The following is a 144,179-nucleotide window of genomic DNA, read 5'->3' on the forward strand; positions in this document are numbered from 1 at the left end:
ATCTTTTGCAGTGTAGCAAAAGATTGATAGGGCTGTTCTGTTCAGCGTAAAATCCACACACTTTATCTCAGTCTTTCTCCAAACATATTACCCCACTTGGCAGATGACACGGAGATGAATCCTGATTGCCCAAGTGTTTACCTTTCAGAATTTCCATCTCCCAAACTTTCTAATCTCTCTTCGCCCGGTAAGAAGACACTGCATGGATACCTTGAGTCTACCGGTGTCAACTACTTTGTTTTCATCAACACAGCGTTCACTCACAATAGGGTTGCATACTCGCAGAGCCAAAGTACGTTTCTGGCTCTTAAAAGGCAACATAATGACAAAGTGCATGATTTAATGGGATTCATTAGAGGCCAGGCCGACAGCGACCATCGCCAAAAAAACTTCCCACGCGCACAAGCAGAGCTCTGTGCACACATCTTGCACAGAAAACAAATTAACTGCAAGCAGTCACATCTGGTTCATAAAATGAATCAAAGAGCAGATAAACAACGTGCCATTGAGGAGGAAGAGTTGTGGTGGACACAGTATGAAAGTGTATGTGTGAGAAAGAGTTACAGTACTTCAGTTAAAACCAAAAGTCGATAGAAACTGTTAAAGGAATAGTCCACCTACACATAATTACCCTTATGTCATGCCAAATCAATTCAAACCTACATGTAACTTTTCCTTCTCCAGAACACAAGAAGATATGAAGATAATAAAGAAGATAATTTTAATAAAGACTGGTATATACAATGGCAGTGGATTATGGTTTACTTTAACGCTCTGTGGATGTAAGAACAGAAAATCATAGATAGATTCTGGCGGTATAATAACCTTTAAAAAAAAAAAAACGGTTTCACTGTGTTCCGGTATTGCCATTGCAACACGAAAATTTGTTATTTTCAAATGCCAGGTAAAAATAAATCACATGATTTAATGAATTTTGTATAAACACAACTCATACCTTGGAGATGGTATCAAAGAACATTTTAGTGGTTTTGAAACCTTGACTGTTTAAAACCTCTGTATACCTTAAAACTAGTAACCTGGGGCCGGTTGCACCAGCTGTGCGCAAGTTACAACGTAGCTTAGTTACGACGTAAATGGGCACTAAGCTACAACTTACGCACTACTAAATGTTTGTGCGTTGCACCATTAAACTTAGTTTAAACGTAACAATACATTGTAACTAAATATTTACGGAAGCCTCTGTCCATGAATAACGATTGGAATAAGATGTCAGCCAGATTATATTACATCGATTAGCTCGTATAAATTATGAAGAGCCGCAAATTCATCAACGAGTTTTCAAGAACTGTTTAATTTTCTGTGTATCCATCAATTAAAATAAGATTTAAAATTTCTTCCTGTTTATTTTCTCCTCCATGTGTGGGATAGATATTTTCAATAAAATGTGTAATGTTTTGAGTTTGATAATGTTTGCTTTAACGTCTTTTTTAACTTTCAGTTTAGGCGAGACAAGAATGAGTTTGAAATTACGTACGCTTCAGCCTATTTCCTGTTTACCCATTATAAGGCTTGTGATTGGGTTAAGAAAAATAGACGTCATTCTATGCGACAACGCATTACTGTACGGAGAGCTTACGACCTACTAGCTATGTTCTGCCTTAAGAACAAATGGTGCAACCGAATTAAGTAAGAGTTAGTTATAAACTAGCTAGTAGTTACTAAGCCTCTAGTTTGGACTTTACGTCCCAGTTTAAGTAAGAACTTACGGATGACTGGTGCAACCCTACCCAGACCATGCCTAGATAGTTCCATTCTTAATCGCTGATTCGTCAATAAAGCATCTAGCATGACAAAAAATACAACCTGGTTGTATTTTCTAAGTTTAAATGAACATTGTGTCCACAGTATTTTATCATGTAGTAAACATTTTATAAAAGCAATAGAAAGTCTCCCTAGGGTGATGTTACTATAGTCATTTATGTCTCACTCCAAAAAGACTTAATGAGTATAGCCAAAACAACTTCTGTTCCCCGTCCTCCTCTGTCATAAACAACATGTCGTTGCATAGTTTTTGCAAGTCACCTGAGCTTAGGCCATGCCTATGATCTACGTCAAACATCAGATCAGAGGTCGACTCTCTCAGGCAGGGGCATAGATTGCGCGGGGGACTTTTTTATTGGGGAGTTGTGTTCACGAAATGTTGAGGTTTTAATGGAGCAATGTATATAAATGCAGAATGATTTAAAATTCAAAGAGACCAGATAGTCTACGTGATGTTCACGTTTACATGGCAATCAGTCACTCACTTGTCACGTCATCATCACATGCCCTATCTTGTTCAGCGCTGTATCCAACATTCATAGAGGTTGCGATGAGTTCAAAGCGGCAAAAAAAGTTTCACTCCTTTTTAATGAAAAGTCAAGCAGCGTAAGGTGCTAATCACACCAAACGCGCTTTAAACGCTTGGAAACACAAGGCGCGACGCACTGCTTTTATAAAAAGAGCAGTGCAACGTGGCTTTTTATAGGCAACTACCGAGTCAGCTGTCTTGTCAATCAAATATTGAAGCGTGAGTGCTCTTTTGCTGTTAAGTGTCATATTAGCAGAAACTTTAAAAAGAGGACGCTTGCTCTGACCTTGTTTGAGGGTGAAAGGTGCACAAACACGCAGGAGAGAGAGAGCGAGTGGAGTCCGGTTGATCCAAACAACTGTAAACCTCCGTCACCACAACGAAAGGCCCGCCTCTCCTCTCATTTGATTGGACAATGAAAAGACGCAAATTACGTCGGGCGCTTTTCAGATTTCAGTATGCGCATAAACAGCGCGCATACGCTCCCTGCCCATAGAATGTCATTCAAAAAAGGCGCCTCCAACTGCCATAAATGCTTTTGGTGTGATCAGCCCCTAAGTTGGCATGTGGTATCCGAATTGTGTTGCACAATGTTAAGGAACTCTGCCTGTTGCTCTTGTTGAATAATTACTGTAGCAAGTTTTGATGAAAATTATAAGGAGAAAATAGCTGTTTGGACAAACGTTCAATTATTTTCTTTGTATTTTCCTTAACCCTTTTATAATGTCTTTTGTCTTAACAAGTATGTTATCAAAACCCTTCAAATAAGAATAAACTTAATGTTGAACAGAGATTTTACAGCATTTACAGCATGTTTAACTCTGCCAACTCTACATAATATAATATAATTAAATTAAGTATGCTGATATAAGAACGATCTTAATTTATGGGGTGCTCTTTCATTATTGCACTAATTTAGAGTTTTTATGTGTTGTCAAGAATGAGCAAGAAACAAACAATCTGGTGGTACCCATATACACACACTGGCTACTTTATTAGCTACACCTACTAGTCCGGGTTGGACCCCTGTTGCCTTCATAACTCCCTTAATTCTTTGTGGCGTGGATTCAAGAAGGTGTTGGAAACTTTCCCTTAGAGATTTTGGTCCATATAGACCTGAGGGCATCACGCAGTTGCTGCAGATTTGTTGGCTGCACATCCATGATAAGAATCACCTGTTCCACCACATCTCAAAGATGCTCCATTGGGTTGAGATCTGGTGACTGTGGAGGCCATTTGAGTCCAGTGAACTCATTGTCATGTTCAAGAAACCAGTCTGAGGTGATTTGCACTTTATGACATGGTGCGTTATCCCGCTGGAAGTAGCCATCAGAAGATGGGTACACTATGGTCATAAAGGGATGGACATGGTATGCAACAATACTCAGGTAGGCTGTGGCATTGACACAGTGCTCAATTGGTACTAATGGGTCCAAAGTGTGACAAGAAATTACCTCCCACACCATTACACCACCACCACCAGCCTGAACTGTTGATTAAAGGCACGATGGATCCATGCTTTAATGTTGTTGACGCCAAATTCAAAATTGGACAATTGAAGATTGGATGACCCTACCATCCGAAACTGTGACATTCGGATGTAGTTTCCTGTTCTTAGCTGTCAGGAGTGGCACCCGGTGTGGTCTTCTGCTGCTGTAGCCCATCCTTCTCAAGGTTCGACGTGTTGTGCGTTCAGAGATGCTCTTCTGCATACCTCGGTTGTAACGAGTGGTTATTTGAGATACTGTTGCCTTTCTATCAGTCTGGCCATTCTCCTCTGACCTCTGGCATCAACAAGGCATTTGCACCCACAAAATGCTGCTCACTGGATATTTTCTCTTTTTCGGACCATTCTCTGTAAACCCTAGAGATGGTTGTGTGTGATAATCCCAGTAGATCAGCAGTTTTTGAAATACTCAGACCAGCCCCTCTGGCACCAACAACCATGCCACATTTAAAGTCACTTAAATCACCTTTTTTCCCCATTCTGATGCTCGGTTTGAACTGCAGCAGATCGTCTTGACCATGTCTACATGCCTAAATGCATTGAATTGCTGCCATGTGATTGGCTGATTAGAAATTTGCGTTAACGAGCAGTTGGGCAAGTGTACCTAAAGTGGCCGGTGAGTGTATATATGAGGAGTTTTGTTGCAAAACGAGATAACTACATTTTTTTTAGAAATCAAGTTTTTTGGTTGTGCATTCCAATTAATATCAATTCAACTGCAGTTATTTTGTTTTGATTTAAATCTTCATAACTTAAAAAATACAGCTAAATAGCACCATAAAACAAAATAATAACATAATAACATAATAACATAATAATAAACATGTTTTGACAAAAATGTAAAAAAATGGATTTTGCAACGAAACTCTTCATATATTAGAGCTGGGCATAGAATAATCTAGATACAAAAAATAAAATATAATACAAAATAAAAGTATTTTTTGCATAATATATGAGTTTGTGATGTGTGTAAATATTATGTATATTTATATACCTACACATACATTTCTATAAATTTAAGAAATGTTTTATTTAAATATCGTTTTTTATTTATATATAATTTAAAATATATAAAAATATAAATAAATATATATGCACATGTAAATGTTTCTTAAATACATACATGAATGTGTGTGTGTGTGTGTGTGTGTGTGTGTGTGTGTTTATATATACATAATAATTACACACAGCACAAACTCATATGTTATGCAAAAAATTACTTTTATTTTGTATGAGATGATTCTAGATGAATCTATGCCCAGCTCTAATATATACATATAATGTGTTTTTTAACCATACACCACTTGAACACAAAATAACGTTGTTTTTTAGCAATGAGATAGGTGCCCTTTAATGCCGATGCACTGATCGAGTCTGGGAATCTACCCATCCCTAGTGCAAAGGCATCATAAACGGTATCTATTTTAGCTTGGCTATGACATTTTTTTTGGGGGGGGTTCAAGAAACTAATTTTCATTTTTGGGTGAACTATTCCTTTATGGCCTACGGGTCGGTTTCAAAGACAGTGTTAAGATTAATCCAGGACTAGGCCTTATAATAAGACATTTAGCTTTTACAAAAAACATTACTGTTGTACATCTTAAGACAAAACTACAGCACTGATATATTTTAAGATATGTCAGTGCAAGTTGTTTTCAGTTAAAAAATGAAAGAAATGAAAATCTTAAAATGCTTTTTCTGAGACGAAATTTAAGCCCTGTTCGAGGAAACTGCCTTTACAGGTCACATTTTTACATATTTCTTTATAATGCTGTATAATTCTTTAGGTTAGTTTTGTGTGAAGCAGTTCCTAAAGTCAAATATGGCAGGTTACATACTGCAGTCTGTTGCATCAACATTGCATTACCACAACACCAAAAGATCCTCTGTACACACATTTCACATTTATTATTAATCTCTTTCCCTTCTGTTCCTTTTATAAATTTTCTTTTTGTTGTCTGTCTGTAATTAATGGTTGATATTTTTCCAAGGTCTTTTCAAGTTCTGTCACAGTGCGAACCAATGTCTTTGATTTTTTTTAAACAGCATACCAAAGTATTTCAATCCCTGCAGACGAACTGTTGGGAAACTATACTGTAAAACAATTTGATGACTGTTTATTACACCCTGGCGTGAAATTCAAACATCTCTGCCTTCCTATAAGGCTTTGCATGTGCTCCGTGACCTCTTATCCTTTTCATCTCTTCAACACCATGTGTACTTTGTTTGACTTTTCAGACTGCTAGAAAAAAGCCCTGTCCACCATCTCCAGTCTGACTTTGATGGGATTACATCCAATGCTGACGTCACCCAAGGGTCTGTATGGTTAAAATAAAGAGCCTTTAAAACAGATCTCTAACAGATGAGTTTCTCCCAAAACGCTGTCCACTAACGCTAATGCAGGTAGGACAGGTGAAATGTAAGATGTTAGGTTACAAGAATAAACAAACAATTGGTGAAGGACACATAGATGGTAAGTGTGAAAATGGATTGGAAGAAGGGTGCTGTGTTTTATTTGCCCTTGGGTGGGGTAAGGAAAAGTCTCTGTGTGTGGCTCTTTCTATGAATAGGGAACCAAAAGTGAATGTTTTTTTAAATTATATTAGAAAATGAGGGGCAAGAATTGCTTAACCTTCAGAAATGCTGAACATCAGCCTCAAGAAATCAGATTACATACTACTAAATATATGAAGAGTTTGGTTCCAAAACACAATGAATCCATTTTTTACTAATTTGGGTAAAAATGTGTTTTCTATAAGAAAGTGACAAGATGAAAACCACTATTTTTTGTTACAGACTTTCACGTAGCATCTTTAGGTTATAATAACATAAAAAATTCAAATCCATAATTTGATTTTTAAAGACTTGTTATAAAAACTGATTCTTTTTTCTGCAAAATGTATTTAGTTGACTAGTGGTATACTGATTTAAAAAAAAAACATTAATGGCATTAAGTAAAACACTAATTTTAAGAACATTGTCATTGCTGCTGTCATCGTTGGGATGTCGTCATTTTTCCTTCGCCGAGCGCCTCTCTCATAAATTATTCGAATTTGATGGCTTACGACTTCTTGGTGTTAATATAACGATCGCGAGTCGAATCCAGTGTGTTTCAGATGTGTGAATAACCCATGAAAATAGAGTCTAATAGAATTCATCAAATGACCATTGTCCACAAATGCGTATAATCCATGAAATATAGATATATAGTCTGTTGTTTACAACACGCAGAGTGTACAGAGGACACTGATGTTTTTGTCACCTTTAACTGGGTTAAACTCAAAGTAATGTACTTCCAACACTACACTGACTGACGGCTCAGCGCTCATACGTCATTGTCACTCGACTCGCGTCACAACACAAGACAGTCTTACGAAACAAAATCAAGGTTAAATAACGCAGTAACACAGCCTGCTTACGGGGAAGTAACAGTAATCTAATTACTGTTTTTGCAATTGTAATCCCTTATGTTACTCGTTACTTGAAAAAAGTAATCGGATTACAGTAACGCGTTACTTCTAACGTGTTACCGCCCATCACTGGCAGTGATTGGTTAAGAGGATTTATTGAATTCTGCAGAGATGGAAGACTGGCATTTGGCGCATGTTTGGCGGATATAGGATTTGGCGTAAAATGAAGAATTGACTTTTTAATACTGATCTGATACAATACTGAACTCTTCATATGCACAACACATTTTACATAAACATTTAATAGATTTTATTTGGGTTGGAGAATGGGTGGGGGCAAAAGCTATATTTGAAATGGCATTTATGTTTATTTACACATAAATTACTGTTTAATGCTGCCTCTTTTTTAACATAAACAGCATAAGGTTTATTTTCACATTTAATTTAACTTACACTGTTAGCATACAATTAAAAAAATAAAAATTGATTTATATAAAATTATTAGAGGAATGTATTTTTGCATATTTGACCTCAAGATTATGTTTCCGCACCACCTCTAGGGGTGAATCTAGAAAACAAAATACTGTCGACAATAAGAAACCAAAAAGATTTTAAACCATCATCTTTGTACACAAATGACACACATGGTTAATTAAACATTATGGTACTGCGTTTTGAAAGTGTTGTGAGCGTTTCTGGTGATGTTTTTAATTTATCAGATGTCCTGCACAGATGAAGGCGCCAGTGCTGTTGCGTATGGGTTTGTAATATAGTTTATTAATAATTCATTGCGTCCGGAATGAAGCAAGTCATTAAAACTCCAAGAAGTCTTTTGCAGATAAAAGCAAGTATCAGATGAATTGAGGTTTTATGCAAATTCCACTTGACTCAAAAATCTGAGGGGATTTATCCCCCCCCTCGTTTTGAATGGGCATGGTGACTCTGGCCGGACAGTGTCAAGAATGTAAAAATCCCTTTTAGGTTTTTCCAAAACCATATTCTGAACGTGAGGGTGGGGTAATAGTTATATTAAAAACTTTCATGTTGATAAGTTATAAAACATGTGCATTTAATGTATAAATAAAGTAGCTGGATGCCAAAGTGTATTTTAAGGAAAGCCCCCAGTAAAGAAAAGAAAATGTGTGTGTGTGTAATAAAGAGAGTGCCTAATAACTTACAGGCTACACGGATCGCCCCTCACTATGCTCTTCTGCATATTAACAGTTATCCCCGGGGAGCTGAGGGTCACCTGTCTATCAGCAGCAGAAATATGACCATTTATGTCATCAGTTTTCTCATTTGGACTGACAGCAGACGCTCATTAACTGAGCGATGACGTGGTGGTCACTGAGGCCAGGCCATCAAGTTTACCATGCATTAGCTCACCGCTCCCCTTTAATCTTTAATGACAGGAGTCTGATGGTCACCATGAAGATGTCAGTTAACAGAAATCAAAGGTAAATTTTAAGTCAACTGTTTGCTGTGGTGTGACATACCAACATGGGTTGTTTAATGCAATCTCATAACAATTTGTACGTATTCTACAAGTTGGCTAATTTGTATGAAATCGTAGGACCAACTTTGTACATTTTTGTATGATTTATTTTTGCCCCTATGATGAGTTTACAGATGTGGCATCACTAGTATTTCGTACGTTTTTGTACGATAACCTTCGTACAAATTACCCAACTCATAAAATACGTACAAATTTCCATGAGATCAGGTTGGTTGTTTGTGCAGTGGCAAAGAAAACCAAATTAAAGCTTGATTAGGAAATGCATGACTTTATTTGCACCATACTGTGTTTTAAATATGCAGTCTTAAATGTATTTCCTCTACATTAACAGTGCATTCACAATGATTCATAATTGTTTATCGTAGTTGTTTTACTAAAATAAAACGAACACTCGGAAGCAAGTCTCTCTTCGGACTCGAGTTTTTCTCCACCCCCCAGACAGATCTGAGTGCATTACCTTGATTGCAACATTTAATGGAGTCACAACATTTCCCATGGGTGAGCACCTCTTCAACATATCCACATGAGGTCAGAGGTCATGGTGAATGTCACTTCCACTCTGTCTTAAAAGCCCGACTGCATCCTAGCGGGCGAGCTAATGGAGATCTGGAGTTTGTATAGAAGTCCTTGCCAATAAATATGTCACAATGTCATGTCAACTGTCGCTCGTTTGTATTTATTGCTATGTAATTGCTACAGAGTTTTGACATGCTCTGATAAAGAGCAGAAAAGACCTTTAAGCTTTGTCTATCATTGGTATCCCCAGGCAGCTCAGGTAACATTCATAATTTCCTTGTCTTATAAACACACACAAAAAATTACTATATTAGCATTTACACTCAGACAGCAACAATGGCTGTTTATTTTTGCTATAAATTAAGAAAATAAGTGAAAAAAAATACAGATTTATAAAGCTTAATTTAATTAAAAACATAACATACAAAACTAATTGGAAAAAAATATACAGTTCAAAATAAATTACATTCTCATGAACAGGGAATGAAAAATGCTTATGAAGATTCTGACATGTAGCACTGCATCAATGACTTGGCTTTGATTTTTGTTCCAACATGAAAAAATACTATAGTATACTTAAGTATTTATTATGGTAAAATGTCCAATTACCATAGTGTTTTTGAACTATAGTAAATATTACAATTCACATTTTCCTCTAGGACTGTGAATGTATAATGGGTGTTTTCAAAAAAAGACACAAAAAACGTCTCGGTTACGTATGTAACCCTCGTTCCCTGATTCCCAATTCGTCGTGACCGACGAATTGGGAATCCCTACCAAAACGCCACTGAGGGCTGACCTCTTCCAGTGTCTGCGTAAAGCCCTCCGGTTCCACTTAGGATAAGGAGAATTAGGTTTTAAGGCAGAAGGCTGGGCACTAGATGTTCCTTTAACCCCACAGTAGTGCCAGTGACTGGGAAGCGCCCTATCTGAGCGGTATAGGAACGCTGCGGAAGCCACCGTCCCGTTAAGGGCTATTGGTGGGCGAAAGTCAACCGTAGTTGAGGTATAAATGACAGCCGTGGCTGTGTAAGCAAAGCAGTGCTCTGCTGAGGGAAGCGTGGGCTAGTAGGATTAACCCCACGGAAAATACTCACAAAGGAACCCGGTGGGACGCAATGTGGATGCCCGAGCCAAACACAGGTTCGCGAGGATGCAGCTAGTGAGAGGCTGGCAGCGGATGCTCCGCAACATCAGGCTGCCAAGGCAGCGGAGGAAGGCAAAACAATTTATTACGCGTTTTTGCCTCAATGGCCTTCCATACTGAGCTCAGTTTGGAGCAGCAGTCGGAGGCTGCAAGCCGACCTGCGAGCCTGTTCTCTGTGCTTCCCCTATCGAGGAAAGAACACGAGAGGAGACAGGCTCGACACGAACACTGTAAAATCTAATGAACGTATTAGGTGTCGCCCAACCAGCAGCTCTGCAGATGTCTGTTAGCGAGGAACCACGAGCGAAAGCAACACTTCTAGTAGAGTGAGCTCTCAAATTAAATGGACAGGGAATGCCCTGCAGATTATAAGCAAGGGCGATAGTATCAACTATCCAATGAGACATCCTCTGTAGTGACAGCTTTCCCTCTCTGCTGACCACCGTAACAAACAAAGAGCTGATCTGAAGTCCTGAGGCTTTGTGTGCGATCCACGTAGATGCATAACGCTCGTACGGGGCATAATAAAGCCATGGTTGGGTCTGCCTCCTCCGGGGGCAACGCTTGCAAGCTCACCACCTGATCTCTAAAGGGAGTGGTGGGAACTTTGGGCACGTAGCCTGGTCTGGGTCTCAGTGAGACAGCAGGACCAAACTGAAGGCACGAATCGTCAACAGAGAATGCATATAAATCCCTTACTCTCTTCACGGAGGCCAATGCTAGCAGGGTCAGAGTTTTCATTGACAAAAACTTCAGACTCGCAGACTGCAAAGGCTCGAACGCGGAACCTGTAGTAGGGCTTCAGCACCATGGACAGGTCTCGGAGGAATAGAGGGAGGGCGCGAGGGGTTTAGCCTGCGAGCGCCTCTTGAAATCTAATAACCAAATCATGCTGGCCAACTGATCTGCCGTTAATAAGTGATTGATGAGCAGAAATAGCGGCGATATCAACTTGAATGGTGGAGGGTGACAGCCTACCATCTAACCTATGTTGAAGATATATAAAAGCACAATGTAAAGAATTCTCTGGGGTCCTCGCGTTGCGAAGAGCACCAGGTGACGAAAAGGGTTTCATTTAAGCACGTAAGCCCATCTTGTGGACGGTGCTCATACCGCGTCGATGGTGTTAGATACCGCTTGGGATAAATCACCTAAACCTTGCGCGCACTCAACGACCATACATGGAAATCCCACAGGTCGGGGCGCGGGTGCCATAATGTGCCCCTTCCTTGAGAAAGTCCTTCCTCCGGGGAATTCGCCAGGGAGGGGCTGTCGCGAGGAGCATTAACTCTGAAAACGAATTCCTGGTCGTCCAGTACGGGGCGACTAATAAAAGGCTCTCCTCGTCCTGCCTGACTTTGCAAAGTGTCTGTGCGATTAAGCTCACTGGAGTGGATGCGTATTTGCGCGTCCCCCGCAGCCAGCTGTGTGCCAATGCATCCACGCCGAGGCTGCCCTCGGTTAGTGAATAAAACAGGCGACAGTGGGTATCGTCCGGTGACGCAAATAGATATATCTGCGCACAACCAAACTTCTTCCAAATAACTGAACCGTCTGGGGGTGGAGTCGCCATTCGCCGGTGCGCGCAGCTCGGGAAAGTGCGTCTGCCGCTGTATTGAGGGTACCCGGGATGTAAATGGCACGAAGGGACCTCAGATGCTTCTGACTCCAAAGGAGGAGATGACGAGCGAGATGCGACAGGTGACGAGAGCGCAAAAAACGCCTTAACTGTAAATAACGCAACAGTCGCAATGTTGTCGATGTCGGCTAATACATCCTTCCCTCGCATCTCCATAGCGGAGCGTACAAGTCCCTGATATACAGCGCACCGCTCGCGGCAGTTGGGGTGCTATGCACACCCCTGAGACTCCAAGCCCGTCATACGTGGCTGCTCATCCCATGCTGGGGGCATCGTATGTGCTACAGAATGCCAGGAGACCCGCCACGGGGTAAAATTGAAATGACACGCAGGTGTAATGGTTACACAGTGTATGCCGTTGCGCCACGCTCTCCTCGAGACTCGATCGTAAAACCAATGCTGAAGCGGTCTCATATGAAGCAGCTCGAGCAGCGTCACAGCCGCAGCTGAATCCATATGTCCAGGAGCTTCTGAAATTGTTGGACTGCGTACTTCCCTCGAATTAAACCGAGGCAAGTCAGAACTGGCTGGTTGCGCGCTCTTGTAAAACACGCCAATAAATCGATCGAGTCTATTTCCATACTGAGAAAAGGATCCTCTGCACGGGGCAAAGTTGCTCTTTTCCCAGCTGACCTGATGACTTAAACGAGCGAGATGCTGAAGCATTAAATCTCTGTGTTCGCGCACGTCTGAACGAGCCATTATAGTTGACGTAAATATAAGCAGAATGCAAACAATGCTCTCTCTCTCTCTGAGATTTTAATGCCGTGACTAGCACTTTCATGGAGACACGGAGAGAGAGAGACAGCTCGAATGGTGTACTTAGTATTAATATGCCCACCCCACGAACGCAGAGCGAAAAACGGTCTAAGGCGAGGGGAGATGGACATAAGAAGTACACGTCTACAGGTCTAAGGCTGCAAACCGATCTGAATATTGAAATACGAGCCTCGGCGTATCATCCTAAAGGATCACATTTGTAGAGCCGGTGCGTAAATAAATCGGTCGTAACCCACCGCGTATTTTGGGTAATATGAGATAAAGGCTGGAAAAACCTTATCATTCTCGGTAAGAGGGACCGGCTCGAAATGTCCTTCGCCAGCAGGACATCGACTTTTGCACGCAGTACATGTGCATCGGACGCTTTCACTATAGTGAAACGAATGCCCGAGAATTTGGGGGAGTGCCGGTAATTGTATTTCGTAACCGAGGCGGATAGTGCGTAAAACCCAACGAGACGGGCTGGGAACTGAAGCGAAGTATCCAGGGACCGTACGAGGAGAATTAACGACACTACCGAAGTACCCGTGGTGGGGCAGCGAAGCGAGACAGGTAGGACTGCCGGTGCGTCTGCTGTGACAGCATAAACATCTACAGTATGTGTGTGTGTGTGACACTGACCTGAGCCCGCTGAGGGTGACTGTCGTCTGGTCTCCTGCGCGGAGAGGGCAGACTCCGGAAAACACCCGCTGGCGATAGAGGAGAGGTAGGGTGAACTAGTGTGTGCCTGCTCACGGCTCTCTCGATCCTCCGGAGACCTGGAGAGGGAAGAGGAATGCACTCTTGTGTGTGGTTAAGTGGGTACCGGCTGGACAGCCGGTGGAACAGATGCAAACCAAGGATTTTCCACCCGACCCTCTACCGGGGGAAGGAGCGAATCACCGTCTCCTGAAGAGTGATCCTCTGCCACTCCGGGTCGCCCGTCTCTGGCCACAAATTCCCGATTTTCATGGGAAGCGGCTAAGCGGGCGGGGCGAGCTGCTGACGACCGGTTCCCATGCGCTGCCGAGATGGGGTCCGAGGAGGGGAACAGACTGCGAGAGGCAGACTGAGGAGCCGGCGTGGTGGACCAAGGGCAGCTCTCTTTCGCCGGGGCATGACCTAGGAGATCGCCTCAGTCTGCGCAGCGGAGCTGTACGACTCCACGGGCTCGCCGAAGAGGCCGGTCTGTGAGACAGGAGCATTCAAGTAGTTGTTCTCGTCTGCGTCCGTCATGTAAGCCAGACATAGCCAAAGGTGGCGATCTTGAACACTGTGGTGGACATCGCACGACTGAAGGTCGCGGCTTCCCTCGTAAATCTTCACTTGGTGAACCTGCAGTAACGTTATTGCGTGCAGGGCTGAAGCCGCGTCTCCGCATGCCTGATGGCAGCGCCCGTAACCAGACGACTGTCTATACAAACACGGGAGGGAAGGGTTGGGTGGTCCCTCCAGGAACGCAGTTGCATTGCAACCCCCCGCTCCACTGAAGGGATCCCCCCCTTAGCGGCTCCGTTGGTGAGGGAGGTGAGGGGTGAAAGCTGAACGGCCGAGACGGCCGCAAATCACGTCAGCTCTTCGTGCCGTCGGGAAAGGCAGGCACAGGAGGTGAAGACCGTAGAGGCCCGGGCAGCTCCAAAGAACCAGTCATGTGGGCGGGACGGTTCGGGCGGAGAGGGGTTAACCCCTCCAACTCTACCGTTTCCGCCGCTTGAGCGGGCACGGCCACCATCTCCGGGACGACTCCGCCTCGGAGGGAAAAAATGGGCACCCCTCTGAAGGACGCATCCTCCGTCCTATTCAGCGTAGTGATACGCAGAGCATCCTGCGAGCGCTTGACAGCCGCACCATGGCGGCGTTCAGCACTGCAAAGGCGCGGACGTCATTCCCGTAGAAACGACAGTCGTCTCCGCAATCCAAGAGGGTTATGCTCTCACAGAGAGAGCAAAAGCTCTCCACGAACTCAGCCTCAGAGTGCTCGATGCCCAAGCACGAAGACAGCGCTCGTGACCGTCACTGGAATCCCTGTACTTCTCGCATCCAAGATCGCACGGAGGAAAAGCTATCCTGAAAAGGACGCTGATCTCCGAATACACGAGAGAGTGGCTGTCTTTAAAAAGACACAGAGCTGTCACGTATCACTCTTTAGGGAAATCACTCTTTAGGTGCTCAGCTGATGATGCGCACAGGGAGAGGCAACGCACACACTAAACTCAAAACAAAAAATATGCAGAGCAGTGGAATACTGCGAGCGTCCGCTGTGTCAGTACTGCTTGTCAATCAACTTCAGCAACCGTTCCCAGAAGAGCAGAGAGTAGCTTCTCAGTAGCAGATCATGCCGGCTTTCGAAGCGAAAAAGCTAATTTCCATTTTTGCACCTGTGGCTTATATGCGCACCTGGCGGGGCGGCGCCAGCATTATGCAAATATCTTAATGCCAAGTTCATTGGCGTTTTAGTAGAGTACGAAGCAGATTGGTCTCTCTAAGCGAGTTCCCAATTCGTCGGTCACGACGTGACGTCGTAGTGACCGACTGAAAGGGAACTAGAATTATTTGTGTGTTGTCTGCCTATGCACATTGTGTTGGTCTATTGTTGTGACCTAGATGAGGATCAAATCACATTTTATGGCAAATCACTTTAGATTAAATGTAATTGTTAATTCCTAGGGGTTCACATATTTTTTCTTGCCACTGTATGGTGGTGGGAGAAGACCCACCTACTTTTTAAGATCAACGATATTCGACCCACTCATGTTTTTTCTAATTTAGCGCATTTGTCTCTTCACTTCACTTAAAATATCTGATAACTCTGTGTTCCCCCGCTATCTGCTAAAAATGTTTTTTTTCCAGACCTAATGGATCCTATTAAATTTCGATCTCGTTTCCATAATCTTACTTTTTTATTTCTCTAACTAAGAGAGGGAGATTAACAAATATAAAATGTAGAGTTTACAAAAATATTCTTCAGTCTTGTCAAAATAAAAAAATAAACATTGTACTGTCAGCAGAGTAGAGAAAAATGTCACAGAGAAAAATAAATGAAATATGATGTCTGTCACTCAAATTATTTGCAAAATATGAATCAAGGAAACCCAATGGCTTATGCGAAATGAAATGACATCTTAACCAAATTCTTTAACCGACATCAACAAAAGAATGTCCTGAAGATGAACGTCTTAGCGTCTCTTCGCGAAAAAATTACCATGATATGCTTTCTCTTTTAAGGTGCACTCGTAGGGTTACAAGAACATCTTCCAGCATCTTTTTAAAAACATATTTTACTGTCAATGTTAATGTAACAGAGAAAAAGTAATTAAATAGGTTATATAACAATAAATAAAAACCATATAGGCCTACTTGCTAAAGACTTGCTATCCTACTGACTAAATAAGTAGGCTATTTTTACCAAACTAGAAAAAAACAAGAAAAAAAAATAACATTGACAATGGTTGCAGTACCAAACAGCTCCTCAGATGTGTCTGTACAGAGGTGGTCAGTTTGAATGAGTAAACAAGGCATTTTCTGTATGCAAATATTCTGAGTAAGCAATAAAACCCACAAAACTGCACATAAAGCCTACAAAAATACAAAGGATTGTCTTTTATTATGTTTCTGCTCCTCACATATTTTCTAATTGTTCTTCGCTCCTCAGCCTTATTAACAAATGTTAAGAAGAAATATTTGAAGAATTTGGTTCCAAAACATGATAATAAAAAATAGTGTCACCAAAATCAGTATTGTATCAATCAGGTATTAAAAAGTCAATTCTTCATTTTACGCAAAATCCAATATCCGACGCATTATTCTGTGATCTTTTCTCCCTTTTTTCCAAACGCCAGTCCTCCTTCTCTGCATAATGCAATAAATCCTCTTAACCAATCACAGCGCACCATTCCACGCATTGTAAACATGAATAGCTTTGCTTTGAATACACACAGAATCCTAGTTTTCCTCATCTTCTTTGTACTTCGTGATCAACAAACAAAAACAAAATAGTAATTTTGATGGCATTTATAAACCTGTGGTGGTTTTCTGTGGTGCGGAAGAACGTAAGCCATCAAATTTGAATAATTTACGTGAAAGGCACTCGGGTGAAGGAAAAATGCCGGCTGTTGCTTGTTCTCACACGACAGCATCAAGCTTCTGTCATGCTAACACATTGACATTATTTTAAGTGAAGTCAATAAGAATTGAGCAGGATCAAAACAATTTACAGCTGATCGCTGTCAAAAAAGTTCAGCAATGACATCCCAAGGATGACAGCAGCAATGACAGTGTTCTTAATATGACAAAGTAAGTGTTTTGATTAATGCCTTGTTTTTTATCAGTGTATACCACTAGTCAACTAAATGAATATAACATGGCAAAAATTAATGCACATTTATATATTGATTCAACAGATTTATAGCATTTTGAAAAAAAAACTTTTCATGGTTTTATTGCATTTTGCGGAAAAAAATAATCAGTTTTTATAATAAATCTTGGAAAATCAAATGATGGATTTAAATTTTTAATGTTATTGCATCCTAAATATTTTATGTAAAAGTTTGTAACAGAAAATAGTGGTTTTCATCTTGTCACTTTCTTGGTATAGAAAACACATTTTTACCCAAATTAGTCAAAATGGGTTTATTGCGTTTTGGAACCAAACTCTTTATTTTTTAACTATTCCGTGTTTGACATTAAATCACAATTTATTACTGAAACACATCTATTAAAATTCTTAAAAAATTGGAGCTCAAGGTCTGTTTTGACAGTTTAAGTGGAATTTTAGCAGCTGAACTGGCAGGTGACCGCACCACCTAAACTAACAAAACAGCGCTGGGCACCCATGTAAACCAGCATCAAGGACAAATACCTTTGTCCAGGTTACAGTAGTTTTTTCCCCAAAAGGGTTATCATAATAGGAAAAACAATACATAGTAGAAATAATATTATCTCTTTCCATTAAAGTAAACAATGTAGTTGACCCTACTGCTGCATAGCACTTATTGAAATGCTTTAAAGAGACAAAAGTTGGTCACTGTCAAAAGTAATCTTTCTTGCACTAACCTCTAAACTTTGGAAGTCTCCTGAACCGCCTGTCCATTGTAAGGAAGACAGAGTTTTATCAGCCGATGCCAAAATGATGAATCTCCAATACCTCAATGGAACCTGGATAACCCCTGAAGACACTGCCACCCATGTGATCTTCACACTCCCCTTGCCTCATTTTGAACCGGGAGTCCATTCATCACCCAGTCTTGAAGATCTTTCCCCTTTAAGATTTCTCTTGCTACCAGTCATTGAAATTTCATGCAGTGAATATTTAGACTGATCTCACTGAAATTTATATTTTACAGGTTGGCTAAGTCATATAAATGCGCACAAAAAGGGCCATTCTTGCTATGGACAATAACTATAACTATAAAAATGTAGCTTTTTAAAGCATTTTAAATTAAAGGGAATAGCAGAGTTCAACTGTAATGATGAAAATACATGGAACAATATCATTGGGATCAATTTCAGATACATTTTTTTCCAACTGATGAACCCTAATACACCATTGATAGCCAATCAAATCTTTTCTAATTTAAAGTGTGTATTTGAAATGACAGATGACACTGTGGAGAAGCTCTTTGCTGAGATCCATAAAATAAAATGACCTCAGTTATTAAGCGCTGTTACAGTTGCAGTAAAATTGACTACGTAATGTTTTTATTTTTTACTACATTGTCGCAAGTTCCATCGTTTCAGCATAGTTTCCCGAAACCATCGTTCCAGCGGACATGCGCAAGCTGCATCGCAAAGTTGTGTCATTGGAACTACAGCTCTTTACCTGTCGTTAGAAGGATCGTTACTTGATATTATAATATGTAGACTTACGTTGATTATTTTTTTGAACAAAATAAGCAAAAAACATGTAGTACAGTCTATATCCATCATTGTAAATATTTTACAATTTTATTTTACGTCTTTAAATTTGTAAATAGAATGAGAGAGCTGCATTTGAAAATGCGCATGTACGCAGCCCTACGAGCTTTAAGACCCTGGGGAATCCCTGGGAGGAGTGACGTAAGAGGGAACTTGCGTATGAATGAAATATCTTGAAAGTAAACAACAGATAACTAAATCACAATCTTCCGATTCAATATATGTTATTTACAAAAATAATCTGACATTAAATCAATTTGCACAGATTAATTAGTACTTCATCTCCCACGTGACATCATCAACTATGTTGGTTAACCAACATGGTTCAAACGACGAATGTGCGACAAAGTTACTATGCTTTCGGGAAACAGTCGTGACAATTAGTTCATTTCTCCAACTATGCATCGTACTATGGTGGTTCAGCAGCGAGTTACGTCGTTGTTCGGGAAACGCACCGCTGGGGTGTTAGGACCCACACATGACACGTGCATTCCCACAACACCATGCTGCTTAAGGCATTATTTCTGCATCTTGTTCACACAGAGGGCTTTCTGGGAATGTTATGGGAAATACTAGGTTCTTTTTTTTTTAGAGCAACCCCAGAACATTTACGGGACGTGTTTGCGTTCACATAAAAACCTGTCTGGCAATTTTACGGATATTTTCTGGGACCAAAGTGCTGTGCGAATGAGGTTTAAGTAAAGTCGACTAATATTTTGAAGAGTGTATGAATTGTCATGAGATTGTGTTGTAATGTGACAAGTCCTTGTAAGATTAAATCTTCAACAACTCAGGTTACTTTACCTTCTGCATTTGTTTCTTCTTGATTCCTATCAATTGGTGCTAGCAATCAAATGCAGCCTATCAAACGATGCTATGAATAAAACATCTGCCAAATACATAAATACAAAAGTAAATGCATTAAGATAGAAAAGCAAATTAATCTTCATAAAAACTAGCATCTAAAATATTGGTCACCTCCCTTTAACTGTCAACCATCTCATTCCTGCTATCTTTCCCACTCATTCAGAGTTAGGGAGGAATTTTTGGACCTTCTCACCTATTTGGACCCATTTCACCTCTTCAACTGTTATCTCATTCCACTCAATCAACTTATTTTCTAAAACATCTACAATAACTGTGGACAGTACCCTAAATTCCACCCTTTATTAGCAAATGATGGCCTTTGCCCTGAGGTTTCCATGCTTGCCTACCACATTGCAACAGATAAAGAATGGAAGAAACCCTGCGTGCCCTCTGAAGACCACACACTGTTTGCTACAACATATGCATTTTCCTTTACATGTTAAATAAGGAAGGACATCATACTTCCATTTCAGTTTCCGGCTTTTGTACTGTCAGCAGAAGATCAAAGCATACATTTTAAAAGAAGAGAGAGGAGATTGGATCTAGGCAGCAGGTACAATACTTTAAAGGCAGATAACTTTGGTATCTGTCCCCATCTCATCCCTCATCCCCCATCTACATTTATGGCTCCCACTAGCCACATGAATGTAACCATTAGTCCAATTTCTTCAGAACCTTTGACAATATCTATCCTCTAATGCTAAGCTCATTTGAGTTCTGGATGAGAACATTGTCTAGTTTGTTAGCATTGTGCAACCATGTGTTCACCTGATTATAAACTATCACTTTCTGTCAATCTGATGTTTCTTTGATCCTCAACATTATCTGTCTTCAGATACTACATTCTTATCTAGTAGCATTACAAACGCCTCCCTCCAATATTCAACCAGCTTTTGGTCTTAACCTATAGCAATTGGCTACAATATTATACATAACTTTGATAATAGCATAAGTCGATGTGTGCCCTTTACCTAAACACTTTTATCCAATTGTTATGTTTCTTCTGTCCCATGTGGTTAGTAAGTGAGGGTAACAAACTCATATTCATTAAGTCAATTTAACCTAATATTTTATCTTTTGATCTGTGATAAGTTGACATAACTTATAAAAACAAGTTTAAATTGTTTAACTTCATTTTTGTAAGGGATCGCACAACAGCCGCGCTTTCTATGAGTATACGCACACCGGCGCCGCCAAGTGGCGCCTGTCCGCGCCACCCAGCTGTGACTCAGGAAGTTGTTCAAATCCCTGTCGCGCCACACAGCGCCACTCACATAGTTTAACATTAAATAACATCATATTTGTCCCAAATCATTAACGATTAACATTGGCTGCTAACGTATATTTTACATTTTGAAGTAGACGCTATCTGACGAAGCTCGCACTATTTAATGTGCACTTCCGGTTTACAATACCTCCGAGTTGTCCTGGACGCGACTCGACGCGGTGCGGCGCTGAGCTGCGCGGCCGGTGTGCGATCCCCTTAAAGGTGGAGTCCATTATGTTTGAAAGCCAATGTTGATATTTGAAATCACCTAAACAAACACGCCCCTACCCCAATAGAATCTGGACCTTCTGTTGATAGACCCGCCCCACACATACGCAACCCAGCATTTGATTTGATTTGATTGGGTATAAGTGTGTTTTGGTAGTCGGCCCGTCTCCTTTTCCAACGCATTTTTCAAACATCGTGGACTCCGCCTTTAAGCTAAGGTACCATAAAATTCATGTCGGTTTGACAAAAATGCTGCATTTATTACATGGTTAAAAACAAGCAGTGGTCAAAACACCGTTCATTTTTGTGATAAGTTTCATTTTAGTTTGTAATTTGATGCTATAGAAACGGAGCGTGTTGTTATGATTCATGTGGTTGAATCGTTTTGGCTGAACTTTGATACCGTGGCTCCACGGACGATTCCTTCTGCGCATGCCTTGGCTTCAAACTGATGTTTTTACGTAACATGGTCTGACATTTTTGGCTTCAATTCATTACAATGGAAGAAGGCAACGTCGCATTATCCATCTTTTTTTACAGTCTATGTTATGAACACACGGAGTAGTGGGCAGCTATCACTGCAGCAATTGGGGTTAAGGTGCAACCCGCCAGTCATGAGCCTCGAACCGGCAACAGTAATTAGATGTGAAATGGTTGAAATGGACTTATGGTAATATCCAGATAATCTACCCATAAATTGTAGAAGGACAACTTGGCATTTCCAATTCGCCTAACTTGCATGTCTTTAGACTGTACATGGAAATAAACCCACGCTGACAGAAAGAGAACACGCAAATTACACACAGGAAGACCTCCTGACCCAACCGAGGATCGACCCGGAGACCTTCTTGCTGTGCTACCCACTGAGCCACTGTGCCACCCAAGATTTAAATTAGCTTTACGCCACTATGCAGTGCTTGGATTAATTAAAATATTTATGTTTACCACCAATTCCACAAGCTTGATAAACGTGTGTTTGGTTTTAACCAGTGACAAACCTGTTTAATTTCCTGCTTTGTAAATTAAACACATTTGTGGTTTAATCAATATATGTAACATCATTTAGACTGTTACTGTGTGTGTGCGTGCGTGCATGTATGTGCAAGCGCCACACTGTCTCCGACAGGATTTCCACTTGCCCCATTGCTCTTGTCCACAAAGGCACACAGTGACAGCTGGCAGGACGTTTGCCAGATCGGCTGCACAACGTGGGACAGAAGTGTTGCAATAACTCTACTCTTACATTCCCTGGTTACACACAATGCCTCATTGTGACCACTGGTCAACATAAACAAGCCTCAGCTTTATTGCCCACCATGTCATCAAAAGAAAATTTCAACCGCAGTAATTCACTGCATTCTGTTAAACAATTTAAAGCGAATTAAACATAAATAGAAACAGAAGACATGGGTTAGGAATCCCGCAAGATTAAATTGAACTAATATAAAACACATTGGCAGTACCATGGTATACAGTGATGGTAAAGGTGCAATGCTACCTAAAAATATATCATTGTAGTGAATTATTTCTATATGCACACACACTGTGCATGGGTTTACATGGTACTCAAAGCACATTAAGTAACACCGTGGGGAAAAACACGGTATTAACATGATGTATATTAAAAGATGGTAAGGGTATTAATGGTAAGGCTAACCATTGACCTTTAACGTAAAGGCATTAAACTTGAGCTTGTGGAATATCAAATTCACTTCTAAGAAGTGTCCTGCTATTGTTTCAGTACTCTCAGCGGGTGGCCTCGCCCTCATGGGCAATTTTCCAAAATGCCACTATGTGTGATATCAGGCCCGGATTGGCCATAGGGAGAACCGGGAGGATTCCCGGTGGGCCGGTCTGTTTTTTTGGCCACGAGGGCCGGTGTTGTCATGCCACCGGGATGACGCGTATTTGCGGGTGAGAGATGTCTCCGCCGCTTTATGCACAAGTTGATTGTGTCCCGAGTCCAGACCACTTATTGGAAGAATTCTTGCATTAGGGTTCATTGACATCTAAAATGCATGGGAAACCAGGACGTGCCGCTGTCTTCTGGTTTTCAAAGCGCTTACTTGAACACGAGTTTTGTTTCAGACGCGTCTATATTGAGTGCGCTTGCCGGCCGCGCGTCTATTATATTTTAAATAAACTTGTTCGCGTCTTTTGAGTGCGCTTGCCGGCCGCGCGTCTATTATATTTTAAATAAACTTGAGCGCCTCTTTTGAGTGCGCTTGCCGGCCGCGCGTCTATGATGATATTAAACTTGAGCGCGTCTTTTTAGTGCGCTTGGGGGCCGCGCGTCTATATTTAAAATAAACTGGAGCGCGTCTTTTGAGTGCGCTTGCCGGCCGCGCGTCTATATTTAAAATAAACTTGAGCGCCTCTTTTGAGTGCGCTCGCCGGCCGCGCGTCTATTATATTTTAAATAAACTTGAGCGCGTCTTAATACAAACGGGCTGGCCAAAAGGAAAATAATTTACAAAACGTATTTTTTTATCCAAGTCATAGATGAATTCTCTATGAATAGTCATTATTCATCGTTTATTGCAATAGGAACAAAAATCTATTTGATGCAAAACTCATTAGTTTATTTGAAAAAAGTAGTTTCAAAAGTATATCCATGATGTTTTCTTTTTTTAACACATTGTAGGCCTATGTTATTTAGCAATAGACATGATCTAAGTACTAAAAAAAAGATACAGATTTTTTTCCATTTGTTTCCAATGCATACTTGATAAATCTTGCTTGTGTATTGTATATCAGGGGTTTCCAAACGTTATCAACCCAACAGTTAATCTCAAGACTCACCATTTTTTCCATTTTTTAGAAATAGAAATATAGAGGAAAACACAAACACATTTGTTTCCTTTAGTTTTTAAATAAGTTTACTTTAGTATTATTATGGTCTTATTGTAGGGTATAATTGTTTACTGCATTTGCACGGAATATGAAATAATATTTTTGAAAAATACAGTGAATTGCAAGGCTGCGGAGAACAGTGCACTACTGCAGACTTATACTACTGAGGGTTTAAAGATATTATTTTAATAGTCAGTCGTGAACTAAAGTGGGCCGGTCTAAGACATGAAACTCCAGGGCTGAAAATGAGTCCCACTCCGGCCCTGTGTGATATACACAATTACACATATTCTGTTTCTACATACTGTTTATGATCAAAGTCTACTGGGTCATTCAATAAAAAGTCCCTTATCCAGACGATTAGGTAAACATTAAAAAGCAATATTTTTTAAATCTTGTGTTAACATGTAGCATTGTTCCATCTTTAATATATAAATACAGTAAAAGGATTAACAGCTTTAGTATTCAATTTGACATTATCACCCTCAACACTGTACAAGGACAAGGTGTTTCTTAGATTTTTAAATAAGCAATAAGGTACAAGTTAAGCACGATGTGATGCGACCCTTTCAGTCGTGACTTGCTCACAATACAGCCTTGAGTACATTATTGCTTTCATAAAATGATTACCACACAATACAAATATTGAAGCAAAAATTATGTATCAACTTAACTTTCTTAGTAAAATTATTAAAAGTCTTACTCCCGTCGGTCACACCAGACTTTTCGCTCCATTGACTTTCATTCATACGCATGCAAACCTATGATATTTCACAACCTACTGTATACTCTCAACATTCAGACTGCTTTCTCAGCTTTGTGAACATTAACTGTAGGGTAAAGTCTTTAAAGGAATATTCCACTTTCATGAAAAAATCCTGATAATTTTTAACCCCCATGTCATCCAAGGTGTTTACATTCTCCATATACTGTATTTTTTGGTCTATAAGCCGCGTATTGTTTTCTTAACTTGGCTGGTGCTGCGTCTTGAATGCAAGAATGCAATTGCATTCTTTAAAAACGTGGAGAAGGCGGTTCTTTTCTAAAATATGAGAAAATCCTCCGCTACACGTTTAATGGCATTGATAAACCTGTGGTGGTTTTCTGTGACGGGAAAGAAACGTAAACCATCAAAATCAAATAATTTACGTGAGAGGCACTCGGGAGACGGAAAAATGCCGGCTGTTGCCTTTTCTCCCGACAGCATCAAGCTTCTGTCATGTTAACACATTGACCCCAGCGGATCTTATGAAAAACTTTCCATTATTTTACTCAAAGTCAACGAAAATCTAGCAGGACCAAAACATTTTACAGCTGATCGCTGTGAAATTTTTTAAATGGCGATGCCCCAAGTATATCCGCCGCAATGATTATATGACAAAGTAAGTGTTTTGGTTAATCCCCTTAATGTTTATTTTTTAATCAGTGTATTCCACTGTCCAACTAAATGAATATAACATGGCAAAGATGAATGCACATTTATATACACTGTAAAAAATAAATTGTTGGCTCAATGAATTATTTTTTAGTAACTAGTTCCACAGAAATTCTACGTTCACTCAATTTCTGACTCCAAAGTGTTACCTGGATTGATGTTTTTTAGTTGGCCCAATCTTGACTCAAATATAAAAAAGTATGTTGGCTCAATTAGCTTTATAGTTCATTCAACTAAAATGTTTTAATCAGTTGAATTTACAGCAAAGACTCTGTCAATTAAAATTTAAGTATTTACTCAATGTTTTATGTGTTACTTCAATTAATATTTATTATTTTAATAAACTTTTTAAAATTATTTATCAAATAATTTATGCTGGTGTTGTTAACAAATAATTAACTTCAGTCACATAAAAACAAAAGCTTTATTCACTTATCATACAGACTGAACATACAGAATTAAGTCTTTTTAGAAGGCAAAACAGTCCAAAAGCATTCCAAAGTCAGTCAGAACATCTCCAGAACCATTTAGAAGAACTTTCACCATGTGTCCCTCTGGTCTGCCTCTCCATCATCACCGCTCTGGTTTGATAAACAGAAGAATATAAATACACACACACATACATAAATACATGTTTAATATAAAGCTTAACGGTGAAAGACTTTAACGTTATAACGTTACCCTAAAATTGCCAAATTTCCCTCAGACATCACACGTAATTGAATTAAACACTATTGGGCAGTTTTCTCGGACAGGGCTTATTACTGACTAAAATACTGACATCTCTTAACATATGAGTGCTATTGTTTTGTCTCAAAATGCACGCCAGTATTGTTTTTTATAAGGTTTGTTTTTAGAAATGTCCAAATTATAATTAAGACGGAGTCCTAAACCCTTTCCGGTAATCTTAACTAAAATAGCTCCACTTTAACTCGTACACATAACATAACACACCTTTATATAACTTATATCTTAACAAAAACGTCGAGTATTTGCGTCTTTGCCAATTAATATAGTCTAAAATTAACATTTATTTACAAACACTTACCTGACGTGAACTTGAGGAAACGGCTGATGACTTGTGTCGTTGTGGGATACAGTGAGTGATTCCAGCTGTTATGTGCGGATTGATCTCAGATGAAATGCGCTGTGATCCAGATCCTTCCGAGTTAAGACATTTTAAATTAAAAACTCACGCACATACTGTACATACACACACGTGCGCGAGCGGGTCGCGCGCACGCGGCGCGCACACGGGTACACACACGGGTATATTTAGAAATTTTATCTAAGATTGTTATGACATTGGGACTATTTCTCCACCCGCTCCTTCAGCTCTGAAGTTCAAATTCACATGCAGTCCGGTTATAACAAATGTAAAAGATATGAAACATCACTCAACATCGATATCAATTAAGTGCAATTCTAAATTGTGATTTAAAACATAATCCTTTCATTAGTATGAGAAATTAAAATGAATTAAATCGCATGTTTAAACGCCACAGAGATATCAGAGCCAGCAGTCGATTTCTGATGGGCTTGCCGAGGAGAGGCTGCGCTGGGCGGGGTGTGAGTGCTTGAGCGACGGTGATTTTCTGGAGCTCATCTTGAGCTCATCTCCGTCCGAAAGTGTCCGAGCACATTTTTAAATAGACGCTATCTTTATTAACCGACCGCATATTTAAACTTTAAGCACATACATTCACGCCTGAACAACTCTTACAATTACATTTTGTAACCAAATAACAGTAATATTATGAGCATTTTGTTGTCAGGAAACATAGCTGTCATAAGTCCACATATTGACCAGATTTGTCTTAATTAGTTCAGTCAACACTAGCCATTCTGAATGTTGACTGAATTTGAAAATAACCATTCATTTAATATTTTAAACACAGATTTATCTAGACTTAAAATAATATGTCTTCTCAACTAGCTCAAACAAAAAAATTGGTTAAACTTATATATTTTTGCCTGTCCAACATTTCATTAATTGGATTTTTTACAGTGTATTGATTCAATAGATTTATAGCATTTTGAAAAAAAAACTTTATTTATTGCATTTTGTGGAAAAATAATTTGTTTTTATAAAAGAACTTTGAAAATCAAGTTATGGATTTGAAATTTTTATGTTTTTATAACTTAAAGATGCTATGTGAAAGTTTGTAACAGAAAAGTGCTTTTCATCTTGTCACATGCTTGGTATAGAAAACACGTTTTTATCGCAATTAGTCAAAATGGATTTATTGCGTTTTGGAACCAAACTCTTCAAATTATCAGGATTTTTTTTAAGAAAGTGTATTTCTTTAAAAGAAATCGGTCCACTAAATAAAATGGCCACATGCTATAGTGTTTAGTAAGCTAATAGGTCAACAATTCTGCCAAAGACGTAAAATGATGTATGCATCAGTCAAACCAGTAGGTCAGCATCTCCCAGTTAGCATCGCAGTGTGTTGTCCTGTCTTTCGAATCATTCCAGTGTGAACTTCTCACCCCAACAGAGGAGAGATTGGCCATGATCCAGTGTGAGTTCTGCCGGTCTATTTGCTCCCTTACCTAACACAGAGCATCACTCATCGAGGGCTGAAGCACCGAAAGTATTCCAGGTATTTCCCTGAGTGACAGGATTTAATAACATGTAAAAATGATTCTCTATTATTAAGGGGCTGCTAACAAATTTTTTCGAGTCTCTGACATGAGCAGTAACCTGGGCCAAGGTATCGGCTCCTTTGGCTTAGCTTTTTTAAAGCCCTGTCAGAAAAGAGTAATGGCCTGGTGAATAGTCATGAAAACTCAAATAGCTTGGTGCCGAATGGCCTGCTCTGTGTTTCTGCCACTTGCGTTGTGCGGTTGTTCTTATTAGCTTTACAGTTAGTGACACTCATAGATAATAAACAGATCTGGGCCCAGAACCAATAATAGCATACTGGTTTAAAGATGAACCTCATGTTTTAATCACGTTTAGTACAGATCCTAAGCTAAACAGTTGACATCATGATGTGGGTGTGTCCAACAAAACGACAAAGCTTAAAAATTGTCAACTTTAAGGAGTGATTTTTGCAGAGACTACCTATGAGAGGAAAGACAGTGGAATTCAAGTGATCCATCTCCTGTCGGCTATGAGGTTCTTCACAGCGATGCCATAAATGAACCATGGCTGTTTCTCAATTCCAAGAACGCGTTCTCATGGAGGTCGGTCTTGCCAGGCGACCTTGGAAGAACAAACTCAGAAGGTCGCGAGAACACAGAACGCACCTGTAAAAATTTAGATATGTGCTATCTTCCTTTTAGTCACCTGACTTCTGGGGCGTTATGCGACTTCAGCGCGCAAGTCTGCACTCGATGCATCCTCGATATCAAGAACACATCCGGGTATTGTAATGCGTCCTCTGTACTTGCATTCTTGAGAATTGGAATTGAACTTCGACGGTTAATGATGACATAGAGCGAGGACACAAGGACGCAAGATTGCTGAAGAACGCATATTGAGAAACAGCCAATTTTTGGTTCCCCAAGGAACCATTCAGTCAGAAGAACCATTTGATTCTTACTGAACAGTAGTGCAGTGTTGGCAAGATGGGAAGGTTATTCCTTGCAGTGATCAGTGTCTGAAATTGATATGATATGACTCTATGACTATACTGTCAGTACAGATTGATATGAAATAGTTCAGCTGTTAGAGTAAACAGATCTAGCAAAACAACATGTACAATCAGGCTGGTTTCTGTGTAACTTAATTATCTAAAGTGAAAACCAAGGTGTTTGATCTTCCAACAAGGAATCGCATGGAACCGCGCTGTTAATTCGGCATGTAATTTAACGTCAAGTTAGCATTAGCCAACAGCGGAGGCATTACCGAGATGTCTAAGAATGTGTGGCAAGCTGCGATCGCAGCCGAAGATAAGGATCCATCTGTTCCGCTACCTCCAGTGGGTCTATAACTGGAACCAGACAGATCCCATCACTTGTTCAATGGTTTTGGAGGCCTGGGTTGGATTAGGACCAGCGTTGGGCCACACTAGTTATTATTGTAGATTCAAAGGGCTGAAGACGGTCTCTTTCTTCTTCTCTCTAGTTTCCTGGCAGGATTAGAATGGGGCGAGCTTGTGTTTTTTAAGCCGTTATCAGCACATCTCTGCAGATGGCAACGGTTGGTTACAATCGTTCATCCCAATCGAGACAAGGCGCAGTGACATCTTCTTCTGCTTTAATGTTAATTTCATTAGATATGCTAGCAACAACGAAAGGTTTTTGTTCTTTTTCAGGACAGTTGGTTGTTGTGTTTGGCCAAAGCTAATGGGTGAGCGGGTGCAGAATAGTGGGGGTGAGTAGTGAACTATTGCAGGATTGTATTTGTTGACCAGTGGTCCTCAACTGGTGGGTTCGGATAAGGACAACAAGGAAAAACCAATGCAAAATGTCAATAAAAGGCAGAACTTATTAAGGATAGCAACATAAAAGGCTTATTAACTTTATAAATAGGAAGCAGAAAATCTTGTTTGATGTTAAAAGTTGTATGTCTATTTCTGATACTGATAAAAAATGTATACCTTGTAATGCACCGTAAGTCGTTTTGGATAAAGCGTCTGCCAGATGCGTAAATGTAAAAATGTTAGCACAAATATCTGTCAGTCATCCTCAAAGCTGGTAATGTTAACACATTTTAAAGTTTACTTTTAGACACAAAGCTAAATTTTGGCACCGATTTAGTTCACCACCCAGGACGATAAAACCTGGAGAATATTTTGGAGGATGGTTAAAGCACTATACTGTATCTCAGGCTCTCAACCGAAAGGTCAAATCTATGTTATCGCTCACAAATATTTAGTCATCTCGAAGGGCAATCTTTCCCTCGCTGAGCCTCTAAAAGGCGACAAGCTTTTCCATCACAAATCAAAAGACTTGAGTTGCTTGCCGCATTACTTATCTGATAGCGGGGCGTACAATGAGAATTCGGTGTATAAATGTCCACAGGCACATTATGCAAGCACGCAGGTGTCCCGCTGTTTATTCCAACACGATTTTAGCCTGATATTACAAACTATAAATACAGCAGATCGTGTCCTTTGATAAATCAGAACCCCAAGTGTGCAATACTAAAATAAATACGCTGCCATCTCAAAGGCCACTCAAAATCCCTCAAAACTACAAAAACAAGAGGCCCGCTGACAAGACGTATTAACCGTGACATGCTAAAAGCGATGACTAGCGGGCCGGCAGGCTCCTGTGTCCTAGTGACCCTGCTTTAGGATAAGATCAAACTGCTGTCACACCATTCCAATCCACCCATGCCTCCAACCTCCAAGTGTCAATCATAACAAACCACACAAACCATCAGTCAGTCGAGGATCCTTAATTAATTCAGACAAAGGACTAATATTGGCTTGGCATGGAGGGCTGAATCCTTTTGTTTTCGGTTATAAGTGTGTAGGTTGGTGGTGTAGCATGAAGGGATCTGTGTTTTATACAAGAAATTACAAGCCTTTTTCAGACTTGTTTGCAGATGTGTGCACGCTTGGCTGTAGAATTCTTAGTACGGATCCAAAATGTGAATCTGTACCCAATTATCTTGCTCATAATCATGGGCCTGCAAATCTTGGCCCATATGTTATGGACTATAAGGGAGAAGATGGAGAAGAAAAGAGATGAAAGCATAACAAGCCAACAGTTTTTAACGACCAGAACTATCTGACCAAGGAAGTTTAAATAGTCTTAATTTAATCTACTATGAAAATGCCCAAGGTATTTTTGTACAATTTTATTACGTCATACAGTGGGTGCCTTTATGAAGCAAACATTACATATCCATTACAACATTATAATCCATTTTATAAATTCTGTAGACCAAAAAAATATATGCATTGTGCTATTGTAAATTTCCCAGTCAAAAATGGTCTCTGATAGGGCAGAACCCTTTTAAAAAATACAACTTTGCACCTTAGGAGTTCATATTTGTACCTCAGTGGAACATATTGGTAACAAATGTATACATACCTGAATGGTACATATTGGGACAGCTAATGACATCTTGTGACCATTTTTCTACATGTTTTTTCTGGCAGTGTATAGTATGGAATACACAACATAAATGCTGCATTTTTATTTATTTATTTATTTATTTATTTATTTGACGTGCCATAAGGGAACACTACTGTTTATTTCCAAAAAACGCTCCCGACCTTTCATTTAAAGTTAGGTAATTACACTAAATAGATTTATAAATAATATTAAAAATATTTTAACATATGTGTTTGACTGATAAATGACAGATGCTTATATCCAAAATGATACAGTCCATTCAAACTACGAATATATATGAGGAGTTTGTTTCCAAAACGCGATAAACACCATTAAAAAAAAATGAGTTACCACCAAAATCATTATTGTATCAGGTCAGTATTAAAAAGTAAATTCTTTATTTTACGCAAAATCCAATATCCACCGAATAATTCTGTCATCTTTTTTCTTTTTTTCCCAAAATGTGATAAACGGCAATTCTCCTTTTCTGCAGAATGCAATAAAATCGTGCAACAAATCACAGCGCACCATTCCACGCATTGTGAACAACAATGGCGCCGCGTTGAATACACACAGAATCCAAGTTTTCCTCATCTACTTTGTACTTTGTGATCAACAAACAAACAAAAACAAATAATACTTTAATGGCATTGTTAAACCTGCAGTGGTTTTCTGTGACGGGAAAGAAACATAATTTTTTTTTTTTTCGTTTTTATATTAAATCTTTGAAAATGAAATTATGTATTTGAATTTTTTATGTTTTTATAACCTACACTGCAAAAATGATTTTCAAGAAAAAAAAAATCTTAGTATTTTTGTCTTGTTTTCAGTAAAAATCTCTAAAAATTCTTAAATAAGATGCTTTTTCTTGATGAGCAAAACAACACAAGAAAATAAGTGTAGTTTTTAGACCAAAAATATCAAATTTAAGTGATTTTGTGCATAAAACAAGCAAAAAAAATCTGCCAAAGGGGTATACAAAAAAAACCTTTTTTCTTAAAACATTTTTCTTTAATTCAAGAAAAATTCAAGAAAAATTTGCTTACCCCATTGGCAGATTATTTTGCTTGTATTATGCACAAAAATCACTTACATTTGATATTTTTGGTCTAAAAACTAGACTTATTTTCTTGGGTCGTTTTGCTCATTAAGGAAAAGCACCTTAATTTACGAATTTTAAGATATTTTTACTGAAAACAAGACAAAAATACTAAGAATTTTTTTCTTGTAAATAATTTTTTGCAGTGTAAAGATGCTATGTGAACGTTTGTAACAGAAAATAGTGGTTTTTATCTTGTCATTTTCTTGGTATAGAAAACACGTTATTACCGAAATTAGTCAAAATGGATTTGTTGCGTTTTGGAACCAAACTCTTCATTTTATCAGTATGTGTGTTAAATTAAGATTTTATATATTTATATTTTTATTCGATGTTTTAATATTTAAAAAAAATATTTTATTTTAATGTGATAAACAATACAGATTTTTATGACAAATCATACAAATGTACAGAGCATAAATATGAAGTATTTTTATGATATATAAAGATATAAAAATGTGAACCTGTCCAGGTTAAAGTTTTATAATTTAATGATTAGATTTGGAGCATCAATGTTTGGTTTTACTCAAGGATTTTAATCTTTGTTATATTTTTACAGAATAATCTTTACATTATGTAGATTTTTTTGTAGAAAACAGTAAATCACAATTGGGTTTTCACATATTTGATATGCTCCTTTAAATTATTGAATAAAAGAGACATAACTACTTAATAGACTATCTAAAATATAATGGATATGTTAGAATCTTAAATATTAAATGAATATATTCCAGCTTGTGCAAATCAGCTACAAAACAGCTTGTTGTGTTTAATGCATTTCATCAAATATGGATACAAATGGTGCTCGTTTCTGTCACCCTTCACTGCGCATTCACAAACAGACTGTGAATGAAAGTTCAAAGGTGTCACTGGCCTTGACTGACATAAACGCTGACCAAACACGCCTACATCTGTCATCCAGCCATCATATCTGCACACGCATGCTTGTCAATATGCCATTTTTTTCTTCAGTTATCAGGTTTAGGGTTGTAGAATAGTTGTGCCAAGACTGCGGTTCATCCAGAGGCCATCACTCAATGAATCTCTTTCACTCGCATTCACTGCAGTCTATTCGCACTAATGGTCTAGAAGCAAAATCAAGGTCACATGCTGCTCTCTAGTGTCTGTGTTTATACCCAGATACACATCACATTTACCCCCGGTTTCACAGTCAAATACGTGTTGTTTCGACTGATAATAACTTGCACGGACAGATCTTAAAACATGCCAGTGCCATTCATTTGACTTAAGAAACACATCAGTAACGTCTTTTTCTAAGGCATGTTTATAAAATATCTTAATTTAACTTAACTGCAAAACCAGGCCTTAATGTCACTTTAAAACATGTGCACTGTTTTAGGAATGTAATTATTATTTAGTCTTAAGCAGGCCAAATATTGTTGCTAATATTGCTCTTTCTGGACAATCAAAAAGATGACCAGGTCACATTTTATTGCGACGCTGATGCAAATAAGCAATTATATTTTGCTTTAAAATTTCTGTTATTCATTTAAGTTAATTTGCCTGAAAACCACAACATTCAAACAAAATTGGTTATATCCAAACCATTGTTGGGTCAATAAGGGACAAACCTAGCTACTGGATTAAATTAACCCCCAAAAAATATAAATTTGACCCAGAAATGGATTTAAAACCAGCATTTCAGGTTTAAACAACCCAGCATGGGTGAAATTACAACCCAGCGGGTTGGGTTTGTCACTTTTTGACACAACACAGGGTTTGAAGAACCCAGCATTTTTTGTGAAAAAAGTAAGATAGTCATATAGTATAAAGTAAAACTGTCAAGTATTTGTTTATTAAAGGGATAGTTTACCTTAAAATGAAAATTCTGTTATTTCCTCATCCTCATGTTGTTCTAAACCTGTATGAATTTATTTTTTCTGGTGAACACAAAAGAAGATATTTTGAGAAATGATGGTGAATACACAGCAGATAGTGACCACTGACTTCCATGGTAGGAAAAAAATATTTTGGAAGAATTGTGATAAATGATGAAGAAAATGTAAGCACACAATTGACAGTACCCATTAAATTCCATCATATTTTTTTATTCCTACTATGGAAGTCAATGTTCACCATCTGCTGTGTGCCATCATTTCTCAAAATATCTTCTTTTGTGTTCATCAGAAAAATGAATTTCATGAGTATGAGTAAATGATGACAGAAAATTTCATTTTAAGGTGAATTATCCATTTAATGTGATGCATGTTATTCTTCATGTATTTTCACATACTTAATACGTTTTTATACAGGTGGTTTTTTTTTAGTTATTTTACAAAGATAAACTGTATTTTAAAATAATATTACTGTATAAATACAGCAATTTAATAAAATAACAAATAAAAGCCGTATATTTACAGGGATTGACCTGAAAAGTAGTTGTACTTCATGTATTTTCACATGATTTATCTGTTTTTCTACAGTTTTATTAACAATTATTCTCTGTATTTTTACGGTTTTTGTATGTAATTTTGAAAAACATTTTCCCGTTTTTACCGTAATTTGACGGAATTTCTCTGGCGACTTTGCTGCTAGAGATTTACCATTTTTTTACAGATTTTTTTTTACAGTGTATATTTAATTTATGCTTATGTCATTTATATTTAAATAAAAACAAACTAAAAAGCAACTTAAAAGTAAACAATTTAATGGTAAATTGTGATGTATTGTCATAAACATATAATTTTACAATAAGATTTCAGGTAAGATTAGGTTATTAAAGTTTCTTAACATTTTTAAAATGAACTACACCAGTGAACAAACTAACAATAAACAATATTTCTGCAGCATAATCTAGCCTAATTCAGTATGTGTTACAGTAATTTCAAAATTCGTAATTCATTTCAGACATTATAATTAGTATACATATTATCATAATGTAAACACATTAACATAAAATATATATTTACCTTAGTTAAAAGACAATGAATTAACATTAACAAACAATAAAAAAGTGTATTTGTAATAACGCTATCACTTTCCAATAAGGTTGTATTTATAAACATTAGCTATATGTAGTTAACTAACAATAAGCAGTATAGTATTTCAGCATGTATTCTTTGTTTATGTTAGTTAATACCAATACAATTGTTTGCTTATTGTGCATTAACTAACTAATTTTAACAGTTACAACTTTTGATTTGAAAAATGTATTTGTAAATGCTAAAATTACCATGAAATAAGATTATTGGTATTGTTCATCAGTAGTTAGCTATGTTAGCTATTAATACATAATACATACTGTAACGTGTTACCAGAAAATCCAACTTTTTGTATTCTTTTTTAAAAACTTTAGGGCATGTTTTTAAAAGATTTTTCCTTCACACTGCCCTGACCGCATCCACGCTTTCTAGGGTAAGTTTAAAAAAAATTAACAGCTGAAATCCAGACAGAAACCAGTGAAATGTTTTAGCAGACACATTGAATTGATCACCCAGTCAATGCTATGCTTCAATAGCCACGAAAATCTAACTCATATCCAGCACAGGTGATTTTGTCAATAGTCTCTCTGAATTACCTTCTTTGCACATGATACCACTATACCAAACCAAAGTCATAAATTTACAGACTGAAACCTACACAAAGATCATTTATCTCTTAACTCTTGATACACTCGGGCATACATGGCCAATAAAGCTTTTTATTATATATTATAAAAATATATTATTATTATAAAATCTTAAGTGAGTTATTGAATTATTTCAGAAAAGATAAAATGTGTTTCATAAAGGTTAATATAGTTGGAAAATTTGATTGTTTTTATTATGCCATGAATGACACTAAAAATGACACCACATTTTTTTGACACTACATCTTTTACATAATTAAAAAATAAATAAATCATAATTACATCAAATGGCTAAAATACCTACAACTGTGCACTTGCTAGATGACATACACTGACATATTACTGATATTAAACTACACATTTTATTAATTTAACTATTTATTATTGGCTTATGGTATGAATATATTCAAATCACTTTGCGCTGAATTAAAACTAAAATTTACAAAGTATGTTGATTATACTAGAAAGTTTATATATTATTACAATTATTTAAAACCAAATGCTGTTGTCTTTGATTGCAAAATGAAACTATTAAATGTTGGATTATTGCAATGTTAGATTGCTTATAAAATAAAACATTTTTAAAGAATAGAGGGTTTCATTTTTCACATTTTATAGTCTAGAAATTAGTATCATTGGCAACACAGATTTAGCATTTTCTTGTGATTTATTGAGGAGTGGTTCTCAAATGGGGGCCACAAGATGGTGCCAGGGGGGGTCCCGGTTTTATGACATTTTATAAAATACATTAATTTATCATAATTTCTGTTTCGTTAAACCTATGAAAAATAAGGATACTAACCAACAGCACTATGTTGTATGAATTGTGTTTTGTTTAATTACATTTTTAAGTTTTAAAATTTTTATATTTTCTTTTTGCAGGGGGCACAAGGAGAAGCCACCTTACAAAAGGGGGGCCGCATGCCGAAAAAAGTTGGAGAACCAGCTGTTTTAGAGGAAAGAATAATTTGTACATGCAGAGAAACAGTAAGACATGAGACACATATTTTAGAAATGTGTTTGCAAGTGTTAAACAAACAGACACTCATATACACTTCTCCGACAGCTTGCAGAGATTACTTATGCTTGGTGAATCTTAAAGCAGACGTGCTAACATTTTTCTTACAGAACTTACAGACATAAACAATTGACCTACAGCAGAAATGTGTTGCAAGAGTTGCTTCACTGTGTGCATACAGAACAGAAAGATTTTAGTAATATAGACCATCCATGCATTTATTTCTAGATTTATTGACCCCTTAAATCCTTTTACAAATATCTTAAATCTAAGATTGTCTTCAGTTTTTACTTATTATTTATTTTCTTGATTTTTGAAGGACAAGTTTGGTATTTTACACTTAAAGCCCTGTTTTCAGATTGTTTATGATGAAATAGAACGGTTTTGACTGAAATTTTGACATATGATGCGGATAATAGCGGTATTGCGGAAAGACAGAAAATCTCGTCATTGGCGGGGAAAGAGTTAAAAAGCTTATTGCGTACCTCCATGGAAACAAAAAGTAACATGAAAAGAATTATGCTCTGAATTAAAATTATACAATTAAAATTTTGTTTGCACTTTTGCTGGCATTTTGCCATTTATGTCACATAGAAATCAGACATTTGATGGCTTACATGTTGTCTCATTCATGTTAGACCGTTTGCAGATCATACACGTAGCATTGACATAAAATGAAGTGACAGTAACAAGATATTAATCCAGGCATTGACAAAAGATATGGGTTAACAGATAGATAGCAAGATGTAGCTGTGCAGCTGGCATGGCCTTAGCACCCCAGAGGGGGCAAGAGGACACACAAATTGTTGTATTGTAATTAGGGCGCCAGGCACCAGTATGCAAGCTCTTGCCTTATCGTAGGTGTGAGACATAATGGCAGCTCCTTAGGTATGATTTCACTTCCTGCAACAATTGACAGTTTTCCTATATTTAAACCAAGAGCTTTAGTTACTGTCAAAATATCACGCCTGACTTCTGCAGTACTTACAACACATGTTTTTAAAGAAACAAAACTACAGCCATTTATAAGTGTAGCTTAGGAACATAAAATAAACATGATGGGCAGTAGGCCAAGGCTTGTCAAGGAACTGAGAAGTCTGAGGTAAATCACCTGAAGTTTTATATAAGATTCTAGAGTTCAACTTTACTAATCTAATTTGGTTTTGACTTGGGCTTGGATGTTTCCTTTTTTGTGGCCTCAAACTATGTGGTTTGCTGGATAATCACAAGGTGTTCTGGTGCTAAACTTCTGGCTCACAGCTGAGTGTATCATGTGCACAACCACGCTAAGGAATGAAAGATGACAAAAACCTTGTAGTGTGAGCTCGACAGCGCTTCAGTTAGTCTTACAGTCCTGTAGCATGAGCTAAGATATTTCTTTTCACAGTTTTTTCATACTCTTGGTCATCAAGCTTTAAGACTCTAACCAGTTAGCCCTGTAAATAAATCCTACAAAATACCCACGACCCTGAGATTAAGAGTTGCAGCGACTGAGCAAGCAGGACCCTCAGATTGCAAGGTGTTCCCATATTGAAGGAACTTCTTGAAGAGCTTGCCTTAGGACAATATCCTCTTTCAGTCACGGTTACAAATGGGTTTCGGCTTTGGCATGGATGTTTTCCTTTTGAAGGCGACAAGATATTTTTTCTTTTTTTAAATTCAAACTCTGGGCATCAAGCTGACCGGTCATTCCTGTAAATAAATCCTACAAAAACTCGAAGAAGTGGAAGAAAAGGCTTGTCTTTGGTCAACTTCAACCATGGATTTATGTGAGAAAATGCTTTTGCCACTGGATGTGACTGCTTCTTCACCATTGGACTTTCAGTTTGCGAGTACAACTACTTAAGAAATGACAGATGACAAGAACTTTGTTGTGTAGTGTAAGGTCCACAGCGCTTCAGTTAATCTCATAGTCCTGTAGCGTGAGTTTGCCTCAAGACAGCAATATCTTTTAGTCACTGTTACAACTGGGTTTCTTCTAAGGCTTGGATGTTTTCCTTTTGATGGGACCAATATTTTTTTCACAGGTTATTGGATAAATTTTCCACTTTTTCAGCTTTTAAGCATTTAGTTGTTTTTGGCATGTCTGCCAGCTCAGTAAGGCTAAAAAAGGAAAACTCACAGCCAGTTGGTTATACCCTATCTAAGTTTGAAACTTTATCATACATCGAGCTGTTTCAAATTGCCTCCACTTGTTACGTAGATAGCTAGTTCTTAGAACCCCCCCCCCCCCAGAACCATATACAGAGTCTCCTTGGTTGGCTGTAACTGTGTGTGTGTGTGTGTGTGTGTGTACCTGGTAATTATCACCTTGTGGGGACCAATGGCATACACGTTGTATGTTGCTTAAAAATAAAATGTATTTAACAGTTATTTTACATAAAAATAACACATTTTAGTGTTGCAATGGCAAGGTTATCATACCGCCAAACTCTCATACTGGCCCATTACTGAGATTTTATTTTATCAACAATATTTTGTTAGTCCTATTTTGAGTTGTTTAAAAACATGTTTGTCACTACTGTAAAGGTTATTACAGTGCGATGTCGAAGGGATATCTTCCCTTGTGATGCAGCAACAGAAAATTGCTTTTGGGATTTTGAAATAACTTTGGTGATTCATCTTGAAATGAACCCTTCCCATCCTCAGGGATGATATCCCAGTGGAGGGTCTTCATAAAGGTGAGGAGGTGCTGTGTGTTGCTAAAGAGACCTTATATCTGTGTATCTGAGTTTCTGGCAGTAAAAGCAACCATGAATGGATCTGAAAATGGCCCTTTAAAAGTCTTTAAAGAAGTGTACAAAATATGCTTGACAAATTTTGTCAACTAGTTGAAAGTTTTGCATTGGATGACTTATGGTTTTTAACAGAAAACAGTAAAATATTTTGATCAAAATGACATGGCGATTGAAAACGTAGGAAACGACAGACAATGGTAAATGATAATTTTTGCACAAATGTACCAAAGCATTTGCTTTAAAATAGCTTTTAATGATGTGCACAAGAAGTGACTAGCTGTTGTTGAGGTTGAACAGGGCATTTAAAAATGTTTATAATGATCAGACTTTTGAAGGCTGATTGAGAGTTTAAGTTTTCATATTCAATCATTCTTGAGCATTTCTCTCTCTAAACATTTATTAAAGCCCACTGTGTGTCATTTATCATTGATGCTCAACTTTAATAGCAATCAGTAGAGTACATATTTAAATATGTTTTGATATCAGGTATTTGGGGAGTACATTTAAACTTACAATTAATTCATTCAATGACAATATAAACTACTCTTTTAAAAGAGAACACATTTTTGTATTTATAAATGCATTTTTTTTGGTATATTCTATAAAACAATATTTTGGTGGGACCTGAGATAGATTATACCCGTCTCATTGGGTCGATCAATGAAAAAGTTTGGGAATGACTTACTTAGCAGATGCCATGCAATTAATTATATACATTTTTTATTCTACACAATTACAGCATCATTTCTTTAAAATATGTTATGTACAGTAAAATACATTGATCAAAATGTGGTTCAGATCTCTCTAATAAATTAAAATCTAGTTTGTCTAAACAGTTGGAGATTCTGTATACTGTTTTATTTTATTTTTAAAGAAATAAAATGCTCACACTTTTTTATTTATTCATGACCTTTAAAATGTCTAGAATATTATTTACATAATATGAATCAGTGTTGCTTTTAATTGTTTTGGAGGTAAATCTTATCTTTGCTATTTAAAAGGGATTGAGAACAGGAGTTACGGTGGTACACACACAAGATTTTTCTTAGGAGCACTGAAGCCGATTAAAACACCTCTGCTAATTGGATTTAATGAATGATTTAACATGGCACAGCCGGATCAAATCAAACAGCTTCATTCTGGCCATTTAATACCGGGTCAGTGGTTTGTAATGTGAACGTGTCTCCAGACACAGCCCAAGCTCTTTAAGGACCTGAATCGCCCCTCCCCTCTACTTCCCAAACTTCTGATAATTGTGCAAGCTGATCAGCAGACCTTTTCTTTATGTGTCAGATCTTCTCTCAGATTCTCTAAAACAGTTCACTATAGTTCTTTAGTATTATTATTATTATTATTATAATTAAATTAAACTTAGTTTAATAAAAATGAATAAAATATTTTTTTTTGTAATCCAAACATCTACAGTGTTAAATAATACAGTAGCACCATTATTTGTATTATTATATTATTTTAAAATTACAATAAAATTGTTTATATATTATAATGTTCAACATAATTAACTATGATGAACAATAACCACACTGTAAAAAATGTCTGTAGAAATTACAGTATTAATGGGTATTACTGGCAACTAGCTGCCAGTAACTTACTGTAGATTTTACATTTATGTTATTTACTGGCAACATTTTGTTCAAAGTTAAATGAACATGAAACATTTTTTGACTTTATCTTCTACAGTAAGTTACTGGCAACCAGCTGCAAAATTACAGCAAATTTTTTAGAGTGCACAGTAAAATTATTTTTTTATGGCTGTACTACTTCAACATCTACAACTACTACTATTACTACTACTAATAATAATAATAATAACAAATAATAATATATGACAAATATAACATAAACATATATAACATAAAATAGAAGATGCGCAAAACTAATTATGAGAAATAATTTAATAAACATAATGTTAAAAATACATTATTTGGGAAGGACCGATTTCACATCTTCTAGACCTTAAATAAAGGTATACCCACACTGAAAGATAACAAAAATCACAGAGGTTTAGAAAGACACATACAGTATGGTACAGTTAAGACTGGAACAGTCTCACATAATGCGGCACCATAGGGTGTGAAAGTTGATTTTCAAAGCAGCTTAATGACTGGTTCACAAGCGACTTCTTGGTGGGGTAGGGTGGGTGTTTGCGGGGGTGCTGAGGTAGTATGGTCATTCATTCTGTAGCAGCTAATGACCACTTTACTGATTTCTTTGTTGTCAGCAAATGAAAGCCATTCATTGGTAATGAACACTATATAACACTATTCAAACTAAAATGTATAACAATAATTTATCAGATGGCATTTGCTAAAGCAAATCACTAATGGCCAATCTCATTTCTCTGTCTTACCCCTTCCCCTTTGTCTTCATCTTGCCCCTCGAAACCGAGTAAAGGGGAAAGGGGTAAGACAGATCGTTCGTCTAAAAAATGAGACACCACTCGATTACCGTTTGCATCACTTTCCCTTGCCGCTAACCGGCTGCTACGTAAACAGACAAGCGTTGACAAACAAAGAAGATGCCGTTGTCTCAGGTTGTGGTATCGATTGCCTGAGCGGAGCTCAACAAATAGCGCATAACTTAGCTGCTAGCTAGCGCCTTAACTAGCGATTCAAAACAAAAACATTAAAATTAAAACCGCTTGAACATTTTATTAAAAGTATCATAAAACATGTGTGTCATAATATAATCTCAATTAAACTGCAGAAAATAACATTAGGCTACTTTCCTTTTTTCGACTCCTTGACATTTCGACTTTCATCAATAAAACATATTGATGCTGGCTCTCCTGAGATATTCCTACGTTAACGTTTACCCCTCTCTTTCAAGTGTGGTCATTATCACACTTCGTTTCAAGGGCTATGTATCCCTACGCCTTGGCCCTAGCCCTTGATCAAACTGAGAATTGAGACACCACTTCGCCTCACATGAACGCGCAAAACTGAGGTGAAGGGGTAAGGGGAAGGGGTAAGACAGAAATGAGACACACCCTAATATTGCTCATACTTAAACTAAAGCCTAAGTATTTAACTTTAACGTATGCCTGCTATGGTTGTGCTGTTATGGACAATTATAAAACGGTTAGTTCCAATCCTTGATTCTGATTGGTCAATAGCGATGCTTTATTCACAATAAAACACGGCTATGACCACTTCACCCAATGGTTCTATTTATCACTGCGGCCTTGGCAACACCCTTAGCAACCACATGTATCGGTTTGCTGTTTTTATTTTAGCTTTTATGCATATTACACATTGAAATGTTGTTGTTCACGATTAGGGACTATTTTTTCTAGCAGAAGGAAAGCTTTTATTGATTAAACTTCATGAAAGTTGCAGTAAATTTTTTACTTTAATATTGTGTGGTAACCATTTATAAAAGCAATAAGGTACTTGAGGCAAGTATTGTATCGTGAATAAGTAACGGCTGAAGGGGTTCCTTTAAGCCAGGGGTGGGGAACCCTGGTCCTGGAGGGCCACTGTCCTGCAGAGTTTTGTTCCAACCCTAATTATACACACCTGAAAAATCTAATTAAAGTCTTCAGGATCACTTGAAAATGAAATTCAGGTGTGTTTAATTAGGGTTGGAACTAAACTATGCAGGACAGTGGCCCTCCAGGACCCGGGGTTCCCCACTCCTGCTTTAAGCCGTTACTTATTCACAATACAGCACAGCCTCTTGAGTACACAGTGTACAACGGTTGTACACTTATTACTGTGGTGCATTGTGGGGTTGTATGAGTGCACTAGAGGTCTTCACGGGTCCACTTCTGAAAACCAGAGGTCCGACCGTATAATATTAGTTGCCTCGAGTCTCAGCTTACAAACTCCGCCATGTAAACAGCGCAACTGGCTTTTATAGGGGATGAGAGATAAGACTCTCATTGGTCTATTGCACGTTACGCCCAAAACACATCCATTACTTATTACGAGAATAGGAACAACCCTTTTAGGGGCCAGTCACACCAAAATCGTTTCTGTCAGTTGCAGGTGCCTTTTTTGAATGATATTCTATGGGCAGGGCGCGTTTGCGCGCTGTTTATGCACGCCGAGCGCCTTGCGGTTTTTTGCCGCCTGCCGCGCACACGTTTTTTTGAAGGAGCGCTGAGAGCGGAGAAGCGCCCGACGTCATTCGCGTCTTTCCATTGTCCAATCGAATGAGGGGAGAGGCGGGCCTTACGTTGTGGTGAGGGAAGTTTACAGTTGCTTTGAAGAACTGGACTCCACTCGCTCACTCTCTCCTGCGTGTTTGTGCACCTCTCACCCTCAAACAAGGTCAGAGCAAGCGCCTTCTTTTTAAAGTTTCTGCTAATATGACAGTTAAAGGCGGAGTCCATGATGTTTGAAAGACAATGTTGATATTTGAAATCACCTAAACAAACACGCCCTTACCCCAATAGAATCTGGACCTTCTGTTGATAGACCCGCCCCACACATACGCAGCCCGGCATTTGATTTGATTTAATTGGCTATAAGTGTGTTTTGGTAGTCGGCCCGTCTTCTTTTCCAAAGCGTTTTTCAAACATCGTGGACTCCGCCTTTAACAGCAAAAGAGCGTTCACGCTTCAATATTTGCTTGACAAGACAGCTGGTGGTTGCTTAGCAATATGAAAAGCCGCGTCGCACTGCTCTTTTTTAAAAAAAGGCAGTGCGTCGCGCCTTGCGTTTGCAAGCGTTTAAAGCGCTTTTGGTGTGACTGGCCCCTAAGGAAACCGGTTGCCTTTTTAAAACACATAAGTTTGAGTACTGTGAACTTGAGTCATGTGCAATTATACACTTATATTTAAGTAGTGTGAACTTAAATATAAGAGCATAACTGCATATGACTCAATTTGTTTAAGTTTAAAGTACTCAAATGTATGTGTTTCAAAACTTAAATGGTTTAATGCAACCGGTTTACTTAAATGGTTTGAGTTGAGTTAACTTTTAGGTTTCACAGGAACTGCAAAAATCCTGCAGTGTATTCTGGGCTTGAGACATCTGTGATCACCGCATCAAAGTGGATCTGAGTATTTGTTCTGAGTAAATTAAAAAGTACATGTTTGAACATAAATCACACTGCTATTGTCTTACCTGTTCAGAGGATAAAGTCACATCTCTGCACCAGTATTTAATCTGTTCAGATGCTAAAAAAAGCTTTGCTGATATAAACTCTTGATTTAGCATGAGCTCTGTCACGTCCCCTGTCTAAGGCTCTCCGCAGATTGGGCTTTCACTGTTTAAACAACAGAAGATTCCCCAGATGAAAGGACTCAGTGAAAAATTCCTGTTTATTTTTAACTAAAAAAAGTTATGAATTGTAGCTTTAAAGCTTCTCCATCTGTGTTCGAAACATCAAATTACAATTGTTTGCTTAAATTACAATTCTGTATTATTTTTTACCAAAAACGTCTCTGATTGCAGCTTTAAGACTAAATAAAAATAAATCAATTTGTACAGGGATTCGGACAGGGATTGGCTTAAGCCAAGACTAGGTCTTAGTTTAATTAGAAAATATAGTTTTAACAAACATGCCTACTAAAAACATTACCTGTGTGCATTGTGAGGCAAAACAAAGGCAATGATGTATTTTAAGATATGTCAGTGCAAGCTGTTTTCAGTTTGGACAGCTCTTACATTTATTTTGGTCTAGGACTAGTCCAATTCCTGTCCGGGAAACCGCCCCAAAATGTATGCCATTTAAAACAATTTTATTTTAGTTCACTTAAATCACTAGGCAACTGTTATAAATATTTTATTGAGAACACTGACCTTTACAGCCACTCGCACTAATACGTCAATCTCTAGTTTTCGACATTTTTAGAAAGTGTCTGTCTCCGCCCTCTCTCACTTCAATCTGCACTCGGTTCAGCGGCGGGGCACTGGGTCATGGGGGGGTTACAAAATGTTTTTCCTTTTTGTTTGTGTTTTTGTGTCTGTTTTATGTAGTAATGATGGTGATTGTCTATGGCTTTTAATTTGTCAATATGAAAGCATTTGGGAAATCTCAGCACCGGACACCTGTTGTCATACAAACTAAACCTATTAAATAAGACAAAAGGGAAGAACAAATGTTGTTTTAGGGCAGCTTCCCATAATTGAGAGAACAAATTTATGCCCCGTTTCACAGGGCTGTTACATCTCATTTTGTTGCACTGATGCAGAAAAGCAGCTGAAATCTAAATATTTTACCACGATAGCAAGACATTGCATTTGTTTCTCTTTATTTAATACTATAAGGTCCAGTGGTCTTCAAACATAACCTAGTTTTCAAAGTAGAGTCATGAAATTTATAAAAACTGACAAGCAGATAAATATATAGACACACAGGCAAACAGACCGGTAGGCAGACTTTCAACTAAATGCATCTGCCATCCATTATTATAGAGGATTTTCAATTTGGTAATTTCTCTGATAAGCTATAAAAATAGATTTAAAAAAAAAAACAAATCCCCCCATCTTATTTTAAACTAAACAAAAAAAAAACAGGGGATTAAGCTAAATTTCAACTACATCTTATGTCCATTTTTATATATTTCTGACTTTTCACTTTGTCTTTTATACTGATATGAGCCGACGACTTCAGCTAGAAAGTAACATTTTCTGAACTTCTGACCCGAATCGCTGGGTCATGGATCGGTCAGACTCGTCCTTCGGGCAGGGGTTGCTTCACCAAGACATAACCGAAATACCATTGCCAACAAGCAGCATTTTCATTCTTTACCTCGCAACAGTCTAAAATGACAGAGTTCACCGAAAGGCCACCAGATTTGCCCCACCCTCCAAAAAATGTCGTAAGCAACGTTATGAAACGCAAGCTTTTTTGCTCCGCCCATCGTTTAGCAACTCCCAATATCCTACGAAAAATTGACTTCAATGCGTTTAAAAATGCAGCGCCCCCTGTTGTGTAAAACTGCAATATTTATAAGAGCTCAAGCACATATTAAAAGCATTAATTCGTTTTTGTCCAATATTATTTGTATTTTCACATTGCGCAAAAATACTAACAATACATCTAATTGCTTAAAAATATGTCAGATTGTATATAAACTGTAATATTGTCATTTTTATTATAATTATACTGTATAGATTAATAATGCTTTTTCACTTTTAGATTTTCATGAATTTTGTTATGAATTTTATGTTTTAGTTTATTTTGATTACTGCATAAAACTTTATTTTTATTTTGAAGGTTGCACACATGGCAAGAAATGTCTTACAACTGATCATAACTACATGATAATATTATAACACTGACTTTTCAGTAAAATTATTCAGAAAGGCATAAAGAATCCCCAGCTAAGTTCTGTGTTCATTATTTTTTTTATGATTTCTTCATATCAAATTCTGTGAGGTATGCTATGATTTTTAAAATATTTTTAGAATTTTATTAAGTTTTCATATGCATTTCTAAGTGTTCTTCAAACGTACACTTATTTTTTTATACTGGTATTGTATCTTTCTAATGAGATTTGTTTGATCACACATTTAGTGTAAAATAAATCTATCAAAATACATCGGGTCAAATGAAAACGTTTCTTTAAATTTATTTATCTAATAGTACTTTTACTCAAACTATATTTTAGGAAGGAAGTCTGTATTTCAAGTATATTATTTACATATGAATATGGTAAACATACAGAATGATATATGTATATGTAATAACCATGGTATTACTATTACATTATGGCTGATATCAAAGTAATTACACTAAACAGATAAACACAAATTGGAAAGATCAATCAAAAAGTTTTACTTGATAAAGTTAATGTACAGCAGTGGTCTCGGGCACCCGGTTGCCCAGAGTCTGTGAGTTGCCCGCTAGCACATTCTATTAATAGCCTCAATTGTAATATTTATTTATTTATTACATATTTTTATATTAGCTGGGCTTATTTAATGTATGTTAACATTTTAAACAATGATACAACATATCAACAAGTAAAATAAAATAAAATCAACAAATAAAACAAGAAAGTTTTGAGTAGACTATATTACAAAAGTAGCTCTCCAGATCTTTCTTTAGAAATCTAAATTATTAAAAAATATTTAAAAAAAAATTATTAGAAACCAGAAAGCAGTTTAGAATTTTTAAACATTGACAAATTAAAACATAAATAAAAACAAAATGACTAAAATCTGCTTAAAAATAAAATACAAATATGTAACAAATAAAACCCTTTATAAATCATCTTGTTTTTGGTGACACATATCAGCACATGGCTATAAATGAATACATATTCATGACACATACAATATTTAAAATACCACAAAATCAATCTTTAAAAATAAACAAGACATTTTTACTATAAACAAAATGAACACCACAAACTATAATCTCAGTTTTGTAATCATATTAATTGAAAGTGATAAAAGTGAGTAATATGTTGTTGTTTTATGGCTGTACTACACTTTACAATTAGCTTCCATTAGTTAGCTTTAGTTAACATAAACCATTAATATTTAGCATTTATTAATTGTAGTTAATATTAATTTTAACATTTACAAAAATATTTTTTAAATCACCTGTTCATATTAGTTTTCCACTATAAGATTTTTCAACAATATTCATTCAACATGAATGAATAATTAACTGTGTTACCATACAAGAACAATAAATAATACTATAAAAACATATTGCTCATTGTTAGTTCATATTAGCAAATACATTCACAAGTTAACAAATATGGCTTTATTGTAAAGTGATACCAAACTAACTAACATTACATACAAGTTAGCTAGTGCATATTATAAAAATGATAAAAAATGTACACTTTTTCTGTAAATGTTTCCCGAACAGGGCTTATCCTAGTCCCAGACTATAATGCATGTTTGACTTTAACTTGCACTGACATTTTTAACATATATCAGTACCATTGTTTTGTCTAAAAATGCACACTTGTATAGTTTTTTCTAAGGTTTGTTTGTAAAAACTACTTAAATGTCCTAAAATAACTAAGGCCTAGTCCTTGATTAATTTAAACTCTGTACAGAAACCGCCCCTAAATGTAATTGGCCCCATAAATGTTTGCTAAATTGTTTTTGGGTGAAGGGCGCCCTCTTGTGTACAGTAATGATTCAACTATGACACAACTAACACAAACAAACAAAACAAAGGCATCAAAGCTTTTTAAAACAATATACTTGTGTTTGATCCCTGGGCTTTTCTGAGGAAACTGCACATTTTGAGTGATTATGAGGCATATTTTACACTGATATTTAACCCTGTATCCTTAAACCCCAGTACACTGAAACCTTTTCCTAGCACATATAGCTTAATTTCCTAAAAATGACCTATATGAAGTTCATAGTTTCAAAAACACACCATTAATCTATTTTAATTAAGCACTCAGCCACATCTGTTCAAATCCTACACTGTCAGAAAATAAAACGGTCAAAAAATGTCCGCTAGCTGTCACTGGGGCTGTACCCTTTCAAAAAGTACACCTCTACATATAAAAAGTTCATATTAGTACCTCAGAGGTACATATTGGTACCAAATGTATACATATCTGAACCAAAATAGTATTAGGTCCTTTTAAAAGGGTACTGCCCAGTTACGGATCATTTTTTCGGAATATGCAATCCATTATTTTCTTTTTTCAAAATATAAAAACCTCATGGCTCAAGTAAAAGGATTTTTTACCTCTAAGGTAGCCGACTTGTCAATAATAACTCATAAAATATTGGATCTACTGAAATTTCCATAGGAAATATAGCAGAACTGTAGTCGTTTCTTTGATCAAAGAAGCAGTATGGACAAACATCTTATATTATGACTCTTTTTGCTTGGTTTCCTGTGTTCCTTTAGATTATTCATTCATTTGCTGACACTTCTTGTGATAATTTCCTGAAAACAAAAAAAGCCATGTGAACCCGTACATACATTGATTGTGGAAGAATACACTTGTACAATTTACATTCTGTGTATATTTCTTTGTATTGCTGTATTGTAAATTCTACTTATTGTAAAGCATATCTGTACTTTTTGTCTGTCTGTCTATCTATTTACCTGTCTGTCTGTCTGCCTGTCTATCTATCTAACTACTTGTCTGTTTATCTATATATCTACCTGTCTATATACCTGTCTGTCTGTCTGTCTGTCTATCTGTCTGTCTGTCTGTCTATAGACAGACAGACAGACAGACAGATAGATAGGTAGACAGGTAGACATAGATAGATAGATAGATAGATAGATAGATAGATAGATAGATAGATAGATAGATAGATAGATAGATAGATAGATAGATAGATAGATAGATAGATAGATAGACAATCTGTCTGTCTATAGATAGATAGATAGATAGACAATCTGTCTGTCTGTCTGTCTGTCTGTCTATCTATCTATCTACCTCTCTGTTTGTCTGTCGATCTGTCTGTCTGTCTATAGATAGATAGACAGTAGACAGACAGACAGACAGACAGACAGACAGATAGATACTTATTGTAAAGCATATCTGTACTTTTTGTCTGTCTGTCTGTCTATCTATCTACCTGTCTATATATCTGTCTGTCTGTCTATCTACATATCTGTCTACCTGTCTGTCTGTCTGTCTGTCTATCTATCTATCTATCTATCTATCTATCTATCTATCTATCTATCTGTCTGTCTGTCTGTCTGTCTGTCTGTCTGTCTGTCTGTCTGTCTATGTCTATATGTCTGTCTGTCTTTCTATCTATCTACCTGTCTGTCTTTCTATCCATCTACCTGTCTATCTGTCTGTTGATCCATCTACCTGTCTGTCTGTCTGTTGATCCATCTACCTGTCTGTCTGTCTGCCTGTCTATCTATCTATCTATCTATCTATCTATCTATCTATCTATCTATCTATCTATCTATCTATCTACATGTCTATCTATCTATCCATCTATCTATCCATCCATCCATCCATCCATCCATCCATCCATCCATCCATCCATCCATCCATCCATCCATCCATCCATCCATCCATCCATCTATCTATCTATCTACATGTTTATCTATCTGTCTACATGTTTATCTATCTATCTATCCATCTATCTATCTATCTATCTATCTATCTATCTACCTATCTACCTATCTACCTATATGTCTGTCTGTTTATCTAATTGTAGAAGAAATTTAAATGTAAAGTATACAGTTAGAGCACACTGTATCCCACAATCCAATACTCTGTGCTTGATATTTATATTCAAGAGTGACTATTGCTGTGGCCCAGTTCGCATACTTATACTATGCAATAAAGGTATTTACTGTTTTGTAATGTGAAAGTATGTATGAAGCAAAAAGTATTTAAGTGCTGGGACTGTTGTTGCCTAGATAGCACTTTGAATTTTTAAATGGAAATAGTGGACTGGAAATAGCAGAAATAGTACTTTTAATGATACTCATCCTACAATTTGGGACACACTTATTTTAATTTCAAACTGTATTTAGGATCAACAGTTGGCTATGTGAATTGATTTTAATATAACATTGAGGTCCTATGACAAAAACATAGCATACCACTATTTAAAGGTTCATTGTAATACACTGCATAGTATGCAACACGTGGTATGCTACTCCAGATTCTTAGTTACCATCAATAATGTGGAAAAAAATGGTTTTAGCAGTAATTACTATGATACAATGATTCTTGCTATGTTGCTTCCTAAATGTCATTAAGTGATTACCTGGTTACATTCCTCGGACTGTGAGTCTGTGGGATTGTCTATTGTGGCCGCTGGCTCCACCAGACGCTCGTACGAGATCGCCACCATGATCTGTCAATCATTCACAAGAGTTAAAGTCTAAATATATAGATGTATTAAACACAAAAAAATTCAATACTAAAATCATTTTCATACTGTCTTTTAACTCACTACTAGATTACGTGCTTCAAATGTACACACTTAAGGATTACTTATACTTGACGCATCCGCATGAGCATGTGGGACTGCAAAGCAAAAATTGTGTCATTATGGAAAACATTAAACTTTGTCGATTAAAAGAGTAGTACAGAGCGTCAAGTATTAACACCTTGTGCGTAGGGAGAGGAGCGCACGCAGGTACAATGCAGGGGGCAGGCGCAAATACAAACAAGGCTTTAGACTCACAGTGAGCACAACAAGCAGGCCCATCATCACTCCCAGCATCACATAAAGGTTAAAGGTCAGGCCGCCCGCCCATAGAGGACCGAGAATGGTGGCCAGCCCTCCGACAGAACGGCGAATTCCCTGACTGAATCCTGACAACAAACATAAAGTCAAAAAAGACCGCACTGAGTATTTAAGGAAAACTTAAAACTTACTGTAACCATTTAGAGTCTGTTACAGTGTCACCCCATCTACTTATTTAATATTAATAATACTCAAATCTCTTTTTGGTAGTGACGATTTATTCAGTAGAGTTAACAGTTTGCACCTATTCTGATCATTTTTATATTTTTATATAATGTATCTTGCATGCTCTTAAGACTGAATCCTTGCGTTTTCTCTGATGTTACTTTTGAGAAGAGAGACACCTGGGCGACCGCCACAAAAGGAGCACCCAGGACCTGAAGGAAAACCCCGATGCAAAACTCCGCCAGCTGCCACGCATATCCCCCTAAAACACCACAAACAACTTTATCTTTTGAGCTATGAAGGGGACAGTACAGCTCATAACATTCAATGTTGTATATTCTTACCCTGGGGATTGGCCAAAAATATAAGACACCAGACACAGGAAATATTGCTGAGAATGAGGCCGACGACCAGCACCACCCGCTCCGTCACACGCTTACTCAACCAGCGCACAAACAGGAAGCCGGCGATCACCTCCACACTGCACAAACAGTACATGATGCTGTTCTCCAGCTCGCCAAAGTTAAAATACTGCTGCGTCAGAGGAGTCACCATTGTCTGTTGAGACAGTCATTAAATTATTACACTTAATTTGCAGAACATGGCATTTGGGACACTAACATCAGGAGTTCATTTCTTAGGGATCCCGCACAGTATAATGTAAATTTAGAGCATAAATGTACATTTAAAGGGACACTCCACTTTTTTTGAAAATATGCTCATTTTACAGCTCCCCTAGAGTTAAACATTTGATTGTTACCTTTTTGGAATCCATTCAGCTGATTGCTGGTTCTGGCGCTAGCACTTTTAGCATAGCTTAGCACAATCCATTAAATCTGATTAGACCATTAGTAACGCGCTAAAAAATAACCAAAGAGTTTGGATATTTTTCCTATTTAAAACTTGATTATTATATTACGCAGCAGCCAAAAATAGTCCCCTTAGTTATGTTCAATGGCAGGGGACTATTTTCGGGCAGGGCGTAATATCACTACACCTGCTGCAGCCATGTTACAGCAGCAAAGTCCTTGATTATTACACCAGAATGAGAGTATAGTCCTAGCCATATCTGCCTAGAAAACCACAACTTTAAATACACTTAGTAAAGGATGTAACTACAGAAGAGTCAAGTTTTAAATTGGAAACATATCTCTTTGGTTATTTTTTTTAGCGCAATCCTAATGGTCTAATCAGATTCAATGGATTGTGCTAAGCTATGCTAAAAGTGGTAGCGCCAGACCCGGAGATCAGCTGTATGGATTCCAAAACGGTAAAAATCAAATGTTTAACTCTAGGGGAGCTGGAAAATGAACATATTTTCAAAAAAAGTGGAGTGTCCCTTTAAGGTATCCATTGCAATGTGTACTTACCTCCAGAGCAGTTTGATTAAACAGTGTGATAAACTGAGCTGCCAATAGCACAACCACTTCCTCTCTGAGAAACTCTGCCGATAAAAACAATGAGATACACTTTAATCACACAAATAAATTTGTAACAAAATTGTGTACAAAATTGTGTACTCTATTAAAGCTCAGTACTATCAAAATCCCTTTAGGGAAGTCGCGCCACTAGGTGGCCATGTTTGTATTGCAATGTCCTATGTACTTGAAAGACTTGATATCTCCAAAATCACAATTAAACAACAAATTTCTGATTAAAAATGAAACCTGACATCAACTGTACCATTTAAGGGTGTCACGATTTCGATTTTAAATCGAAATCGATCGAAATTAAGTCACAACCTCGAACTTCGAATTAAAAAATTGGATCGTCGATGCTGCCACGCCCCCATGTCACGTCCGGTCGGCTTGCCAAGCGGGGGAAAATAAACTCTCAGAAGTGCCTTAAAAACATCCATCCAGCGGAACGCGATTTATATTTTAAACACGAGGGATGTATTGCTACAACTCCTTGAAATGCATATCATAAACAGGATTACTACCTAGTGATCTGCCTTCGGACAGAGCACAGCTCTCTGCACGTGCACAAGAGAGCCGCCAAGATGCAGCGGGTTATATTTTAAACAAAAGTTATAGTTTGCCTCAGCTCGCATGAAACGCATAAAACTGAACAAATACGTAAGGATTATTACTTTAGTTTTTGTTTAGACTTTGGACAGATGCGAGATGCGCATGCACGTGAGACAGAGATAAGCACAGCTGCTTATGACGCACCGGTTTTAGTTCAGATAATAGGAGTCCAAGACGAGCGCATTAAGTCTATCTGCGTGCAAGAAGGAATTCTCTCTCTACAAGCTCTCTCGCGTAAAGTAAAGCCCACAAACCCCCATGCGAGGAAAACCACGCAATGTGCATGTTAATGTGAAACTATAATAATAATAATAATAATAATAATAATAATGGCATATAATTTTTTGTCTTAAAAGAATCATTTAAAAATCGAGAATCGAATTGAACCGTGACATCAGAATCGAAAATGTAATCGAATCGAGGATTTGGAGAATCGTGATACCCCTAGTACCATTAATTTTGTTTTTTAAGCTCAAATTGCACTGAAATAAATATATTGAAATAGCGAAAATTAGTTTAGAAACAATATCGATATTATTAGAAAAAATATACCACAAAATATATGTATATTGTATTATTGCCCAGCCCTATAACCATGCGTACTTTTTACGTGTATGTCACGCATGCGTGTACAGGAGAATGTAGTATGTAGCCCAGTATGCATTGTCACAATGCGTATACGTCGAACGTCGTTGTACATGTACAAGTAAAGTTAACTGCTTTGCGACGCTGTGCGTTCGATCAAGCGAGTACGTTCGCGCAAACGTAAAAAAACTATATTCTGGGCTTAAGCTGTAATGCGTATAAGACTTTTTGCTGAATAAGTCTGATAAAATAAGATCACATTTGAAGAGCTCAGATGCAAAACTTTCTAAGTGTGTCTGGCATGATTTGTTGTTAAATAGCATTTATTTATCAGACTCTTATTGGATTCTGACTAAAAATTGTATTTCTGAATGGCCAGAGAGGGTGGAATTAAGTGGATTTTTATGTGAAAGAGCATTCGCTTACGATCATTATCTCATTTTTTATGAAGGTAGAGTTTAGTGACTGCATCTGAACTCTTCAATTGTTTACTGAAATCTAAGGCCAGGACTATAGGCTTTGGTTAAATTGAAATGTTTAAGTATCATTTATAAGCATGCCTTAGAAAAGAACGTTACTGGTGTGTACATGGCCGGACTTACCATTGGGCTTGAGTGGGCTTGAGCCCAGGGGCCCCGGCCAATAGGGGCCTCCGTGCCGGCTTGCGTTCGTTTGATTTGTTCAGTCGTTTTCATTTTTTATTTTACAGCCTATTGGTTGGTGCTGCATTTAATGCGTTAATATATGTCAGTCATCTTGGTGCTGAATATGACGCGCTGAGTTTACTGCTTTTGAAACCCATAGATAGCGAATACGCGAAATGAGAGTCATAAATGGGCTTTACAGATAACGAGAAAGAGCAACGCGAAAATGAAGCGCTCCGTATGAAAGATTACTAGAGTAGGTCTTGTAACTCTGTTTTTTCTTGTTTGTTTGTAATCTAACGTGATACGCAGCAGGTATACGCAGTATACCCACTAGGAAAGGTCAAGGATTTCCGTATACCCATTTAAAAAAGCGTGAAAATACTTAACAGTGTGTGACAAACCTTTGACACTTTCATTCATAAACTGACATCTGAATCACTCACCATTCGCATGCTTCACATGCTACTTTGGCGGTTTTAACCTAATATACAGTCGGCTATTTGATATTTGGTACATTTGACTTCATGCGGCACTGCGCGATCCGATCATTATATGAAATCAAATTATCACGGCGCAAAAGTGACTGTAAAGCAGACGGGGGTATTCATATGGTTCAACAACAGCCAAATAAATGACATCGGAGTACCGCGAGAGCGATTCGAGAAGTCACACGGAGAAGTCTGCTTTCTAGTCGCTCTCGCGGTACTTTGACATCATCACAAAGCGGTCTGCGTAGCGCCAAATGAAATCCAATCTGCTCGCAGTCTGCAGCTCACACGACACTGTAACCAAACTGTGAACGAGTGGAGCAGAGCTACGAAACATCAGTCGAGTTTATTACTTCATCTGGAGGTGAGGATTCACTAAATCATGGCCATGTTGATGTCCTGATGGTTTTTGATATAATCCACTAGCCTACCTGTAGTTTCTCTTTCAGCATGTTTGCTTGTGCTTAACAGAATCACAGTTTAAACTTCTGAAAAGTGTTCATTTTTATATCTACGTTCAAGGTTTTAATGTATTACGTTCATATCAGACGCAAAAATTAATTAATGATCATCTTCTTCACTTTGGTTTTTGGTGTCTAATATTACATGATGGTCTTGTCATAATTATTAAACATCCTAAAATCTTTTCTTTTCACTGCACCACTTGCACCACTTAGGCTATATGCACAAAATACGCTTGTTGATTATGTTTATAACATTATATGGTGTGTAATAAGGTGAATGTTAATCAAAACATATCATTCTCTTCTTAAGCTAAGTCTAACACAATGATTTTAAATGTTGTTATGGGGTATTTTTTAATGTGCAGGATTAATTTGGATTTGTGACATCGCTAAAATACATGATTTAATTTTAGACTGGGCTTATGTTCTGCTATAGAGATATAGGGGCAGTTTCCTAGTCAGGTCTTATCCTAGTCCAAGACTAAAATGCATGTTTGATCTGTCATAATTTAAACACATCTTGCACTGATATATCTTAACATATATCATTGCCATTGTTTTGTCTCAAGACGCACACCAGTGATGTTTTTTGTAAGGTTTGTTTGTAAAAACTAATTGAATGCCCTAATATAACCTAGCAATAGGCCTGCTAGATTAATCTAAACCCTGTCGGGAAACTTCCCTAAAATGTAGTTCTATTATATATTTTTTATTTTAGGTTGTTTACTGTATGTGCACTCTCAGAAGATAATTTACACAAGCTGTCACTGGGGTGGTACCCTTTCAAATAGTACACCTTTGTACCTAAAGAGTGCATATAATGGGTACAAATGTACCTATATCTGTACCTAAATGGTAAATATTAGGACCCATTTAAAGGGTACCGTCCCAGTGACAGCTTTTGTACCTTTTGTTCTGATAGTGTAGGGCCCAAAATTTATTCAAGCCCAGGGGCCTCCACCCTGCTAAGTCCTGCCCTGGGTGTGTATACTGAGACAAATCAATTTTCAGTTAAGACACCTAAAACGTGTCTTTCTCTAGGACTAGCCTTATGTCTTGTCTGTGAAACCGGGTAAGATTGAAACAAGTGTTTATCTTCACTAATCTCACCTCTGCTGGCACTAAAGTTCTTGAACGGACTTGAGGTTACATCCTCAGGTGGAGGTGTTGGGGAAACATTGTTGGCTCCAATCTGGACGCTGGTGACTGTGCCGTATGACCCAGTGAGCTCATTAGGCCCAACTAAAGGTTTTCTCTCTGCATCCTCTTCAACTTCATCCTGGGGCACATCTTCATGTACCACCCCGTTCCTCTGATGTGCATCGTCCTGAGGAGTGATGTCCCAGTACATAAACATGACAGCAAACTGCAGAAGGATCCACAGCAGGCACATGAATCCCTGAAACAAACAAACATTCAAACATTTGCAAACATTCACTGATATTTCAAACAGCCTACAGTGGCTGGACCTGTGAACTTACCCCTGGAGATGTGAATTTGTTCACTTTGAAAGGTCCCAGTTGAAAGTTACACAGTCTGAGAAAGATATTAAATGCAGGACCTAGGAAATAATAGAAAAACAAACCATATTATCCTACCAGTTATCAGAAACTAAGTGTCCAAAATAAAACTCTTGAAAATAACGCAGGACCGAAAGTAAACAATGATGAACTGCCGACCATATTATGTTAAAGGGGTGGTCATGCTACACTTTTCGTTCCATTGACTTCCATTCATAGGTATACAGATGCGTTAGACCGAATACGCAAGCTTATGCATATATATTTCAAATTGTTACCAAAGCTCAAGTCTGTGAATTTGTATCATGTGGAGATATGTGACCAGTAGAAAACCGGTACATTACAGTGTGACCTTTCTCTCTACTGAAAAGTAAAGATGGACGAAGCCGAAGAACCTATTGACGAAACGCTCCCCGCCCATATTCGCAATAACGTCCGAAAAATATTTTCATGTCTACTGTGACCACCCCTTAAAGCAACACTATGTAGTTTTTTTTACTTTTAAATAATGTCTCTAAAATTATTTCAGTGATAGAACAACTTTTAACTGGACAAATTGTACTGTTGCTGCAACCTGAGCAGCCTCCTAGCCGCTACAAGCACACTCTGAAAGTGGCGGTGGAGGGTAGGAAACACAGCCACGCCCCTCCCCCTGCCTGCAGAAGAGTGTCTGCTACCAGGCACTGTTGCGCTTTTCAACCACATGGGGGAGCTGTAAGTCATTTTTACATGGAACCTACATAGTGTTGCTTTAACACGTAAAAATGTAACCCTTGTTGTTTTATCATGTTTACCATATCGCTTTGTGCGCTACAAATCGTTTAACATTGTTTATATGTTTTAACAAAAAAGAATCATATTGTTTTCAGAGTACATCACAGCAGTGCTTTAATTACGAAAACTGTTAGAAGAGATGGAGTTGTGACAAGAAGGGAAACAACAACTTCTGAAATTACGAAATCTCGCCGAATGAATGCTGTTTTTATCGTAATCGTGTTACATTCAAGGCAGACAAGTGGGGAAAATCGTACTTGGGTACAGTTCGGTTGGGTTAAGGATGATGTAAACGCCCTTAAACTGCAGGTGTGCAGCAACTGGTTATCAGTAGAGCTTTTTTTGTATAATCAATAAATGCTTGTATCTTGATATATATGGCTTGATTGTTCTATTGCACTGACCGATGAGCAGTCCAGCTTGTCGGGTGGCCATAACCACAGCAAATACAGTGGAGCGTTCATCAGGCAGAGTATTTCTAGTCAAGAATCCAAATATAGATGATCCAGCTCCATTACCAATGCCTAGAACAGAACAATCCAGTTAAACCACTAAGGCTGCATTTACACTGCTTCATTCAAATGACTCGACTCCGATTTTTTACACAAGATCACAAACGACACACAAACGTGTAAGCAGGAAAAAATGCATGAATTCGAATATTCTTAAATCGGTTTTAGGCCTTGGATATAAATCATGTGTGCATTCGTGTCTGCAATGTGAGCAAACAGATTGGATATTCCCATGTTGAGACGCATTGTACGTCATTAACCAATGTTGGCAAATAACATCAACTCAGGTGTACACCATCATTATCATATGATTCTTTTAAGCAGTGCAATGACAGACGATGACTCAACTTCGTGAAGTAATGAACTGAAGTTTTATGTCTTGTTACAGAAATAAAGCGGTAAAATCTTGTATATAAACCTTGTGAATAACCATTTTGTTGTTGTGTTCCATGTCAGTATAACCTTTCTTCAAGTGTTTAGTGTAAATGCACACACAAGATTTTTCGTCAAAAAGCAGACATAGTCAACAAATAGAAATTGGCCATCAAGACTTGATTTGCAGTGTAAATGCAGCCTAAAATATCATACAACATACAACTTTACAATGAACAGATCCAAACTTACCTGCAACTAGACGACTACAAAGCAATAACCATTTTGAGTATCCCATAAAATACATTAAATTACCTTAAAAACAGAAAGATACAGGATTAGAGTAACATCTCTCAACTGCATATATAATGTCAACGTAATCAATGTAAGTTTAGTGTATTTACCAATAATCTCAAAAACATTTGCAAACAGGATTATTTTTTTGGTGGAGCGTGTACGATCTGACCAGTGGCCAAACAGAGGACCGGCGAGAAGACCGCTGAAACTGAATGCTGAAAGGATGAGACCAAGGAAGTATGGTGCCGCATTTAGTGTCTGCAGATACATCCATATTGTGGGCAAAATCACAGCTGAAAACACAAAAAATTTTATTTAGAAAAACAAATTATATATATATATATATATATTTGGACAGTGATTTTCAAACTTTATGATGCTGCCACATACTTCAAAATATGATAAACCTTTTGAGATGGGAACAATATAATAAAACATAAATCTGGTTGATTTGAATCAAGGCACATCTGAATGTGGGTGTAGCAATTAAGGAGAGATAAACACTTTGAAATAAATATGAACACCAAATAAACCATAGTAATGTAGACTTTTACAATTATGTCGTTGTCTTTTTTTCTAAGAAAATTTCTGGGGTCCCCTTAAAGTGCACCTATTTCATTGCTAAAACAATGTTATTTTGTGTATTTGGTATAATACAATGTGTTGGCGTTGTTTGTGGTCAAAAACACATTATTTTCCACATACTGTACATCTCATCAATCTAAAAAAGGACAGTGTCCCTGATTGGCCAGCTAATCTGTACATTGTGATTGGCTTGAATACATCTGACGTCAGCAGGAAATGTGACGCTCCTTACCATGTTTGAAAGATTTGCTCACAATGCAATGCTGATAAGAATTCATTTACAGGCTATGAGTCCAAGCGGGAGGAATTATGATAATGTTGGTCTTGTCCACATCAAAAGGCCCAGAAAGTGAACTGTTGCCTACAATCTTTGTGTTTGTTGTAGTCCAAGAAAAGAGATTTATGTTGGAGACAATAACTCGCGTCATCATTTACTTTGGGGTATGTACTTTTTGCATATCGTTAACATGTACTAATACGAACTTATACAGCAAAGGAAATGTAAAATTGTGAATCGGACCATAGTTGCTCTTTAAAACCTTCTAGGGACCACTGTGGTTTGAACAACTCTTTTGGTCTGCACTGCAGTTTTGAACATGTCTTATGTCTGTGGTGAAAGTGGGACTGTACAGGTCAGTGATTCTAAACCTGGGGGCCGAGAGATTGTGCCAAGGTGGCCCCAGTTTTATGACGTTTTATAAAATACATAATTTTTTATTATAACTATGTGTAATTAAACCTCAGAAAAATAAGCTAACCAACAACACTACATTGTATAATAGTTGTATAACATAATTTTTTATGTCATAATTTTTCTTTTAGGGGCGTAACGAAGGGATGCACCGTACACAATGGGGGGTGGGGGCGCATTCTGATAACGTTTGAGAACCACTGATTTGACAAACATTTCAAGAATGCCTAAACAAAGATCGATTCTGAGCTGGATAAAGATAGCTATATTCAATCATTCATTCATTAAGTTAAGTATCTGATTCACAATTGTCTGACATATGACTTCTATTAGAACTGTTTATATCTAGTAACGATTCAAACAGTTACTTTTAAGGAGTCAAAAGGGGGTTGGTTTTTAAATGTGAAGATGTTTGTATAATAACCTGTTTAACCAGAAAAATAATGCCTATAGCTTAAATTTAAATGTGTCACAGAATACTTTTATTCAATTCCTTTAAACATAATTTAGTATTATATTATAACGCAGTTTATATTATGCGGACATGAAAACACAAGTTTGGGCCAGCCACTGGTAAGCAAAAGCAAACATTTAAGCAAACAAGTTAACTTATTGCATTTTCTGTTCTTACATTGTACATTACAACTATGTTAACACAATGTTTGGGGGCATTAATGTTACCCTATAATATGTTCTTCACAACAACAAAAAAAAACACTTTAAAAGCTTTAAAAATATTTACATTGTCCTTTATAAAAACACACACATGCATACTGTTAGGTGAAGTAGAATACTTACCATACTCGATCCCGCTGAGCAAGAAAATCAGTCCTATAGTCAAGAATGTCAGCCTCCGTTTACGACTATAGTCCATTTTACCCCCTCAACACGACTGATAATGTCTGACTGGGATTTTGAAGAGTTTCATCTCGTCACGAAGAATGTAAATACACGGGACAGTGCGATCAATCACAGGAGCGCATTCTGAATCATAAAGCGCGTGCTGATGTCACAAAAACATAAAATAAAAGTCACCGGTCTGAACGAGACTATTTTGTAGTGAGGAACGGGTAATTTGTTTGTACTGTTTAAAACACTACATGCATTATCTGAACGCACTGAATTTGACAGGAGCTGTCAGGTAATCATATCTAAACGTCACTTCCGTTTACAGCTGCCAGGTTATTGTGTAATATTTACATTATATCACTTAACGTGAAAACCTGTTCTTGAACTACAAACAAACATCATTACGTTACCTTATAGAAATATTATTTCAAACAAGTTGTGCTCTGAAAAGCACAAAACGAATTTTATTTCTTTTGTTTTTTTTTAAACAAAGCCACGCCCAGCGAACGTTTTATTAATAAAGCTTACTCGGTAACACTTTACAATAAGGTTCATATTGTATTAACTAACATGAACAAACCATGAACAATACATTTGTTACAGTATTTATTAATCTTTGTTAGAAATAAAGCTTTTAATAATTTGTTAATGTTAGTTCACAGTGATTTAACAACGTTAACAAGATTTTTATAAATTATTAGTAAATGTTGAAATTAACATTAACAAAGATAACTAAATGCTGTTTATGTGCAGTTCATTATTAGTTCATGTTAACTAATGCAGTGAACCTTATTGTAAAGCGTTACCGGTTTATCATAGGAACCCATACTCATAAAATAAACGTGCTACACCTTTGTTTATTTGTTTTAACACAGTTTTGGTTTTAACTGTTGTATGTATATGTACATTGGACATACCATTTAAACTTTTTTTTATATAAATTAATACCTTGCTCTATCAGCTGAGCTACAGAGGAATATCGATATTTTGGTTATAATATATAAAGTGTAACATGTTTAGGTCCTCACTTCTGCTTCCTAATATTGACTGCTTTGTCTTGTGATTTTTATTATGGCACTCACAGTGCAGCTGTATTACACACATTAGTGCTGTCACGCGCTTTTAATTTGATTTCTATCTGGGTCAGGCTGTACTTCCATAAATTTGCTAGTACCATGCAGGTTGGTTGTCACTTAATTTCTGTAAGTACCATAGGTCAGTGGTTTTCAAACTGGGGGCCGCGAGATGTTGCCAGGGGGGGCCCAGTTTTATTACATTTTATTAAATACATTAATTTATCATGAATTCTGTGTAATTAAACCTAAAAAAATTGGCTACTAGTCAAAATCACTACTTTTTTTGTATAATTTAATGGTTTTTTTAAATTAAAATGTTGAGTTTTAGAATAGTTTTTTGTCACAAATTTTCTTTGGGGGGCCACGAAGGAATGCACCGTACACAAGGGGGGCCACACGCTGAAAAAGTTTGGGAACCACTGCCATAGGTGATACAGTGCGGCCTTGTCACCAATGCCATGTCATCAGCCTCCAAAAGCTTATTAATAGTAAAATAGTACCCCATAATAAAAAGAAAATGTTACTTTACTTAGAAACAGTTTAAAAGAAAATAATTACATATTTGTAACATTACATGTTTGTGATTCAAAATTTTCATTTTGAGGGTCAACAACAACGAAGTCCACAACTGAGCAGTCATATAAACACTTTCGAACATATATGATCAAATATGTTTCAAATGTTCAAATATCATACATATTTTATCATAGGACAGAGTTTCCAGATCTATTCAGTACAATCACTCTCTAACAAAAGAAAGCTACAATATTCTTAAAAAAAGCATTTTTTGTAAGTTTTTCAAAAATATGAGAATTCATAAATGTTACACAGGATCAGGAGAACATCATTTAGAAAGCAAGTTTCTTCATTAGTAGATAGACTCTGGAATCCACTTCAAATCCATGTAAATTATTAGCGTCTCCTTGAAGTCGCATTAGAAGGCCTCCATAAGATACATATGCAGATCTGCACAGAGACACATTAAATAAATAAATATGTGTGTGTGTGTGCATGTGTCAATTACGGTTTACTCTATAGCTTATGGAAGAAAATAAAGAATCAAATCAATAATAATGATGACACTCACAGTCGAGTGGCTGCTTCTGTGGACGTCTCATCCCCTTCAATCCTATAAACCTTACCGTACATGACATAATCAAACTGATCAGCCCTGTAAACCAAACATATGCATCAGTAACTACCAATCCATTATCACATATGTCAAATTACTATTATAGCTTTTTGACACAGCCCATGTTACCTCGATGGTCTGTCATCTTGAGGGTTGTATTCCCCATCATCTGGTGTTCCATCCTCATACAGTGTGCTGGCTATCACCAATCTGAATTTATCACCTGGAAGAAAAAAACATTTTGATGGTTTTACAATAATCACTGGCTAAACAAATCATACAGACTTTCTTCTCTCAGCAAAGACTAGGACCAGTAATGCAGATCCGTGCTTGCCCTCCCAATATTTTTAAAACAATCTTAAAAATAGTACTTAATTCATTACAACAGTTTTGTGTGTGTATTCAAAAGAAATAAAGCAAAAGTTTTTTTTCAATGACAGTTCAATACAATTGTTCTTACAATTTACATCAAACATGCTTGATGTTATTATAGATTACAAAAAGCAAACCAATACAGATTTACATACCGAGATCAACAGGATAAATCTGAATATTTACATCAAGGATGAGGTCCATTTTGAAAGACTCACTTTCACAGTGAAGACGAGATACTATTAACAACAAAACAAGTGGGTAAGTGTATTGATAGGCATTGATCTTTATGAAAGAGTACTTGTAAGTACGAAAAGTAACGTAGCTTTAATCTCACCTCTGTCAAACTTTTTCCCATCTGGATCTATATCCTTCACATCAAAAATATCCTCAAACAAAATTCCAGCCATTTATGCAAAAATATATCTATTAACGAAACAAGTCCAAAACGAGTGATGTGCTTTTTTGTCAAAATAAACACAGAGCTTGGATGTCACTCGAACTAACAGTCTTGTTAGTAATCTATTTATTTTTTAATAAAATGTAAGTACTCGCTTTATGCACAAGTCAAACAATTTACTTTCACCCGATAAACTGTAAGGAGGTTTCAGTTAAATAAACATACTGATATAACTTAGCGATAAACTAGTGTTCTATCATTCAACACAAAATGAAACATGCCGCGGAACAATGTGCGTTACGTCTGACCACGTGATGTACTATCTCTTCCGGGTTATGCTCCTTGCGCATGCTCGGTGGAATACATTATTAAAAATATTCGTAGCAAGTTTCGTGCATTAAATAATATTACCTTTAAAATATACTTATGTTTATTTTATTTAACAGTGAAATATTTTTGATGTTTAGTATTTTTAAAACAAATAGTTATTCTAAACCCCAGTGAATTTGTTTTCAGTCACTCACGTCAAAAAATAAAAAATAAATACTCATATATTAACATATCATATTTGGCTTGTCGAACAAATATTTACCAAGCAGGGAAAAATAAATAAAAATAAAATAAAAAAACTTCTAGGGAAACTACAAAATGATTACGACAGATTTATTCGTCAACCGGCAGTTCCGTTGCGGTTGCTAAGAGAAAGCGTCTTCCTCATGGTTACCATCTCAGTTAGCCAAACAGCGTTTGTTTATCCCACAGGATTCGCTGTTAATATCTTGTATATCTCCGCATAATTTACATCAAAATTAGCACAGATATGTTCAGCGACTGTTGCAGGTAAAATAACTGTAACGAGGTGAGCCTGACCGGGTTTAAATTGTAAACCGTTATATAATGTAGCACAGTTGCTAGCGTACGTTCATCCTGCTCCTTGTTATCATGGTTTCGTGTATTTGTTTAACGTTAGCTTAATTCTGCTCACCAGTTTGCTTGCGTTGCCTTTTATCTGACGGTATTGTATGTAGGTTTACAATGACTAATTTGTTGAGCAGAATATTGTTTGTATTTGCTAATACATATATCTCTACATAAGCATGGGTAAGTGGGTACAATCGTGTTGCAATTCTTATTAAATGAAAGTAATAGTGTTTAGCAATGACACACTGTGCATCTGTCTGCATGTTACTTTGTGTTCCAGATTTTGAATCAATGTGGTCCAGAAAATCTCAGAAAATGGGTGAAAATCTGGCAAGTGAAAGCGATCTGCTGTCCATGATCAGTGAGGTGGGCTTTTATTTTAAAATATGATGAAATATGTGATACTATCAAAAATACAGACAAATGTGATGACTTACATTGAAACCATTTACAGTATCTCAGGTTTGGTGAGTTTGAAGAGACTGTGAAAGTATTTGAAAAAGAAATGAAACGTAAAGGAAAACCTGCCCTTAAAACATCAGATTCTTCACGCCGAGACTCCAAAATCCTCATCATTCATGTGAGACTGCTTTCAAATATAATACATGTTTAGTTATAATGGACAGATTGTAATAGCTTTAAACTTTATTTTACATCAGTGTTACAAAAGGTTGTCTATGGCAGGGGTTTTCAAACTTTTTGACGGCAGGGACCCCCACATATGATGAACCTTTAGCTAGGGACCCTTTTCCTAATATATACTTCATAAAGACAGCAATTTGTTTACAAACTTAAAAAATTGGCTACACATAGACGTTTCTCAATTTTTGCTTTGTCTTTATTTAATTACATTTTCTGGGGACCCCTTAGAACCTTCTGGGGGTCACAGAACCCAGTTTGAAAACCCCTGGTCTATGATGTATATATATATTTATCCTATGGTTAAAATTTTACATATATCCTATTTCTACGATTTGTGCTAAAATATATTTTAACAAGAGAGCAGTGCAAATTGTGAAAGACCTACCCTTATAATTGAATAATAATATTTTTATTTTTATAAAGTGAAGAAACATTATCACGTGATATCTAAAATCCACCAAATTTCTTGTAGCGTATTATTACATGGCTCTCTAAAATGCTTGATTTTGATTGGCCAGTCGCGACATTCCAAGGTTCGTTCTATTCAGATAACTACCGCTCAAATCTAATAACACAAGCTAACCCGGATGCTGCAAATTATTTTGACAGGCACAGTTTAATATTACACAAAATTAAATATGAATATTATAAATAAATATGTTTTACAAATATTTATAAAATATCAATAACTAAGATATCCGGCATTATATTTACAAATGATTAAACCAAATACTGTGTTCGTGATCTTATCTTAAAACAATCGTGTTTTTCTCATGGAAGGTCTGTAGTCGTTAAAGATAAGCAAATAAAATATTCCAAATCAATATTTAATGTTATGAGGTATTAGCTGTGTAATAAGCAGTTTAATGTACAGGCAGCAGGTTGCTATCGCAAAATAAGCCCCTTTAGTGTGATAAAAGACCCTCCAGTCGGGTCCTGGCCACACTGACAGGGCTGATTTCATCTGCATATACATTATACCTTACATATGCCACCCAATGTTTGATCAAAGCTCTGATCCGATCTTCATTCTAAGATATGTTACATGTTGAAACACTTTTTTAAAAAGTTTAATATCTAATTTATTATATCTTACAGGATGATTTTATCAGCTCATTTAATGATGGAGACCACAAGGTATTTTTTGAGCTGTGGGCTAAACATATTCCTCAAGAGATGCGGGACTTTGACCAAGTTGCCCAGAAATTGGAATTTTACCTTAAAATTCATTTCACAATATTCCCACTGAAGTCCCCCGTAGGAAGTCATGTAAGTTTATTTTATTTTCAGTGGTTATAAAATTGCCTTTTACAAAATACAAATACAACATATACAAAATTCTTTTGTGTGTGTATTTTACTAAACCATTTAGAAATATGTATATGCAATGCCCTGTTTAACCAACAGATGTCCTCACAAAATCAATTATTTCAGATACTGTCCAAACCTCTCATTCAAGTCAAATACATTTTTTGTGCAGACTCAATTTTCAAAATCAAGATGCTTTAATTGTAATAATCCTATTATTTATTGCAGGATAAAACCGAGTTTGACAACAGAATAACACATTTCAGACACTACCTGGAAACCAGAGGGGCAGCATTGAGCCAGACTACAGAATTCCTGCCGTTTTACGCTCTGCCATTTGTGCCCAATCCTGTGCAGCATCCGTCCTTTCAAGAGCTTTTCCAGGTACACTTGCCACAAACAGTGTTTGGAGAACTACGCCACATGTAAAATGTTTGAAAATCGTTGCATTATTGGGGAAATTGGGGAAAACATCATTAGCACAAGCATGTTGCTCGCTACATTATTTTGATTCTAAATGGAATGATATTAATTTATGTATACACTTATGGTTTAAGATATACAGTCTTGTAGAGTTGCATTATTGACATGTATATTGAACAATTATTGTCTCATATTTATTTGTATGGTAAACGCATGTATATTCGGACGGTAATTGTTTCTCGTGGGGTCATTTACAGGAGTAGTCAGTGATTTTATTTCTATCTGAATCCAGAATGTCAGTGTTTTCTCTTCGACGTCACTGTGTAAAAATTGCCAGGCGAATCCAGATTCCTTTAAGATCACTAAAAAGCACCATATGGTCACACACTTTGTGTTTATTCTGCATCAGTGAAGCAGATTTCTTTGAAAGGATGAGAGCTATGGGAACAATCTTTCATCGCTCTTTTACAGCGAGTGGGAGCTGATATGAATAATGGAATATCACGAAAATGTGTCATATGTCTATTATCAGCAACAACAAGTGCTAAACACAATATAGAGGGCATTGACGTCAATTTTCCACGTGACCACGCGAGAGCTTGCCCGGTTGAGTGGCAAACGTTCAACAAAATGGCTGGTTTTCATAGCGACTACTGCGAAAATGCCTGTAAAAACTGACTATTATCAACTTAAATTGAATTTAGGTGGACTTGATAGCAGAGGTGGACAATACTTAGTTACATTAGTTACATTTTCCAAGTGTGTGTGCTTTATTAGGGTGTTTGTATTGAGAAAATTTTTACTTCACTAACGTTACATTCTAAAGCATAGAATCATACTGTGTATTCTTTAATATTGCATATTAAAAATTATTTAATACCTAATTACATTAAAATTGTGTACTTTTACTTGAGTAAAAGTATGTTAATGTACTTAAATATTAAATGTAAAACAAAAACTTATTATTTCTGAAATGTAATAGAGTAAAAATTATAATAATATGCTATGGAATCTATGTTTTCCAAAGCAAAACACAAATAAAATACAATTACTTGAAAAAATATGTTTAAGTAGAAAGTAAAACCTCTGCTTGATAGTGACCCTAGCAACTTGTCAACCCACCTGTGGTCTGTGGATGTTGGCATGAACGATCTATTTACTTCTTCTCTTTTCGGTGTTTTTGTCAGTCTGTTAAACGATAGCTCCGAATTCTTGTTAATCTGTTAGTACAGTCTATCGCACAACGGCTTTTTCCCATTTGGCCTGATTTCACACTGTACAATCATTCTGCCGCTCTGTCTTTTGCCACTCAGTGGACGTAACCGCAGGCACTTTCGCCGAACGGGACGTCACGTGCATACCCTCTATATACGTATAATCAAGTATCCGGGTCATGTGAATGATCATGTAATTAACCACATGTGCGGCGCATTTCCAGGTGTTTCAAATGATAAATTCACACATACACCGCAAATTTATCTTCATCCGAATGCAAACATTTTATCGCAGAGGAGGCATACAGATATGAGAAACAATTCATCATCATGAGAAACAATTACCATCTGAAAAGGGCTATAGACTAGCAGATAATGTTCTTAATGATTAGTCTTTGGGTTGTAGGACTCCTGGATGCCAGATCTGAGAGAAAAGCTTGTGAAATTCCTGTCAACAACACTAAAAGCTTCAAACACACCAAGGCTTTTGACTTTATATGTATCCTTTCATCTCAACACCACATGCCTAAATTGCGCCTACTGTATTTATGAATTTAACCACAAGAGTTGAAAAAATTGACGTATGAAAGCTATTGCGGAAGTTGCTACTGTAACTTATTGAAATGTAGAGAGTAAATTCAACTTGGGTTTATGCTTTTATTAAGTCAATGTGATATCAAAATAGTTTCTTTATTAATGCACATTCATGGTTTTATTGTGAATGATTCATATGATTCATATTCATATTATTCACATTATTCCAAATTAAATTTCCTTGTTGAATCTGTAGTTTGGCAAAATTCTTCTGGTTTTAAATGGTGCTTGTTTAAATGAACTCTTGAAATTCTCATATGATCAGACAGTAAATATCGCATTATAATATGTAATCCTGCCTCTCATTGCACAGGGACTGTTAAGGGGCAGTAGTAGCCTAGTGGTTAGAGAGAATAAAGAATAAAAATAGCTGGGTTTAGTGTGCATTGTCATGAAATATACATGTTGGAGTGTTTTGTCAGAGCAATGGTTCTGAATTTTATGTTTGATGAGCAATTACGTTCTCAAATACATTATGTTTGTGAAGCAAACTACGACGTCTTTGTGCGATGTTGTTTGAAGGCAGTGACGATTAAACCTCCTAGATGACAAATGATTTGTTGGCATGGCACCTTAACACAGACTAATCAGAGGGATGGTGGAAAAGGAAACAAAGGTAAAGTAGTGGATATTTAATGGTCTTTTACTGCTGTTTTGTGGACAGGATCTTAAAGATTTATCATGTGTGCCAGCAGGAAGATAGACAACATTAACCCAAACTTAAAGGGGACACTTTTTTAAGGTGTCAAAAAAATCTTTGGTGTCCCCAGAGTACGTATGTGAAGTTATAATTTATTATAGCATGTTAAAATTGCCACATTGTGGGTGTGAGCAAAAATGTGCCAGTTTTGGCTGTGTCCTTTTAAATGCAAATGAGCTGATCTCTGCACTAAATGACAGTGCCGTGGTTGGATAGTACAGATTAAGGGGTGGTATTATCCCCTTCTGACATCACTAAGGGAGCCATATTTCAATTACTTATTTTTTCACATGCTTGCAGAGAATTGATAGATAGACGCACTGGGGACCCCACTATAGCACTTAAACATGAAAAACGTCAGATTTTCATAATATGTCCTCTTTAATATTTAACTGTATTATGTATGATTATTTATTTAACACTATTTCAGTAATAAGTCAAAAATAATGGAAATATAATAAAATCCTGCACATTTCACATTAGCTAGCAAAACATATATATAATTTTTATAAAACTACATTCTTGTATTTTGCACACAGAAATATAGATAAAATTTAAATTGAAATAAAATGTATAGAAGAATTTAGATAAAAATAAGATTTAAAATGGTGGTGTTACAGCTATTGCATCATGCCTACTGACTGTCTTGCCTTTCTTCGGGTCACCCAGAGGCGATTCAGCAAATGCAGCTCCATCTGGCCGAGTCAGAGAGGAAGTCCGCCAGCCACATGAGAAGATTTGCTAAGCTACAGGCAGAGCATCACAACCTTATTGTAGTCACGGCCGAGCTTGTGGAGTCACTGGAGGCCACAGTCCGTGGAAAGATGGCAAGTGGACTTTTATCCCTGCAATACACCCAATTAAACCAGCCAGCCTTGTTCCCCAAATGCTCAAGGGAATCTCCCTCTTTTGCAGATTTCTCCAGAGTACCTGCAGGGTGTGTGCGTTCGGCTCTTCAATGGTCAGATGAGACAAAGTAATGCTCAGAGTATAGACTTCACCAGACCTGGCACTGTAAGTCGATGTAGCAACACTTTTTATGCGTTTACACACAGTTGGATCAAACCTAGGTGGAAATCAAATTTTTGAATACAACTAGCTCTCCCCTTAGCCATGGTTTTACTACAGTTTTAACCAAAAAATAACATGGTTACTATAGTTGAACCATGGTTAACACACAATAGCCATGGAAGCCATGGTTAAACTGATGTTATTATTGTAAAGCCTTGATTTTGCCAATGATAATAATCAGTACACCAAAAAACTACATATAGTACAAACAAAAAATGTAATTTTTTACGAAAGTCGAAACCTTAGTATATCTGTATAATTAGCATATTATGCTATGTTTATCACCCGGATAAAATTTGTTATTTAGATCAATCTTTAAATAAATATGACTGTCTTACACCAGCACTTCAGCGTCATTGGTTGCTATATATAAAATATGACTAAGAGTGCCGCAGGGATAACGTATTTTTGTAGGCAAAACCCGGATGTAATTTGGCATTTTAGCATTTATCATCCCGAAGTCAATAGAGACAGAGCGCAGCGCGTCATAACCTGAAAACCACGCCCACCGGGGGGGAAGCAAACCAACCGTCTCCATTGACTTTGTATTGCGAGAAGCCGCCTCCTTGTCATTTCTGGCTTATAACAAAAAACTGAATAATGCCTAAAAGCTGCTGTGTGACAATATGTACAGCTAACAAGCCAAAGAACCCAGAAATAAGTTTTAATAAGCTGTCGAGCCGTAAAACCCAGCTTTTAAGGAGAATAAAGTGGATCGCCGACTATGTTTCCCCCTATTGGACGCAGTTTTACTAATAGGAGTACTATGAAAAGTTGCCTGTTTCCATTTCTGTGTCTTTAAACGCTCGTTTTTATATAACTTTTTATAAGCTGTCGACCCCAAAAAACGAGCGTTTAAAGACACAGAAATGGATACAGGCAACTTTTCATAGTAATACTATTAGTAGAACTGCGTCCAATAGGGGGAAACGTAGTCGGCGATACACTTTATTCTCCTTAAAAGCTGTGTTTTACGGCTCGACAGCTTATTGAGGCTTATTTCTGGGTTCTTTGGCTTGTTGGCTGTGCATGTTGTCACACAGCGGCTTTTGGGCATTGTTCAGTTTTTTTGTTGTGGGCCGGAGATGACGGGAAGGCGGCTTCTCGCGGTGCAGGGTCAATGGAGACGGTTGGATTGATTTCCCCCCCGGTGGGCGTGGTTTTCAAATTTGCATAACTGCGCTCTGTCTCTATGGGTTTTTTGAATGAGGTTTTGGCTAAACTCCTTAAATAAGATTTTGGTCTAGCCTTCAGCCCAGGATACATTCTTATTTCATTATGCAACATAAAGCACACCAGTAATACCATCTTTTAAAGCTTTAAAGTGTCTTAAAAAGAATGTGTGCTAATAAGGACTATCTACATGGACTATAGACTTTGTCGTGGACTTTAAACATCACCAATCAATCTCAAAACAACATGGGCACAATTTTAAGTTTTACATTTTTTCCTTCCTGATAAGAGTATTTCCTTATCATGGAACATGTTTTTAAATGTGTTTAATAAATTTTAGAAGAGATTTCGAAGTCCTTTGATGATTATGTTAATCTTGTGAGACCGTGGTGTAGTTCACTTGTTCATAAGGTTACCTTTTTATTTTTTAGTAAGTGCATATAGACTTAAAAGTCATAAGTCATAAAAGTTATGTACATCTTTAGAGATTATGTTGTTGGACAAAACATGTAAGCATCATAAAGTGCCCCGCTTATTTCCGGTTTGGCGTACAAAAATATGTCATCCCTGCAGACATTTTAGGGGCTGTCCACACGGAGACGCGTATCACTGTATACGTATAAATTTGTTATCGTATTGGCGTTTCATCCACACGGATCCGGCGTTTTGGGAGACTGAATCCGCTATTTTTTTAAACCGGGTCCTAAAGTGGATAAATCTGAAACCGACACCCTTGCGGTTTCGTCTGTACAGCCAATCCGTATATTTTGTGAAGCGAAAACGTCATCACATCACGTGTCGGAAGCGTCACACGTAACAGCAACAACAATAACGGCGGACTACGTGATTGTGTTCGTGCTACAGAAGCTACTAAAGCCTACTAGCTTTATTACAGCAAAATCTATTGCTTCTATGCAATTGTGGTGACCAACAAGCAATAACGGACAACACCATACGTTGGTTATGCGCATGCTCAAAGATGTCTTCTCCGTGTATAGTGTATATCTGTGGCAGAATTACAGCACCCCATACTGGTCCGGCATATATACTACACCGCTTTCAGTCGGTTTCAGTGGTTTCGTGTTTACGGATTATTTTTTTAGAGCAAGGAAAAAAAATAATCGGATAGGGAATGCACCGGCTTCATGTGGACATAGCCTTAGATGTCTCCTTATTTAACACACCTGATTTAACTCATCATCTTGTTAGGGAGACATGTTTAATATTGTGGAAGGAGGCTGATTAGTTGACTCAGGTGTTTTAAATAAGGAAAGATCTAAAACTTTTCGGATGGGGGTCCTTAAGGACCAGGATTGGGAAGCACTGGCTTAGAGAATGCAAATGTTGTACTGTGTACAGAACACCATGTGTTTGGTTATCTGCAATATATTTGCCTATTATAATTATAAACACCGTGAACAGGATGACTTTCTCCCCAAATTGTTTAGATATTCGACATGTTTTTGTAACTTATGTGTCCTCATGTTCCTGTGTGTTTGTTGTGTGTCTGACCATTCGTTCATAAAGGGATATTACTCTATGAGTCCTTATGATGATGGATATGTAAGTTGATAAATGTTTCATCGTTTTACCTTCTGTCGACCCGGTCTTGCACGTAAAGCCATCAACCCTGTCTGTCTTTGTTCTTCCTTACATTTTCTCCTTCATTTTTTCGTTCGAAAGCCCAATAGCCCTCATCTAGTTCCCATTAGATTGGGCTGATGTCATAAAACGCATGCCCTTAACTGAAAGTGTACATGTACATTGTTGCTGAATCCAAAAAATGGATGAACTTCATACTAACTACTCACTGACTTCTTGGTATTAGTGTGTAGGGTAGATATACATCCAGCATTATTACAACAAGGACATTAACAAAAACTGTACTCCGTATGAAGAAAAAAAATCGTGCTAGAGGTGCTATATAGGTACCTAAAATGCTTCCCATATGATTAAGAGCTTTAAGTACCATTTAACACCATTTCTTTTTTTAAAGTGAAGGCTTACTTATAATAATAATAATTATATATATATATATATATATATATATATATATATATATATATATATATATATATATATATATATATATATATATATATATATATATATACATATATATATATATATATATATTTATACATTTTTTTGCAGTTGCACAATATGCTTAGTGCGTAGAATTGGCCATATAAAGCTTTACTCTTGCAATGATGTACAATGTGTCTTCCCTTAGTGTTGACATAACCCCACCCATAAAATGAAACCCTCGTCTTTGGTATACTTAGTATGTGCAAACGTTTTATTATTGTGAAAGACATTTACGCAGTCAGACTGCAAACATTTTAAGCAAACATTTCAGATTCTGTAAACTTGAGAATACATACATGACTTCTACATACATGACTGTCTAGTTGGATTTTTCCTCTCAATGTACAGTCATTTAGAAAAGGATGTTTATATAAGACACGACAGGACACCTTCAAGCTCATAATTATGCTTTTAAATACACACACATACAAACATTACTCAAATTCCAAATGATTCAAAATCATTTACCTGAACATGTGCACACACGGACCTGGGGTTAAGTTTCAGTGTTGCCCTCCCCTATAGTAAAGGCTTTAATTGCATCCTTGAGATGCCAGGATTTGCCGTGTTCATTGGTCTGAAACCGGATCCCAAGGTGCTGCGCTATAATGACAAGAGGGAATTTCTCTCACTAACCCCTCGGCCGGTCAAGCTTTCTTTCAGGTCATTCATTGCATGTTAACATACATGTCGCCCCACAGCCTGCATGTGGTCGCAACTGTTGTAGAATGCATGCAATAACTGCAACAACTAATATTTACAAAGATGGTCTATCGTAGAATAACCGACTAATATATCATTAACACACATGCATTTTATCATTATCAATATGCAGATCTAAATGGCTTTAATAGATTGATTTTGTTTATATTTAAAATATTTGAATTTGTTATTGTGTGTTCATTTGTGTTTAGGCATCATCAATGCTGCGGGCATCGGTTGCACCTCAGTAAGTGTTTTGAAGCACTTTGCATTGTGCAAAAGTTTGTGATTAGTGTAAAATTGTGTTTTCTTTCTACTTGCAAATGTATTTCCAGGAAAAGACTTTTATATGTGAAGAGTTTCGTTGCAAAATTTAATTTTTCAGAAATATAGTTTTTTTGGTTGTGCATTCCAATTAATATGAATTAATCTGCAGTTGGTTTGTTTTGATTTAAACCTTCATAACTTAAAAAATACAGCTAAGTAGCACCATAAAACCAAATAATAACATGATAACATAATAATTAACATGTTTTGACAAAAATGTTAAAAACGGAGTTATCTCGTTTTGCAACGAAACTCTTCATGTATTTTATGTACATACTTTAATTTTTATTTTTTTATTTTTATTATTAACCGCTGATTTTTTGTTTAGCTTAAAAGTGATGATAAAGAGTTTGAAAGAGCCCGCTATACCCTCATTCACTATTCCCTACATTAGTTCGCTAATATGGTCCACTTGAATAAGTGAGTGGATTCGGACACTTTAAGTGGCGGAAGTGTAGCGGATGCCAACCTGTGTAGAGACAAGGAATTTTATAAAAATAAAACCAGATAGTTTATGTCTTTATTTGCGTAGTCGGGAAGAAATTAAGTTTTTTGAGGAAAACATTCAAGAATTTTTTTCTTCTTTATTGGACCCCGACAGTTTACAGTTTCAGTGCAGTTTAAAATTGCAGTTTTAGCGCAGTTTCATAGAGCTCTAAACGATACCAAACGAGGCATAACTGTCTTATCTAGCAAACAATAGTCATTTTTGACAAGAAAAATACAAAATAAGCACTTTTAAATCACAACTTCTCGTCTTTCACTAGCTCCACAACGCGCCAGCGCAACCTCACGTATTTGCGTAAGCATGTCGAAAGGTCACGTGTTACATATATGAAACGCACATTTGCGGACCATTTTAAACAATAAACTGACCCAAAGACATTAATTAGTATTATTACACATACAAAAACATTGGAACGGTCCACTTTCTCCACACTTCTAAACACTGGGGTGGTAGTTTCGCATATCTAGACATGCTTACGCAATGTGTAAGGTCAAGCTGGTGCTTCACAAGGTTAGTGCAAGATGAGAAGTTGTGTTGCCGAAAATGATAATCATTTTGCTAGATAACCCTTATGTCCTTTGAAACTGCGTTGAATCTATAATTTTAAAATGCATTGAAACTGTAAACTGTTGGGGTCCAATCAAGTCCAGTGCACTCTACTACTATAAAAAGATACAAAAAATAAAATAATATAAAAAAATATAAAAATAAATAGTTTTTTAAAACCTTTGCTTGGAATGTTCTTTGAGGAATCAAAAATGTTATGCGAAGCTATCGCTGCAAAGCACCCTTTATAAAATGTTTAGAGTAGTGTAATTGTTCTACTGGTAAAGTCACTTAAAATCACACTTTAGGGTATAACAAACATAAGACAAATTGTAGATTTCCATCATAACCTCAAAAGCAGGATTGTACATGTAATTTCAACAGGAAATCGATTTTTCTGTTTTCAGGAGCTCCAAAGATGTGCCGTTACTTCCGTCTCTGGACTACGAGAAGTTAAAGAAGGACTTACTAAATGGATCAGACAGACTGAAAGCTTTGCTGCTCCAAGCTTTGCGTTGGGTAACTTAAAACTAAATTATGATCAAAGTAAAGCCCGATTTATAGTCGTGCGTAAGTTCTACGGCGTAGGCTATCCATAGCACTGCGTAGCCTGATGTGCACCTTTTTAACAACGCTGTGATGGGTCTACTAAAATCCCTCCCGTCAGGTAAAAAAAACTGCATCATAGGTATTTCCGTTTGCAACGATGAAAAAAATGGTCAAGTTGAGGAGTGATTTAACTCAAACCGCAACAAAAGTCATTGTTTATTTACTTCCATCATTGCTGGTCTTCTCAAATCATACACAACAAGTTGGTGTTTCTTCTTCGTTTGTGGGTTAACTTGCCAAGCTTCTTCTTCTTTGACGGTCGCGCTGCTACTGTGGTTACACGCGTGGATACTGCCTACCAGCGGTCTGCGTGTGTGTTTGCACGCCGACGCAAAAGTATCAATGAAAACTGACGCGGAACCTACGCCGTAGGATCTACGCACAACTATAACGAGGCCTTAACCAAGTGCAAGCACTACATACATGAGAAGTTATGGCAATGAGACGTAGTGTCTCATTCCCAATCTCAGGGAATAGAGGTTGCCATGGTAATCGAGATGTTCCCTTTTGAGGGAACTATACGCTGCATCATAAAATGACACTATGGGGAACGAAATGCCCACTATGCCATAGCAAGTTGTGTCTGTTCAGCTGTGAAGGTGTTCTACACAGCTCAGGACATAAGAACCTGAGATCCAGGTGAGGACGAGAGGTCCAAACTGTGATCTCATAAAAGTATGCGGGGTTGACCCACCCCTCAGCACTACAAATAGGAAGGGGGATGGGGAAAGCAGTTATAGCTGCGATATATACCCTAAGTGTAGAAGGCACAAGACCTAATACAGTGTAATACAGTGTAAACATGGCCTAATATGATCCTGGACACCCGCTGTCCAGATTGATTTGATGCGCGCAGGAGACAGATGTGCCTGCATCCTCACCCAAAGAAACAATTTTTTCTGCTGGGTGTCAGGCTGCTCTTTTTGGTATTTAACCATGGCAAGCCTAAGGCACACCTGTGCAATAATCATGCTGTCTAATCAGCATCTTTATATGCCACACCTGTGAGGTGGATGGATTATCTCGGCAAAGGAGAAGTGCTTACTAGATTTAGACAGATTTGTTAAATGTTTTTGAGAAAAATAGGCCTTTTGTGTACATAGAAATAGTGTACATAGATTTTTGAGTTCAGCTCATGAAAAATGCGTTTCTAATTTTGTTCAGTGTAGCTCTTTGAAGCTAGAATATTGCATTAGGCTTGGGGTCGGGGAGGGAAAAGCCGTAGTGCAGGCTCCCGAATGAAACCAGCGAGGGCCGAGAAAGGGCCGAAGCCGCCCATCTGGAGCCCCTCTGCTAATTTCATTTGCAACTTTATGATCGAGACGCAGCGCTTTCTCAGCAAACAGAAGTCCCAAGCCGCGAGGAATGTTAACATTGCCTAAGTCGTCAAACAATGTGTCCCGGGAGCAGAGCGCTTTCAAAGGAAAAAGCTCACAATGCCCCCTCAAGGGCTGCCTGGGCAAGCTCCACCCCAGGCATTGTACACACAGAGCTCACCTGTGTCCGTTTTTGTGTTGAAGTGTGGACAGGGAGCAACACAACATCTAACATTTTGTTTGCCATTCTATCCTAAAAGCTCCTAAAGTAAATACACAAAACAACTTGAAAATGTTTGGACAATATGTCATGACACAGACAAGACACATGCAATGCTTTAATTTCGATTAAATAAAAGAAGCTAGCATGCTCTTTTTGACCTCCCTATTTATACATTCCGGTTACACTGTCATGTGTGACGTCATCCCCCAGCGGTATTAAATTCAAGATAGTTTATTATTCAGGCACATGCATGCTAAACATGTTCCCCATAGTGTCTTTTAATGAAACAGCATAGAGTTCCCTTGAAAGGGAATAGGTGCTCAATTAAACAGGCAGAAGAATCTTATAGGGTTACATTGTAGGAGGAGCTTGATACCAAAATGTCTTGGGGACTTAAGATGATCTAGTATCCATCTTTACAATGCAAGACTACTCAAAATTTTCCAAAAATCTATTCATTTGTTATGCTTTTATAGTATGAAAGGTTGTTCATAAACCTTCATTAAATTTAGCATAATAATAACTTTAAAGTTTTGTTTCTTTGATGTGTTTTTACTAATGCATACATTATTTCTTAAATTGCATGTGAGGTTTTTTGTTTGTTTTGGTATTGCAGAGGTTGACTCGATCTCTTCATGGTGAGCAGAGAGACACAGTTCTGCAGGCTTTCATAAGCAATGATCTTCTGGAGCGAAATAGTACCAAACAGGTACATAACAAGACATTTTTTGTGTGTGTGTTGATAATGCTAAGTCTTCATTTATTAGCACTAAATGCCAGTTTAGCCCAAGAGGTCACTTGCTGTAGACTTTGGACTAAGTTCTTATTGTTTGCGTAGTTTCTCAGATATTTAACAGTCTTATTGTCACTCTTCAGGTTTCAGCATTAGAAATGTGACATGGAGTGCACAAAAGACAGAGTATCACATGCATGCATTTTACTCACAATTTAAGTGTTTGTTTAAGGTTACCATCTTCCAGAATAAAGTTTATAAATGCAGCGTAAAATAATTATTTACAACTAAAGGAAAGGAAATTTAGTCCACGAGTCAAGCCAATCCGGTTCTCTTTACTTGTTTCAGAAAACTGTTCTCCAACTCATAAAATCCAAGAATGAGATTGTCAGACAGTATATGGCACGACTCATCAATGCCTTTGCCTCTTTGTGTGATGGTAAGTAAAACTTAAAAGACAAGACCGGAAAAGATCTTCGTACAGGGGTGTCAAACCATTGACAGATCCTGGATTTTTATTGCAGTTTAATTAATGATTTTTTTAATGGTCCTGGTTTGGTCCTGGTCAAGACAATCTCCTGAACTCCAAACTGAATGTCAGAAGGGGAAAGAAAGGTGATTTAAGCAATTTTAAGGGTGGCATGGTTGTTGGTGCAAAATGGGCCAGTCTGAGTGTTTCACAATCTGCTCAGTTACTGGGATTTTCACAAACAACCATTTCTAGGGTTCTGTGGGCGAAAATGCCTTGTTGATGCTAGAGGTCCGAGGAGAATGGGCCGACCGATTCAAGCTGATAGAAGAGCAACTTTGACTGAAATAACTGCTCGTTACCACCGAGGTATGCAGCAAAGCATTTGTGAAGCCACAACACGCACAACCTTGAGGCGGATGGGCTACAACAGCAGAAGACCCCACCGGGTACCACTTATCTCCAGTACAAATATGAAAAAGAGGCTACAATTTGCACAAGCTCACCAAAATTGGACAGTTGAATACTGGAAAAATGTTGCCAGGTCTGATGAGTCTCAATTTCTGTTGAGACATTCAGATGGTAGATTCAGAATTTGGCGTTAAAAGAATGAGAACATGGATCCATCATGCCTTGTTGCCAGTGTGCAGGCTGGTGGTGGTGTAATGCCTGGTGTGGGGGATGTTTTCTTGGCACACTTTAGGCCCCTTGGGCATCGTTTAAATGCCACGGTCTACCTGAGCATTGTTTCTGACCATGTCCATCCCTTTATGACCACCATGTACCCATCCTCTGATAACTACTTCCAGCAGGATAATGCACCATGTCACAAAGCTCGAATCATTTCAAATTGTTTTCTTGAACATGATAATGAGTTCACTGTACTAAAATGGCCTCCACAGTCACCAGATGTCAACCCAATAGAGCATCTTTGGGATGTGATGGAACGGGAGCTTCGTGTTTGGATGTGTATCCCACAAATCTCCATCAACTGCAAGATGCTATCCATATGGGCCAACATTTTTAAAGAATGCTTTCAGCACCTTGTTGAATCAATGCCACGTAGAATTAAGGCAGTTCTGAAGGCGAAAGGGGGTCCTATGGTGTTCCTAATAGACATGTTTATATGATATTCCCCAGAAGATTGTTGCTCTTTACAAATTAAACACCACAATCAAGATGACAAGTTTAGAGTGGATCTAAAATTTTTACACTCCTGTTAAAATTATAGGTTTTTGTGACCAAGATGAATTATGTCTGAACCTGTTCCACCTTTATTGTGAAATTGCAAGTGTGCACACCCTTTTATAATGGGGATGAGGTTGTGTTCAGAATCAACCAATCACTTTCAGACTGAAGTTGAGTATTATTTTTTCTGTAAGCTTGTTACTTTAACTACATTTGAAAGGCAAATATCTTATGTTTTTACTTCACTTCACATCTGTTGAAAGTCAAAAATCGTTAATACGTAGCAGCTCTAAAGTCACTGGATGATTTTCTTTTCTCTTAAGCATGGTTGTTTTATTGTTTATTGATTATTGTAGCCTATTAATAATCACTCTTATAGGGTCACATGTTGTGAAGTTCAATTATTTTTTTGAATACTGATCAGTTGTTGGTAAAATGGCAGAAGATGGCTCCTTTTGGCCATACTTGCAAAGCATGTTCCACTTTTTCCAATAGACTAAAGATTTGTATAGTTTTAAATGTTTTCGTCTTTGGTTGCAGACATGCAAACTGCAAAATGTTTCTTTTTTGGTTTCAAAATAGGTAATTTTTGTTTGTAGCATTATTTCTGCAGGATTATAACGTTAGCAAGCGCAAGTTCCATTCCAAATACAAAAATGATCACAAGTGTATTTTGTAGGTTGCTAATCAACTATATTGCTCATTGTTAATTTAGGTTAGCTCAGAGGTTCCCAAACTTTTTCAGCGTGCGGCCCCCCTTGTGTACAGTGCATTTTTCGCGGCCCCCAGAAAGAAAATTTATGACAAAAACGTCATATTAAAATGTAATATTTTAATTAAACAAAACATATAAAATTATACCTAGTAGTGCTGTTGGTTAGTTGGCTTATTATTTTTTATAAAATGTCATAAAACTGGGGCCCCCCTGGCACTATCTCGCGCCCCCAGTTTGAAAACCACTGGGTTAGCTAATGCTAACTTAAAATAACAAATACAACCTTATTGTAAAGTGTTACAAAGAAAATTTACTTAAGTACTTTTAAAAGCAAATAACTTCTGTACTTTTACTCAAGTAAAAATCTGTCTTTACAACTTGTAATGGGATAATATTTGAGCTGTAGTATCTGTATTTTACTCAAGTAATAGAATTGTGTATTTTGTTCACTTCTGGATGACACCAAAGTTGACTTTGGCCAAAATACCAAAAGATATGTTTGTATGGTCCACTTTTTATGCGTACATGAGGGTCCGAGCATTGTGGGTGTAATGCATATTTCAACATACTGTACGCGCACCGCTGGATTTTTAAAACCCTGCGTACATTGTATGCGTAGGTCACACATGCTCCTACCATAGAATTTAGTTTGTAGCTCAGAAGATGCATTGCATTTTGTCGCAATGCACATTCGTCTAACGTTTGTGTACACATATGAGTCAAATAGGGTTTCTGCGGAGTCTTAAAAAGTTTTACATTTCAAAATCAAAATTAAAGGCCTTGGCTTAAAGTCTTAAATATGGTGTTTTAGGTCTTAAATAATTTTAAACAGGTCTTCATTTTTCTATGCCTATGTAAAGCTACCTCTAAAGCTGATTTAAATCATTTTTTAATAATTTCTTTCGCTCATCCTGCATATGCGTTTAACCACAGTGATATTTGAAATGCCATTTGTGTTACTATGGTAATAAACTTACTGCCGCCAGCTAATAGATGACAAATGAGAGTTATCCCTCCTCTCTTAATCAGGGTAGATGGAATAATGAATAGCTTCAAATATCAGTCAGTTATGGCCCAAAACCTTAAGGCTTCTGCCAAACATTTAAGATGAAGAGGAAAAAATGTTCACACCTCCAAATTAACAAAGGAATGTCTTCACCAAAACAAAATCAAGGTTTTGGAATGTCCCAGTTAGAGTCCAGATCTAAATGCCATTGAAATTCTGTGGGGTGATCTGAAGAGGGGTGTGCACAGGAGACACCCAACCAATTTGACAGAGTTTAAATGCTTTTGCAAGAAAGAATGGCAAAATATTGCGAAGACAAGATGTGCGAAACTGATTGACCTTACTTTTAAAGGTGCTTCAACTAAGTATTATTTTGGGAGTGTGCACACCAGTGGCGGTCGGTGACTTCTTTTTCGAGGGCGCACAATGCGAAGCACGTTCACATGATGCAACAAACACACATTTTGAAAACACAAGCAACACACATGACACTCCGAACACATTTTAAATTCGCGTTCCTTGGTAGAGCAGTCACCAGCCGCCACTGGTGCACACTTATGAAACTGGTTATTGTACAATTTTTACTTTGCATTTTTCACCCCAAAATTATTAATCTTGGTTTAATTTTTACATCACAAAAGCCTTCAGCTTTAACAGGAGTGTGTAGACTTTTTATATCCAGTGTAAATTCTAAACAGCTGTTGCCCCCTGATATAGCAGCACACATATTGATATAGTAGCCATGCCATTTTCTTTCTGTTTGGTTGAAAAAGTCCTGAAATCTGACCAAGCAATTCATAAATTTGTATTATACGCTTACTGTTGAAATTTGGGGTAAGGTAAAGAGACAGTTTTGAACACTGATTCTTTATGTATTTACTAAACAACTGGTTTTTAGTTTTAACTGAAAAAGTTATCAATTGTAGCTTTAGTTTTTAAAATGGGTTTATTGTCATCTCATTTATTGCACGTCCAGGTCGCATGTACCTTTCTCAGATACCTTCTCTACTGAGATTTCTGCTAGACTGTCTGAGAACAGAAGAGAGAGAGTCTGTGACAAGAGAGAACGTACTTGCCGCTCTACAGAAACTCAGCCTCAGGTATACAGTTTCATATACAGTATATGTACACAGTACACGCATACACACACACATGTATATAGAAACCACCAAACACTTCCATGTTTTCCCTATTTAAAGACTGTTACATGAGTAGTTACGCAAGTAAGTATGGTGGCACAAAATAAACGTGCCGATTTTCTAAGTGGATAAAAAATGAGAACTATATTGTATGGCGGAAGAGCACTTAGTTTGCAGCACTTCGACCTTGTGTGCAGTAACATCAACTAAGTGCTCTTCCACCATACAATATAGTGCCCTACAAAGCCAAAGCGCAGTAACTACGCATTTGGTCAAAACTGAGTTAAGGGTTAAAATGGGCTTTGTGAGATCTGTTGTGTCTTGTGACAAAGTGGTTCAATTTTGTCCCATTTCACAGAAACATGTGTGCCAAAATTGCAGTAACATGTTTGACTGGTTGTTGTAAAAAAATTTAAGGGCATTTTGTAGAGAGGTATGTATTAATTTGTCTAAGTTGAGTGAAGAACGTAATGAGTTGAGTTTAATCTACAGTTATTTGAAACCAGATTTAAATCGGTACGCCCTCACAATAATGTGGCTACATAGTTTGATGATGTAAGAAATAGCAACTGACAATAGACAAAATGTCACTTGGCACTGTCACTGGTTATAAAAAATCTGATTCAGGGTTTTTTTCAGACACTACATCTATCTGTCCCACCCCAAATTCAGGCTATTTGTTCTGCAAGTATTGCTATGTTTGACAGCTCGGACTGCTAAAATCAAATAGCTACTAGTTGTCGCTGCACATTAAAGGATTAGTTAAACCAGATATGAAAATTGTGTCATTATTTACTTATCTGACGTTCAAAATCCGTATGACGTTCTTTATATCAATCAAACACAAAACAGGACTTACCAAAAGTTAGGAGTGAGGTTAGGTCTGTTTTCGCTAGCAGTTTATTTAATTGACCAGCACAAATATAAATTATAACAATTGGTAAGTCTGATAATAGACAGACAAATACATCCAAATAAAATAATTTTTTTATTTATATAAAAAATACAATTGTATCAAAATTAAAATGAAATCTTGCCCTAAATGGCCCCAGCAGTCCTCAATACTGTAAACATACACCATTGCCGAACTTGCCCTTAGCATGTGTGTGTGTGTGTGTGTGTGTGTGTGAGAGAGAGAGAGAGAGAGAGAGAGAGAGAGAGAGAGAGACATAGTAGAATGAATATATTTATATTTTCATAAAAAAAATACTAACACCAATTGATACAGACTGGTTACACCACATTGACATTTTTGCAATTATCCCCCAAATATGCTTTCAAAATGAAATAAAACCAGAAATTTTAGACTGCTCAAAAAAGAGAATGTATGCAAGAAATCTGCAAATGTATTTTGAAATTGTAACCCTTTTACATTTAATTGAACCATACGGACACAAAATAATTAACGTCACGTCATTGACCCATTTATTATTTTATTACATTGCGTTGGTTATTTTGGAAATCAGATTTTCTGAATTGGTGTTCTTTAACGTGTGCCTTGTCTGTAAATCACCTCCAGAAATTTCCACCCATGTTTTTTTTCACTCCGACGCTAATTTGCTCTGTTTAATAAATCTCACCCTTAAAACATAAAAATAAAATGTGTAATAATGTGCAAAAAAAATGTTTTTAATTCTTTCTGGTGCCTCCAGGCGAGCCCAGCAGTCCGCTATGATCAGAGACGGTCTGATTGGTTGGTTGGTCAAAGAGCTTCACGACTCAGACTGTCTATCCGACTACACACTTGAATATGCCATCTCTCTACTCATGAACCTCTGTCTGCGAACCCAAGGTAAATTGGCATACTAAATTCCAATTGTTTAAATGTAAATAACCAAATCAACCCCCCCACCACCACTTTATTGTGTCATGTTATTTTTTATGTCGCCCACATTACAGGTAAGCAGAAGTGTGCAGAAGAAGCCAAACAGGTCCTAAAGGTTCTGACGGAGCTCCTTGGACACGAAAACCATGAAGTAAGTCGCCCTGTTACTCAATAGCTACAAACAGGGTGTGTTGTTTGCCTGAGACCACGTCAATTTTATGTCAAACATTGAGCCTTTTGTCAACTTTAGTTTAATATGTTTGGTTTGACAGTGTGCTCTCGTCAAAGTTTGACATCAGTGACTTCTGCTATTTTTGTAGTCTGTATACACTGTAAAAAGTGAAAAGTTGGATCAACTTAAAAATTACTTCAACTGGTCACACTTAAAACATTTAGTTTTGTCAATTTTTTTGTCACATTTTTTACCTAAAGTGACATTTTAAGTTGAAAAAATGTAAATTTTTTAAGTGTTACAATTATTTAATTTAATTTAGATCTCATCATCTCAACTAACTAATTCATTAATTTAAATAGTGATTGTGGATTTTCTATTTATTTGTGTGTATATGTGAATAGATCCGGTACTATGTAAACGGAGCTTTGTACAGCATCCTGTCAATGCCAGAGATACGAGAGGAGGCCAGACAGATGGTATGGTATCTTACTTTTATCTGAAGGTCATGTCTTAAAGAGATAGTTCACCCCAGAATGAAAATGTTATTATAAATCAGTTACCCCCATGTCGTTCCAAACCCGCAAGTTCTTCGATTGTCTTTGGAATTTATTTTTAGATATTTTTGATAAAAACCAGGAGGCTTGTGACTATCCCATAAACTGCTTACTTACGGGTTTGGAACGACACAGGGGTAATGCTACGTACACACCAAACGCAGGGCATGGCGTTACTCACTCTAGATTACTAGGATTTACAGGGTTTCCCGCAGAAAATGTGTTAAGCTGGTAGGGGTGGGTGGGGCACAGGGTGTGGGGCAATCAAAGGGGCGGGGCGTGGCGTCATGATGAAAATTAAAATATTTTTATTTAAAACACTCAAATAAAACTTAATTTTGAAGAAACTATGACAGAAAATGAACACATACTAGATCATTAATTAATTAAATGTTTTTACCTCTAACGGGAATAGCTGCGTGATGAAGTGAAACTAAAGGGTTAATAAACACAAACTAAAGCAGAACGACTGGCGAACGATGATAAATAGCCCAAAAATTGTAAAAACTGATAATATCCAACTATTAATTACATTATCTTAAAGGAGTGTAACTACTGTAGCATGTAAATAATGCACATAAATAACATGAGCAGGAGCACTCAACAATTATATTGAATCAACAGGCACGTGAAACCTAGCTAGCAGGTTGCTCAAACAACAAAATCACCAACTAAATTAGTTTAAACTATAGACTAATACAATAACAGGCTTAAATAAACCCAAAACATAAGGCCAGTTAGAGTTCTCACTAACACGTGTTTTATCAACTGGCTATCCTCCAGACATGACGGACCACGTCTTTATCTAATTTCGGCCGTGTGGCGCGCATGCTCACTTGTGGTTTGAAGTGCATCCGCGCAATTCTCCGAGATGCACTTGACAGGCTTTGTGCAATTTTCTTTTTTTGGATGACCTAGTTAAGGCGGTAGGGTTTCCCAGCTTAGGCGTGCCGCCCAAACTGCAAAGTGCTAAAAAACCCTGATTTAACTTTATGTCATGCGAATTTTTGCTCGAGTTGAATATTTTCAACTTGAGCGAAGACGCGTTTGAGGCGAATATCGTGTGTTTTCGCGGCAAACGCTCCTCTCCTATCGCGTCATTCGATCGCCCCACGCGAGGACGCATCTGATCACGTCTTTGCATTGACTTTGTATGTAATCTACTCGCGCAAATCATGAACCCACACCAGATTTATGATTACATTTTTAATCTGGGGTGAACTATGCCTTTAAAGATGAGCTGAGCTGACTTTACCTTATCTTAAAGGGATAGTTTATCCCAAAATAAAAATAAATCAGTTTTCATCACAGACCTTCATGTTTTCACAAACCTCTCTGACTTCAGGTTTAAATAAATGTGTTTTTAAAGTCGCCATGAAACGGAAGTAGCGATTGCCTTATTTTCCCCGTGGTGACATATATCCGAATTAAACGGCTTATGAGATTAAATAAGGCAGGGCTGGATTTGAATTTGTCCATCGAGATCTGATTGGATCGTTTGAAGTTGGGTCGTGTTGCTAATTGCTAATCGCTGCGATCTTCTCCCGATCTTCTCTAATCTTTTTCACATAATAACGGTAAATAGGGACTGGGCCTGTTGTGAGTTATTAAATGAAAAACAACAAATTGTTTACACAAAAAATAAAAATCTGTCATCATTTTCTCATATTGTTGCGAACCCATTTGCATTTTTTTCATCAATGTTTATCTTTTGGTGAACTCCAAGTCTTCAGAATCCCTCTAAAATTTCAGTCAAAATACTTATAAAAGCTCTCAAATCATTATAAAAGCTCTCAAATCAGCTTTTGACACCCCATAACATTTAATTATATTGAAAAAGGCAGCCAGGACTTTCTTTAAATATATCGTATGTGTTTACCAGAGAAAATGTTGAACAAGGACTTTCTTTATGGCTAAACTATTCCTTGAACAAATTATACAGATAGCTGTGATCACGCAATACAAATAATGTGAGATAATGAAGTATTTTGTTGTTGTGTTCAGAGTATGGAGGAAATCTTACACTGTTACACTAAAGAAGAAAACCCTGAACTCAACAGACAGATCGAGTTCATCATTAAACAGCTTAATTCAGGTATAAAGTTAATCTATTACTTAATCACAATGTACTGAAACCTTCATATGTTATAACTCAATTATTTGCACAGTGTCTGGTAAATGTCAATATTAGCATAACAATGTTTTATGTTCTAAAGTTAGACAGGCAAATAAGTTACCATCCGTCATTAAGTGTGTATCTCCCTTTAATTTTATTTACTTTTTTAATTTATGCTTTCAATCTACACAGGGGATGTCCCTCAACAAGATCTTGAGTCAGATGATGAAGAGGATGATGATGAAGATGATGATGATGAGGTAAGTAACACATTATATTAACTTTTTGGCATTCCACGTGTCTCAGATATTGATTTACAGGCCGTTTCTTGAACGGAAGGCTGCATCCTTTTGGAGGCTGCATATGTCATAAAGAATTACTTTAGAATATAAATATCAACAAATATAAAGTTTATTATTATTATATGTGGAATGATCTGCCGGTTGTGACAAGATGTACTGACTCTGTAGCGGTTTTTAAGAATTGGCTAAAAACCCCACTCTTCCGCCAACATCTCACTTGCTAATATCTTTTCTTTTTTTAATTTTATCTTTATCTTTACCTTCTCAGTCAAAAAAACGACCCCTTGGCTATGTACACTCGCCTAAAGGATTAGGAACACCTGTTCAATTTCTCATTAATGCAATTATCTAACCAACCAATCACATGGAAGTGGCTTCAGTGCCTTTAGGGGTGTGGTCCTGGTCAAGAAAATCTTCTGAACTCCAAACTGAATGTCAGAATGGGAAAGAAAGGTGATTTAAGCAATTTTGAGCGTGGCATGGTTGTTGGTGCCGGACAGGCCGGTCTGAGTATTTCACAATCTGCTCAGTTATTGGGAAGTCCATGCACAACCATTTCTAGGGTTTACAAAAAATGGTGTGAAAAGGGAAAAACATCCAGTATGCGGCAGTCCTGTGGGCGAAAATGCCTTTTTGATGCTAGAGGTCAGAGGAGAATGGGCCGACTGATTCAAGCTGATAGAAGAGCAACTTTGACTGAAATAATCACTCGTTACAAATGCAGCAAAGCATTTGTGAAGCCACAACACGCACAACCTTGAGGTGGATGGGCTACAACAGCAGAAGACCCCACCGGGTACCACTCATCTCCACTACAAATAGGAAAAAGAAGCTACAATTTGCACGAGCTCACCAAAATGGACAGTTGAAGACTGAAAAAATGTTGCCTGGTCTGATGAGTCTCGATTTCTCGATTTTTGGTGTAAAAATGCCTTGTTACCACTGTGCAGGCTGGTGGTGGTGGTGTAATGGTGTGGGGGATGTTTTCTTGGCACACTTTAGGCCCCTTAGTGTCAATTGGGCATCGTTTAAATGCTGTGGCCTACCTGAGCATTGTTTCTTACCATGTCCATCCCTTTATGACCACCATGTACCCATCCTCTGATGGCTACTTCTAGCAGGATAATGCACCATGTCACAAAGCTTGAATCATTTCAAATTGGTTTCTTGAACATGACAATGAGTTCACTGTACTAAAATGGCCCCCACAGTCACCAGATCTCAACCCAATAGAGCATCTTTGGGATGTGGTGGAACAGGAGCTTCGTGCTCTGGATGTGCATCCCACATATCTCCATCAACTGCAAGATGCTATCCAATCAATATGGGCCAACATTTTTAAAGAATGCTTTCAGCACCTTGTTGAATCAATGCCACATAGAATTAAGGCAGTTCTGAAGGCGAAAGAGGGTTAAATACAGTATAAGTATGGTGTTCCTAATAATCCTTTAGGTGAGTTTATACTGTCTAGTTCTAGTGCACTTATGTATTGCTGTTCTTGTGTTGCTTCTATTGTTACCTGATTTGTAAGTCACTTCAGACAAACGTACCTGCTAAATGTAAAGTATAATGAAATGTCTGAAGGTTTCATGTATTTCCTGTGAATTTTAGAAATAGTTGTGGGTGTGTTGTTTTAACACTTATTTGACTGTACTCTTGTTAACAGGAAGACGTTATGGAGGCTGACCTTGATAAAGAGGAAGTCCTTCAACCTCAGCCGAAGGAGCTCATTGGAGAGACTTTACTAACAACAGAGTATCTGGGGGTAAACCATTCATAATATGACAATAGAAACCCAATCTAGATCTGAATCTAGGCTCTTGCATAACTATTGATTTATGCTACTGCATGTTGATAGACAGCAAATATTTTCCAGGAATTTCCAAAAAGGTTTTTTTATTTATGTGTTGCGCAAGTTGCTTATTGTTTCATTTGGTGGAGTCTGACCTTGGCTGGGATGTTTTACACCACAAATGCACTATGCTTATGGGTGATTATCATGTCTAACGTTGAAAGTTTTAGAGTCACTTTATCACTTTGTCAATTTATTTTACACAAATTCAACTTTATATAAAGAGCTTGGTTCCAAAACGCAATAAATCCATTTTGACTAATTTCCGTAAAAACGTTTTTTTAACGTGTTTCAAGATGAAAACCACTATTTTCTGTTACAAACTTTCACATAGAATCTCTAGGTTATAATAACAACATTAAAAATTCAATTCCATCATTTGATTTTCAAAGCTTTATTATAAAAACAAATTAGTTTTTGTTTATTATTAATAGTTTTTTTCAAAATGCTATAAATCTATTGAATCAATGTATAAATGTGCATTCATCTTTGCCATGTTATATTCATTTAGTTGACTAGTGGTATACACTGATTAAAAAAATAAACATTAATGGCATTAAACAAAAAACTTACTTTGTCATATTAAGAACACTGTCATTGCTGCTGTTGTCCTTGGGATGTCATCGCTGAACGTTTTTGACAGCAATCAGCTGTAAAATGTTTTGGTCCTGCTCGATTTTCGTTGACTTCGAGTAAAATAATGGAAAGTTTTTTTATAAGATCCTCTGGGGTCAACGTGTTGGCATGACAGAAGCTTGATGCTGTCAGGAGAACAAGCAACAGCCGGCATTTTTCCGTCTTCCGAGTGCCTCTCGCATAAATTATTCGATTTTGATGGCTTACGTTTCTTCCCCGTCACAGAAAACCACCGCAGGTCAATGCCAAAAAAAGTATTTTTTTGTTTTTGTTTGTTTGTTGATCACGAAGTACAAAGTAGATGAGAAAAACTAGGATTCTGTGTGTATTCAACACGCCCCAATTGTTGTTTACAATGTGTGGAATGGTGCGCTGTGATTTGTTAAGCGGATTTATTGCATTCTGCAGAGAAGGAGGACTGGCGTTTATCACATTTTGGGAAAAAAGAGAAAACAAGTTGACAGAATAACATGGCGGATATTGGATTTTGCATAAAATTATCAATTTGCTTTATAATACTGACCTGATTTTTTTTAAATGACGTTTATCGCGTTTTGGAACCAAACTCTTCATATATATATTTATATATATATATATGGGTGATTCTCACGAAAACTTGGTTTTAAAAATGTCAAGCATGAAAATGTAAAAATTGCTTAAATTTACTTTTTTCCCACCAGACATTGAAAAACAAAGTCTGGAGTAAATGGGAACATTAATTTAAAAACTTTTACTTATCATTTAACACTTTTTGTAACATAATTTAAAAAATTTGTCCTAAAAAATCTCATTACCGCAACAGTCAGAAAACATCAACACTGACAGATTTTCAAAATGACATGACAAACCTGAAGGAACATAATTTGGAGATTCTGCACATGCATTTAAAATCAAAGTATTATGCTTCTATTAATTAAATTAACATTTAATAAGCATCTGTTGCTGTAATGATAATCAAAATGTCATGTAAGCATTTCTGACCAGACAAAATTTCAAATTAACTGTAAAAAATGATCTTACCTGGTAGCCATCTTGAAGTAACTGGTCCATGTGCTTGGTCACTCAAAATCAAACTTTATTAAAATTCTGCATGTGTGCTTAAACTGTTCTCAAAAAGTGTTGCGGAGGATGAGAACATCAGGCATGGACACATCATTTTCCTAATTTTTCTTCTTTTTATTATACATGAATAGTCAGTAAATATTTTTTCTGTCATCTAAAGTAGTCTAGCAAAACATCCATATATATTTTTTTCTTAATATTTTTGTGTTAATTTTATTAAATTACAATATAACGCATGTTCAAACACAGCCGGACACATTGCGGTAATGAGAATTTCAGCAGAAAATGAGATAAAATTTACTATTATAAATTCTTATGTTGAAATCACACATTGTGCAAGGTAGAACACAGTATTGTGTTAATTCTGATGCTTTTTTTATGTTACTATATTACACATTTTAAAGCTAAAATCATTAGTGCCGTGGTGTTTCAATGGTTTCGTGAGAATCACCCATATATATTTGTTTGTTAAGGGCTTTTCTCTTATTTGTAGATAATGACCAACATGGTGAAGATGAAAAGAAGATCATTTCCTCCATCTCGAAGTATAGATGAGCCCCTTCAGAGGCCTGTTACACCCAATTCCCACAAAAACACCATGTAAGACCTTTATTTAAGACAGTCATAAAGGGTCAATTATTTTAATAAATAAGCTTGCCATTAATGTATGGTTTGAAACAGAAATTTGTTTACATGATATAGTCTTTATAAAAATTATTCCCAATCACATAAGTGTTTCTGGAGTGTACTTCATGCTGATAAATTGAATTCCGTGTGTTAGATTTGGGAGCAAAATATTTAGGGGACAGTTTTCTGGACAGGGCTTATCCTAGTCCCAGACTAAAATACATGTTTGAGCTGCCTTATTTTAAAGACATCTTGCACTGACATATCTTAACATATATCAGTGTAATTTTTTTGTCTTAAGATGCACACGGTATTGTTCCTCAAAAGGGAACTGTGACAATGTATCTTACAAGGTAACACGATGTAACCTTGCTCTCAATTGAAATTTGTCCCCACATTTAGTCCTTGAATTTGAGGGTATTGGACCTGGAAAGTTTTTGAAAGGTCCTTGAATTTGAAGTTGTCAACCACATTTGTAGCATTGTGACAAAGTTGTGATTACAGTAAGGCATTTACAGTAGTTGTCTTTCTGAATGGTTTTAAATGAAGAAATTTTAGGCTCACACTCACAGTTTTATTAAAGTGCCTTACTAAATTTCATTGCGTGTAGCTTTTCCATGCAGATCAATTTCTGATTACGCAGTAGTGACGTAAATCCTGCGGGTTAGGTTAAAGCTGTGTAAACTTATCTTGGATAGTTAAAGGATAGTTACTGCATGTAAATTTTTGACAGCCTTGCATGCTTATGAATGTAACTGGGCTTGCCGGTTACATAATTTACATTCAAAACAGTTTATTGTATTGTTAACATCCTGCCCCTACAAATCCATTGTAAATGCAGCATTGTTTATGTAACTTCTAGTTAATACCAATTAGGAAATGATGTAAAACAATCCCGTAAAAAGCTATGTCTCTTTAATCATACATAAACTCTACAACTACAGTCTGTTTGATCATTCAGTCCAATGATTCCCATGGACAGACTTCATGTGCAACATCACCTTACTTTACTTTTTTGCTAGACCTGTTATATTACAAGCATTTGAAGACTTGTGAGAGCCAATTTGGGATTATTCAAATTGAAAACAAAGTCTATGTGTGACGCTTAAAAAAGTGGTGAATGTGTCTAAAGTCATCGCTGGCTTTGTCGTCAATGGAAAGAAATCGTCAATAGTTCTGCCCTCAAGGCAAATAGGGTGTTGATGTGCAAGCAGGATCTATATAGCTTGATCTTTGTCTCTACTAAAGCATATTGGATCTTGAGAAACAAGGGCGTAGTTTTGATTTTGACATTGGTGGGGACGCAAATAATGTCATTATATTAAAGGTGCCATATAATGAAAAACTATATTTACCTAGGCATAGATGAATAATAGGAGCTCTGTACATGGTATTGACATATCATGAGCCTCAAACGCTTTTGTTTCCTCATTTTTATATAAACCTTGTGCATACAAAAGACTGCAGAACAATCTCAACATAACGCCAACTGTGACATCACAGTCGAGGTGTGTGGCCCAACATTAAATTACACATTAAATTAATTACAAAGTTATTAAAATGCTAAAACAAAGTTGTGAGGGCTAAGTTAGCGCTACATGCCAATACATGCTATATGCTAGCGTTTAGCTGAAGTTCTTTTAGTTAACAATTAGTTGTTCCTCAAAATCTGTATTTTTGTCTGATACGGGCTCAAAATATAAGGTCTGTTTACTAATGTGAACTTCTGTCATAAGCTGCAGAGCTCAACATAATTATTCATGACCCTTTCAAATAGGGCAAAAATAGACCATTTCATTCAAATGGCAAATCCTAGGGTTGTAAATGGACATGTACAAACGTTTCTGGATAATTTTTGCACTTAATAAAGCAACATACCTTCTATGTAAATATTAAAGAACAATTTAACATATTGGGCCCTATCTTGCACCCAGCACAGTTGACTTTGTCAGTGACGCATATATCATTTCGTATTTTGCACGGGCGCACAGCGGGTTTTTCCCTCCACAGACGCACGTCTGCAAACTAGGGAATGAACTTGCGCTCCCTGGGCGGTTCAGCGCAAAAAAGGAGGCGTGCTCCGGCGCAAACCATCTCTTATGCTATTTTGCAGTTTCAAAAAACAATTGCGCTACTAACCAAAAAAAACCTAGTCTAAAGTCAGTGGCGCGTTGCGCGTAGTTCATTATGCTATTTTAAGGGCGCATGCTTGACCATAATGTCTAGCGTGCAAAACGCGCATTGGTTATCTAATCTACACAGATGCAACAGTTATTTTTGCAAGTCATAAATTGTTACAATAAAAAATATAAGATAAGGGAAATCATTAAATCATAAATTGTTACAATAAAAAATATTAATACATGAGATAAGGGAAATCATTGTGGTGAGCATTGTGGTGATAGTTTTTATTTATTTTGTGTGGCAACGTTAAACAATTATCATGCAAATAACGATTAAAATATTTTCATAAGTTTGTTGTGTGGCTGTATTACGTTTATTTTATGTAAATAATAATTAAAATGTTTTCATAAGAAACCTTAATGTATATGAACTTGATTTGTAAGTGTACTTTGGGGTTGGACCTTGCTTGCGTTTCTTGGGTTCGATTTCAAAGCCCCCAAACCCTTTCAGCGGTGAGGGTGGACGCAGCGATGTCCTCCTGTATGCCCGGCGTGCCCGATTTATGCTGGCAAGCTTGGGATCCCCCCGTCTCCTGACATCATTGTAGTGCTTGGCGCAGCTGATGAGACAATTGTGGCTATCTCCTCTCACGCCTGTTTAACCGACGCTGATTTGGGCGGGTTTCTCCCATCCCCACACAAAACAACTTCTCTGTCTTTGACTGCTCTTACAAGAACGTGGGTCTCCTCGGCTGTGAACCCCTCCTGGTGTGCGCCTGGTAAATCCGTCATAATAATAGCAACCCGCCATGGAACTTGCGCCCTTGCGTTTAAAGGGAATGTTGGATAGCGTTCTGATTGGTTTATTTGACGTTACGCCCAAACCACACCTATGAATTATGAACCTACTTCAGACCAACCCCTTATTGATTTGCGCCCGGCGCAAGAGTTATTTCTCCCTCTGGGAAAATAGCAACAGCGCCCAAGATCCGCCCACAAAGTCACTTGCGCTTTGCGCTTCGCACTTGCGTTTCAGATCGTTAAAATAGGGCCCTCTATGTCAATGCATTCTTTGGCACCTTTAATCTTAGGTTTCTTATTTATTAAGGGTACACATGTCAGAAACAACAAAGGTAGATCAGGCCTATCTTATTTGTATGTTATATTTTACTTTTTTGTGATGTCAGTGAAAATTCTGACTGGGCAAGTAAAATACTGAACCATCAGATTTCTTCCCAATCTACTCCAGCACTCCAGTATAACACATTATACCTATTAAATAGCCATTACAAAAAAATGCAAACAAAATAGTTAGCTACTGTAGTTAGCCATTATTTTATGGTTCGTGCTGTATTATTTTATAAGCAGTCTGTTTAAACTACATACAATATAATGTAACAAGTTTGCAACTCTTTATGTTAATATGGGTTTGCCATTAAAAACAATGTCCCTGAATCGTTATGTGTAAAACTGTTAATATAAGAATGCTTTCTTCCTCTCTATCTCTCTGATAGCCTGCCTGCATAATCATTCACATCCCGTCTCGTTCATGCTGAGCTTTGGCGCTTCTTACAAGCGGGAATGCAGCCTACATTACACGAGTAAAGACAAAACCAATCATAAAGCGAAGTAGGTTAGGGAGGCGGGACTTAAGAAAGATAAAGCCAATCATATTGGCGATGTGAGTTATGGAGGCAAGACTCATCTGTTAACCGTTTGTGTACCACAAATCTTTTTAAAAGAGTTTATATCTATTTAAATGATTCCTGGATGAATTCATGTTAAATTAAATAAGTAAGTAAAAAACACACGAAACAGACAGACATCAGTTGTTTTTTATTTATATATATATATAATGAATAAAGATCATTTGTTTGGTTGAAATTATTGCTAGTGACAGTTCAGTGTTACCTGAATATTGGTAGGGACATGTCCCTAGCATCCCTACCCAAACGACGCCCCTGTTGAGAAAGGTTGTGGACAATCACTTGTGTTTGTTAAGGGACTGTCATTATTTTGATCTTGGCATTCACCAGTGCAGTAGCCTAAAGCCTGCGATACACTAGAAAAAAATCCTTGTACTTAAATTTTAAAGTTTAAATTTACAATTTCAACTTTTTTGACTAGTAAGGAGTTGCTGTAAATTATATAAAAAGTTATTTTAATATTTTAAGCTAATTTAACTTAATTTTTATAATTTATAGCATCTCCTCACTAGTCAAGAAAGTTAAAAATAAAATGTAAATTTAAACATTCAAATTTTGCTGTATGGTTGCTATAGATGCCACCAATGATGCTAGATTGATCAAAATTATAAGTTTTTTCCAAGAACATGGTTTATTAAGATGAAATGGACAGAAAAGTAAAAAAATAAATGAAATTCAGAATCGATTATGTATAGGTATGGGAAATATGTAGAAATCTCTCTTCTTCTCCCCTTCACTTTTTAATGTATTGCAGTATATTTCACTAGTGCTGAAATAGGTTTAACATTTTTAAGGATATATATGTGCTGTTAAACAAGTACAAGTAAACTAATATTTTCTTACTTTATTGTCCACGTAGTGGAAATTTGTCTTTGGCTTCACAGTACAACAACACATAACACATAAGAAAAAAAGGGAGGAAACAAAATAATAATAATAATTTGCATTTACATTTGTAATGTATTACAATAAAACCTATGCACTTGTGTTTGCCTGTTCAGATCTGGTGGAGATGTGGTCTACCCCTTCAACAGGTGGAGAAGTGAAGATAGCACCGCCCACTCTCGTTTCAGCTCCCGCCCACCTACTCGCACCGGCAGCCGACCCAGCACTGCTGAATCCATACGTCAAACAATGGGTATATGCAATTTTGTACTTTCTGTACTTATTTTTTTAAACAAAATTTCTACTGAATAACTGTTTTTCTATTTACCTCAGAAATATTGCCCTGTGTCATTGTTTTGTGAGCCTTTCGGGGGATGATATCACAGTTCCACCTTTAATAAATGTTCTGTTTCTCTAAAAAGATTTAATTTCCTTAGCTTTTAGCCTGGTTGTGTCCTCATAGACCTCTGAAATCTGTTTCAAATGCCTGTGCAGATGAAACCATTTTTTATGTGGTTTCCAGTGCCTGCAAGCAAGGGTTAGTCTGAAAATGCTACTGTCCAAATATGATAAGTAAGGATTTTTTGTTCTTTGTGTGCTTTTATCAGAACCAGAGCACGGATAAAAGCTAAAGTTACCACAAATGTTTCAGATTTAGTTTTTATGAAGTTCATGAAAACACTGGAAGTAGACTGCATTAGAATTCCAAAATATGCACTTTTTATCAACAGGGCTTGAGAATTTTCAAAATTTTTAATGTCTAAATAAGGTACAAAAATCCTGATTTTGGGGATTGCCATTGTTTTGGAACAATTGTAGCTTTTGCCTTACTATCTGCGTCTTTGTTTGAAATATCAAAGTGTAGGTTCTTCTACGGACCATGTGTTGAACAGCACTTGATATTTCTTTCGACATTTCCCGACGGTTTTGTTTTTAAATCATAAGCTTATCATTTCAAATCGGTATGGAAAACGTTTTGATTTAGCTAAAAGATTTGGCTTTAATAAACATAAAATTGTGTTTTAGCATACATTAAAGTTTCAATGAAATCAAAACTGACAATTCTTATTTTGTAATGTAATATTGCAGGGTTTATTATAAACAATTTATCTGTGTATGTCATATATATAAAATATATATATATATTGCCCTCATAAACTTTAAAACACAAGCCACACCCACTATTGTCTTCGCATGATATTCCGTTTCACTCGGAAATACGTCACAACCCGGAAGTAAAGTCGATCACGACTTCCAGTTCAAGGGGACTTTAAGTTGCTCTGTAGTGGCTACCAAATGTTGGAAATGTAGCAAAACTTTTTTCAGACAAAATATTTGGTAGGGGTGCTCCGATAAATGCCGATATACACTAATAATACGTGGCCGATAACTTTTCTGAATCGCATAGCCGATATTATTCACAGCTATTTCATGTACTACGGCTTTTGATCAATAAGTCCTTAGTTTGAGTCGTTTAAAATATGCATTTGAAAAAGCAACACTTGTCAAACATAATCATTATACATATTCTTTATTATCATGAAAATACCTGAATACCTGAATATAAATATATCCTTAAGCCATTTCCTGGAGCTGCCTGTCATAAGGTGTTTCTCAATGTCAAGGATCCTCGAAAGCCAGAATTTCGAGGATGCTACGTCATTGGCGAGGATCCTCGGAATTTCAAGCAAGGACTGAGTCATTAATTTGAAAAATATCCCATATAGAGGAAAGGATGCATATGTGTAGCCTTCGCGCTCTGAAATCACCCATAATCCTATGCGCGCAGCATGGAAAGCGCACCTTTTCACTGACGTAATGACGCAATGACGTGCACTTGCTAGCCTGTTCCATTTACGTGTTCTTCGAATGCTAAAGAGGAGCCTCGTCTAGCCTCTGAAGGAAGTGACTTGTAAGGACCAGTCCTGCCAAGGCCGTATTCTTGACATTGAGAAACACCTATAATTGCCTGTGTATGGTTCTTTGTTTACAGCGCATATTGAGTTTCTGCACGAGAGCGCCCTCTGGCTTTTGTATGTAGCGGCATTTCACCGTAATTCATTAAGAAGCATAGCAAACATTATCGGACGATCGCTCGGTGCACCCCTAAAATTTGGTGACGATGTCAACACTACAAGAACATAATAAGATAATAAGGAAATTTTGTCTATATTCCTTAACATTGTAATATGAAACCAATTTGTACCGGTAGAAAAGGCCAGAAAACAAATAGTTCTGAGACAAATTTAAAGCCATTTGTAAAATAAATAGCTGATCAACTTGTTACAATTCATAAAAACAACAGTAACATTTTTAAATATTTCTTAAATCTTGTGTTGGAAAACTCCTGCAGTGACTTTTGTTACAGTTTGTCTAAATAGCAAACATTAGCAAAATCGACATTTGTATCATTAGTTTCTTCCTGGCAGTGACTTCCTCTCATTTTCTATTTAATTTCCACACGTTTGGCAACCATGTGGCTTCTACGACCCGTAAACCTTCACACCTTCGCGTAAAAGTGAACTGCTCTCAAGCAGCTTGGTATGACGTGTGTATGTTAATGATGTCAGTGGTGTTTGAATTTTGTGTTTGACATCTGTTTCTCTTTCTCCGTCCAGGCACAGACTCAGAATGCTGGCGTTCCTCTGTGGAGTCAGGTCTTGCTGGATCCCCAGACAGATCCGTCCCTCTGCAAGGCCAGGATGACACCAATGGCCACTCTTACAGGTGTGTAATTTTTTGTGTAAAACGTTACCCATCTCAAGAGGCAGGTCTAAGGAACCTTGTGTGACATTCCACGTTCATTGTGGCACAGCACATCTAGAATGAAAAGGTCTGAGGGTTCGCGTGATATTAAAGCATACAGCTTGTAACTTAGCTCTAAAAGGCAGTGAGCTAAAGAGAGACCATAGGAATTTGGGGGTGGGAGCGAAGCATCGAACCTTGAGTCGGTGCTGCCACTGACATGAGTTTCAAACAGCTGCTAAACAAAGGGCTGATTCAGGTCCCTGCCCTCTCTAAATCCCTGTCCGAATTGATTTCTGGAGACCCATGAATGTAATGAACATGTGTGGACTACGCTCTTTTGTATATAACTGCAATTTCACTGCAATTTGGCATTAAAAGTCCAATGTTTCCCAAGGAATTTTATGAGATGGTTTTCGGAAGTTTCATTTTCAAAGATTAAAAAAAAATGTATTGCCCTCTGGTATAGGTTATAAACCCTGCCATCTCTATGTAAACGAATGGGAAGTGAGCCAAACTTAAAATCCAGATTACACTGTTAATAATTTATTTTCCAATGGTTTCTGTTACTTATTTCTTATAATGTTGATGTATGTTTGGTCACTTTGGGACCAAAGCTTTGTGTGAATGGGGTTTAAGTCAAATGGGAAAATGGCGGGACCTTGATAAAGAGGCTCCAAATGACATTATCTGCGCAAGATGTCCCAGGCCGTTTTTTAAATATATTGGCTTCTTTTTGTTTTTATAATTGAAGCCTGTTCACGTCATCCATATATTTTTTTACAGTCTATGCTCTGAAGTGTCACATATGGTATATTAAAACAGTCGAATGCCTATAAGCAGTCATCATTTACATATTTTTTTGGTTTTTTTTGCAAACTAGAAATCATCCTGCAGTCAGTTCCACTGAACTGCTAAAATCCTGATTTATTACTGTGACACCGTCTGACAAAAGCATGTAGATAAACATTAAAGATCCTGAATGCTGAGATTTAGGCTATATCATTTTTTAATATCTTTATTATTTTATCTCTTACAAAGCACACAGCCTCTGTCGAGATACAAACTATTTGCAAAATTTCTGTTTTGACAGTACAATGTCTGTAGAAATTACAGTATTAATGGGTATTACTGGCAACTAGCTGCCAGTAACTTACTGTAGAATTTACATTTATGTTATTTACTGGCAACATTTTGTTCAAAGTTAAATGAACATGAAACATTTTCAGACTTTATCTTCTACAGTAAGTTACTGGCAACCAGCTGCAAAATTACAGCAAATTTTTTACAGTGTAATGTATGCAGATATAGTGCCCGATTTACTAAACGGGGCAAATTGGCACACAAGCACAATTTCAGCAAAGCACCAATGGGAGTGTTAATATCTGCAGGTTATTTACTTAAAAAGTGCAAATTAAATAACACGGGGCGCAACAGCTGATTTCCATAATGACCAACACAATCTACTAAGAACAGCACAAATTAGTTCAGGGTCGCAAATAAGCAGAGCTGATGAGGTGCAGGTGATATTCTAACGCTACTTGATTTAAGCACCACGGGCATCTCCGCTGAAAATTTTGGGTGTGAAATCCCTTCTAACGAAGCCATAGTACACTGTAAAGAACCGGCAGGAAGGGTTGCAAGAAGTTTTAAAACGCCTGCTATTGTTTGACTTCTCCTAGTGACTCCTCTTTAATTTCCTCAAGCAAACAAAAAATAACATGGCTTGGCAAACAATATTTTTAATTAGTATGTTCCTCTGGCATTCCAAATAAGCTGTTAAAAAAATCTTCTGCATTGTACCACAAGCTCTGCGATGACATTTTATAATGCCATTAAAATAATCGTGCAAATAAGACACAACACATGCGCAAACATTAGTAAATTGCGTTGGGTGAATCTTTCAAATAATCTCCTCCCATAAATTTTGCATCTAAAAGGGAAACTCCTAGAAATGCATATGCAATAAGGTCTGTGGCTAAAATAACTCAACCAAACTTTTTCAGCGCTAATTATCCACTGCGCATCTTAGTAAATCCCGACAGTCGTTATTTAATGCCAAAATGATGGTTTGCGCTGGTGCAAGCTGTTAGTAAATTCGGCCCATAATCTGTTATGTCTTAAAGGATTAATCCATATAATTTACTCACCACCATATCATCCAAAATGTTGATGTCTTTCTTTGTTCAGTCGAGAAGAAATGATGTTTTTTGAGAAAAACATTCCAGGATTTTATTGGACTTTAATGGACCCCAACACGTTACTGTTTTAATGCAGTTTAAAATTGCAGTTTCAACAGAGTTTCAAAGGACTCTAAACCATCCCAAACGAGGTATAAGGGTCTTATCTAGCGAAACGATGGTCATTTTTGACAAGAAAAATAAAAAATATGCACTTTTAAACCACAACTTCTCGTCTATCTCCAGTTCTGTGACGCGCCAGCGTGACCTCACGAAATTGCCTTAAAGCCGCACATTTGCGGACTATTTTAAACAATAAACTGACACAAAGACATTAATTTGTATCATTCCACATACAACAACGTCGGAACCGTCCTCTTTCTCCACACTTGTAAACACTGGGGCGTAGTTTCGCATACGTCATCCATGACCTATTGACCTGATGACGTATTGCGTGAGGTTGCGCTGGCACATCACATGACCAGAGATAGACGAGAAGTTGTGGTTTAAAAGTGCATATATTTTATTTTTCTTGTCAAAAATGACAATCATTTCACTAGATAAGACCCTTATGCCTCGTTTGGGATGGTTTAGAGTCCTTTGAAACTCAGTTGAAACTGCAATTTTAAACTGCATTTAAACGGTTACGTGTTGGGGTCCATTAAAGTCCATTAAAATCCTGGAATGTTTTTCTCAAAAAACATAATTTCTTCTCGACTGAACAAATAAAGACATAAACATTTTGGATGAGATGATGGTCAGTAAATTATCTGTATTTTTTTTTTTAAAGAAAATTGACTAATCCTTTAAGTGAATGTTTGATTAACTTAAGGAAAAATATCTGATGTGTAACATTCTTATCCGTTGTTGGTTCAGATCAGAAGTTCAGACTTTCCACCATTATCTTCATGTTTTTCCAGTACTATGGATATACAGTCATGTTGTCTATTGTTGGGAATGTAAATGCCTCTTGTTATTTTGTGTCATATCCTGTTCCTTCTGTTTAATTCGTTGACTTAGAGCCATTATGATTCTCATGCACATCCATTGTATGTGATTGGGTTGATATCAAACAGTGTCAACATGTGCTGATGGTTCATCGCATTTGTTTTGTTGGTGGGTGGTGTTTTAAGTAACTGTAGTAATATTTTAATTGTATTATATTTACTTAGCACTACTAAATGAGAGTCTGGACTACTGGATGGTTATGTTATAAATCACACAGGCCAAAGTAAAAAGGGTTGTAAAGAATATGCATGTTTTTTTTTATTTGTATACAACATATGTTTTTGCCTGCCAACAACTCATTTGGTACTACAATAGTGTACAAACCGAGGGGCGACCTTCCGATCTCTAAAGTGACTTAAACTGCAATTCATTGACTGGCCGCTAGAGGCTGGCTCCAAATTTCTATAGACCTCCATATTAAAATTCCCAACTTTACAGTAAAAAAAATTAATTTTTACAGCCTGGTACAAAATATGTTTATGGTCTATATAGCTAATTTTGCCCTTCATGACAACTGTGAGGAGTGTGAATTTTTTTTGTAATAAATTAAACCTTAAAGTTCTATAATTGGCCACTTGATTGACGGGTGAACTGCCACTGCTGTCACTAGAATCAAGATTGGTGGGCGTGGTTTCAGAAACCAGCCACCTCAGCTTTACCCACATCCCACCTCTTCACCCATTTTTGGTTATCCGCGAGTGATGCGAGTCCAAGATGGCGACGACGGCAGGCACAGCCTACTTTAGGCTTCAAAAAGCTTTTCACAAACCTATGGGTGATGTCACGTTTTTTTACAGTTTATGGTGCAAACATGTTGTGTATTGATGCCGTACCCCATGAATGACTTTCCGACAATCATGACGGACGAACATAAAATGCAAAGCTTTGTATTCAAATGAGTCTGCTAGTAAAAGCGAGCAGATTATACATGTAAATTTCACATGCAATTTGTTTTCTGCCTTCTAGTGGGCAGAACATGGGATTTACAACCCGGCCAAAGATTCCTCGTACCCCTGACAGTGACGCAGGCAGTGTCAGCAGGTCCCGTCTCCCGTCGCTGGCCCCACAGTTCTCCAACCGTGAGCCCCAGCAGAGCACTAGCAGACCCGGTTCAGGCGGGGGCTCCGGTGGACGGCCCAGCCAACAGAGTGAGTACCACATCCAAACAAAACGTGTGTGCTTTTACTATTTATGAAATCATTCACGTACCACACGCATGTTTACCTTATTATCTTTGTCAATACCACTTAATGTCATTCTGATGCTTACTTGACAATTAAATAGTTGTTAAACTTACAGTTACAGTACATACGCCCTTGTTACATATGTTTGCGTGCATGTGTGCCACATGTAGTGTGTGTCACTATATTAAAACAAAGTTCAAAGTTCAAGTTTAATTCTATATTCCACATTTCGCTTTTGGTATGAACTTGATAACAACAAAAAATACATTTCCCTGTTTATTAAAAAAGTCAAACCCAATTCCAAATTAAAGTGAATCTGGCCGGTCCATAAATGTTAAAATACATTGTTTCAAAAGTAAAGTCAAGTAAGTGAAATTAACAGCTTTCTTGCAATGACAACATCATACATGTAATACTGGATAATATTGCTTTTTCACACTAAAATTAAGTTAATATAAGGGCTGCTCATTTAATATGTTAATTAGATGAATTAATTAAAACAACAACAGGTTAAACTTTTACGCACATTTAACACACCCAATCGAGAATGTATCATTTTACATGTTTTCAGGACTTGCCCATTTAAATATTTAAGCACAAGAAGATGCAAAACAGACCTCAAGGCATTACTCGCACACTGTTTGAGAAGATTTGTGCCTGCGTACATCTGAAACGCAAGCCTGGAAAGCCACATCTCAAGGCTTCAGACAGCGCACAAATACACGCACATTATAAGAACAGCGAGCAAATGATACCCGAGGTCATGGGGGGGTTGCGCGTTTAACGGAAATATTTAATATTTAAAATTTTTACCCTCATAAACACAGTTAAGTGCTTATTCCAGTTTTGTTTAGGTTCTACGCCGTAGCCTTGACGGTTTTTTATTCAGCAATGGATTTGAAGTAGTGTGTACATTAAACAGCAGCAATACAATTTATTGAAAATGGGTAAAATAATAAAAACATAAAAATAAAAAATAAAGTTTCGCAAATTTATATGGATAAGAAAATTATAACTAAAATACAACAGAAGTATGCCTGTACTTTGCAGTCAGAAATGTACACACAGGTTGTCTTGAAGTAACCCAGATCATAAGATCTTAAAATGTCTTTTTGGGTAGCTCAGAAATTTGTTTAATTTGGATTTTTTTCTTGGAAGTCACTTGCAAGTCAAATAAGAAGGATATTCTTTGCATCATGTGTTGAAAGAAAGCAAACTTGATGACCTAGATAACTCTGAGAAACAGATGAGCCAGATGTCCAACAACAAGGGGACAAACACATTAAGGGGGCGTGCACACCAAAACTTTTAAATGCGTCTGAAAACGCCTATAGGACACCGATTGCAATCTGTTTCTTCAGCTGAGCGCCAGCTTTCTTCAGCCGAGCACTTTGGTAGCTGTGATACTTTTGCTGTGAGCTGGTTGGTTGTTGTGATACTTGTGCCGGCCCTCCTCCACTATGATTGGACGGCCATGTGAGAACCGACATTGACGAGCAGAGCTTTTCACCCAAAGTTGAATCACTTTCAACTCCTGACACTCCGTGCCGAGTGCGGAAAAAACACTGAGCGCAGGAAAACCGCCGAGCGCCGGTTTCAGCATGTAAATAAAAGGCTAGCTGCTGGCTTATTTGAAAAACGCAGAGCTTCCATTGGAAACAATTTAAAAAAAACACAAAAGCTTTGGTGTGTACGCCCCTAAGGGGTTGTGCACACCAAAACTTTTAAACGCGTCTGAAAATGCCTGGAGAATGCCAAATGCCAGCTGTTTCTCAGTTGAATGCTTTGGTAGCTCTGATACTTCAGCTGTGAGCCGGTTGGTTGCTGTGGTAATGTCCCGCCCCTCCTCCACTGTGATTGGACAGCCAGGTGATGACTGACATTGACAAGCGGAGCTTTTCACCCAAAGTTGAATCTCTTTCAACTCTCAACGCTCAGCGCCGAGCGCGGAAAAACCGCCAAGCGCCGGTTTTTAGCCCGAAAAAAAATGCTAGTTGCTGGCTTATTTGAAAAACACAGAGCTTCCATTGGAAACAATTGGAAAAATGCGCTGGTCGCGGGCGTAAAAGCTTTGGTGTGCACGCCCCCTAAGGTGTTTACATTAGAAGGATTTGCATTTGAAAATGCCATTTTATCCTCATCCATAGACGGTTTTATCTGACGCATGTATGTCACGGTAGCGCATCTGGGTGGAACTTAACTTCCAGTCTCTGTTTGTTTAATGGTCTGGTAAGAGGCTAAACTGAACTCTGGGACAAATATCTTGTCAGAAATAACTAATGTTTTGGTTTCCTAAAAATTAGAGGAGACGCCGATCATGGATCACCACTATGTGAAGTGAGGTTTGGCAGCCGGTCTGTAGTTAAGATTGTATACATTATATAGTACACATTTTATACATTAACATTAACTCAGTGTAGTTTTTAAAATGCTTTTGATTTAAACTAAGGTAATCTACTTGTTGTTTATTTAGCTTGTTATCAGAAATAAACTACTCTAAAGGACTCTTTTGTTATTGATTCTTTGCAGAAGTTTACAGGAAGTTACGTTTGTTCCACGAAAGTCGTTTGTTTATGTTGTTACTGCTGAAACAGTCTATAATGGCATTTCAGAAACGATCAACGTACACACTCTACATGACCACGTACAATTGTAAAATAACTTTTGTAAAATAATGATTTAAAGGGACAGTAAGTAGGGTTTTAAGTGTTTTATTAATCAAAATCAATGTCTTTATTCATAAATATGTCCTCGTTGGTATCAAATGACCTCTGCCAGTGATCTAACTTTTTTTTGTAAGCTTAGAATTTCTTCTCTTTACTTACATTGAACGGGTAAGTCCAAGGATGGTTCCATGTCATTCGGCCGTATTGATAAACTATAATAGCAGAGAGGGACAAAAAGCACTAGCCTACCAACGCATTTTCATTCAGAACACGTGAACCAGCTGACATGGACAAGGCGATCAGTGATTACATAACGGCTACCGTAGTTGCAACACGCACTTGGAAAAGCGAGGCGCTAGAGAGCACTATTCGTTTGAATGCAAAATACAGCTCGAGAATTTTAAATGTATGTAGTATTTTAATTTAAATAAAAACCTGCTTTTAGGAGGCCTGGGACCAACCCAACCACCCCCCCCCCCCCCAATTCGAACACTGCTTCCATCATATTGGCCTTCAGTCCATTACTATGCCCTACACATGACATTACCGTCTGTTTTTGGTAATAAGCTAATTAAGTTGAAACAAAACATAAACAACATTCAAACACAACAATAATCAAACACACTCACATACTCTCGGTTTATGTGTAGTCTGGATGAAAAGCGTAACCATAGCATAAGCAATGCATTTAAAAACGTAAACGCATTTATGTAAACGTGGCCTAAGTCTTTAGTTCAAGAGCCTACTGGTGCTCAGCTACAGCTCTGCTGAACATTTAATACAAATTAATACTGTATCATTTTTTGTATTATGATGTATTTTTCATCATTTTGTCCGATAGCAAAAGTCCTTAGTTTGTCGTTCAGCATTATTTGTGCGGGTTTCTCATTATAAAGCGCTGTTGCTTGCACACCACCACCAAAAATACATTTTAACAAGGAGGTTTCATGTAGGAAATCTTGTAGTTTAAGATGACTGGTGTTCCCACAGTGTTTTATTTCAAAAGGAAAGGTTTGGGTTACAGAAGTCGGTAGCTGTTCAAATCTATAGAAAACATTCAGGGTGTGATATTGCATTTAAAACCTTGAACTTTTACCCTTATTCATATGTCTGGATGGCTGTCCTGTTTTTGTGTCATTCTGTTTATAATAATTACTGTATGTATTTGTAATTTAAAGGTGTTTATATGGGTATTTTATGGAATGATATACAATGTGTGTGTGCGTGCATCTGTGTGACTACTGTTGTAGATCAACGGCATAAAACCAACTACTTGGCACTGCCCAACATCCTAATATAGCCCTAAATGCATCATACATAAATAAGTATATACTTATAATTTCTTATTGTATTGTTCAAGAGAGTCAGTAAAAGGGCATTGCGATAAAAGACTGATTACAATAAATTCACACATAAAAGATATGATTTTGGTTTGATGTAAGGGAACACTTTATTGTGTTTTTATTTATTGACTTTGTCATTCATTGGATTGTTCTTGTTTTTATTGGAATGACTGTCAAATAGTTGAAACAACAGCTGCAGAACATCTGAGTCTCTCTCTCTCTCTCTCTCTCTCTCTCTCTCTCTCTCTCTCTCTCTCTCTCTCTCTCTCTCTCTCTCTCTCTCTCTCTCTCTCTCTCTCTCTCTCTCTCTCTCTCTCTCTGTGTGTGTGTCTGTGTGTGTGCGTGCCTGTCGGAAATGTCACTTGCGTTATCACCATTCATAAAATGGACATTGTTTGGTTTTGTCAGTTTAACTACATATGTAGTAATCATTTTTAATATTTGCTTAAACAAATACAACTGACTTTATTTAGCTTATACTACGTTTACCAAATATCAAGACATTTATCACTTTTTAGAAATTATAAAAATCAGCTTTTTTTGTTTCTTTGCTATAGTGGACTATATATTTAATTCAAATAACTAAAATGATTTCGCAAAGTGTTTAACTGTATAAATGACCATTGTTCTTATTTCTTACGGTGTGTTGATTTCAGTTTTCATTAGACTCTTCGCACTTTCTTTCTCCCTAGTATACTTAAAATCTCATACAGTGAGGAAAATAAGTATTTGAACCCCCTGCTATTTTGAAAAATCTCCCACTTAGAAATCATTGAGGGGTCTGAAATTGTCATCGTGGTGCATGTCCAGTGTCAGAGACATAATCTAAAAAAATCCAGATGATACAGCTGCAATAAGTATTTAAACTCCTGTCTATCAGCTAGAATTCTGACCCTCAAAGACCTGTTAGTATGCCTTTAAAATCTCCACCTCCACTCCAGTTATTATCCTAAATTAGATGCACCTGTTTGAGGTCGTTAGCTTCATAAAGACACCTGTCCACCCCATACAATCAGTAAGAATCCAACTACTAATATGGCCAAGACCAAAGAGCTGTCCAAAGACACTAGAGAAAAAATTTTACACCTCCACAAGGCTGGAAAGGGCTACGTGGAAAATGGAAGAAGCTAAACATTGACTATCAATCTCCCTGCAACTGGGGTTCCATGCAAGATCTCACCTCGTGGGGTCTCAATGATCCTAAGAAAGGTGAGAAATCAGCCCAGAACTACACAGGAGGGGCTGGTCAATGACTTGAAAAGAGCTGGGACCACCGTTTTCAAGGTTACTGTTGGTAATACACTAAGTTGTCATGGTTTGAAATCATGCATGGCACGGAAGGTTCCCCTGCTTAAACCAGCACATGTCCAGGCCCGTCTTAAGTTTGCCAATGAGCATTTCGATGATCCAGAGGAGTCATGGGAGAAAGTGAGATGAGACCAAAATAAAATGTTTTAGTCATACTTCCACAAAACGTGTTTGTAGGAAGCAGAATGATGAGTACCATTCCAAGAACACCATTCCTACTGTGAAGGTGGTAGGTTCATGCTTTGGGGGTGTTTTTCTGCACATGGGACAGGGTGACTGCACTTTATTAAGGAGAGGATGACCGGGCCATGTTTTACAAGATTTTGAGGAACAACCTCCATCCCTCAGTTAGACCATTGAAGATGGGTCGAGGCTGGGTCTTCCAACATGACAATGACCCGAAGCACACAGCCAGGATAACCAAGGAGTGGCTCTGTAAGAAGCATGTCAGGGTTCTGGCTTGGCCTAGCCAGTTTCCAGACCTAAACCCAACAGAGAATCTTTGGAGGGAGCTCAAACTCCGTGTTTCTCAGCGACAAATACTTTTTTGCAGCTGTATTATACAAATAAATAGTTAAAAAAATCATACATTGTGATTTCAGGACTCTCCCTAGATTATGTCTCCCACAGTGAACATGCACCGACAATTTCAGACCCCTCCATGATTTCTAAGTGGGACAACTTGCAAAATAGCAGGGTGTTCAAATACTTATTTTCCTCACTGTACATTTGTGTATTCACGACTCAACTACTTTCTCTATTATTTCATCTGGGATACAAAACTCATTAGCATCAGTTTATTTTGTGACCTTACAGTGGACTGTATATGTAATGGGGTTATATCCTAGGGTTTTGGACCTGATATTGCCATATCATATATTTTTTCTCTAATGCTTTATATCTCATCTCATAAAGCATTTTATGTCTACTCTACTGTAAGGTCTGTTTTTCTAAAATGCTTCTCTCAGAACTGAGATTAAATTATCTTTAGAGTTTGTATTGTATTTGGCATTAACTCCTTCCTGTTGATGCATTACTGTAAACTCAGTTATCCACTGTAATGCACACATCGTCTAGCAGCATTATGTTAACATCGAGTTGCGAGTCATTCACTTTATCTTACTGGACATCATTTTGTGATAAAGTACACTTACTATGTCTGTTCTGACCTGATCTGATCTGTTCGTCAAAAACAATAATAGTATGTAATATTTCAGATCAATGCTAGAAAAAGTGAATTTGACAAAACTTATGAAAAACTACGTTGTTGTGGACAAAAATATTGGAACCCTTGGTAAATATGAGCAAAGAAGGCTGTGAAAATAAATCTACGTTTCTCCTTTTGAGCTTAATTTTAAAAAAAAATAATTCAGGGTTCCCACAGGTCCTTGAAATCCATGAAATTTTGTGAATCTGGGCCTTGAAAATTCAAGGCCCTTGGAAGTTTTTTAAAATATACATACATTGATACAGGGCAATGAATTTGCTTATGCAAGAAGTTTTCTGGAAAAAAATTCATATTATTCGCTGTGTAGTGTAGGATAATATCATAAAAATTCCAGACTTTTTAAGCACACGTGCTAAACTGTTCCCTTTAAATAGCTTCTGGGAATGAGGTGCTGCGTCTCCCTTGCCATACTTCCTGCGTCCCTGTAACGCCGTCTTTGGCAATATTTCAGATAGTGATATTCTTCCTGGCTCCCTCTTCACCCTGTCTTTGTTGTTAAGCCTCACCATTAGTTGAATTTGATATACACATCCAGACGCACTTACCCTTGGAGGCGTCACCGCAGTGACACAGCGCAAGTTCCCTCGAAAGGGAACTGTAACAATGTATCTTTAAAGGTAACACAATGTAACTTTGCTGTCACTTGAAATGAGTATTGGACCTGGAAAGTCCTTGAAAGGGCCTTGAATTTAAAGTTAACTAAGGTGTGGGAACCATGTAATCACAAAAATGCAGTGTTTCATTGACTAATAATATTTGAAAGTGGGGAGAAATCACATAATAACATCTATTTGTTTTTCCCAAATAGGCATTTATCACAATTATTGAAAGAAGGTTCAAAGCAATAAAGATTCAGTTATTTTTAACTTTAGACATGGAACACTTTTAATCCCTGTGTGCACCAAAGCCATCTTGTGTTCTTGCTGCAAAAAAAACTTTTTTGGTTTCATATGGCCGGACTTTAACTATTTCCTTAAAGCCACTTTCTTTGTGTAGCTCAACAATCTTTTGCTGAGCATTATATTGTCTTCAGTTTAACCATTGTGATGAATGAATAAGGGGATTTGGACTTTGTGTTGCTTAATATGTATTCACCTGTGAAACAGGAAGTCATGATTGGACAACCTCATGTTTCTAGTCGTCTTTGTGTGCTCAGAAAATGTTAATATTGATGGGAATATACTTCAGAGATATTTAACTAATAAAAATTTCTAGGGGTGCTAATAATTGTGTCTAGTGTGTATGAGAGAAAAATAATAATAATGTAATTTCCCCCCAATTTCAATTATTCTTTTTTAAATTAAGGCTCAAAGGAGAAACATTATAGATTTACCAATATTTTTGTTCACAACTGTATGGGCAGAGATGGGCATAAATACAAGGAAACAAAATAGAATTACAAAATACAGAAAATAAAGAAAATATATTTTAATACATGTATCTGTAATACTGCCCATTAGGGCTATCAATCTATTACGTAATACATATGCCTGTATTATAGTGAAAACATGCAAAAACATGAAGGTTGTACTTAATTTGCACTTAATGATTTGATAGTAATCACTGATTTAAATATATTAGGTAACAAAACAGTGATTAAAATAATATTATGTTGGATTTGGTAACTTGCACACCCAACTCAGAAATCGAAAAAACATAAGATGAAGAAATTTACTTCCATGACTCTAAATCACTCTTTAAAACGAGGGGTTTACATGCAGATTAACATTTACGATGAGAAATGTCGGCAAACTGGGCTGAAGCAGATATCAGGGAGCTCGTCCCTATCTGCACTAGGGAAGTGCATCGATGCATCGCGCTCCCATTAAAAAGACCTGTCTAAAATCGATTCTGAATCGTAAAGCTCCGATTCAGTGTTTCATGCACAGCTTGTGTGTGTACTACGGCTCCGTGATCAGTAGGAAGTCCTTATCAATCTAAAATCACTACAAGTTTGACTCATAATGGGAGAGGGAGGGTGTTACTGCGCCGAGTCGAAGTACTCCCAAAAGTGCTATTACGCCATAAAATATAGTTCCTCTTTTAAATCCGCTTAGAAAAGCACTACGTTTTATTTTGTACCACCAAACTTGCTCGTATAACTACTCGTCTTAAATAGGAAAAACGTTGATGTGTTTGGTCACTTCTAACTTTATCTCTAAATGGTACCATTGAATGAATGGGGCTAAGCTAAATGCTATCGTAGCGTCGCAGCGCTTACGTGCACACACACAGATGACAGAGGGATGATTCAACAGTTCTTAGTTAAGGTAATAACATATTTTAGTATTGAAAATGAGTAGACTATTCCTTTAAGGGAAAAAGACCAAAAGCACAGATTGCTCGGCCCTGTATAAATATGTAAAGTATAGCCGTGTAACAATTAACCGCCGCTCACCCCTACACTCTAAAGGGGGTCGCACACCGGACGCGCAGCTCAGCGTCGCATCGAGTCGCTTCTAGGAAAACTCGGAGGTATTGTAAACTGGAAATGCACATTAAATAGCGCGAGCTTAGTCAGTTAACATCTACTTCAAAATGCAAAATATACGTTAGCAGCCAATGTTAATCGTTAATGATTTGGGATAAATATGATGTTATTTAATGTTAAATTATGTGAGGGGCGCACTGTGGCGCGACATGGATTTGAGCAACTTCCTGAGTCGTAGCTGGGCAGCACGGACATGCCACCTGTCGGCGCCGGTGTGCATATACTCATATAAAGCAATGTGTTTGATTTTTTTTAGAACAGCGCGGAGCTGAGATGCGCTTCCCGTGTGCGACCCCCGTAAGAAATTATGTGTTAATTTTAACACTGTTTTGTGTTATCCTATTTAACACATTATGTTTTATTTTATCACACATTATGGGTCATTTTGTGTTGATTTTGTGTTCAAATAAATAGAAGGGACAACACAAAGTGTGTTGTTCCAAAATTATCACAGAGCTGTGTTAAGTTACGGACAACACCATTGGATGTGTTGTCTTTTACTAGACACAAGATGTGTTATTTTACATTTGTTTTGTTATTTGTTATTACACATTTGTTTTAAGAGTGGAGTGGTTGTTTTGTTGTCAGTTGTTGATTTTGTCTTTTGCTGCAACTGCTGCTTTTTTTTAGTTAGTGGTTTTGATGTTGCTGCTGTTGTTGCTGTTCCTTGCATTGTGACATTATTTATATAACAGTAAAGCACATTTTATTCCAAATTCAGTTTTCAACAATGCAAAAACAAAACAATCTCATTACGGTAAAGATAAATGGTAAAAAAGCTAAAACTTTATACAGCCTTTATTTTGTCTTGATTTAAATATAAACAATCTGCAAATGCATCTCCTCTGTGCATATTTATGATTCACGTAAAATGATATGATTCATTAACCCTTATTAAAATAAAATGGTTAACCATTATTAAAATAAAGTTAAAATAATGGTGATGTTTTTTTTTCATTTGCAGGCAGTCAGTCAAACAAGAAGTGAATAAGAACCTTCTTAGGTTAACCATTTATAAGTAATTTAATAATGTAATAATGTTGGGGTTTTTCATTTGCAGGCAGTCAGTCAAACAGGAAGTGAATAGAGAACCTTTCATCAGGTGAAGCCTGTCGGCAGAAGTCTTGGAAAACGAGAAACCGTCCAGTTTCCTGTAACAACATCCAGAGTTCTTATCAGGTCCGAGCCCGTGGGGCCGTGTGACTGATGAAACAAGGCTCAGGATTGTCGCTCCAAGAGGCTTTCAACCCCTGCCACAAAGCATCACCGTAACACAACACGCTTCAGCAATAATCACTTTCATTAATAAGTACTTTCATTATCCCATAAGAGTCTAAACGCCTGCCGCTCTGCCCTGCTTTGTTGTTCTTCAACCCTGCCCCCCCCCCCCCCCACACACACACACACACACACTTTGAGGAGGAAGATTTAGATTTTTGTGTGTGCCTGCTTACATTTTTAGCATGGTGTTTGTTATAACATCTTATAACAACTAAATGTTTTAAACAATAATACTTAGTTTTGCACGATGTGGTCGTGGTGTGTTAAATACATTTGACCGAGACTTGACATTTTGTGTTTTAGATTTTGCATCGTTTTAAAAAGCTTTGCTAATTGTGAATATTTTTGTATGATTAAATATTATACATTTTATATTAAAAATGTGACTTGTGTTTATTATCTCAAAAGCTTAATTGGGTGATTCTCACGAAAACTTGTAAATGGGAACATTAATTTAAAAACTTTTACTTATCATTTAACACTTTTTGTAACATAATTTAAAAAATTAGTCTTAAAAAATCTCATTACCGCAACAGTCAGAAAACATCAACACTGACATATTTTCAAAATGACAAGACAAACCTGAAAGAACATAATTTGGAGATTCTGCACATGCATTTAAAATCAAAGTATTGTGCTTCTATTAATTAAATTAACATTTAATAAGCATCTGTTGTGGTAATGATAATCAAAATGTCGTGTAAGCATTCTGACAAGACAATATTTCAAATTAACTGTAAAAAAAAATGATCTTACTTGGTAGCCATCTTGAAGTAACTGGTCCATGTGCTTGGTCACTCAAAATCAAACTTTATTAAAATTCTGTATGTGTGCTTAAACTGATCTCAAAAAGTGTTGCGGAGGATGAGAACATCAGGCATGGACACGTCATTTTCCTAATTTTTCTTCATTATTATTATACATGAATATTCAGTAAATATTTTTTCTGTCATCTAAAGTAGTCTAGCAAAACATCCATTTATTTTTTTTCTTAATATTTTTGTGTTAATTTGATTAAATTACAACATAACGCATGTATAAACACAGCCGGACACATTGCGGTAATGAGAATTTCAGCAGAAAATGAGATAAAATTTACAATTATAAATTCTTATGTTGAAATCACACATTGTGCAAGGTAGAACACAGTATTGTGTTAATTCTGATGCTTTTTAATGTTACTATATTACACATTTTAAAGCTAAAATCATTAGTGCCGTGGTGTTTCAATGGTTTCGTGAGAATCACCCAATTATACGATTATACAATAGCTTAATGTTATGGCTAATTTGTTGTTTTAGTTTTTCAAAACAATTCTCTTTTATTGTCACATCTTCTGGTTTGTTTTGGTGTATAATGGGTAAAAATCGTGTAATCTTATGAGCAGTGACACAGTTAAGCCTGCCATACAATTTACAACAAGAAATACACCATGGAGCGGTTTCCCGGACAGAGATTAGACTAGTCCTAGACTAAAATAAATGGTAAATAAATAAAGAGCTGTCCAAACTGAAAACAACTTGCACTGACATATCTTTAAATACATCAGTGCCCTTTGTTTTGGCTCAAAATGCACACAAGTAATGTTTTTAGTAAGGCGTGTTTGTTAAAACTAGTTATTTTTCCTAATTAAACTAAGGCCTAGTCCTTACAACATAAACTCAACTCAAGGTTTATTTATACAGCACTTTTTAAAAAAAACAGCAAGTGTCAAAGTGCTGCACAGACAATATTAAACATTTATATTATAACAATAAAATAGACAATACAACAACATAGAAGGAAAAACAAAAATACAATAACCATAAAACATAAAAAAACAGCTCTCAATCTTTTTAAGATTTGATTTACAAATAGAAAATGTTTGAGCCTGCCTTACATTTAGTGTCAATTTCATAGTTTCGATGCTGCCACCCCCCGGCTAAAACTCGATCCCCTCTGCTAAACAGTATAGGAGTACTCACAGGATTTACATACAGTCGTAGTATGTAACATGTGTGTCGTGGTAAAGGAGAGTTATGTAAATGTGTTTAGTGTCTATGGGAAGAAACGGTCTCTGAGTTGTACTGACCTGTGCAGTCTGTTTCCCTGCCTTGGCACGAGCTGGGATGGGCTCCAAACATCAATGTATTCGCATTGGCACAGAAACTTTCACTAAACATGCTAAAACTTTACATAATATACAGTGCACAGCATAAGTGATTGCACCACCTTTGAAGGTTGGGATTTTTCTCCATTTGTTGGAAAATATGAGACCAATTTCCTTTCTTTTTACAAAATAGTTTTATTAAACATTTATTTTTATTAACCAAAGAGTGTCACTGACCATCTTTAGGATACAAAAATAACTAATTTAAATTAAATGAGGTGTTGCTAAAATGAGTACAGCCCCATGAATATGTAAGCAAAAAAATGTAATAAAGTGTAATTAACAGGAAATGATGAATATAATTAATCATCACACTGGTGGCCACAGGATAACGGACAGCAAATTGGTCTCATATTTACTAACAAATGGAGAAAAATCTTAACTTTCAAAAGGGGTGTACTCATTTATGCTGTGCACTGTAACATGTTAATATATTTTATTAAATTAATCCATTTCACAAATTTGCAGTTTGCCTTTCTTGCTAGTACCCTTATGTAACATATGACTTTTTCATTATATTTTGATGAAAGTGTCTTGACAGATGCGAACTTTGCTCCTGCTGTGTGTCAAGTCCTATCTGAACATCTGCACGCACCAGCGACCACATGGATACAAAATGTTCCAGCTGTAGGAGAATGGTGTTGAAATCTTCAGTGAACTTATATTGTGTTTGACACGTGTCTGTGTATGCATCTATATTGTGTTTTTTGATGTAACATCTTTTGTAGTTTGATTTTACTTATCAAGTTACTTGTTTGATGCCTTATTGTGGTCAAGTATGATTCACGTTTTCTATTGATAGGATTAAATACCACGAAACAGGGTTTGATTTAACGGTAAACTTATTTTAAGCAACATTCTCTTGAAGAGATGGATGTAATGTATTTTGCAATATTACCATGCACTCTTTAATGTAAAGCTGATTTATGATAAAAAGGCATTTTTGGATGCATTGTTCCACAGTAAACCTTTAACCTCCAAAGAGGATTTCTGTTTCACAAAAGATGTTCTTTGTAATATTTTTTATGCCATTGCTATAAAAAAAAGGAGTGTTGTTTCTATTATGTCACGGTCTCTTTATATGTTTGCACTCTACAATTGTGCATTGTAGCAAAGCAGCATTGTAGAAAGTGCTATAAATTTTTTTTGAATTAAATGATAATGACATTGGCTTGTTTGATCTGGTTTGTGATGTTTAGAGGAGTGTTTTATATTATTAAAAAATAATAGACACCCCCTGTCTTTCTTTCATCCTGTATTCTAAGAAGTGTTCAAAAACACATATGAACCAATAATGCACATTTCAGTGGCAGTAGGTGAACTTAATGGGGCGGTTTCCCGGACCAGGACTAGCTTAATCCAGGACTAGGCCTTAGTTTAATTAGGAAATATAACTATTTTTAAACAAAATGCCTTACTAAAAACATTACCTGTGTGCATCTTGAAGTAAAACAAAGGGCCCTGATGTATTTTAAGATCTGTAAGTGAAAGTTGTTTTCAGTTTGGAGAGCCCTTAAAAGTGTTTAAGTCTAGGACTAGTCTAATCCCTGTCCGGGAAACCGCCCCAATGTTGCTTAAATAGTAAAGTTCATCGCAATGAGTAGTAGCCTTATAACAGTCTCTTATGAAAATGAACCATGCTTTACAGTATTTTTACAGATGCTAGGACACATTTCTCAATACTTAGGTCATTTTTGCAAAACTCTTCACACAGTTCTTCTAAAAAAACTTTCAGCTTGGCAAAGCAGTTCATTTTACATTCAAAATGCACTACAACTACCAACACACTTTATTCAGGTCTTAAATCAACTAATTCTTCCAGAACACTAGCAAAGGTTGACAGCCGACAAACACACTTTGTCACCCACAAAACAATGACCTAAAAAACACTAACAACATGTAGCATTATACAATGTTTTCTTGTGTAAAACAAGGACAGAACTCTGTTTATAATTCATTGCAATATATGTTACTGGAATGAATCAGACATGATGCAGAATTCGTCAATATTTTATGTAGTTTATTTATTTTATTTTTTATGTCCATTTGTTCTCTTAGCATTTAATTTTAAGATTTAAATATATTTCATTAAAATATTACTGTAGAAGTGTAGCGAATTGCTGTCTTATTCAGTTTTAAATCATGTTATTGTTTTGAACACAAGTTTAATAGTTTTGAAAACAGTATAAGCATGTGCAAATTGGCCTATACCCTACAAAGAGTTTTGGCAGTTGTTGTGTCTGAGGGAGAAAGGAATTCATGAAATTTGAGAGATGTAGTCATTGAATGCATTTTGTGCCAAAGCAATGATAATTGATCCTAAGTTTAGCCCACATAGACTTCTGTTGTGCTCACTGTGTGAAGAGTTTTGCAAGTGACCTAAGTATTGAGAAATGTGTCCTAGCGTCTGTAAAAACTGTAATACAGGTAAACCAAAAACATGGTTACCACATAATGACCATGGTTTTTGCAATGGCTCTCCTCATCTTGTCAAGTGGTTGATGTCCTCATTTTTCAACAATTCAATCAACTAATCAGATTTCAGAAGTTTGTTTTAAGTTTAATCTTACAACTGGGATTTTTTGCAACCTTTGTTTTTTACTTATCATTTCCCTCTGATAGGGTTTAGTTATGGTAAAGGTTGGGGTTTTATTTACAAAAATGTTGTCCTTGGGGCAACACAATAAACATCTCTCACTTGCAGTGGCGACCGGTGACTTCTTTTTTCGAGGGCACTCGATGCAAAGTTCGTCACAACATGTATAGCCCATCATGCATGTTGTTTGTAATTTTAAAATATGTGTTCTGCGCGTTGAGCGATCCTATGTGCATCACGTGTCTTGTCAAAATAAGTGCCTGCTGCAGACGCGTCTAAAGGGTTTATGATAAAAGAGACGCTCGCGTTTGCCAGATACTCCCATAATCTCATGCGTAATCAAAGTTTATTGTTAAGGGAGTGCCTTGCGTGTATTTTGTGAACATCTATTTTATCATAAACGGTTTTGACGCGTATGCAGCAGGCACTTATTTTGACAAACACATGACGCAACAAACACACATTTTGAAAACACAAGGAACACACATGACACTCCGAACACTTATTTTGAATTTGCGCCCTTCAGATGAGCAGTCATGAGCCGCCACTGCGTCTTGGCAAAATGAGATCCAGCTGCAAAGAATAGGCCAAACAAAAAACATAGTTATTTTTCCAGTTTTATTGTAAACATGTAAAAATATAATAATCAGAATGTAACATTGTCTTTGTGTCCCTTCTTCCTGGATGGTCTTCTACAAAAACGGAAAAAAAAAACAAAAAAACATGCATGGAAAAACAGGAATGATTTCATCTTACTTCAGCTGTGCCTTCCTTTCGTTCTCTCTCCATATCCTGCTGTATTCTAGCTGTCACGATCTGTCCATGTGCATCCTGTGCTTCAATGGGAATTTTTCCTTTCCCCCTACCTTTTGCATGTTTGAAGCATTATACCCTCTTTTGCTGTCCCCTAAAACAACACTTCCTTTGCCAGCGGCTATTACAGCACACTATGGAGTGTGCCCTACAGAGTATGTCTTCTAATTTGATGTGTGGTTTCTTAGGAATGAGGAAATCCAAAGGAAATTATTTAAGAGCACACTATTTGTTGTTAACAACCAATACAAACTGGGCTTGTTTATACAGACAATAATATACTAAAGAGGTTGTAAAGTAAATGTCAAGTTAAATTCAAAGAGGCAGTGTCCTTTTAGCGGAAACTGTCCTGCTTATGGAACGCTGTTCTTTTCGGAACAGAGTTCCTGGTGAGGTTGGACGTCCACAGGGGACGAGACATGTTTTTCTGACTCAAGCTGAGCTGTTTAGTGTTTGATACAAAACATCTGACTGCTCAGCTGTGCTCTACCTTACTTTTTTTTTTTATTTCCAACAGACAACACTATACGGACAGATGATACCAAGCAGCTTTATCTGAATTCAAACTTTAGTTTCATAATCCAAAACACTGCACTGCCTCTTGCATATTTAGTTTATCTCACAGTATAAACTGGCAGATTGTTTATAAATAGCATTTCTGTAATGCTAAAGTTGCTTTTTATTTAAAATAATAGACACAGAACCTTCAAATATCAACAGTTTATCATCTGCCTGCTTGTTAATATCAAATATCATCTAAAGCAAAAACAAGAGTTGTAGTTTTCTGACTTTAAGTTTTGTATTTACATGATACACTGCAAAAAATAATTTTCAAGAAAAAAAATTCTTAGTATTTTTGTCTTGTTTTCAGTAAAAAATCTAATAATTCTTAAATTAAGATGCTTTTTCTTGATGAGCAAAACGACCCAAAAAAATAGTCTAGTTTTTAGACCAAAAATATCAAATTTAAGTGATTTTATGCATAAAACAAGCAAAAACATCTGCCAATGGGGTAAGCTATTTTTTCTTTAAAATTTTCTTGAATTTAGTGTTTAAGAAAAATGTTCAAGATTTTTTTGCTTACCCCATTGGCCAATTTTTTTGCTTGTTTTATGCACAAAATCACTTAAATTTGATATTTTTGGTCTAAAACTAGACTTATTTTCTTGGGTCGTTTGGCTCATCAAGAAAATGCTTCTTAATTTAATGTTTTTTAAATATTTGTACTCATAACAAGAGTCATCAATGACAAAAGTAATTTTTTGCAGTGTAGTTGCAGTTCCCATTATTGTTGCATGATCCCATGATCGCAGACAGCACAGAAAAAACTGTATCAAACCTGTGTGCTAACGTCATCCAGAGAGCACTGAGGAAACATCAGAGGAAAGAATCCTATGTTGTATTAGCACAAAAGTCAAAAACGTTCTTATCTTCTTCCTTTGTGAATCACAGACCAAAGGCAGGTCAAATAAAAATTGGCTGACATGTCTTTACAGCATTAAATGACATCCAGAGATAACAATTCAGTGACTGGTGCATAATATCAAGCAGCAAATGTGTGGTCTGGATGTCCACACATATGGGGGTTTCTATATGGAAAGATTTTGCCCTATCGATGTTTAGAAAATAAAATAATTTAAATGGTTTTATAATCTGAGGTTTTATTTTAATGAATAAAAGTGATCAAAAACGGAATTTAAGGGTTTTCTATAATATCAGAGCCTCTTCTCAATAGTCATCATGATTTAGGTTCACAGAAACAACCCTTTTCATGTTTAGTGCCACAAGGATCTGTTCTAGGCCACCTGCTTTTCTTAAGCAAACATGTTTAGGAAACATGAAATTATTTTAATTTAGATGCTAAAGATACCCAAATTTATATTGAACCTGGCAATGACTATCAACCTTCTACATTAACTGTACTACATTAACTATGTTAATATAAAACACTTTAGTGATTTCCTCTTACTGTCATCTTCAAATATTTAACAAGTTTGTGTATTCAAATAAGACAGATGATAGGAACTTCACTGCTTCACTCTCATTGGCAGTCGCTCTTCATTTGCAAAAAGTTGAACTGTTCCCCATCCAGTCACTATTTGTCACTGTCCCTCATGTCTCCGGAAATCGCCAGGTTTCCAATAAAAAAAAAACGAGATTGTGTCGCTTTGTTGCTGCATGTATCTTGTAATGTGAACAGGGCATTCAACTGGGATTTGATGCCTAAAAGTCGCATTCTCAGAGTATAGTACACTTATTAAAAAATAAAAAATTAGTTATGTATAGAAACACTTGTGCCAAGATACTAATTTCATTACAAAACAAAAAAATAAGTATATTTACTTTTCTTAATGAATAGTAACTTCATTCCAAAAATGAAAAAAGCTCAGAATAAACGGTGCTTGATAAAATGGCGATATATTACAAGTTACATTTTGTTATTCAATAACTTTGATTATTATTATTCTAAAATGAAATATAAAACTGAATGAGTACGTGAGCCTAAACTTTAGTTTTGTGTTTATTAGTAGTGTTCCACACAATGAAGCATGAAGAAGAGAGGAGGATAGGGTAGGAAACATGTTGGCTGTAGTGTGACATTGTCTGTTATCAGTAAAGCACACCGCAGCTTCTGCTGATAAACACAACGGATGGAGTGTTTGTGAGCCTGTTGACATTGCTCTGACCTCTACAGTTACGCCACTCAAGAGCCGATTTCAATACCGAAACCGGCCTCTTAAATCTGTGCTCTGTACTTCAAATCACAAACTTCAATGAATAAATAACAAATCACTTTGCAAAGCATTACTGTGCATTTTAAGGTTTTGTTTCACCCGGCTTTATTTGTTTTCATGAAACATTACTTTTACTGTCCGATTGTATGAAGAACATTACACGAGTGACCACCATAGTGACTCATGTTATGCACAGCTGGTTTCCTTGTATAGTCTTTTTAACTTTATAGCTGTGGCTGGTGCATTAGTAATCACAAAGGCTGTTTACACCTGGTATTAAGATGCATTTTCGTTGATCGGATCACAACGAGGACGCTAAATACAGGTTTCAAAACTTTTTGAGCTTGTCACAAAAAAGAAATTTAAAACTATTTCAGAAACTATGAAGAAAATCTTTCTTGTACCTTTGCTTTAGATTATAAATAAGAATAAATAAGATATTCTGTCTTATTATAGTGTGCACATTTACACTATTTACACTTTGGCAAATACATCACATTTAACAATAGAGGTCCGGACATCGTGTCATGTGACCCATTTTGTTTACGGCACTATACTGGCAGGCAAGGACAGCCGGGAGCGAATATGAAATGAACTGTACGGTAGTACCGTTAAATGGAATGGACGTCATGCGTGACCTTTTGACATGATTGCATAATACGTAAGGTCACTGGTGCATCACACGGCTAGTGCAAAATGAGAAGTTGTGGTTTAAATATGCATTTTTTTCCTTTACAATTACAATTGTTTTGCTAGATAAGACCCCTCTTGGTTGGTATCATTTAGAGCCATTTGAAGCTGCACTGAAACTGCAATTTTAAACTGCATTGCAACTGTTAGCTGTTGAGGTCCAATAAAGCAGTGTTTCCCAACCAGGTGGTCGGGGGCCCATAGGGGGGTCTCAGCAGATTTCCAAGGGGGCCTCAAAATGGTTAAAAATTGGACAAAACAAACATTAAATAAAGCTAAAGCAACAAAAATCAAGATGTTTCTTATTTTTTGGCCATTTTAGTACCGAATATACATTTGTCTAGTCATTCCAAGTTCTAGTTAATTTTATGTGTAAAAAACTGAGTTGAGTGGGGGGCCTTCAAATATTGTTGTGGGCAACTAGGGGTCTTAAAGTGAAAAGGGTTGGGAACCACTGCAATAAAGTCTATTAAAATTAGAAAAATCCTTACCTCAGAAAACTTTATTTTTTTTCTCTACTAAACAAAAAGACATAAAAATCTTGAATGACATGGTGGTGAGTAAATTATTAGGATTTTTTTTGAAAGCAGAATAATCATTTAACTATATAACCATAAAAAAATCGAAATAATAGTGAGAGTACGTACATGGCTGGATAAGTTAAAAATATAACAGACAGCTAGATGTTATAACAATTATGTACAAAAAGAACAAAAAAACTAAGCTAAGTACAATTAAGCCTAACACACACATGCAGTTCCTGCTTGAACGTGCGTCTGGTGGGCGGTGCCGTCACTCCTCTCATTTGCATACACGTCACACAGCTTTTAAAAGTCTCGCGCAGCGTTATGCTGAGATGTGGGTCTTTCACATGTTCACATAAATCTCGGTGGAGGTTTTCCTTTACATTATTTTGTTACGGTTATGCTCCGGATTTCATAAGACAAACAATCTGTCTGAAAAGAAGCGTGCCTTTTCACTAAACTTAAAGTATAAAATAAAACGGACTCAAAATGTAAGTATTGGTCAAGTTTTTTTAACTGGGTGTTTCGCGAATTACTTTATCTTATGAATCACAGTGGACAAAAAGGCATTATTTCACTCATTATTTGCATTATTTTGGCAGTACATCTTATGGCAACAGTTTTTAGGACTGCACGATAAATCACATTTGTGATTCCATGCGCATCTTATCAGTAAAGTCGAATCGCCTGCGAATATGAATGCGATATTGCTTGTCAGTAAACGGCTTTGGGTAGTAAATGCCGCTCCATGATCTGAAAGCAGGTGATGGCGATTAACTACTAATCAAGCAACCGGCTTTACTGATGATATGTGCATCCTGACAATCGCATGACATTTAAAGTACAACAGCTTTAGTTTTAATATGACGAATTCAGTTTTTGCTGCATTATATGATGTACGTATATGCGTGACGTATGAAGTAATGTTTTAACTCTTTTTCATAGTTAAACTTTTCATAATAATATATTTTTTTAAATAGTTGTATATTTTACTTTATGTAATGTAACGTATGTATTGTATAGGCCTATATTTGAAAAGCTTCTGTTTTTACTTGTGTCTTTACTGTATGTACTGATTTGTATTTAATGTAAAGCTGCTTTTTTGCAACTATGCAAAAGTGTGCGCTAAAGAAATATGTTTAAAGTAGCTATATATCTATATATGTAATAAAAAATTAACTTCTATATGTATGACATAAGCATACTTTATCTAAAATGTGTGTTCAAGTCACATATTCACAATCACATTTAATCTAAATTTCGAAGTCAAAATATTTTTTTTTCTTACAATTATTTTTCTTGTCTGTTATATGTTGATATAATGTTTAATATGTGTGGTCAAATGATCCCAAGCTGTTGTGTAGTACCCTTTAAGAAGGTCCTAATATGTACCATTTAGTATATGGTTGGTACCAATAATATGTACCACGGGGAGATACTTCTAGAAACTGTTAAGGTACTTTCTGAAAGTGACCATTTTTTTCTGACAGTAGCTACAGGTACCTCTATTTCTGCCATTCAGTTATATGTAAAGTCATTTATTATTAGGTTTGTTTGCATAAGCCAGCCTATTTTAATGTGTGATGCGTTCTCTTTGCATATCTCCCAAACAGTGGAGATATAAAACAACATTTGGTTGAATTGATCAGTCTATTTCTTCACCATGGGAAGGTGCTTACCTGTTTGCTTTCTCATTATTTTTAACTAGGATGACCACCAGAGAAAGATGGCGAGTATACAAGCGGGTCAGCTTCATGTTCTTCTTGGCACTAGTGACTCTTGCTGTCGTCCAGAGAGGAAACTTCAGCTTACTACAGGACTTGCAGACGGAGAGAATCGAAAGGCAGGTGCGTACGGAGCTCATGGGTGAAGTCGACCTGCAAAATCGGGCATATCCTCCCATTGCCTTAAACTTCTGGAAGAAGCATGTGCAAACGGTTACAGAACATCCTAAAATAACACAGGACCAAATGCCCACGACCTGGGATATCAGCAGCTCCAACTGCACCGCCAACTTTAACTTCACATCTGCAGATTGGTTCGAGGGGCTTGAATCCAATTTTAAGCAATTTCTGCTCTATAGGCACTGCAGATACTTTCCTATCCTAATCAATCACCCAGAGAAATGTGCCGGGGAAGTCGACTTGTTGGTGGTCATCAAGTCGGTAATAACCCAATATGACCGGAGAGAGGTGATAAGGCAAACTTGGGGCAAAGAGCAGGTGATCGATGGAAAAAGAATCAAGACCCTTTTCCTTCTTGGGACGTCTTCAAATGAAGAAGAGCGGGCCAACCATCAAAAACTTCTGGAGTATGAGGATTACATTTATGGGGATATACTTCAATGGGACTTTATGGATAGTTTCTTCAACCTTACCCTAAAAGAGACCCACTTCTTGAAATGGTTCTCCACTTACTGCGGAAACGCTCGCTACATCTTCAAAGGAGATGATGATGTGTTTGTCAGCGTTCCCAACATCTTGGAGTACCTGGATGCAAGCAAAAACTTGAAAGACCTGTTTGTCGGTGATGTCATCCTTAATGCCCGGCCCATTCGCAAAAAACAGAACAAGTACTACGTCCCCGACGCCTTGTATAATAAGACCCACTACCCGCCGTATGCCGGTGGAGGTGGTTTTCTGATGGATGGCCCAGTCGCACGTAAACTCTACGGTGCATGTGATACGCTGGAGCTTTATCCCATCGATGATGTGTTTCTTGGCATGTGTCTAGAAGTGCTTCAAGTAACTCCAGTTAAACACAACGCTTTTAAAACGTTTGGGCTCGTGAAGGATAAAAACAGTAAGTTAAATAGGGAGCCGTGCTTTTTTAGGAGCATGATAGTGGTACATAAATTGCTCCCACCAGATTTAATAAACATGTGGAAACTGGTCAACAATGATACCTTAGTTTGTTCACAGAAAATGGACATCTTCTAGTCTTGGCGTGTAAAAAAATCGAAGGAGATTTAAATAAATATGTGAATGAAACTTTGAGGTGACTCAAATACAAAGTACTCAATTTTATGAGGAGAACTTTTTAATGTAGCAAATGAAGGAGCTTGTGATTTGCATAATGTGATCGATGAAAAGACAGATGGGCAGAAATGCATGCACTTAATGTTAAACGTAACTACAAGCAGTACTGAATAAACACAGGGATCTATTCTACACACATTTCTTAAACGAGACCTAATGCTTAAAGGGTCCCTAGTCCCAGACTACCTTAAATGTTAGTGTTGTCTTGATCGAAAACAATTGCTCTGACATATCTTAAAATATATCAGTGCGAGTGTTGTGTCTCGAGGAATACATCAGTTATGTTATTTATAAAATATGGTTTTAAAAATGACTTAAATATCCTAATTAACCAAGACCTAGTCCTGGCTTAAGATAATCCCGGTCTGGGAAATCGCCCCATAGTCTCTACCTCACCGGTTTTCAGTGTCATTCTGCCCCTATGTGGATGAATGTTACCTTAACATGTTTTTTTTTAAGTCCGTTCATAAAACAAATAATGGTATTAGTCACAAAATGATGTGCATTACACAAACTACTAAGACATTTCATCATATGAATTATAATAATAATGTTATTTCCAATTTTATTCTAAGTATTTATGAAGTGAACAATCATTTCTCATAGACTTTATGCGTTTTGGTAGAGGGTTTATTTTCAAACTGTGAACATCAAACAAACTGCTGGTACATGTATGTAATGATAAATTAATTTATGAAATTCCTCCTTGAATTGGGAGGTGGAGCTGGACTTTGTGTATTTATTTGTATGGTTAAAGGTTATGCAATACATGATTGTTTGTAATCCGGACTGTAAGGTGTGATTGTGTAAAAAGTACTAGAATGAACGAATTAAGGTGAAATGAATTAGTATTTGTAAATAAACATTTTATTTTCAAAGAACAATGTGTTTTCATTTTTTTATCTATGTTTAGCCACATGCATTTATGTTACAGATAATTTAATTCAAAGCGAGCAGTCCAACAAAGCCTTACACTTATATTATGCATTTGGCAAACACGTTATCCCTGGAAGCTGTGCGTAAAGCACAAGCTCATAAGTTAATAAAATATCATAATCAGAAAGAGGTTTTATTGCCAGTTATGTTTGCATATATCAGGAATTTGTTTTTGTGTCACAGCTTCAAGTGGATGGAGACAACAACGACACACAGATAAATATAGTGTTTAATGCTGCATTTCCTTATTACTTTATGATATGGACTCAGTTTGGGAGTTTCTATAGTAAAGTGTGTTTTCTAATGTTTTACAATTCACAGGTCAAGCTTCTGTATTTGGACCAGTAGTTTATGATCAAAGCAATAAATTCCTGGCTACTAATAGAAAATGCAAGTGACTTCTTAAAAATAAAGTGCTTAAGTAACTAAACCCTTAACCAACTTTTTTTAGTTAATGATCTGTAAGAATGATGCTTTATTAGTGCTGTTCATTGATTTTAGTAAGTTTTTTGACATTTTGATATAAAGTGTTTCAATACTACAATATGTGGTGTAAAAACGTCTGAGTGCTGCCCTCTTCAGGTTGAACGGTGGCTACTGCAGTTGAATTTTCCTATTGGATGTTGGGTCCAAAAAGTAACTCGTGACGTAAGCAGGTTCAAGCTCACCACGCCCTTGTTACGATCTTACCACATGCTGTATGAGCTTAGTTCGTCCCCTCTATCTCCGTTGGGATCTGCCCACTTTTCTTGCATTTTTCAAATATTGCCGGGTGGAGTCAGGCTCTGACCAGGGGTTTAGTTACGCTTTAAAAGAACCTATTCTTTCATATCTTTTTACAATCTAAATAACTTTTTTCACCACAAAGAACCGATTGTGCAACCGAAAGGTTCTTTGAATTTTAAAAGTTCTTTATGGAAACATTCAAACAAAAATGGTTCCCCGTGAAGCGCGCAATCGGAGTTTTAGCGGCATCTAGCGGTGAAAATGTGAATTGCAAACTGTGGACTGAATTGCAGTCCAAAGGTTACCTGTACTTTTCGAAACGTACAGTTAAGCTATGGTAGCCGTCGCTGTGTCTGAGACAACAAGTTTGTCTGTTTTTTTTTCTTCAATAAACTCTTATTGGATATTGCACACAACAGTAATTTGTCCATTTAGGGCTACTGTACAAAAATGACAGGGCCCTCCATGTAAAGGGACCTGCAGTGTATGTAGATAAAAACGGCTCATTCTAAGGTATGTGTTTAAGGTCTTTACACACCACTGACATTTCTGTCAAGAGATCCTCCTAAATTTAACACATTGGCCTTTAAAGAGTGTTGGTGATAGTACACTTTTCAAAATTCAACTAGGCCTATATAAATAATGGGCTGCAGGTCCCCTTACATTAAAGATAAATAAAACGGGTACATTTTTAAAAACTGGATTTTCACATTTTTGACAAAATAATTGCCATGACGCTTTCATAAGTCATAAAAATTTATTATTACTGATAATAAACTATATTGATTATTGTATAAAAATGTTCATTCATTTTTCAAGGATTGCTGGACACTGCCACATATAGTAAAGTGCTAAATGACACCAAAAGTGGTTCACTGGTTCGTAATCATAGGGGAACCATTTAAAGTGCTATGTAGCACCTGTGTAGAACCCTATAGTGCTATATCACCCCCATATGGTTCTTCATAGGTGCTTTATAGGTGCTATATAGCACTAAAAATGGTTTCCCTATGATTATGAGCTTTTAGTGCTATTTAGCACCAATTTTGTAGAGTGTAATGTTAACCACACAGGTATTCTTTTCAATTGATCAATTGTCTGATTTTATGTTTTGTGTGTGTTTGTGTGTGTGTGTGTGTGTGTGTGTGTGTGTGTGTGTGTGTGTGTGTGTGTGTGTGTGTGTGTGTGTGTGTGTGTGTGTGTGTGTGTGTGCGTGTGCGGGTGTGTGTGCGTGTGTGTGTGTGTGTACCTGGTAATTATCACGTTGTGGGGACCAATTGTCCCCACAAAGATAGGAATACCAGTGTTTTTGTGACCTTGTAGCTTATAAATCAAACAAAATGATGTTTCTTGAAAATGTGAAGTAGTAGAAGGGTTTCTGTGATGGTTGGGGTTAGGGAATGGGGTAGGTAAGGGGAATAGAATATAAACTTTGTGTGTGTGTGTGTGTGTGTGTGTGTGTGTGTGTGTGTGTGTGTGTGTGTGTGTGTGTGTGTGTGTGTGTGTGTGTGTGTGTGTGTGTGTGTGTGTGTGTGTGTGTGTGTGTGTGTGTGTGTGTGTGTGTGTGTGTGTGTGTGTGTGTGTGTGTGTGTGTGTGTGTGTGTGTGTGTGTGTGTGTGTGTGTGTGAGGATGTGTGTATGAGGATGTGTGTATGAGGATGTGTGTGTGAGGATGTGTGTATGAGGATGTGTGAATGATTATAATCTGACACTTAGGGACAGTTTCCCAGACAGGCCTTATCCTCCTCAAACTAAAATGCATGTTTGAGCTGCTTTAATTTAAAAACACCTTGTCCTGTTTAATTTTAAAATAAATCGGTGCCATTATGTCTTAAGATGCACACCTGTAGTGTCTTTTATGTTTGTGAAAAACTTCTCATATTACCTCATAAAAATAAGGCCTAGTTCTGGATTAACCTAAACCCTGTCCTGGAAACCGCCCCTTAGTGTAAAAAAAACAATTGTAACATAAAAAATTGCCCAGGGCATTGACAAGAGTAGTCAGAGAAGAGATGTAAAGTAAGTATCAGCACAAACAAGCCTATTCCTCAAACTAGGGCTTCTGGAAGAGATAAATAGTTGTTGATCACTGATGTACAATTCAATAGCTGAGGGTAACATTGGATGATGTGCTAATAACTCCTATTGATCCTCCTATAATGTAATTTAATTCAATTTTTTTATATAGCGCTTTTAGTTCATCGTACCAAAGCAACTTTACATGCAGAGACAAAGAAATAAATAGAAGGGAAAAGAAGTTGAGTCATCATAATACAGAGTAAACAGCATTCCAGTCCTTAATTCTGATTGGCCAATAGCTGTTACTTATGACAGAGCCTTTAGAGAGAGTTTTGCCAATGGACGTGCAAAACGCACAGTTGTCACGTGATTCATGGAGACTTCAGAAGCTCATAGTGAGCCACTGAAAAGCATTGAGTTTGATTTAAAGAGTTTTTTAAATTTTTCTTAATTAATAGTCAAGAAATGCATTCATTTCATTATTTATATATCACACCAATATATGTATTTATTTTTATGAAGTTTAATTAAAATGATAAAAAAAAATCCAGTAATATGGTAATATTATATTTCATTATTGCAAGTATAAAAAAATTATATGTTGAAATTAAAAGATGAAATTACTTTTTGCTACTTATATTGAGCTGCAGGGCATTGGAAAGGCAGTGTGATACAAGTCTCATTTGTGTAAACCACACAAAAATATTTGGTCTTTCAAGGTGTGCTTGTAAAAGATGAGGTTTGTAAAAGATTAATGTGTTGCCAGTATCTCCTATATTTCTGTTCATAAGGGGAGACCCTTATTGACAGAAATAACATGCAACTGTAACTTTGTAATAAAAGTGTGTCACCTAGTGGATGTATGGAGAAAGGTCATGGAACCCGGAAAATGTATAATTTTGAGTTTCAAGACAATTCATGTTACAATTCAGAAAAAGTGACTGTTAATCCTAAATATAAAATAATGTCTAGTGAATTAATCTATACTGGCCTACTATACCGTAGCCTATAGGCTAAATAAATTCATGAAATTATTAGTTTCAGATTTTATTTACTATTCACGACATTTAATACAAATACATTTCCCTTTTTCTCTTGTCAAATTCAATATTTAAAATCATGACTCATATTTTCAATTGATCTCGCGGTACTTTGACGTCAAACACTGATTGATCTGCGCAGGGCCACGTGATGTCGAAAAGATGAACACGTCTTTCATAATCCTTACAATGAAAATAAATGTGTTACAATGTCTGTTACACTAAAAAAAGTAGTTAACATATCTCAATAACAGAATACACATCACTCGTGTCACGTACATTTGTCGTTTCAGGAATGTGTTGACACAATTTTCAGAATTAAAGAGGAGCAGGAAAATGAATTAGCCTTAAAAAAGTGAATGCAACTATTAAACATGTTATTACATGCATTAAAACAATTAAAGGCTTTACTCTGAAAATGTTTTGCATGTCTGTGTTAGGGAAAGTCTAGGCTTATTAGACTTTAAGAATATTAGACATAATATATGTACTGTTTAAATATACTATTTATTTATTTATTATTGAGTGACTTTGTTTTGTTACTGTCACTGTTATAGGCTTTCAATTAATTTTACTGAATTGCTTGGTGTGTTGTTAAGTCGCCTCGTGTCGTTCTGCAATGTCGGTACTGCAAGCATATTGCATCACGATGACGTATGATCAAGAATACTATAAATAGGAGTGCAGCGGCTCATTCTGGCGTAGAGAGTTAAGGTAAGTTTCAGAAATTAATAATACTTATTTTGTTATGTTTGGATACCCCACACCAAAGCAAATGTTTTTATTAATTGTGTAAATGTATTTGTTAATATTCGTTAATTAACAGATTAATATTACTACTTGTAAACATTTGTATATTTTCCTTTTTGTTGAATGGTAAATGCTTTCACATTCGTAAGTCGTTTGAACCTCAGCTAAATTACTTTTTAGAGATAATTTACCCTATGGGGGTAAATTGATTTACCCTATGGGAGTTAATTATCATACGCTTTTATGCCCGCAGCCGGCGCATGTTTTCAATTGTTTCCAATGAAAGCATTCCGGGTTTTTTTAAGCCAACAGCTAGCGTTTTTTTTTCAACTTTGGGTAAAAAGCATCGCTTGTCACTGTAAGTTCTCACACGGCCGTATAATCACAGTGGAGCAGGGGTGGGACAAATATCACAACAACAAACCGGCGCGAATGATAAACAAAGCGTATCCTAGCAACCAAAGCGCTCAGCTATAGCTGCCAGTCGGCTGAAAAAATATGGCATTCGGCAACAGCCTGGCGCTTTCAGACGCGTTTAAAAGCTTTGGCCTGTGTCTCAATCAGCTCCCTTGTTAGCTAGTCCAGTGCAAATCCGTCCAATTCACTGGAACGATCGTTCCCTAAAAAAAATCCCACAATGCAACGCAAAACCCAGTGAGCATCACTATCATATCTATGATCATATGCTCACTTACTAGAAATCACGTGACTTTTTCTATAGTTCCTCAACTGAAAATCGCGTGAGCCAACCACTGATCTGTGGAGCCAACTCAATAAACTTCATGAAATGCAACAGAACTTTTATAAAGGCTAACGTTTGATTTATTTTAGTTTTAATTATAAACACACATCACTAGAACGTAAAGGAACAACAATCTACTCAATATTTAAAATAATTATATTTATTTCAATTTGTAAAATAAAATTAAAATGTTATTATATTCCTCCAATTTTATGCACGGATATGTAAGAGAATAATGACAAATTTTTTCAAGTCAGAGAGATGTTGGTTTTGCCGGTTGTTGATAACAGCTGTGAATGTTTACAACATGCTTATGAGCAGACACGTCACAGGATAATAAGTGAACAGTGTCCCAATGTCAAGTGAGCTAGGGTCCTCACCAGTGCCCGAACATGCGTACACGATATAGTAATTTACAACCTCGTAGCTAGGGAACAAATTGAGACACAGGGTTGATGTGCACAGCCCCTAAGAGGTGGCATATGCATTTACATGTAGCTAAGGAGTAGCAGTTGCAAAAAAAATTGGGGGATTTATGTGAAAAATAAAAATATGAAATGAAGAATAAGAAAATATAATTTTTAGATTATGAACTATGCTTTATTATGAAAATAGCCAGGTTTATTCTCACAATGTAAAAATGCCATTTTAGACCATGATACAAATGCTGATATAAATCTTAAACAGAATATGAATAATTTATTAACTCCAATCATTGTCAATTTTCAGGCGAAATCTGTTGTGATATCAATTGTGACATTCATAGCGAGATTCATTGTGTGAGCCATTGTGCAAACATCTTCAAGATATTTTACAAAATAAACTGCGGGATCAGTTGTGAGTTAGAGGTAAGTTTAAGAATTTGCATTTGTTATTTATTTTATTTGTAAGCCTATTTTAGATTACTTCTTTTTTTGCTAGATCCCTCTTGACAGAACAACTGCTTCATCCATTGTGACATCCATTGCAAGATTCACTGCGGGATCAGTTGTGAGTTAGAGGTAAGTTTAAGAATTTGCATTTGTTATTTGTTACTTATTTTGTTTGTAGCCTATTTAAGATTAGTTTTTTTTTTTTTGCTGCTAGATCCCTCTTGACAAAACAACTGCTTCATCCATTGTGACATCCATTGCAAGATTCACTGCGGGATCAGTTGTGAGTTAGAGGTAAGTTTAAGAATTTGCATTTGTTATTTGTTACTTATTTTGTTTGTAGCCTATTTAAGATTAGTTTTTTTTTTTTGCTGCTAGATCCCTCTTGACAAAGCAACTGCTTCATCCATTGTGACATCCATTGCAAGATTCACTGCGGGATCAGTTGTGAGTTAGAGGTAAGTTTAAGAATTTGCATTTGTTATTTGTTACTTATTTTGTTTGTAGCCTATTTAAGATTAGTTTTTTTTTTTGCTGCTAGATCCCTCTTGACAGAACAACTGCTTCATCCATTGTGACATCCATTGCAAGATTCACTGCGGGATCAGTTGTGAGTTAGAGGTAAGTTTAAGAATTTGCATTTGTTATTTGTTACTTATTTTGTTTGTAGCCTATTTAAGATTAGTTTTTTTTTTTGCTGCTAGATCCCTCTTGACAGAACAACTGCTTCATCCATTGTGACATCCATTGCAAGATTCACTGCGGGATCAGTTGTGAGTTAGAGGTAAGTTTAAGAATTTGCATTTGTTATTTGTTACTTATTTTGTTTGTAGCCTATTTAAGATTAGGTTTTTTTTGCTGCTAGATCCCTCTTGACAAAACAACTGCTTCATCCATTGTGACATCCATTGCAAGATTCACTGCGGGATCAGTTGTGAGTTAGAGGTAAGTTTAAGAATTTGCATTTGTTATTTGTTACTTATTTTGTTTGTAGCCTTTTTAAGATTAGTTTTTTTTGTTGTTGCTGTTAGATCCCTCTTGACAAAACAACTGCTTCATCCATTGTGACATCCATTGCAAGATTCACTGCGAGATCAGTGCTGTATTAATTAAAAGTCAGAGGTTTCGATATATTTATATTTTTGAGACCTCCCGCTTTTAGTCTTAGAGAGATCAGTCTCTACTAAAATGAAGCCCTGGAGGAAAAAAATTAAATGGCGTAGCTTCTGCTGGCCATGGCAGTGCTCAAACCTCAAAAGACAGCAGTATGCCAGTGAGGTTTACATTCAAACACAGGCATATTTCAGTGAAACAGAGATCCAGCAAGGAACAGATGCGGTACCCTCTTCACCTGACAAAGTGGCAAAACCATTAAAGGATCATGTGACGCCTCAGCATCAAACCTCACTTGATGACTTCAAATTTTTTACACATTCTCCAGCCATCACATTGGTAGAACCACTGGTGATTGAAATGACCCCTCAGCACCAAACTTCACCTGTGGAAGAAGAACAACTGCCAATGAGGCCATCGTTCACGGAGAAAGTCTTGACTCAGGCACAGGCAACAGAGCAAGAGAGACCTCCTGAACACTGTGAGGAAAGAAAGATAAGAAAGGAGCCACTGGTGATTAAAGTAACCCCTCAGCACCAGATTTCACCTGTGAAAGAAGTAGAACTGACACTGTGGCCATCCTTCACAGAGGAAGACTTGACTCAGGCACAGGCGACAGAGCAAGAAATACCTTCTGAACGCTGTGAAGAAAGAAAGAAAAGAAAGAAACCACCGGTGAACAAAGTAACCCCTCAGTGCCAGATTTTACCTGTGGAAGAAGAAGAACTGGCACTGTGCCCATCCTTCACAGAGGAAGACTTGACTCAGGCACAGGCGACAGAGCAAGAGAGACCTCCTGGCCGCTGTAAAAAAAGAAAGAAAAGAAAGAAACCACAGGTGAACACAGTAACCCCTCAGTGCCAGATTTTACCTGTGGAAGAAGAAGAACTGGCACTGTGCCCATCCTTCACAGAGGAAGACTTGACTCAGGCACAGGCGACAGAGCAAGAGAGACCTCCTGGCCGCTGTAAAAAAAGAAAGAAAAGAAAGAAACCACAGGTGAACACAGTAACCCCTCAGTGCCAGATTTTACCTGTGGAAGAAGAAGAACTGGCACTGTGCCCATCCTTCACAGAGGAAGACTTGACTCAGGCACAGGCGACAGAGCAAGAGAGACCTCCTGGCCGCTGTAAAAAAAGAAAGAAACCACAGGTGAACACAGTAACCCCTCAGTGCCAGATTTTACCTGTGGAAGAAGAAGAACTGGCACTGTGCCCATCCTTCACAGAGGAAGACTTGACTCAGGCACAGGCGACAGAGCAAGAGAGACCTCCTGGCCGCTGTAAAAAAAGAAAGAAAAGAAAGAAACCACAGGTGAACACAGTAACCCCTCAGTGCCAGATTTTATCTGTGGAAAAAGAAGAACTGGCACTGTGGCCATCCTTCACAGAGAAAGACTTAACTCAGGCACAGGCGACAGAGCAAAAGAAACCTCCTGGCCGCTGTGAAAAAAGAAAGAAAAGAAAGAAACCACAGGCGAACACAGTAATCACTCAGCACCAAACTTCACCTGTGGAAGAAGAAGAACTGGCACTGTGGCCATCCTTCACAGAGAAAGACTCAACTCAGGCACAGGCGACAGAGCAAGAAAGAACTCCTGGCCGCTGTGAAAAAAGAAAGAAAAGAAAGAAACCACCGGTGAACACAGTAACCACTCAGCACCAAACTTCACCTGTGGAAGAAGAAAAACTGGCACTGTGGCCATCCTTCACAGAGAAAGACTCAACTCAGGCACAGGCGACAGAGCAAGAGAGACCTCCTGGCCGCTGTGAAAAAAGAAAGAAACCACCGGTGAACACAGTAACCACTCAGCACCAAACTTCACCTGTGGAAGAAGAAGAACTGGCACTGTGGCCATCCTTCACAGAGAAAGACTTAACTCAGGCACAGGCAACAGAGCAAGAAAAACCTCCTGGCCGCTGTGAAAAAAGAAAGAAAAGAAAGAAACCACAGGTGAACACAGTAACCACTCAGCACCAAACTTCACCTGTGGAAGAAGAAGAACTGGCACTGTGGCCATCCTTCACAGAGAAAGACTCAACTCAGGCACAGGCGACAGAGCAAGAGAGACCTCCTGGCCGCTGTGAAAAAAGAAAGAAAAGAAAGAAACCACAGGCGAACACAGTAATCACTCAGCACCAAACTTCACCTGTGGAAGAAGAACTGGCACTGTGGCCATCCTTCACAGAGAAAGACTCAACTCAGGCACAGGCGACAGAGCAAGAGAGACCTCCTGGCCGCTGTGAAAAAAGAAAGAAAAGAAAGAAACCACCGGTGAACACAGTAACCACTCAGCACAAAACTTCACATGTGGAAGAAGAAGAACTGGCACTGTGGCCATCCTTCACAGAGAAAGACTCAACTCAGGCACAGGCGACAGAGCAAGAGAGACTTCCTGGCCGCTGTGAAAAAAGAAAGAAAAGAAAGAAACCACCGGTGAACACAGTAACCACTCAGCACAAAACTTCACCTGTGGAAGAAGAAGAACTGGCACTGTGGCCATCCTTCACAGAGAAAGACTCAACTCAGGCACAGGCGACAGAGCAAGAGAGACCTCCTGGCCGCTGTGAAAAAAGAAAGAAACCACAGGTGAACACAGTAATCACTCAGCACCAAACTTCACCTGTGGAAGAAGACGAACTGGCACTGTGGCCATCCTTCACAGAGGAAGACTTGACTCAGGAACAGGCGACAGAGCAAGAGAGACCTTCTGACCACTGTGAAGAAAAAAAGATAAGAAAGAAACCATTGTTGATAACAGTAACCCCTCAGTGCCAGACCTTATCTGATGGAGATAAAATATCGTCGCTGTGGCCATCCATCATAGTAAAAGAATCGGCTCAGGTCGAGAGGATAGTGGAACAGAGACCACGTAAGGTACCTTTGCATCAGGCTCCACAACATGCTGTCATCGAAATGTTGCCTGTGCAAGAAAGGCTAGGAGAGAAAAATGTGAACCAAACTGATCATCCAGAAGTTATAATTCAAGGACCTTTACCAAAACTTGCTTGGGTGGACACAGGCAACGTACCAGTAACTCAACTGGATGATTTACAGGTGGATGAAAAAAGCAGGCCTGAAGATCAAATGATGAGAATAATAATGAATTTTGTGCCATCATATGCTGAGGGAACTTTTTTCCAAAGGAAAAAGAGGATACCAAAGGTTGCCCTGAAACATTTTTCACTTACAGAATGGAGGGTCTATAGAAAAAGACAGCAGAAAGAAGAGGAATTAAGAAAACAGAAAGAGAAACAACAGAGACAGGCTCTTCGTGAAAAATATTTTAACGATCCAGCAATGAAACATCTGCTAATTAATAAGTATAACAGGTTTAATAAGAAAAGATAATAGGCCAACCTCTTCATGCAGTCTGCCATCTAGATTTACACTCCCTCCCTATCTATACTGTAAATAAAATCTATTGAAAATATAGCAAAAAAGATGTGTACGTGCTTTATTGGGATTCACACTTAAAATCAAATAATCATGAGAAATGTTTACAGACATTATAAAGCTAGTGAGTTGGTCCAGGTTATGCACTAAACTGAAAACAGTGGATAAAGCGAGAACACAATTAATCTCCGTATATTTATACACTGTAAAAACTCAACTTAAACCGTTTGAGGAAACCGATTGCCTTAAATCATTTAAGTTTTAAAACTAATACATATGAGTACTGTAAACTGTAAATTATAAGTGCATGTGACTAAAAATTTTTGAGTTACCTTTACCTCAAATATATTAAGTTTGCTTAAGTTCATACCACTCAAATAGTTTTAGTTCACTTAATACATTTTATTTAGTTCACACAACTGTATAGCTACTCAAATGGTTTGAGGAAACCGATTGCCTTAAATGGTTTAAGTTGACTTAACTCAAATGAATTAAGTTTCATAAGATCAGAAAAACATTAGTATAAAAATGATGACAACAAAAGGTAAAATTATTACAGTTTATTGAACAATCATTTATGTTACAAACATTTTTCTAAACAAAACAAAAGTGTGCTTTTGGGTCCAAATTCACATTTACACATTTCTTATGAAATAAATCAAGTATTCCTTTATGTAGTGTACACTTTTAGTAAATCAAATGTACTGTTCCTTAATTCAAATGACATTTAAACATTAAGACGTACACTTTCCCATGAAATTTCCAAATTACACAGGGTCACATTAGTCTATGCCAAACACTGAGAAAACACAAATATTACTGTTTTACTGACAAAACTGTGGTGTACTCACAGCATGATGAGTAAATAAATGGGTCCACTTGTAGTAACATTTCTTTAGTTTTTGTTGTGTTAATGATGGTAGGATACATTATCAGAAAACATAACATAAGTTTTCACTGCTATGCGGATGATATCCAGCTTTACATCTCGTCACTCGTCAAGCTAACAGACTGCATTAGTTATATTAGGTACTGGATGGCAAATAACTTTCTTATGCTAAACTCCAATAAGACTGAGATCTTTATTATTGAACCAAATCGCACCAAACGTAATATGTCAGATTACAAGTTGCCCATAGATGGCTCCACGGTGGTGCCATCTTCCACGGTTAAGAATTTAGGCGTAATGTTCGACAGCAATCTATCTTTCGATAGTCATATCTCCAGCGTCTGCCGCACAGCATTCTTCCATCTTAGAAATATCTCAAAAATATGCCAAATGCTGTCTGCATCAGATGCAGAAAAGCTTATCCATGCTTTTATGACCTCTAGAATAGACTATTGTAACTCGTTACTCGGGGGATGCCATGCAGATCAGGTAAACAAGCTACAAAAACGCCGCCGCAAGAGTGCTTACTCGATCTAAAAAGTATGACCACATTAGTCCAATTCTGGCATCTTTACACTGGCTACCAGTTAAATATCACATACAATTTAAAATATTACTAATCACCTACAAAGCCTTAAATGGCCTAGCGCCCTCGTATATTAAAGAATTATTATCAAAATACAATCTACGAGGTAAACTGCGATCACAAAATTCTGGTTACATAATTATCCCTAGAATATCAAAACCGAGCGGATTTTAAACCACAATACTGTATGACACTTGCATTACATGGCCCCTACACTGATAGAATTTGTTTTTCTCTCCCTGTCTCCCGCTTCCTATCCCTACCGTGTTTATATATATATATATATATATATATATATAAATTTCTCCCAAGGGTTTTGGCCTTCTAGGAGTTTTTCCACTGGGTTTTCTCCTAGGGGTTTTTTCGTCCCCGGGAGAGTCAGCCAACTTTGGCTTAACTTAGCACTTTACTGTACGTTACATTATTTCTATGCCTCGCTTGTATGGTTTATCCTTAGCCGCTATATTCTACGTCTTATATTATCTATTGATTTTCTGTGTTTTCCCCTACATCTACTCATGTAAAGCTGCTTTGCACCAAGTAACAATTGTGAAAAGCACTATATAAATAAAATTGAATTGAATTGAATAGATCAGGGGTCACCAACGTGGTGCCCGCCAAAGCACATTCTTTTAATAGTCTCAACTGTAATATTTAATCATTACATATTTTTTTATATTAGCTTGGCTTGGTTTATGCATGTTAAAATTTTAAACAATACTAAAACATATAAACAAGTCAAATAAAATAAAATAAACAAGTAAAACAAAAAAGTTTTAAGTAGACTATATCAAAAAGTAGCCCTCCAGATTGTTTTATCCATTGTGGTAGCCCTTGCTCATAAAAAGGTTGGAGACCCCTGGAATAGATGATAGTCAGTCATACTCCTCAATGGTAAAGATCGAAAACTGCTCTAGACGCGTTCGTATTTACCTGTGAGAAAACACAAAAATATGAATAAATGATCCACAAACAGAACTGTGGTATACTAGCAACCTAATAAACAAATGTGGTACCTTTAAAGTTTTTGCTGGTGAATGATGGGTGGTTGAGAACAGTCAGCCAGTCCAAAAATGCTGGACGCATTTGTGCTAACCTGGGAGAAAACACACAAATATGAATTACTTTTCCACTTAGAGAACTGTAGTATACTCACAACATAATAAATGTGGTAACGTTACTTTTAAAAGGTTTTATGAGTGAAGCGGTTATGTCAGTAATCACTACTGTCAACTTTAGTCGTTTAGTCGACTAATCGGTCGATGCCGTCTTTGTCGACTGACATTTTCATTGGTCGACCAGTTGCATAATTAATTTATATTCACCAATAAAGAAATTTTTATTGATTTACTCCTTGATATTTATTCCTTTATAAGCAGTTAAATATAACTGTATTCTAAATATAATTAGCCTATGTTTTATCCCCAACTTTAAATGCTTTAATTTAGGCTATTTTGTAACAGCGCCACAGTTTAGCGCACCACGTAGAACACTCTGGAACCACACCTGTGGCTGGCTGCACTGCTACTTCACTCAGAAAGGAATATAGAGGGTTTTCACCGACGTCACGATCTGGGCGGTAACCCGGATGCGCGGCCATTGTGGAGGCACTTGGTGTAAAGAACTGAATGGAGTTCAATGGAGTATTGTGTGCTTTGGATACTTTTAGTGAATGTAAACATGTCTAAACAACAGAAAACGCGTCCAAGATGCAAAGGTATATAGGGAAGGACTTGGAGCACAAGAAAAGGCATGATATTTCGAGAAATTACAATTTATAGGCGGTGCAGATCCTTACGAGTTAGCTCCCTCTTCTTGGATCCGTGACGACCCGGCGATTCTTCAGTTGCATATCCCGATATAGTCAACTACCTGGTTTTCATGCCGAGCCCATATGTGATAAATATATCATATTTATTTATTTTTATAAATATGTCAGCTTTATTTATAAAGCAAATTAAAAATAGCCAGTGTCCTACCAATGTGCTTTACAGTAAAATAAGCACACAGTTAAACAACAAAAGCAATAATTGTTTTTACCATTTACTATTAAAAATATTATTTTCATTACAATAGAAAATTTGTTATGAGCAATTAAACACACTGGCATTAAGGCAGCGCAAATTTTAGTTGTGTTTAAGTACATTTTGTGCATACACTTAAAGTATACTTTTAAAAAGTACATATTAAAGCGTAACTAAACCCTAAACCAACTTTTTTTAGTTAATAATCTGTACGAATGGGGCTTTATTAGTGCTGTTCATTGATTTTAGTAAGTTTTTTGACATTTGGATATAAAGTGTTTCAATACTGCAATATATGGTGTAAAAACGTCTGAGTGCTGCCCTCTTCAGGATGAACGGTGACTACAGCAGTTGAATTTTCCTATTGGATGTTGGGTCCAAAAAATGACTCGTGACGTATGGTTCAAGATCACCACGCCCTCATTACGATCTCACCACACACTTCGTTCGTCCCCTCTATCTCCTTGGGATCTGCCCACTTTTCTTGCATTTTTCAAATATTGCCAGTGGGTGGAGTCAGGCTCTGAACAGGGGTTTAGTTACGCTTTAAATACTCTTTAAATAAAGCACAACAAGTACAAGCATACTTGTTTTATACTTTATGTACTTTAATCATATTTCTAATAGAATACTAATCTTTTTCTTGAGCTTTGCCAACCACAAGCGCCTCCTCTGATAATTTCTTGCATTCCTTTCCCTGGGTTTT

General features: G+C 37.0%; 5 protein-coding genes across 10 annotated transcripts; 3 read left to right on the forward strand and 2 right to left on the reverse strand.

The window, feature by feature from the left end:
• Positions 1 to 47,563: 47,563 nt before the first annotated feature.
• Positions 47,564 to 62,258, reverse strand: mfsd8l1 (major facilitator superfamily domain containing 8-like 1). Its single transcript, XM_073861586.1, has 12 exons — positions 61,893 to 62,258; positions 59,926 to 60,111; positions 59,774 to 59,836; positions 59,042 to 59,161; positions 57,825 to 57,904; positions 57,454 to 57,742; positions 53,500 to 53,573; positions 52,474 to 52,687; positions 52,260 to 52,391; positions 51,902 to 52,023; positions 51,479 to 51,568; positions 47,564 to 49,676 (listed from the first exon to the last, which is right to left on the reverse strand). Exons 1-12 carry the CDS (start codon positions 61,966 to 61,968, stop codon positions 49,647 to 49,649), a joined length of 1,476 nt encoding a protein of 491 aa, XP_073717687.1. The 5' UTR covers positions 61,969 to 62,258; the 3' UTR covers positions 47,564 to 49,646.
• Positions 62,259 to 63,526: 1,268 nt separating this feature from the next.
• On the reverse strand, positions 63,527 to 65,258 carry polr2h (RNA polymerase II, I and III subunit H). The gene is made up of 5 exons (XM_055217577.2): positions 64,861 to 65,258; positions 64,679 to 64,762; positions 64,281 to 64,374; positions 64,107 to 64,190; positions 63,527 to 63,985 (listed from the first exon to the last, which is right to left on the reverse strand). Exons 1-5 carry the CDS (start codon positions 64,931 to 64,933, stop codon positions 63,868 to 63,870), a joined length of 453 nt encoding a protein of 150 aa, XP_055073552.1. The 5' UTR covers positions 64,934 to 65,258; the 3' UTR covers positions 63,527 to 63,867.
• Positions 65,259 to 65,574: 316 nt separating this feature from the next.
• Positions 65,575 to 115,979, forward strand: armc9 (armadillo repeat containing 9). Of its 6 annotated transcripts, XM_055217572.2 has the most exons (27): positions 65,578 to 65,782; positions 65,952 to 66,024; positions 66,125 to 66,210; positions 66,299 to 66,424; positions 67,585 to 67,755; positions 68,023 to 68,178; positions 69,838 to 69,930; positions 70,617 to 70,641; positions 71,395 to 71,552; positions 71,641 to 71,739; positions 74,497 to 74,532; positions 75,972 to 76,006; positions 77,548 to 77,659; positions 79,905 to 79,997; positions 80,370 to 80,460; positions 84,376 to 84,499; positions 86,191 to 86,330; positions 86,438 to 86,514; positions 86,940 to 87,014; positions 89,097 to 89,187; positions 89,401 to 89,468; positions 91,177 to 91,275; positions 93,554 to 93,660; positions 98,518 to 98,654; positions 101,020 to 101,128; positions 105,301 to 105,482; positions 115,615 to 115,979. In XM_055217572.2, the coding sequence occupies exons 2-27, from the start codon at positions 66,021 to 66,023 to the stop codon at positions 115,635 to 115,637; spliced, it is 2,517 nt and encodes an 838-aa protein (XP_055073547.2). In that variant the 5' UTR covers positions 65,578 to 65,782; positions 65,952 to 66,020; the 3' UTR covers positions 115,638 to 115,979. The 6 variants fall into 6 exon arrangements, with proteins under 6 accessions (XP_055073548.2, XP_055073547.2, XP_055073550.2 ...); XM_055217573.2 differs by having other exon boundaries at positions 65,575 to 66,024; positions 89,401 to 89,463; positions 91,175 to 91,275; XM_055217575.2 differs by lacking the exon at positions 65,952 to 66,024 and having other exon boundaries at positions 65,578 to 65,763.
• Positions 115,980 to 125,664: 9,685 nt separating this feature from the next.
• b3gnt7 (UDP-GlcNAc:betaGal beta-1,3-N-acetylglucosaminyltransferase 7) lies at positions 125,665 to 129,264 on the forward strand. Its single transcript, XM_055218325.2, has 2 exons — positions 125,665 to 125,833; positions 127,051 to 129,264. Coding segments are annotated over exons 1-2 (1,233 nt in total). The 5' UTR covers positions 125,665 to 125,831; the 3' UTR covers positions 128,282 to 129,264.
• A 7,064-nt stretch (positions 129,265 to 136,328) lies between these two features.
• LOC129454296 (uncharacterized) lies at positions 136,329 to 140,021 on the forward strand. The gene is made up of 2 exons (XM_055218774.2): positions 136,329 to 136,410; positions 136,497 to 140,021. The coding sequence occupies exon 2, from the start codon at positions 136,654 to 136,656 to the stop codon at positions 139,927 to 139,929; it is 3,276 nt and encodes a 1,091-aa protein (XP_055074749.2). The 5' UTR covers positions 136,329 to 136,410; positions 136,497 to 136,653; the 3' UTR covers positions 139,930 to 140,021.
• The last annotated feature ends 4,158 nt before the right edge of the window (positions 140,022 to 144,179 follow it).

This window comes from Misgurnus anguillicaudatus, chromosome 23, assembly GCF_027580225.2.
Source record: "Misgurnus anguillicaudatus chromosome 23, ASM2758022v2, whole genome shotgun sequence".
Taxonomy (NCBI): domain Eukaryota; kingdom Metazoa; phylum Chordata; class Actinopteri; order Cypriniformes; family Cobitidae; genus Misgurnus; species Misgurnus anguillicaudatus.

Excerpts from the sequence above, each read along its gene's own strand:
- mfsd8l1 (XM_073861586.1), bottom strand. The coding sequence starts at position 61,968 with ATGGACTATAGTCGTAAACGGAGGCTGACATTCTTGACTATAGGACTG. Across the intron at positions 59,837-59,925 it reads AAATGTTTTTGAGATTATTG|GTAATTTAATGTATTTTATG; the intron begins GTAAATACACTA and ends TCTGTTTTTAAG. Across the intron at positions 59,162-59,773 it reads TTGTAGTCGTCTAGTTGCAG|GCATTGGTAATGGAGCTGGA; the intron begins GTAAGTTTGGAT and ends GTTCTGTTCTAG.
- polr2h (XM_055217577.2), bottom strand. The coding sequence starts at position 64,933 with ATGGCTGGAATTTTGTTTGAGGATATTTTTGATGTGAAGGATATAGAT. Across the intron at positions 64,763-64,860 it reads TGGGAAAAAGTTTGACAGAG|TATCTCGTCTTCACTGTGAA; the intron begins GTGAGATTAAAG and ends TGTTGTTAATAG. Across the intron at positions 63,986-64,106 it reads ACAGAAGCAGCCACTCGACT|ATCTGCATATGTATCTTATG; the intron begins GTGAGTGTCATC and ends GTCTCTGTGCAG.
- armc9 (XM_055217572.2), top strand. Across the intron at positions 79,998-80,369 it reads AGCGAAATAGTACCAAACAG|AAAACTGTTCTCCAACTCAT; the intron begins GTACATAACAAG and ends TACTTGTTTCAG. Across the intron at positions 93,661-98,517 it reads AATTCCCACAAAAACACCAT|ATCTGGTGGAGATGTGGTCT; the intron begins GTAAGACCTTTA and ends TTGCCTGTTCAG.
- LOC129454296 (XM_055218774.2), top strand. The coding sequence starts at position 136,654 with ATGAAGCCCTGGAGGAAAAAAATTAAATGGCGTAGCTTCTGCTGGCCA.